The sequence below is a fragment of the Ambystoma mexicanum genome, chromosome 14, assembly GCF_040938575.1.
Source record: "Ambystoma mexicanum isolate Mex_15411 chromosome 14, UKY_AmexF1_1, whole genome shotgun sequence".
NCBI classification, from domain to species: domain Eukaryota; kingdom Metazoa; phylum Chordata; class Amphibia; order Caudata; family Ambystomatidae; genus Ambystoma; species Ambystoma mexicanum.
In genome coordinates, this window is record NC_090940.1 from 54,184,229 (window position 1) to 54,328,407 (window position 144,179).

Genomic DNA, 144,179 nt, shown 5'->3' on the forward strand with positions numbered 1-144,179 from the left:
CATCCCATGCACTTGCGCGATCTGAATGACACCTGGCCTAGTAGGATCGTTGTCTGTCCTCCCCTTGTTCCCTCTCCCTTGCCTCGTCGCGCCTTGAAACACTTGTGTATAGGCGTGTTATAAATGCCATATCATATCAAGAAGGGTCTGTTGCCCTTGTACCTAGTGCTGATATAGGTGGCAGGGTAAGGTGAAGAGTTGGTTGGATACCCCGCCTGGCTACCACCCGATTGTGATGGATCAGAAGGTCCCCTCTGCCTCTCATTCTGCTTATTAGTGGAAGGAGTATTTTTAGGCCCCCCCATTTCTAAGTCCAAAATGGGGGTATTCTTCACCTCCACCACCTTTGAAGCAGTGGGTGTGTTAGATGGTTTGGGGTTATTTTTGTTTTCCGATGGCTTTTGGGCTTCATAAATCCTGGTGGCTTGTTCTATCACCTAATCCAGGGTACTACGCTCATGGAAGTTCCTAACCAATTGGGTCTTTATGTATTTTGGGAGTGCATGGACATAAGTATTAATAGACTTCCGGCTATTCGTGCGCACCGGTCTAGAGGTCTGTGCAAATGCCTGCTGTAGTCTTCTCAACACTGCAGGTTGTAGGCCGCTTTGCAGGCCTCCTGAGGGTTCCTGTGCACAGAGAAATGCTTTTAGATGGTCACCTTATAGATGGACCATCTTTGGTGCTCTTGATCCTCCAGCCCTGAAAAGAAGCTGGCGTATTCTGGGGAGAATGTCCATATGACAAACTCCATGGAATGGTGATAATTGTTGTTGCCAAATGATGTCATCATCTGGTCATACAATTCTAAATGCTCCCATACTGTGTATTCTGCATTTTTGTGATTTGGTGTCATAAAGCTTCTGGTGGCTTTTATTTGCTGAATTGGGTCTTTTACAATACCTCTCTTCTGTTTGTCAGCCTTCTTTTTGCGCTCCATATGAGTCCACTTGCCCTCTGACAAAGAGCTGCTACTATTGGTGGCCCACTCCCTGTCCTCTAGGCACTCCCTGCCGCTATGAGACTGGGAATCCCTCCCAGAATGACAGGGTCTGGCCTCTTCTCCCCTGTGGTACTGTGGGCTCTCTAGGCCACTTGCCTTGGCCTCTCCTTTTCGCACAGGGGAGTACTCATCTTCCTCCTCCCTTCTCCGTGGTATGGTGGAAAATTTCCCCCACCTGCCTGAATGTGTGAAGGTTTTCAAAATACTCTTTTGAGGCCTGGACTCAGGTTCTTCTCTGTCTGCAAAGCGGACACGGTGGTCCCTTTCAAACTTATGTTTCTGCTGGTCTAACTCCCTGATCTTCTCATCATAGGAGCCCTCCTGCTCAGAAGTGTCTGCTAGGGTATTTTTAAATCTGCATAAAGATGAATATCCATCAATATCTGATAGGGACTGCCCTTCTGGCTCAGTTATACTAGGCTTGATTGAGTCCAGTTGCCTCATGTTTCCCTCTTCTTGCAAACTGGCAGGCATGAAGTTAGCAGTGCCCTGTGAATGTAATGTGACAAGTTGGGTCGAGGTCCCTGGTAAAGAGGACATCATCCTGTGATCGGAGGGTGCCTTTCCAGACTCTAACCGTTCGGGGTGCCTCAAAGCCTGTTTGTATCTAGCCATTTCCTTCTCTAATCTCTCAGATTTGTTCTTCTCAGCCCCTATCTCTTGCTGATATATTGAGGCCTGATTTTTTAGCTTTGCTAGCAGAGCTAGAGTAGCTTCTATTACTTTAGCTCTGCTAGCAAAGCTAAAAAATCAGGCCTCAATATATCAGCAAGAGATAGGGGCTGAGAAGAACAAATCTGAGAGATTAGAGAAGGAAATGGCTAGATACAAACAGGCTTTGAGGCACCCCGAAAGGTTAGAGTCTGGAAAGGCACCCTCCGAGTAGCTTCTATTACTTTGTTTTGTGCCACTACTTGGTCACCGAGACCCTTGTTCTCCTCACAAAGGGACTTATGTTCCTTCTGTGAGGCTTGTATTATCTGGGCATACTCAGTGTTCCTCTTTTGCAGGAGACTAATCTCCTTACTTCGTGCATTTTGGCCTGTGTTGCCAGCTCTAGGTCAAACTCTGCTTGCCTTACATGTCCCATTCATTTTTCATTTTCTATCCTTATGCCAGTCAGCTCCTGAGAACATAACTTGGTTTTCTCCATGTCCTTCCTTAACTGGCACACTTCCTTACACAGGGCACTTTTCTCCTGACACAATTTGCTGTTCTCTTCGCTGAGGTGTTCTCTCTGTTGTTTCAGAGCATTCAGATTCTGGTGCTCCTGATCTGATTCTGCCTGGGAATTGACCTCCCTAATGACCATCTGACTATTCTCATCTTTCAATTTCTTAATCTGTATTTGAAATGCACAAATGTCCTCTAAGCAGGCTCTATTGTGCACCACTGGCTCACTTAATTTCTGCTTACTTTCTGCTGACTCTTTCTTTCAGATTTTCCACACCTTCTTGATGCTCATCTCTCAGTGCAGCAAACTGAGCTTTGCGCTCTAAATTTATTTGTTTGCTGCTGTGTCACTAACTCCTCTTTCAGCTGCTGAATAATGTTTTCCAATTTTAACTCAGAATTCTGACTCTGTTGCACTTTTTCCTCTGTTTGCTTCAACTCTCCCTGTGCTTGATCCAAAAGCTTAGATTGCTTCTGCACAGAGGCTACACTAACCTGGTATCTTTCTTCCATGATCATCATATGGAAGTACATATATGCTGTGAACTGAGCCATTTTAATTTGCTCATCTCTGGTGGTTTCTGTCATATAAACGTTTTTCAGGGCCCAATGTGACTGCCCATTATCCTGCCACATATCTACATTTACAGAGGTAATCTCCTGTATCATTCTAGATTGCCATGCTTCATTCTCCTGTTCTACCCATTCACCTTTAATAAACAATTTGGATAGAAGGTGCTTTCTACCCATATTGATTTCTATATTGCTCATTATGAAATGTGTTCTGCACCTACTATGCTCTCTATGCAAGGGCAAAATCTCAACCCTGTCCCTGCTTAGTTTATATTCACAATGACAACTCAGTGATTACCTTTATCTACACACACCATCCTGAAACCCAGGGTACAGGTTTGGATGGTGCCTTCACAAAGCAACACAAAGTTCTATCCAATAAATGCAATAATCCCTTCAATGAATAGTCTGCTCTGATGCCTATAATGAGTGAAAACTCTCTACCAATCATGGCACGAGCCCCCAGTTTTGTCGCGGTTTATTACACAGTCGCACTCCAGTCATGGAGCTCTTTCCCCAACAATGAATGTGGTGCACAATAAAGCGCTTCTGATTTTTTTGAAGAGTTCAATGTGGTGAGGCCTCCGACCCGTCTCGCAGGCAACCCCAACAAATACCCAGTGCCACAATGGACTAGGAACCAGGCCGGTGTGTATTAAGTATATATTTTTTAATTTATTTATTTAGCCAAATATCACAAATAGATTACATCAGCTGCCAATGTTGTGGCAACACAAAAACACAATGACTTCCGTAAAGGCACTAATATAAAGATATGCTGTCACAATTAATTATTTTTAAATCACCCACCAAGACAGGAAAAGAACAGTTCAAGACACACATTGATTTCAAACGGGAAGTTTAGTTTCACATCTGAAGAAATGGCCAGCAGCACATGACCTTTCAGACTCAAACATAATTACTTTTAATTACATCTTATACGACACAAAATTTAACAATATATGCATATTACATCTGAAGGGTACATGTACATGAGAACACCATGCCCAAGCTTGTAAGTCTGGTGGGCATTTCATTTGGCATCCTGTCATTTTGGAGGGAAAAACAAAACAACATTCCTTTATTTAATGTACAGGTAAAATGCTCCGTTTTACTGCAGCTGCTGAGAACCCAATTCTGACATCCTATTGAAGATACTGTGCACTGCTGTTTCATACATGTGTGTGCAGCTCTCCATGGATTTGTCAAAACATCATTGCTGCATGTCTTTATTTCTCTTCATGAAATGCATTGTGCACACCTCTGCATTTAAAAATTGAGGCCTACTTTTTTATTTTTGATTTGGGCCCCATAGGCCATATGTCGGACATCATTTCTGCGCTGGCCTTTTATTTTGGTAAGCCCTCATAACTGACTCTGGCCACAGTATTTATGGCATCCAGGGGCCATATTTCACCCCACACATAAAATGCGATAGAATATTACATAACAACACATAGCATAACACAGCATAATGTAGCATAGCCTAGCATAAAAGAACACAACACAGGTAAGAGCACCCCTGTACAAAATTATTTAATTAAATTAAATGCGATAACATATTACATAACACTCTGCATAAATTGCATAAATTAGCATAGTTTAGCATAACAGAACACAGCACAGATATGATCATGCCTGTACAAAACATAACATGCTATAGCATATTACACACCAACACATAGCCTAATAAAGCATAAAGTAGCATAGCTTACCATAATAGAACACAAGACAACAAAACCCAGGTAAGAGCACATTGTAACCGTTTATTGAGAGGCCACCCTCAACACAGGGAGTTCCGCCACCCCATCAAGGTGTCCCACAACAAACTGTTTAATGTCAATTCTTTGTTCATCCCTATTTCCGATTCATTTCATGCCCCTTGGATCCCTCCCCCTGTGCCACCAATGAACCAAGAACCAGACCGGTGTACAGGAAATATATTTAGATTTATTTGAATGATTGGTAATGAAGATCACACTAAAACTACACACTCCACCTTCTGTTGCTCGCAATTGAACTTCTCTTTACATAAATGAATCATACAAGTTGGTTGGGAAAAACACAAATCACAATACTTTAGTTTCTACTGATTTCACTTCAAGCAATAATCAACATTGGTCAATTAACAAAATCAGTTTACATATGCAATGCTGTGCAATTTCCATTTGCCTGTGCCCTTTAAAGACTAGCAGTTTGGTTTACAGATTTGTACAAATGCATATGGCAATAATATTTCACCCACACCTTTGCTTTGAAATAAACACAGGGTGATTTAGCAGTTTGTTTTTCAGCCCGTCTACACTTAAAGGGCTGTGTTGGGGAAGTCAGCCAGAAAAATTCGCACGATTTGGGAATTTTGGATTTCAGATTCCCCTTCACTTAAAGGCTTGTGTTGGGGAAGCAGGATAGAAATTGGATTTTAGTTTAGGGATCAGGTCACTCCTCTTTCTTAAAGAAGTTGGGGTCACGGGACAAATAGGGTTACCCAATTACTTTACAGTCTATAGTTTTCAGCGCACACTGGGAATGAGCCTTGTTAATTCTGAATTTTAACAAGAATCACCCTGTGGTGTTCTGCCAAGGGGAATTAATTGAATTCATATTTTAGTTAAATAGGCTAAGGATTAAGGATCTACACAGTGTTGCCCCAACTCCTCCTCCCACCCACTATAAAGGGAAAGGATTTAAAGCAAGCTGATTCCCCCACCTTTTGGTTTCAAATGGCTCAATTCTACTTACATTGAAAACCTCTGTTTAAAGTTCAGGAAAGCCAGCTGCATTTCAGTACCCTCTTTGAGGATAGGGCAGGGGTCTGGTCGCACCACTCTCACGGATAGTCCCCAGCTCTTCACCGTAGGGCCCAGCCAGCTTTTTGGCCTCCCCAGCAACAGACAGCTCCAGCCAGATGCAATTTCAGCAAATCTCCTTTGGTGTTTCCTTGCAGCTGTCAGTTGGTCATTTTTATCAGCTCTTCTCCTCTCTCATAGAGCATCCACTTTATATACGAGTAATGACAGCATCAAGATTTCAATATAGGGCAGTACCTTGCAAGAATTCTCGCAACCAGGATTTGACAGTTACACTTCTCTCTTCCCCCAAGTCCAGCCTCTCCCTAAGGATTGGTTGAGGAGCCTAGAACAGAAATAGGGCAACTCCCATTTGAAATCCCCTTTTTTTCATGTCAACATTTAGGCAAAAGGTAGTTATGTGGCAACGCGTAATAATGGGTCTGCACCATGTTGTACAGGTGTGTGGCAACTTTCCACCATTTATACAAAAAGCATAATTATGAAAATGCAGTTTACTCTCCAAATACCAAATTTTACCCTCCACCAGTCCACCAACTCCTACATTCGGGACATGTTCAGAGCAGCCAGGAACACATTTCAACTTGCCATTACAATTTCCTCAGTCACGGGTGGATGAATATTATTTCAACAAAATTGCCTGGAATTAATCTTTAAAATTACACATAAATGAATGCAGCACATCCTGTGGTTGTTGAGAAAAATGCATAAATTATCATACTTCTTTTAAACTAATGGTAAATCTTCATGGTCTGCAAATGTGAACTTCCCTTCCTCCATACCATTTGCCATTCCAGGCCAACATGTGACCAGAGCTTCCTGGACTGTGTTTTTATTAGCCTCTCTGTTTGAAACTGGTAGGTTGCAGGTTGTACATTCTTGGGATGCATTAGGTACAGAGAGATCTCCCACTGTCGATAATGAGCCAGGCCAGCCCTGTGATGTCACGGGGCCCTGCTGACATCTGGCATCCTGTCCTGTTAGCTGAAGAGGACCACCATTTTGATCTGAAAATCTTCTATTTTCTTGTATTTCCTTCGAAGTTTAGATTCTCTTGATTTCAGCTCCTCCCATATTCCAGTCACGCACTGTCTATGCCCTTTGCCATTCACAGAAATGAGCCATCAGAGACAACAGGTCTGGGGAAAGTTGGTTTTCAACACTCTTAGCAGGCCACACTTTATTGCAGTTATAAATACATGGGGATGCAAAAGACAGGCTTGCAGTGGGGGAGTCCTTTGTGAAGTCTGCCCCACAACAAGCAAATGGGTTGGCTTCGGACCTGAATGAAATGTACACGTGACCCATGGAAAAAAAAGGGGCTTTTTCTTTTCAATTGTTGCCGGTATTTTGCATGTGAAGCATAATATACATTACATCTTATCAGCACACACTAAGAGCGCAATTCATGGAATGTATTGCACGGTTCAAGTGACTTTGCACTGCCGACCCAAACCTTGATTCAATGAACTGTGCAAAGTGTATTTTTGTGTGCAAAGTCTGTGCAAAGTTATTTTGTACTGCAAAAATGACTATGCACTGACTTTGCACAAACTTTGCACTGCAAAAATACACTTTGCACAGTTCCATGAATCAGGTTGTGTGTCGGCAGTGCAAAGTCACTTTGAACCATGCGAAAAATTCCTTGAATCGGCTCCTAAATCTTTTCTCTCACATGTTTATGTTAGCAGGGGAACATTGTTCTCATGTTTTGCTCTAAAACGGCAAACGCACGTTCAACGACATTTTGGTGTCAGTATTTGAAAATACTGCTTTTCGTGTGAAAAAGGCATTTGAATTACTTCTGCCACTATTAACTAAAGGCTATTCTTCATTTTGTAATGACAGATAGACCTTTTAACATAGCACTTCCTTGTGTTACTTGCATAAACTCCCACAATCTGCCCTAATAGCAACATTTTTCAGTGTGAAGACTTTTTTTAATGAAGGCTAGCAGGTCATTTTTCCAGTGGGACCTCCAATTCTCTTTGTTGGGGCCTTTGATTAAACCCCACATACCCCTGGTTCTCCCTTGATTTTTTCATGGGGGCGAGCAGGGCAGAGTGGGGTTTTCATCTGAAGTATTTTTCTTTCTGTTGGAGCCCGTACGGCTCCACTTCCTTCATTAGGGAGTGGGCACTCTAGCCCCCCTTCCGTCTTTGGGTTGGGGGGTGTAGCATGGCACCCCCTTTCTTCCTTTGTCCTGGGACCTGTGGGATCCTCCTCGGAATCACCTCTTGCCTCCAGGCTGTACGTGAATGAAGTTAGTTATCTACCAATAGAAAGAAAAGAAAGTTCAGTACTTTTTACGCAACATATTTCATGGAAGATGAACATTGCGTTTTTGAGAAAAATACTACATAGCAACAGACATAAAACATTACATAAAATTAGACACAACATTTCAGAATATCAATTCAACAAATTGTTTTAACATTTCCAAAGAATATTAATGAAACTACTCATCTCGGGAGATTAGCTCAAGGCAACATGCTTGCCTTGGAAGCAAGACGACATGGAGCACCACAGGTTCAATCCCCGGGTCCGTGCTTAGAAAATTCTCGGTATTAAGCGCGTTATAAATAACCTATCATATCATATCATACCTGTTATAATTCTCCATCCAGGGTTTTCACCCTTTCCTTTCACTCCTCGGATGGTTCCTCTGCTCGACTTTCATTTGGCTCCTCAATCAGCCGTAAAGCTTGTCTGGGATGACAGCTTTTGACTGATTGATACACATTTTCTTCTGTCTGTTCTCCTTTTGGGATGCAGATCTTGTAGGCAACAGGTCATATTTTATCTACAATATCAAATACACCACGCCAAGATGGAAGTAATTTCCGCTCCTTGGCCTGATTCCTTTGAAAATTGTACAGTTAAACCTTGTCACCTACTTCGTACTCTTGTTTGGTGATGTTTAGATCATGATAGTTCTTCATTCCTTCAACCATTGGTTCTAAATTGTGCTGAGCTGGAGGTGCCTCCTTACATTTTCAATGCACTCATGAGCATGAGTAGTGGCCACATTTATCAAGGTCTGCTACTGAGTTTTGTAGAGTGGATGCTGAGGTAACACCATTTTTAGACTGGTCATAAGATCAAATGGAGACATCTTTGTTGCAGAAGATGGTGTAGACCTAATAGCCATCAGGACAAGCAGTAATTAGATGTCCCAACTGGGTTCAGAGTCTGCCACAAACTTCTTTAAGATACTCACAACTGTCTTGTTGTATCTCTCAACACCCCACTTGAGGCCAGGTGGTAGGCAATGTGGAGTTTTCTTTTTGCCCATAGAATCTCACACATGTTCTCCATCACCTCACTGGTAAAATGACTTCCTCGATCTGACTCAGTCCTTTGTGGGAGGCCCAAATGAGAGAAGATGTGTTTCATCATTAGTGCGGCAGCTGTCTCCACCTTACAGTTTGGGTCTGGAAGACATTGTACACGCTTTGTGAACAAGCATGTTACAGTCAACATGTACTTGTTTCCTCTAGAGGATCGAATCACTGGCCCGATGAAATTGACTTGCAAATCTGACCAAGGCAGTGTCATTCCCCTTTTTTGTAGGGGAGCTCTGTGTGTGAGTGAACTGGGTTGTGTTGGAGCACACACAAGACACCCCTTTAGGTAAATGTCCAGATCCTGGCCCATGTGTGGCCAGCCAGCAACTTTGCTCAAGATTTATAATGTAATTTGAAACCTCCTATGGCCGGCAGCGGCCACGTCATGGGCGTGGTTCAACATCAGGCTTTGGAATGAGGTAGGTACCACCCACTGGTGACAGCCAGATAGGTCTATCTTTACCAACAAACCGTCTTGGATCTCAAACATCTTGGAAAACTTCATAAGTACCTTGAAATCCTCTTTACCGGTATAATCTGACTCTGTAAGAGGAAAAGTCACAGAGTCTTCAATGTGTTGATAGAACTTTCCAATGATCCGGTCCTCTTTCTGTGCAGTGATCAAATCTGCATCAAGGGTATCTTGACTCCACTGGGCAGTCGAAAGATCACTATTCACACATGTTTGTGACCTGGTGACAGTGGCAACTTGGATTTCCCCCAGCAGGGATTCCGTTTCTATCAAATCCCCTTGCAGTGCTCTGGTTTTAGCCAGCTCATCAGCCAGGTCATTCCCATTCTTATCTGGCCCCTCTATTTTGAAATGACTCTTTATTTTCTTCAAATAGAGGGTCATCTCATTGTAGGTCACCGGATCGTCAATTGACTGGATGAGTGGGCGAGGCTCTCGTAACCGGGACTAATGTCCAGCAGAGGGACTCCCAGGACAAACCTTGTTTTTTGCGTATCATTCACTCAGGCATACCGAATGCCAGCCACTAGTTCTTTTTCCCTTTTGTTATCAACATGGTAGGAACACCCATCCACATAAACTGTGGGTAACCCCTGACATGTGTCTTCTTCGTAGACCTTGTGTGGAGAAGTTAAGTACGCCTTCATGTTGTTGGTCATTAGACTTTCGTCCTCAAGACAGTTTTCTTGAACACAATCTTGCAAGCCCCCCAACCCTTCCGCTAGGGGACTCTTCTTGTTTTGGCTATATCTCACCTCCACAGGAAAGCCTTACATTGACAGAATCCAGGAAGTAATTGGTTTGGTGAAGAGTCTCGAAAATGATGTTCTCCAACATTGGATCTTTCATGGATTCACATGCTTAGAATATTCCCCGTCGTCAGGCTGGGAACCCTCGGTACATTTACAAAGCCGTTTTCCATAGGAAAAATTTCAACACTTCTGTGTCCTATCTACGTCGTTTTGGGCTGCTTACGCATGCCCCAATAGGACATAGCGGTATAAATGCCCCACCCCCGCGGCTCCCTTCAGATTTCAACCGTCTTCCAAAGTAGTGGGATCACCTTGCGTCATCTACTATTTTTGCTAGGTTGTTTTCGGCGTTTTCATACTGTCTGGGAAAGCTCTTTTTTGCCCGTGTGCTACATGCAGGTTAAAGAAAGTGTATGAATGAGATGGCCATATGGACTGTATATATTGTCTCTATTATGATGGCCAGGTATGATAGAGAGATGTGGCATCGTTTGGCACCCATACTAGAACATCTCCCAGATGAACACAGAAAGGCGGCGATGTTACTCGTCCGAGAGGGGGAAGAGGCCTCTAATCACTCTATAAATATCGCTGTGGACCTGGCAGAATCAGGTTTTAAGCAGGTTAACAACGGGGTGGTTCTGAGGAGACAAGCATGGCTAAAGTGCACCAACTCTCAACCTGAAGTGGAATATAAGGTGTTGGATATGCCTTTTGAGGGAGACCTTCTTTTTGGTGAAAAGGTGGACTCTGACACGGCGCGCTCTCTGGGAGCCCTCCAGAGTGGTAGAGAGGAGCGTAAGGAAACTCACGGTTCTCGTCATCAAGGGAACGTGCCTTCAATAGACCGTAGTACTCTTCGCATGGCTACAGGCGGGCTTCTCAGACTGCAAAAAGACATCGGGACTATCCAGCCTCTAGGAAGAGGGGAGGTTACTCCTCGTCGTCGAAAGACAAACAATCTAAAGACCAGCAATGACAGGTTTCAGAACGTCCTGGGAGGCAGAGTGTCTCACTGTGTCGATGAATGGGAGAACATAACCTCGGACCGGTGGGTTTTGGACACTGTAAAGTTTGGTCATTCCTTACAATTCAAAAAGAAGCCATCGCACATTCCACCAGTGTTTTCGGCTCATCCACACCTGAACGTTTTAAGACAAGAGGTAGTACTTATGCTACAAAAAGGGGCTATAGAATTGGTACCTGTGTCACAGAGGGGTCAAGGAGTGTATTCCCGATACTTCGTGGTGAAGAAGCCCAACAGAAAATGGTGTCCCATTCTGGACCTTCGGGACCTCAACAAAACGTTAAAAAATCTAAAATTCAAAATGCTCACACTTCAGGAAGTGATCCGGTCGATTCAACAAGAGGATTTTCTGGCATTGTTGGATCTCCAGGACACGTACTTTCACATACCAATGCTTCGACGACACAGAAAGTTCCTAAGGTTTGTAGTTGGGCGGACCCACTACCAGTTCACAGTGCTCCCTTTTGGACTAAAATCGTCTCCCAGGATGTTCATGAAATGCCTAGCCCCGGTTGCAGCATGGTTGAGAAAACCGGGACATCATGTTTACCCGTACCTGAACGACTGGTTAGTGAGAGGATCGTCCCCTATGTCAACTCTGGCAAGTCTAGAAGCTACCATGCAGCTTCTGCGACGACTAGGATTTGCGGTAAACTTCGAAAAGTCCTCATTGACTCTGTCAAGAAGCTTGGTGTTCTTGGGTGCACAGTTCGAAACTCAGTCAGGATTGGTGAGACCATCCGTGGAGAGGATCCACAGACTCAATCAGCTGGCAAGGCAATGGAGAGTCAATACCAAAGTGTCAGTAAGAAAATATATGTCGATACTGGGCGCCATGGCCTCGTGCATCCCTTTGGTGAACAACTGCCGCCTTTACATGAGGCCAATTCAAGAATTCCTGGCAGACCGATGGACCCAGAGCCAGGGACTTTGGTCGGACAAACTGACCGTCGACGACAAGCTCCTGCGGGCACTTCGATGGTGCCAAGTCTTCGAAAACCTGTCCACAGGGGTTCCCTTGCAAGAGCCATTGTTTCGCAAGACCATCGTGACGGACGCTTCGCTGACTGGATGGGGGGCACATCTGGGCGCTCTCCAAACGCAAGGCCGGTGGTCGTCGGAGGAGTCGCTCCTTCATATCAATGTGCTAGAGTTGAGGGCAGTGCGTTGGGCCCTGAAAGCTTTTCTACCGCACATAAAAGGGTCAGTGGTGAGAATATTGACAGATAATACGACAACAATGTTTTACTGAAGAAAACAAGGAGGTACTCGCTCCAGAACTCTTTCCACCGAGGCTCAGGATGTATGGCAGTGGGCTCTACAACAAAATATAACCATCGTAGCCCACCATCTTCCGGCAGAAAAGAATGTGCAAGCGAATTCCCTCAGCAGGGAAATGGACCAGATACACGAATGGGAACTGGACGATCTTCAGTTGTCGAAGATTTTTGGAAAGTGGGGGCAGCCTTCTCTGGATCTCTTTGCAACAAGGGAGAACATGAAGTGCGAACAGTACACCAGCAGATAGCAGATGGCCGCAGATCGATTCGCTGGGGGAAGCGTTGTCCTTCCCGTGGATGGACAAGTTTCTGTACGCTTTTCCCCCGTTTCCACTCATACGGCGGACCCTGCAGTGGATTCACAGATACCGATGTCGAGTGATCTTGGTGGCTCCTTATTGGCCCAGACAGGCATGGTTCTCCGACCTGCTACAGCTTTCAATAGCGCGGCCGGTAACGTTTCAGAAAGTCCCGAACCGCCTGTCCCGGGACAAGGGAACAGTGTGGCACCACGACCCAGACAGTCTCAACCTGACAGCATGGCTCCTGACTTCTTGGAGTTTGTTACCCTGACTATTTCATCGGATTGCCGTTGAATTCTGCAAGCCGCGCAAGCTCCGTCCACGAACACTTCGTATGCATGCAAGTGGAGGAGATTCTGCGTGTGTTGTCAAAATCAGCCGGGGTTGCAGCCCCTGAATATAACTCCGGAACAGCTTCTACCATATTTGCTGCATTTAGCGGAGAACGGGTTATCTTTTTCATCGATAAAAGTACACCTGGCAGCCATTTCAAGGTTCACGCGGAGAAGGCAGTCGTTGCCGTTGCTTAGTGATAGGCTGATAAAGCACTCCATGAAAGGTTTATTTTGTACATTTCCACCGATTAAATGCTTTCCTCTGGCCTGGAGTCTTAACTTAGTGTTGGCGGAGCTAATGAAAGTTCTTATCGTGGAAGTTGGCTTTTTTGGTAGCTATCACTTCAGCACGACGACTCTCGGAGATACAAGCATTGGTCATAGATCCTCCGTACTTGAGGTTCTTTAAGGACTAATTGGTGCTGGCAACCAACCCTCATTTTATTTAGAAAGTTCCTACTCTTTTTCATAAGCATTCGTCAACTGTACTACCTACCTTTTTCGCAACTCCTTCATCGGTTGCGGAAAAAGCCCTCCATACTTTGGATGTGAAAAGAGCTCTAAAGTTTTATCTTCATCGGACTCAGCAATTTAGGACTACGCAACAACTGTTTGTGGCTTATGGTCCGTCAACGAAAGGAAAGGCAATCTCAAAACAAGGACTAGCTCGATGGGTCTCGTCGACGATTGCCTTTTGCCACTCCAAGGTGGGGAAACCGCTGAAAGGATGTCCGAGAGCTCATTCCACGAGATCAACTTCGTCTTCGGCGGCGTTGTGGGCCGGAATTCCGGTGGGAGACATTTGTCAAGCGGCATCCTGGTCGGTGCCACATACATTTACCCGCCATTATTGCCTCAAACGACAGCATGCAGACGATGTACAGATGGGACGAGCAGTCCTACGTCATCTGTTTCAGTGAGGTAAACCCTATTCAGGGGAATGGCCTTAATCTATATATATATCTTAATATATATTCTGGTTGTTGTTGTTGTTTTTTAAACCAACCTGTAACCGCTGGATTTTTTTTAAAAAAAGAAAAAAGACAAAATGTGTGCTTAGGATGGTATTGGTTTGCATTCACACCCCCAAAACCAGGATTACTGCTATACAATCTATTCTAAGCATGTGAATCCATGAAAGATCAAATGCTGGAGAAGGGAATAGTTTCTTACCTGTAACTCCATTTCTCCAGCATTGGTATCTTTTGTGGATTCACATGCGCCGCCGGCCTCCCCTGAATGCAAAATATATATATATATATATACCCCATTCTACTTTGGAGGGGTTAAAATCTGAAGGGACCCACGAGGGTGGGGCATTTATACCGTTACGTCCTATTGGGGCAAGAGTAAGCTGCCCAAAACAACATAGATAGGACACAGAAGTGTCAAAATTTTTCCTATGGAAAACGGCTTTATAAATGTACCGAGGGTTCCCAGCCTGACGACGGGGAATATTCTAAGCATGTGAATCCATGAAAGGTACCAATGCTGGAGAAATGGAGTTACAGGTAAGAAACTATTCCCTTCTCTCCCTTTATGAATGGGCGGTAATGTTTCAATGCCCACACCGTTGCCAGGAGTGCGTTCTCACAGTAATTGAATTTCTCCTCCACAGAGGACAACGTTTTGCTTGCGTAAGAGTTCACTTTGTTGCCCTTGTCATGCATTTGCTATAACACCGCTGTTAGGCAAGTATCTGAGAACCCTGTTTCCAAGAAGTAAATCCAAACAAGGATCCTGGGAAAGGCTTTATTTCAGTTGTTTAACTGCCTTGGCGTGTTCCGGACCCCACTCCCACTTGACTCTGGATTTTAACCAATGTACCAAGGGCAGAGTGACCTCTGCGTAGTCTTCAATGAACATCTGACTATAATTAGTTAGTCCAAGAAGGCTTCTTAATTCTCACAGATTATTAGGGTCTTTTAATTCCATTAAGGCTTCCACCTTCTTTGCCTCGGGATTAAGAACCTCAGGGGTGATCTTGTGCCCTAAGAAGTTCACTCGGGTCTTACTCCAGCGTGCCTTCTGCAAGGACAGTTTTGCTCCGGCTTTCTGCAACTGGGTTAGAACATACCAGATTTCGGCTATATGTTCCTTCACAGTGGAGCATCATCTACATAAGCCATGTTTCCCCTTTCACCCAAATCGGGCATGGCCTTATGTAGAAAGATGCTGAACTCATTACTGGAGTTTATGTATCCAAAGGGGATTTGGGTCCACGTGTATTGCTGCCCCTGAAGGTAAAGGCAAGCTTGTACTGGTCCTCCTTACTCATGGGTACTGCCCGTAACCGTTGGCCAGGTGAATGGTGGTTAACACCTTTGACCCTTGGATCTGTGCCAGCCCCTGATCGATGTAGCAAAGTTGCTCTGCACATAGTCTCCATTTGCAGTTTTGAGTATCTCCAGTGCCGGGTGTTGAAGATACTGTGGATCAGACTAATTATCCCACAGGATTTTAAGTTCTTAATAATCTCTGTGAGTGACTCCATGGATGCGAGAGGTAACCAGTATTATTCACAAACACTTGAGCCATATTTTTAGGTCCGTGGGTATGGTGGTTGAATGAATGGATGTGCGTCCACAGTCGTATGAGTCCACTGAAAGGCTATATTGGCATTCCAGGAAGACCCGTTTCTGCTTTTGTCTTTGCTCCTCGATCTCACAGGCATCAGCAAGTTTGATCCTTTCCTCGACCATGTGCTTGAAATCTGGAAAGACCTCAGGCATGGCAATTTCAGCGGTACCCTCCAGTTCAGTGGAGAGATCTTTTTTGATTGTGTTGACCTGGACAGTAGGTTCCTTGTAGTAGTGTTCCTTGACTCTGAACACTACTCCCTCCCTCCTGATGTCAACTGTATCCTCCCTCCTGATGTCACTGGTAACCTCTTCCAACATGTAGGGACAGGAAGAGTAGACATTGAAATTCCCCCATGCCTAGTAAACTCTTTTCTGGAGGAATAACGTTGCTGATGCCGAAATAGTCACTTGGAATTGGTCCCATGATTTCATTACCTAAATCTGTAGAATAATGTTGCCCATCAACCGCCATTCCAATAAAGTTGCCTGCACCCAAAGTGATACTTCAAGGATCGCTGTTATCCACCAAGATTCAAATGGTGTCATGTTCTAGCTCTACTAGAGGTGTCGTTTTTAAATACAAACCTTGTTGTTGGAGATGGGAATTTAATTGTCTGTAGACATCCTGATGTTTGAGGTTCTGTCCTCGCTTAATATTGAGAGGAATATGTCCGCCATACAGGTGTGGTCTGCAGCCAATGATCTCTGCCTTAATGCTAGTAAGACCGAGATTCTCCTCATTGGCACACCTGCTCTCTCTCCTTTCCTGTCACTCTCTGGCCAGCCTCTCTTGGTCCGCTTCCTGCTCCCACTTGTGAGGCTAAAAACCACGGGGTCATCTTCGACTCCACACTTTCCTTCTCTCCTCACATCTCTGGCGTCTCTAAGAAGTCACACTACCAGCTTCCTTTCCGCTCCTTCCTCCAGAAGCTCAATGTCTCCAGAGATCTGGTTCTCGCTGGGCAGGACTACTGCAACAGCCTCTTTCTAAATCTGCCTGGCTCTACTCTCCGCCCTCTACTACTCATCCAAAACAGGACTGCAAGACTTGTCCTTGGCCTCAAGCCCAGGGATTACATCTCTCCAGGACTGAAATCTCTGCACTGGCTCCCAGTAGTGGCGAGGATTAAGTTCAAAACCTTCTGCATTGTCCATAAGGCCTTCTGGGTCCTGGGACCTCAATAACTTCAACTCTCACTTCCTAAATATCTTCCCTCTTGAGCTCTTCGCTCATCCGCCTCCAACTCCCTAAGGGTCAGTCGCTTCTCCAAGCAGCGAGTTGGTGGTAGATCTCTTTCTTCTGCTGGGGCCTCTCTCTGGAACAGCCTCCCTGCCTTTCTGAAACTTGAGGAGAACCATCTCTGTTTCCGAAAGCACCTCAAGACCTTCGTCTTTGCTTCTGCTTTCTCTCCTCCTCTCCCCTGTTAATCTCCTGGCTGAATCTGAAACTGCACTGGTTACCTGGCTACCCTCTGATCTCAGGCCCAGGTCCCCTCCCGACAAGTTGCTCACCTGCACTTTCCCCTGGCAACCCTTGCACTCAGGGACTGTTTCTGTATCCCTACAGCCCCTACTAGAACTTGACCCCTGATGTCTGCTCTTACCCTTGCACTTGCCACCACCTGTCTGCACTTTTATTTATTGTCTTTATTTATTTTACTGTTATCCTATGTATTGCACTGCCCCCTCCCCTTTCCCCCGCACTTCTCCCCTTCTCCCGCCCTGGCACATGCGCAATTTCAATGTCACCTGGACTAGTAGGATCGTTGTCTGTCTTCCCTCTGTTTCCCCTCCCTTGCCTCGTCGCGCCTTGAAACACTTGTGTATAGGCGCGTTATAAATGCCATATCATATCATATCATATCATGTATCAATAGTGAATTGTTACACTTGTCCTGGGATGGTAGCCTCTACTCACACTTGAACTTCAACCGCATAATGCAGCAAATGTGCTAACCGGAATGCTTTTTCAGTGTTGGCAAAGCCGATGGGGTTACCAGGCTTTATTATTAATTAGCTCCAAATTGATTGGAAATGGGATGAAAATGTCACTTCCAAGATAAAAGCCGGAACGGACATCTCTCATGACCCAACAATTATGCTCTATGCTTTTGTTGCCAATGGAAATATTTAGCGTACAGGAGATGTTTGGAGTGTGGAGTTTCTAGACCTACTTCTCATTTGTCAGTCAATTTAAATGAGGGGATGGTCTGATCTTTTGGGAGTTTCCTGAGTAATCTTTCGCTGTTGAAGCTCCTTCCATTATTCTGGCATACTTGGCAGCACCTGCTCTTCCCTCTCATTTTACTGAATGGGGAAAAACAATTGTTTGCCCTTTTTCGGAATGTCCGTCAGACTTTGAGCGGGTTCTTTGTTGTCTGGTTTCACAGACTTCGGACTGTCGTAAAACTTCAATGTATCCCCCTCCAGTGTGGATTGCCACTTAGAACTGGGAGGTAGGTTCATTTTCAAGAATGGATCCCATCAACAGTTTGTATTCCTACAGAGATGACAGTGATGTCTGGGACTTGGTTATTCTTGAAATGGAATTCTACTTTCTCAGAAAGCCGATCAATTAAATGACAGGTACCAGTCATGCTTACATAGTTGGTGCTCATTTTTAATTTTAACGGGCGGTTAGTCTGGGTCCAGAGGACCTTGTTTACACAGTCAACCAGACGTGATAACCTCCTCAGGAGATCGTTCCCCAGTAAACAAGGTGCGCCCTCTGGAGTCACGACTATCACCGGATGTTTTGATCGATGTTGCCCAATTTTTCTATTCCAGATCCGCATTCCCTTAGATGTAAATGTCATTCCCGTTGAAACTTTTGAGTTATCCGGGAAGTGGTATGAGGGGAATTTGGTGGCCCTCCCCTATCCTGAGTTTAGTTGGTCAAAGGACTTTTTGGATAGAAGGGTGGCTTGGGTTCCATTATCCTCCATAGCTGATAACTCATACTGACACTGCACCTTGACCAGTGCATAAAACCAGCCTTCTTTCTTCTCCAGAGTGCAAAGAAAGTGTGAGTTAATTGCCAGTGAATCTGTTGGTTGTCTACATGACCATCAGTCTGGCTTCAGAGCTGCCACAATCACGGAAACTGCTCTCCTGAACATCCATGAAGACCTGCTCTCCAATCTCGACTCTAACACCCCCTGCATCCTCATCCTGCTTGATCTCTCTTCTGCCTTTGACACTGTTAACCATGCCATCCTGCTCAACCGTCTCCGTGATAATATGGGTATCACTGGTCAGGCTCTGGCGTGGCTGACTTCTTTCCTCTCTGACTGACCCTCCCAGGTCCAACTTGGGTCCTTCCTCTCTGAGATCTTTTTCTCTACCTGTGGTGTCCCCCAGGGATCTAACCTCTCCCCCTGGCTGTTCAACCAATACCTGGCACTCTTGGCCCACTGCATCGCCGCTCTCGGCCCCGAATTTTCAGTGTTATGCGGATGATACCCAGTTCATTTTCAGGCTACCCTCTGCCTCCTCCTCTCCGTCTCTCATCTCTGAATGTCTGTCTGCTATCCAGGAGTGGTGTGCCGCAAATGACCTCTGCCTTAATGCCAGTAAGACTAAGATTCTACTCATCGGCACACCCACTCCCTCTTTCCCTGTTGCTCTCTGGCCGGCATCTCTTGGCCCTCTTCCTGCCCCCACCTGCAAGGCTAAAAACCTCGGGGTCATCTTCGACTCCACACTCTCCTTCTCTCCTCACACTCTGACGTCTCTAAGAAGTCACACTACCAGCTGCACCTCCTCAGAGGTATTCTCCCTTTCCTGTCCTTCCCCCAGAAGCTCACTGTCTCCAGAGCCCTGGCTCTCTCTAAGCTGGACTACTGTAACAGCCTCTATCTAAAACTGCCTGCCTCTACTCTCCGCCCTCTGCAACTTATCCAAAACAGGACTGCGAGACTTGTCCTTGGCCTCAAGCCCAGGGATCGTATCTCTCCAGGACTGACATCTCTGCACTGGCTCCCAGTGGCTGCGAGGATTAAGTTCAAAACCCTCTGCATTGTCCACAAGGCCTTCTGGGGCCTGGGGCCGAAATATCTTCAACTCTGTCTTCCTAAATATCTTCCTTCTCGAGCTCTTTGCTCATCCGCCTCCAACTCCCTCCGGGTCAGTCGCTTCTCCAAGCAACGAGTGGGCGGTAGATCTCTGTTGTCGGCAGGGGCCTCCCTCTGGAACAGCCTTCCTGCCTCCCTTAAACTTGAAGAGGACCATCTCCGGTTCCGGAAGCACCTCAAAACCTTCCTCTTTGCTTCTGCTTTCTCTCCCCCTCTCCCCTGCTGAATTCCTGGCTGATACTGCACTGGTTACCTGGCCACCCTTCTGTTCTCGGGCCCAGGCCCTGCCAGCTGCACACCTGCACTGCCTCCCTGGTAACCCTTGTACCTGGGGACTGTTTTCTGTAGCCCTACAGTCCCCTACCAGCACTTATCTGCACTTACCCTGCACTTGGCGCCTTCTGGCCGTTACTATATTGTTATTCTACTATCCTATGTACTGCACTTCCCCTCTCCCCTCCCCCTTGCACTTTTCCCTTTCCCCCCTCCCACGCACTTGCGCGATCTGAATGACACTTGGCCTAGTAAGATCGTTGTCTGTCTTCCCTTGTTCCCCCTCCCTTGCCTCGTCGTGCCTTGAAACACTTGTGTATAGGCGCGTTATAAATGCCATATCATATCATATCAGTGCTGTGTTCCTTTTCTTGATATTCAACTCCGACACATGTGTTCTTGGGTGATTTTCTAAGTCAGAGATCGGAAATCTGTAAAGAAAACTTTGCAACTAACAATGGGTGGACTTGGGGAATCCTCTTTCTCCCCCGATTCTTTACTGTCCCCCTTTTCCTGGGTGCAGTTCTCACAACCTGTTTGGGGGACGGACACCTCAATTCTATTCTATCTGGCTCACATTTTGGGAGTAATATAGTTTCTTAATGTGGGTCAGTCTCCATACTTACCCTGTCCCACACAGGGTCTTTTGGGACCCATTATTTGTGGGAGGGACCCCCTGTTTCTGAAAGAGAAGGTCTGCTTACCTGAGTCCTCCAGGAACTCTTCTCTTTCAACAAAGAGGGTTCTTCTTTGGCCTCTTCTACGTACCCTTTGCTATTTGAGTTCTAACATTTCGGGGGGTAGAAGAGTCACTTTCAAGCTGAGAGGTTTTTAAGGCTTCTGTTTGGGTGAGAAAGGAAGCTTCCCCTAGGGCTTGGCATCTCCCCTCCACCCGGCCCGTCCTCAGGAGCTTGTGGTTTGTTGGACGTTTCCTCCCGTCATTTCCCCCCAGGGTTGTTGGACCTGGGTGTTGTAGCATTCTGGGAAGCAGGATTAGATTGAGGATAGGACTGAGCCCTCAGCATGCGCCCCTTTGTCGGTTGCTGTACCTGTTGCTCCAGCTGCATCACCTTTTCTGGGTTCTAGGGAGGTCTCGAGTCATACCTCTGCTGCTCCCAAAAAGGGTAACTGTCCCTTCTCCCAGAGTACCTCGGGTACTGGAAATTTCCCCCATAATTTTCCATCATGAATCTCCCTTCTCATAGGTTCAGGGATCTATTGTCCTGAAACTGGGGAGAGAGAACAAGATTATTTTGGAAGTTCTGGTTGGGGGGATATCTGGGGAAAAAGTTCAGATTGGGAAGTGGAGTGATACTTCTCTCCTGAGGGAAGATTGGAGGGAAGTGTCCTAGGGCAGTGCTTACCTGATTGCCCCCCACTTCTGTGCCGGGGGAGTGTAGGGTCAGAGGGGTAATTGGTCTGAGATCCTGTCTGACTACCTTTCGATTGGGGTGGGTCTGAGCATCTCCTCTGCTTTTCATTCTGCTTGTTGGCTGATGGAGTATTTTTAGGCCCCCCATATCCAAATCCAATGGAGGGGTCATTTCTAAATTTGACATCTTCGCAGAAGCATCCTGTGCTTGTGAAAATCACGCACCAACTGAGTCATTATGTATTTGCGGAGCACACGGAAATATGTAGTTATGAACTCCCTACTATTTGTGTTCACCTGCCGAGAAGTCTGAGCAAATGTCCGCTTTAACTCCTGCACAAATTCCCTAGGCGCCTGATCTTCCCCACATTGCAAATTATATGCAGCCTTACAGGCCTCTTGTGCGTTCCTATGTGTAGACATCTTTTTCAAAATGGCCTCCTTGTAGGTGGGGCGTATCTTGACATAATAGAAAAATTAGGTGGAATATACCATCATTGTGTCATGTCCAGCCATTGTGACTGGCTTTACTTGATTGTCTAAATGTATTGAAATATATCAATCCTTGAATGTCTGATTGTGTTGTTATACCCATGTGATTGAGCTACATTTAGGATTTTAGTACATTCGTTTTTTTGATGTATTAGTAGGTGATTTTATTTACAGTCTAAATGAATAAAATTGATATATGGTTTTATACTAAGAACGTTATTTTTTGAATTTCCATCTCCTTGTATTTGTTTTGAGGTAGATGGTCAGATCTCCCTGGTTTTGTGAGTTTTGGGTACACGTGTATTACACTTTTATAGAATGATCTTTCTATTGTTTAATTACAGATATCATATTCCCACTTAGCAGGAAGATCACACAATTTACAGTGGGGTTTACCCTATTAGAATATTGGCTCCTTATAGGTGGACCATTTATAATGATTCTGGCCCTCCAATCCCAAAAAGAAACTGGAGTACTCAGGATAGAATGTCTATTTCACAAACTCCATACAATTTACAACATTTTTAATTCCAAATGAGGATATCATTTGTTCATACAATTCTAGATGTTCCCACACCGATTACCTAGTGTTTCTAAGGTATGGGGTCATGAAGCTCTTCATGGTCTTGATCTGTCTAATTGAGTCTTTCATAAAACTATTTCTAATGCTCTGCCCATTTGGCAGCTACAGATCTGACATTGCGAACCTAGAAATGAAACGGATGAGAAAAGAGCGAAAAAAGAGTATCAACTGGGTGAAAAATCATAAAGCCCTTATGGAAAAAAAATGATGGTTGAAGCTTGCTGCATCAGCCAAATCTAATGATAATATTAGTATATGGAAAGTATTGAGATAGAGCTCCAAACGTGTTTTACCGGTAAATAGTGTCTCTGAATCTGGTTGGGTGGAACATATTGAACATACTTTTGGATCTGCTCCACCAGAGGATGCTCAGGTAGCAATCAAAAAGACTTTCAAAAGACCAATCTCTTTCTCTTGCACGTTTCTACACTGCGCTGCCTGTAGCAGATCAGTTTCCACTTGCCCCACATGCTCCATTAGTTCTACATTTCGTTGCATATTCCCAGTCAGTTCCTGAGAACTCGACTGACTCTTTTCCACATCCATTTTCAACTGATGCACCTCTTGTGTAAGGATACGATTCTCCTGGTTCAAGAGGTCTTTTTCCTTCACCAGTTACATTTTCTGTTGTTTTAAGGTATGTAGCTTCTGAGACATCTGATTGAAGTCATTTTGGGAATCATCCGCTTTTATGATTAACTGACTGTTTTCATTTTTCAACTCCTTTATATGTAATTGAAAGGCCATAATATCATCTAACAGCCCTCCTTTATAAATAGTCTGATCATTGGCCTTATGGTGCAGTGTGCTCAAATTTTCCACACACTCTTTATGTGCATCTTGCAGTGCAGAAAACTGCTTTTCACGCTCTACACTTTTTTCTGCTGGGTTTTTAACTCATGTTTTAGTTGTTCCATGAGGCTTTCTTGTTTTTACTCGAAAATATGGTTCTGCTGTGCTTGATCTTCTGTTTAAGTTCTTTGTGCGCCTCATTTAGAATCTCAGTCTGACTCCACACACAAGCCTCACTCTTCTGCACTCGCGATTCCACTAACTGCAAGTGGAAGTATAGATAAGCTGTGAGCTGAGCCATTTGACTCAGTTCTTCATGAGCATTTTGGGTCATATAAAATTACTCTAATGCTTTGTGCCGTATCCCACCTTCACACCAAATGTCAATTCCGTCTGATGTAACATCTTCCATCATTTTAGCTTGCCAGCTCCTTTCATCCGCGTCTGTCCACTCACCACGAATGAACAGCTTAGTAGGGAAATGTGTCCTGGCATCATCTAATTCAATTGTACTAATTTTTTTAAACGGCCTTTTTTAAATTTTTGTCGAATTTCCTTTGTGCAGGGGCAAAAATCACCATGTTCCTGCTTAATTTCCACTCACAATACCAAATCAAAATGAAATCTTATTCAATCTTAACTTTTCACCTATGTACCTCCCTGGAGCTCAGGGGTCAAGTCCTCGCTGCACTTTAATAAAGCAAATATGACTTTCCCTCCACCTTAATGCAATTACATCCAAATTAATAGTCTGTCACAATGAACTTGTCATGAGTCAAAAGTAGCCATGAATGATTGGTAATGAAGATTGCACTAAAACTGCACACACCACCTTCTATTTGGCTCACAATTGAACTTCTCTTTACATAAATAAATCATACAAGTTGGTTGGGAAAAACACAAATCACAATACTATACTTTCTAAAGATTTCTCTTAAATAAATGATCAGCACTGGTCAATGAACAACATCAATTTACATATGCAGTGCTGTGCAATTCCGGTTTTGCTGAACACTTAAAATGCTAGCAGTTTGGTTTACAGATTTGTACAAATGCATATGGTAATATTATTTCACCCACACTTTTGCTTTGAAATAAACACAGAATAAGCACACTATGAAGGGAAGGGATTTAAGGCAAGCAGATTCCCCCAGCTTTTGGTTTAAAATTGCTCAATTCTACTGGAAAATCTCTGTTTAAAGTTCAGGAAAGCCAGCTGCATTACAGGACGCTCTTTTGAGGACAGGGCAGGGATCTGGTCACACCACTCTCAATGATAGTCCCCAGCTCTTCACCGTATGGCTAGCTTTTAACCCTCTCTAGCAACAGACAACTCCAGCCAGATGCATTTTCAGCATATCTCCTTTGGTGTTTCCTTATGGCTGTCAGTTGGTCCTTTTGAGCAGCTCTCCCCCTCTCTCATAGTGCATCCACTTTATATACCAGTTTTGACACATCACAATTTCAATATTAGGCAGTTCCCTGCAAGAATTCTCACAACCAGTACTGGACAGTTACCCTTTTCTCTCCCCCAAGTCTAGCCTTTCTCTAAGGATTGGTTTAGGAGTCTAGAACAGAAATATGGCAACCCGCATTTGAAATCCCCCTTTTTTATGGCAACATTTTGGCAAAAAAGTAATTATGTGGCAGAACTTCATAATTTACTAGTAACTGCCCTATATAATAGGGCAGAACGCTTCAGCTAAACATAGGGAATTCAATAAAACAACAGCTGGGTCCGCACCATGTTGCACGGGTGTGTGGCAATTTTCCGGCATTTGTACAAAAAGCATAATAGTTATGAACGTGCAATTTACTCTCCAAATACCTAATTTTACCCTCCACCAATCCACCAACTCAAATTCAGGACATGTTCAGAGCAGTCAGGAAAACATTTTAGCTTGCCATTATAATTCCCTACGTCCCAGGTGGATGAATTGTATTTCAACACAATCGCATTGGAATTTATCTTAAAAATGACACATAAATGAATGCAGTACGACTTGTGGTTGATGAGAAAAATGCATAACTTATGATAATCCTTTTCAACTAATGGCACATCTTCATGTTATGCAAATGTGAGCTCCCCTTCTTCCAGGCCATTCCTAGCCAGCATGTGACCAGGGCTTCCTAGACTGTGTTTTTATTAGCTTCTTTGTTTTTTTTTAAATTGGTAGGCAGCAGGTCGTAAATTCTTGTGATGCATCTGCTCACACAGAGCTCTCTCACTCCTGATAATGAGCTAGGGCAGCCCTGTGATGTTATGAGGCCCTGCTGATATCTGGCATCCTGTCATGTTATCTGAAGTAGACCTCCATTTTGATCTGAAAACCTTCTGTTTTCTTGTATTATTTTCAGAGTTCAGCTTCTCTTGATTGAAGCTCCTCCCACATTCCAGTCATACACTGGCTAGGCCCTTTGCCATTCACAGAAATGAGCCTTCAGAGACAGCAGGTCTGGGGAAGGTTTGTTTTTAACACCCTTAGCATGCCACACTTTATTGCAGTTGTAAATAGCTAGGGATGCAAAGACCAGTCTTAAGTGGGGGAGTCCTTTGTGAAATCTGCACACTAAACCAAAGGGTCTGCCATGGGCCGAAATTAAATGTACATGTGACCCATGGAAACAAAGTGGCCTTTTCTATTCAAGTGTTGCTGATATGTTGCATGTGAAGCATAACATACATTACATCTGGTCAACACATACTAAGTCTTTTCCCTGACATCTTTATGCTAGCAGGGGAACATTTTTTCTCATGTTTTGCTTTAAAACTACAAATACCATGCAAAGCCATTTTGGTGTCAGTGTTTACAAACCCTGCTTTTCATGTGAAAGGGGCATTTGAATTTCTTCTGCCACTGTGAATTAAAAAGTTGATTTTCCTTTTCTATTGGCAGATAGGCCTGTTTTACATAGCACTTCCGTGTGTTACTTGCAGAAACCCCCACAGTACACCTTAATAGGCCCATTTTTCAGTCTGACAGTTTTTTTTTTTTATGAAGGAGGGCAGGTCATTTTTCCAGTGGGCCCTTTAACTTAAACTCTACACCACCATTAAAAAACATAAAATGCTACAGCATATTACATAACAACACATCTTAACAAAGCATTAAGTAGCACACCTTAGCATAACAGAACACAACATGGGTAAGAGCATACACTAGTACGGTATAGCATAGCAAAATATGTTTATTTTTGTGTTTTCTCTTTGAGGGTATTTTTATTAATTTATAAAGCAGAGTTTTGTTCCGGGGAGAGCCACACCTTTCTCTGTACAATGTTTATATTCAGGCTTCTAGTGCAGCATTGCAGTATCTCAAGGGACCAAATCTGCCTGACTTAATTTCTCTTGATAGAAAATAACTATCAAAGTTATGAATTTTCAGATGTTTTTTATCCCTCTTTCTCTGTCCCACCACATCCCACCTCTGCATTAAGTAGTGAAGTTCCTTCCATCTCACCCTTAACTTCTGTCCCTCTCCAACTTCATTCTTACCTTCTGTCCCCCTACCACCTCATCCTTATCTTTAGCCATCCCTCCCCACCTCATCCTTTCATTCTATCCCCTCACCACCTGATCCATTTAGCCGTCCCTCCCCCACATCATCCTTTCCTTCTGTCCCCTCCATCACATCCTCCCTACATTTAGTGGTCCCCCACCTCACTCTTACCTTCCATCCCTTCACCACCTTGTCCTTAACTTTAGTAGTCCCTACCCCACCTCACCCTTACCTTGTCTGTCCCCCACCTCACCTCACGTCTCTCCACCACTTCATCCTTACCTGTAGTAGACCCTCCCCCACCCCACCCTTACCTTCTGTCTGTCCCCCACCTCACCTTTACCTTCTGTCCCACCACCACCTCGTCCTTACCTTCAGCCATCCCTCCCCAACCTCACACTTACCTTCCATCCCTCCACCAGATCATCCTTAACTTTAGTCGTCCCTGCCCACCTCATCCTTACCTTTCATCCCTCCACCATCTCGTCCTTACCTTTAGTAGTCGCTCCCCACCTCAGCCGTACCTTCTTTCTATCCCCACCTCACCCTTACCCTCCGTCCCTCCCCACCTCACCCTTACCTTCTGACCCTCCACCAACTCATCCTTACCCTTAGTTGTCCCTCCTCCACCTCACCCTTACCTTCTGACCCTCCACCACCTAGTCCTTACCTTTGGTAGTCCCTCCCACACCTCGCCCTTACCTTCTGTCCTTCTCCCACCTCACCCTTACCTTTCTCCTTTCACCACCTCGTCCTTACCTTTAGTCATCCCTCCCCCACCTTACCTCCACCTTCTGTCCGTCCCCACGTCACCCTTACCTTCTATCCTTCCACTACTTTGTCTTTACCTTTAATCGTCCCTCCCCCACCTCACCCTTACCTTGCTTCCCCCACCACCTCGTCCTTAGTTTTAGCTGTCCCTTCCCCACTTCACTGTTACCCTCCATCCCCTCCACCACCCCGTACTTACATTTAGTCATCCCTCCCCACCTCACCCTTACCTTCTGTCTGACCCCCGTCACCCTTACCTTCTGTCCCTCCACCACCTCATCTTTACCTTTAGTCGTCCCTCCCCCACCTCTTCCTTACCTTCTGTCTCCCCCGAGGGCCCGGCGACCACTCCGGTAGTGTTAGTGCGTGGTACAAATATCCTTTAACATTAACATTAACACCACATCGTCCTTACTTTTAGCCGTCCGTCCCCCACCTCACCCTTACCTTCTGTCCCCCCACTACCTTGTCCATACCTTTCTTCATCTCTCCCTCACCTCACCCTTACCTAAAACTAGCAATGCATGCCCCTTCTCTTCACAGACAACCTCATTGAAAGGTGCTTTGTAAAACATGCCCGGTGTGGTAAAATGAGCTTCATGATTTGGGAACATATCTCTCTTTGAATCGAAGTAAATGTACTTGAATATTGACCAATAGCAGTGCAAACGGATATGTGCAGAAGATGTTGTTGTTTCTTTTTGTTGCTGTGTAAGTGGTGTTGACAAGTTGTTTTGTTTGTATAACTATGTAACACGGCAATAAAAAATAATCCTGCATATTGAGCTCGAATTTCAAATTATGAATGCACATTTATTGAAATTCCCAAACTTTACTGTTTTCACATTGAAAATGGGGTGCATTGGGAAGGGGCCTAAGCTTATGTATTTATGATGTGGGCCTTGTAGAAGGGGAAGAGCATAAACGGGGCCCCATGGTAGACGGGTGGAGGCAATCTCCTTGATTTAGGAGGAACACATGTTTTATTTGAGTGGCTGTGTGGAGTACTCTGTGACTTAATTTTAGTTCATTCAATATTCAAACAAAAGTCTCCTGACATGTATGTCTTCTGTTCTATCAACACTCGAGGCCATGGGTTATCTACATTCTGCTCATTTCTTTCAAAGGGGATTTCAGGTCAGACATAGCATAAGAACCACAACCCATCATATGATAGCATAACATAGTACAGCACAACATAACATGGCCTAGGACTTGGAACATGTTTTATCGGACGTTTCTACACTATTTGATTTCTTTATGCTGATAGGTATTTGGCTATGTGCAGTTTTGAGAGCCTGGTAGCCTTGGAGACTAGGGGCCTCATTACGAGCCTGGCGGTAGGGGGTCAACGGGGCCGGTAGAGCTGCCGGCCCCGTTAACCACCTACCGCCTCATTACGAGGTCTGCTCGCGGGACCCGCTAAGGACGCCTGGTAAAACCAGGCGTCCTTATTGGGTCCCGAGAGCAGACCAGGATGCAAACAACGGGCCCGTTGTTTGCATCCTCCCCATTCCCATTGAGCCCTATGGGGTCTCAAATGGGAATGGGGATGTACCGGGTCCGGGTTCCCTGAATGGGGAGATACCGGGCCCTCCAAGGTCAGAATGGCCTGGTATTTTCCCATTCAGGGAACCTGGACCCGGTAGCCAGTATGGGGGTAGCCATTCCGCAAATAGCAGCATGGCTCCCTCCATTGTCATAATAAGGCCCTAGGAGTCCCTGCAGAGTCCTTCTACAGTGTTTGTTGCTTCAGGAAGCATGACTACCTAAAAGCCTGTACCCGGCGCTGCATGCACGGTGTGCGGCTGTGTGCAGTTTTGAGAGCCCGGGAGCCTTGGATACTAGGGGCCTCATTAGAAGTTTGGAGGCAGCCATACCCGGCGGTATGGGGTTAATGGCTCCGACGCCTTTACCGTTAACCCCTTACTGCCAACCTTGTAATGAGGCCCTAGGAGTCCCTGCAGAGTCTTTCTACAGTGTTTGTTGCTTCAGGAAGCATGACAGCCTCATAGCCTGCACCTGGCACGGTACGCATGCAGTCTGCAGTTTTGAGATCCCGAGAGCCTTGGAGACTAGGAGTCCCTGTGGAGTCTTTCTACAGTGTTTGTTGCTTCAGGAAGCATGATGCCTCATAGCCTGCACCCGGTGCGGTGTGCGCTCAGTGTGCGGCTGTGTGCAGTTTAGAGAGCCCGGGAGTCTTGGAGACTGTCAGGAACCCTAGTGACTCATCTACCCTTCCGTCACGTTCTCTCAGGAGTTTGTCTAATAATGCTTCTAAAGTGTTCAAACAATCCCAAGTGACTTTTGCTATTCGGGGAAGCGTTATGCTACGAGATGTGGCGCACATCTCCGAGGATTCACTGCATTAAAGAAACCTGCGCCGTTTGCAGCCCGATGTCGGTTGCCATGCAAACTAGGTTATAAACAATGAGGTGTACGTCATCACATGCACGTTCTGTCATGTGACTTCATGACTACTTAAACTCCTCATTGACTTTGAATCAGTGCTTCTGATTTTGGCTGAAGTACGCTACGTATCGTGTGATTTACTACGTTTGGTTTATTGGTTTCCTGATCTTTTGTTTTGTCCTTGGACTTCGTTTCTGAATTTCCAGTATCTGCTCTACGTGACTCCTACCCTTGTTGCCTTGTTTCTTCTGAGTCTTCTTTCCTGCTTTATCTGCTGTCTCCCTGTTCACCCAAGTTGCCGTCCCGGACTGCTCAACGGACTTCTGTCTCTTATCGATTTTTGGATTGTTGTTGCTTCCACGTTGTCGACCCGGATTGTTAAACAGACTGCTTTCGCTTTGCGACTCTAAATTTTACCTGCTCATCATTGCCAACCCCGATTTCCATCAAACTGCACTTTAGATTGGATCCTTACCTGTGATCACTACCTGGTAGTCCGGAAGCTCTTCACTCCCTTTCATCCCGGTATGGACTAGAGACTTCCTGGTACCTGGAGGGTGTTTTGGGAGCGTCCGCGTTCCGTTGGGTTCTTCAATGAACTTCCTGGCCTCTAGGCGTTCCGTTTTCTGCGGGAATAGTCCTGTCCCATGATGTTGCTTCCGGACCTACCTAATTAGTGATCCTTCATTAATTCTGCACGTCAGAAGCTGATTATCAACAGGAACACGGTAACGGCCCCATCCAATTCCTCTTGACTTCCTGGTCCTTCTCCTTTGATCTGTTATACCAAATCTTACTTTTTCATGTTTCTTCCTTGTTACTCTCCAGATTTTCACACCTCATTGCTACCCGGTTGATTCCACCCATTCGACCAGCCAGGGTTGTGTTAGTCTTTACTAGTGACAAGCCCAATTAAGGTTAGTCCAGTTTGGATACACTGTTACTTGCTTATAAGAGAAAAAGGCTGTTGTTAATGCGCCTTTTCCTTTCCGGCTCTAGGTCTGCTGTTCATGTTTGGGTCCTTTCTTCTAAATAATAGATCCCTTGGTATGGTGTTTTGAATCCATACACAGGGTTACATTGTTAGCTAGAATTCTTTGTCTACACTTTGTGCGCAAGCCACCAGGCTACCCTGATATAATCAGAAGCCTTACCCATGGACCCAAACAAACCTTTGGGCCAAATTTTGCAAATGGTCACAGAGTTACATGCAAATATGACTGCTGCCCATGCCTCTACTCAGCAGCATATCAATGAATTACAGGCTGGTATGCAACCACCTGGACCCCCGGGTACCTGAATTGGCACAACCTTTGGGTTCTGGCTTAGCCCCTCCTAGGCAGGATTCTGGGGCGGTGTACATGACGGCTCAGTTTCCTCCATCTCAACCTGAAAGATTCAGTGGGGATCCTAGGACATACCATACCTTTCTGAACCAATGTCGATTGCATTTTCTCAGTAGACCGTCCTCCTTTCCTGATTCTGCTACTAAAGCTGCTTTCCTGTTGTCACATTTAGGGGGTACAGAAGCATCATGGGCAAATCCATTGTTGGAACAGGGTAGTCCGTTATTATTCGACTGTGACGCCCTTATCGAAGCTATAAGCAGAGTATTTGAAACTCGGTATAAAACTCAAGCAACGGATCTTGAACTCTTAGGGTTACATCAAGGTGACTCTTCATTGTTGGCATTTCTGGCTAAATGTAATCAACTCATAGCTGAGACAGGTTGGCTGAAGATAAGAAGGCTTCAATGTTTCATAAAGGATTATCTGAATCCTTAAAAGACACTTTGACAACCGTACCCATAGTGCCTACCACGTTCCCTGAACTTTTGGATATAGTACTTCAAATTGATGCCAGGAGGGCAGAGAGGAAAGGAGAAAAGAGACCCTTACTGGCCATGACTACCCCGGCTCCAGTTCCAATAGGTCCTGAACCCATGCAGATTGGTGCAGTGCGGGGGCCTTTGACAACAGAGGAAAGGGAGGAAAGGAAAAAGAACAACCTATGTTTCTACTGCGGTTCCTCAGAACATTTGCTGAAGGCCTGTAATAAGAAGCCAAAACGGCAGGGAAATGCCAAAGCTCGACAGTAGAAGGGGTCGAACTGTCGAGCTCAGCACCTCTTGACTCCCTGGTCTCAAAACTATTATAATTTCCATTTGCTGCTCTTGTCGCCCTACTCATGAATGGTTCATAGATGCAGTGCTCGATTCCGGAGCTACTGGCAACTATATTGATGTTGCTTTGGCATAGAAACTAGGCATCCCGGTGGTAACTAAGTCACATCCGGAATTGGTTAATGCCATAGATGGCACTATCTTACTTTCTGATTTGGTTACAGAACAAACTGTTGACTTAACCATGATGACTAACAGTGGTCATACAGAATCCCTCTGCTTTGATCTCATTGCGGCCCCACAATATTGGTTGACCCTGGGGTTACCATGGCTAAAACGTCACAACCCGATAATCGATTGGAGATCCGGCGGAGTGGATTTTGTTTCCCCTCATTGTGAAGCCATGTGTTTTTATTCTAACACAAAGCCAAGCTCACCTTGTGGGCCACTGCTAAACGTCTCCTCTTCCATTGGGGCTATCACGACCAACACCTTGCCAAAGGAATACAGTACCTATGCGGATGTGTTTGATGCTAAGTGTGCCGAAACTCTCTCTCCACACCGACAGTATGACTGCCCTATTGATTTAGTACCTGGAGCTAAGATACCGGATGATCGTATATACTCTCTCACACATAAGGAGGATCTCATTCTCATATAATACATTGACAAATCTTTGCAATCTGGTTTCATCCGTCCCTCTTGTTCTCCAGCAGCTTCCCCGTTGTTTTTTTGTGCCCAAAAAGGAAGGTTGATTTATGGCCTTGCATCGACTATCATGCATTGAAGGCTGTTACTATCCGGAACCATTACCCTATTCCCTTGATCTTGGTACTTCTTGATCAGCTTGGGTCATCAACGATATTTACCGAATTAGATTTATGGGGAGTTTATAATCTGGTGAGGATTCGAGAGGGGGATGAGTGGAAAACGGCATTCAAGACTAAATACAGTCTTTTTGAGTATTGCGTGATGCCGTTCGGCCTATGTAATGCTCCTGCAACTTTTCAACACTTTGTTAATGATGTCTTCAGGGATATGATGGATAGGGTTCTCATCATTTATTTAGATGACATCTTGATTTATTCAGAGTCTTATGAACACCACATACAACATGTGCGTCTAGTATTGCAACATCTACGGGAACATGCCTTATATGCAAAGATGGAGAAATGTATTTTTCATGTTACTTCTGTGGAGTTTCTTGGTTATGAGATCACTAACTAAGGAATACATATGAGCTCCACAAAAGTCTGTGCGGTTCTGGATTGGCCAGCTCCTAAGGACCTAAAGTCTTTGCAATCATTCCTTGGTTTCACAAATTTTTATAGAAGCTTTGTGAGGTCATTTTCTGAAATCACGGTGCCCCTTACAGCTCTCAATAGTAGCAAGAAGACATTTGTCTGGGAGTCCTCTGCTAACAAGGCTTTTGAGACATTAAAGCTTGCCTTTACATCGGCTCCATATTACAACACCCAGACTCATCCCAGCCGTTTGTTGTTGAGGCTGATGCTTCAGATGTGGCTTTGGGGGCTATCTTGTCACAGCACTGCCGGGACTCGCAAGAACTTCATCCTGTGGCTTATCACTCCAGAAAGCTCAATCTCCTTGAGCGTAACTACACCATTACTGAAAGGGAGTTGTTAGCCGTTAGAGATGCCTTTGTTGTTTGGCAACATCATTTACTTGGCACTTCGAGTCCGGTCCAGGTATTTACTGACCACTGCAATTTAGTGGCCTTACAGTCCGTGAAATGTACAACGGCTAGACTTGCACGCTGGCATGAGTTCTTATCAGCATTCAATTTCACGATTACTTATCGTCCTGGGTCTAGACATACTAAGGCCGATGCATTGTCTCGCATTCCGGGGGATGCAATTCAGCGGGCTGGTCAGGATTCGCTTTTGCTCCCACATCAAGTTGTCTACGGCTGTACTATGAACACATCTCTCAGATCTCTTTTGCTTACTTGGGTTGAAAAAAACCTGGAGGTCGTCAAGAAAGATGACATCACTATAATTCACTCTCTGCCTCATGGTCAAGATAGGGTTTTCTTACCTACTATGGCAACTCGTAAGTTGGCCTTACAGTGGTGTCATGACTCCAAATTCTCGGCACATCCAGGTTCTCGAAAGACCCTAGAATTATTACGCAGATGGTGCTGGTGGACAAAAATGTCTGGTGATGTAAATCGATGCATATCTTCCTGCACAGTATGTGCTCAGGGTAAAGTTTTGCATACCAAACCCATGTGATTGATACATCCATTACCGATCCCCAAGGTACCATGGACCATGATTTCTATGGATTTCATTGTTGAATTGCCTTCAATCCGTGGTTACGATACCATTTGGGTCTTGGTAGATTATTTAACGAAGTCTGCTTTGTTTGTTCCATGTCGGGTTTTGCCTTCAGCCCCCGTGTTGGCCGATTTAATCATCAACCAAGTTTTCAGGCGATTTGGTCTGCCGAGTATCATTATCACAGATCGTGGTTCACAATTCACATCTCGTTTTTGAAGGGATGTAACATCTGCTTTGGGTGTTGAGGACAGATATTCAAGTGCCTATCATCCGCAGACTGACGGGCAGACAGAGCGGTGAACGCTACCCTGGAGCAGTTTCTGAGATGTCTTTTGTTGCATTAACAAGGGTCTTGGTTATCACTCTTGCCTATGGCTGAGTTTGCCTATAATAACTCATTCCATGCAGCCACAGGTGCTACACCGTTTTTTGCTTTGTATGGACATCATCCGCGCACCCTGCCATTGCCACTGGTAACTTCCTCGAGTAACCCTGCAGCTCAGTCCTGTGTCAAATCCTTGGCCAAACTGCAGGTGGATATCAGGCAACATCTGCTGAATGACCAGCGCTGCACTAAAGGTTTTGCTGACCTACATCGGTTAAAATCGCCCTCATACGACAAGGGTATGAAGGTCTGGTTGTCCACCAAACATCTTCATATACCGGGTAGGAAGGCATTGTTGCCACGTTTTACGGGTCCTTTTGTGATCACGGAAGTGATCAACCCGGTGGCAGTTCGCCTGAAACTCCCTGATTCTTGGAAGATACATTCTGTCTTTCATGTTTCACTTCTCAAGCCTTTGCAGGGTGGTACCAGGTTTATAGCTCATGACCATCCTCTTCCCGTATTGGGCTCGGATGAATATGAAGTGCAACAGATCCTCAATACCAAAGTGTTGCGTGGCGTGAGGTTGTTTCTGGTGGACTGGAAAGGTGACGGGCCGGACGATCGGACCTGGGAACCTCTTTCTCATATCCATGCCCCTGCTTTGTTGCGCGATTTCTGGTCCTCGCGCCGGGGGAGTTGTTCTTTGAGGTGGGGTACTGTCAGGAACCATAGAGACTCATCTACCCTTCCGTCATGTTCTCTCACGAGTTTGTCTAATAATGCTTCTAAAGTGTTCAAACAATCCCAAGTATTGACTTTTGCTATTCGGGGAAAGCGTTATGCTACGAGATGCGGCACTCATGTCCGAGGATTCACTGCATTAAAGAAATGTGCGCCGTTTGCAGCCTGATGGCGGTTGCCGTGGAAACTAGGTTATAAACAATGAGGCGTACATCATCACGCACATGTTCTGTCATGTGACTTCATGACTACTTAAACTCCTCATTGACTTTGAATCAGTGCTTCTGATTTTGGCTGAAGTATGCTACATATCATGTGATTTACTACGTTTGGTTTATTGGTTTCCTGATCTTTTGTTTTGTCTTTGGACTTTGTTTCTGAATTTCCAGTATCTGGTCTACGTGACTCCTACCCTTGTTGCCTTGTTTCTTCTGAGTCTTCTTTCCTGCTTTGATCTGCGCTCTCCCTGTTCACCCAAGTTGCCGACCCGGACTGCTCAACGGACTTGTGTCTCCTCTCGATTTTTGGATTGTTGTTGCTTTCACGTTGTCGACCCGGATTGTTAAACGGACTGCTTTCGCCTTCCGACTCTAAATTTTACCTGCTCATCATTGCCGACCCGGATTTCCATCAAACTGCACTTTAGATTGGATCCTTACCTGTGATCACTACCTGGTAGTCCGGAAGCTCTTCACTCCCTTTCATCCCGGTACAGACTAGAGACTTCCTGGTACCTGGAGGGTGTTTTGGGAGCGTCCGCGTTCCTTCGGGTTCTTCAAGGAACTCCCTGGCCTCTAGGCGTTCCGTTTTCTGCGGGAATAGTCCTGTCCCATGGTGTTGCTTCTGGACCTACCTAATTAGTGATCCTTCATAAATTCTGCACGTCAGAAGCTGATTATCAACAGGAACACGGTAAGGGCCCCATCTAATTCCTCTTGACTTCCTGGTCCTTTTACTTTGATCTGTTATACCAAATCTTACTTTTGCATGTTTCTTCCTTCTTACTCTCCAGATTTGCACACCTCATTGCTACCCGGTTGATTCAACCCATTCGACCACCCAGGGTTGTGTTAGTCTTTACTAGTGACAAGCCCAATTAAGGTTAGTTCAGTTTGGATACACTGTTACTTGCTTATAAGAGAAAAGGGCTGTTGTTAATGTGCCTTTTCCTTTCCGGCTCTAGGTCTGCTGTTCGAGTTTGGATCCATTCTTCCAAATAATAGATCCCTTGGTATGGTGTTTTGAATCCATACACAGGGTTACATTGTTGGGTAGAATTCTTTGTCTACACTTCGTGGTCAAGTCACCAGGCTACTCTGACATTCAGGAAGCGTGACGACCTCATAGCCTGCACCCGGCGCTGTTCGCGCGCAGTGTGTGGCTGTGTGTAGTTTTGAGAGCCCGGGAGTCTTGGAGACTAGGAGTCCCTGCCAAGTCTTTCTACAGTGTTTGTTGCTCCAGGTAGTGTGACGATTTAAGGGGACATCTACATTCTGATCATTTTTTTCAAAGGGCATTTCATGTCAGACATAGCACAAGACCCACAACCGATCGTACGATAACATAACATAGCACAGCACAACATAACATGGCCTAGGACATGGAACATGTTTTATAGGACGTTTCTACATTATTTCATTTCTTTATGCTGATAAAGTAGTTAAAATGTGTATATGGTGAAAATAATTATGTAGTCTTTCTTGTAAAGGCTAACTCATTCTTTTTAATTTGTGTAAGAACTCAGTATGTTCTATGTGTTTGGTAAATTGTAATGTTTAACACAGCTCAACATACCATGAAACAGGGGCAGACCACCTGACTGTTGCTCTACAGAGGTTTGGCCTGCAACCCCATAATCGCTCGGCACTTACCAGAGTGCCAAGGAGTGATGAGAGTTGTAGTCCAAAACAGCTGTCAAGCACCTGACTGCCTGCCCCAGACGAAATATAACATGCAACATATATAACATAACAGCATATCATAGCATGACATACAAAATAACACAACCTTTTGTGACGTACGTAACACCTAACCGATAACACAATAAAACCTAACCTAACATACACGGCAAGTCACGTGACAAGAGAGCATGACATCACGGCGCACAGGCAACCACACTTTTTGACACAGATGTCTGTCTGTGACGCTATAATGAGCAGACATGGGAACATCTGAGATCAATTCTGTATTAACAGTAGCATCGATCCACTCCAAACAGATGTGTCAAGGTACACGTCACGTGCACAGGTGCCCTTAGAAAGCCCGGATCCAATTACACGAATACCACAATAAATTAGCCGTTTGACAGATGTACGGAAAATGGAAGAGCAGCAAAACAGCAGGTAATATTGTAATAATATTGATGTTCGTCAATGCAGGATTTCACATTTTGCTCAGAATTCCTGCCCTGTTGTCACAACGCGTCCCGTACTCCCCGTTGAGTGGCCTTGGAAAACTGTCAGTGGGGCGAATTGATTCTTTGACACCAGGGCCTAATATAGCTGCATTCACGTTCTCACCCATTTTTAGAACACACAAAGGGAGCTGGCGACGGGTACGGGCTGCTGGCTGGAACCCTGCAATTGCAGCCGCAGACAACAATCACAACAAACTTAGTTCCCATTATTGGTTGTGACTCTCGCTGTAGGATGCTCTTCCGGCTCCCTTCCACATCCAGCCTCTCGCAGCCGTGGAGCTGCAGTATTTGGTTGCTGGAGGGGGTTCGCGGACAGCCCATCTAAACACTGCAGAGTGAACATGTCAAAATAGCGTGGTACACTGCTGTCTCACACAGGCACAGCAAACGTTGAAGGCTCTGACAACACAACCGAGGAAGGTTTGAAGGCAGGGCTCTGTAGAACACTCGGATTAAGCCCCAGACTTCATCACTCTCAACTGCAGCCGCACTTCACGCTGCTTGGGTCTAAGAAAGGCATCCACCTACCTGCCTGCCAGCGAACAAAGCGCTTGCTGCTGGCTAACCCTGAAAGAAACGCTTTCCTCGGCAGGACTCTGGATGTTTCTAGAGTCTTATTAACCAAACATTTAACACACACAAAATCATGAATTTACATGGGCTCCTCCCCTCTTCCCTCACCCCCTCCCCCTCCCCCGAGGTGGATGGCCCAGGGGCATAAGATGAGAGGTGGGATTGTAGTGGAACCGGACATGGGCAGCACCTACCGGGTGCTTGCTCATTTCCATGCAGGTGAGCAGGGGGGGGGCACCAATTCCTAGTAACAAAAGGGACCCAGACTTCTGGGCGCCCCAACCAGTGAGAAGGTGTCGACAGGTGAAAACCGCCTGTCAAACAGGTAGTCCCTGCCCCTGATACCCGCACGAAAGGCCCCCTCCCATCCGGACGGACGTGGGGACAATGGGCCTTTGATGCCTCAAAGGGGGCTACCTGCCCTCAGGCCAATTTTGGCCTATATCTGAGGAGAGCAAGGGAGCCCCTAGTCTGCATTCCTCTTGCCCAGCACTGTAGGAGCAGTGCGCACCGCGGACTTCTCAACAAGAGAAGAAAATTATTCAACCAGCGGAGAAGCGCTATCACAAAGATAGCAGACCTTCACAGAGACCTGGACATCGAGATGTTGGATGAACATCTAGCGAAGCTGAGTAAAAACTTCTGCCAAGAACTGGATCAGAACCCGAACCCTCTGATCAGAAGACTCACTGCCACCACTGCAAACCCCTTCGACCGCTACCCGCGGCCCATCACTGCGAAGACCCTGTGAAACCAGCCCTACTGTGACAAGACCACACAGACCAAGAAGAATACAAACCCACGACTACACACCCAACCCGAGAAGATGGAGTAATGAGGCTCAAGCCTCGGTATCCAAAAAATCACAGCTGATGGATAAAAATCTATCAGCAAGAAGAAGAACAAGCGCCCCTAGTCAGCATTCCTCTTGCCCAGCACTGTAGGAGCAGTGCGCACCGCGGACTTCTCAACAAGAGAAGAAAATTATTCAACCAGCGGAGAAGCGCGAGGCTGCCCTCTGGGCACAACAAGCGAAAGAAGGCAAAGAGCCTGCAAGACTACGTCGGTGGTCTCCAGAACAGCTGATGATTCGGCAGGCCGGTTGACAAGAAGTGGGGCAGCCAGGGATGGATTGGCTTACCATGATCTATCTCCATCGATTACCTGAGACAGGGGCAGCCAAGGGGCAGACACCGGCCCAACCCCTCCAGCCTCATCGCGGTGCTCTGCAGCTTGCGCAGACAAGCGCGGAGGGTGTAGGCTTACCGCAATCAATCTCCACTGATCGCCAGAGGAGGGCGCAGCCAAGGGGCTACCACTGGTCCAACCCTTCCAGCTTTGCCGCAGTGCCTCGCAAATTGCACAGAACAAGCGTGGAGGACGAAGGCTTACAGCGATCAGTCCCCATCGGCCGCCGGAGACAAGGGGCTGTCACCGACCCTACCCCTCATTGCGGTAGGCTGAGTAGTGTGGGCTCCCCTTTGCTCTTGTTCCTTCTACCCTGGCTATGGAAATAACATGACAGACAGTTTTGTTTGTGGACAAATTATAGGCCGTAGGCTTGTTTATTTTCTACAGAAAATAACACCACACAATATCACAAACAGAAAATATCACCAACTTGCTTTTGGACACTTTGTGTCCAGGGATTGGAGATGCCCAGCCTTCTCCTCGGCTAGTCTTCGTTACCATAGGGCATCCGTTCCCAGACACATACCGCCGCCTACGACTTTCTTCTACCGTGTACCGAAGAAAGTACTCGGCGTTCCGGTTCCCCCTTATTTCTCCTTTCTTTGCTTTTTTGCAGGGTGGGTTGGGTGGCAAAAACGTTTCATTCTCCCCCTTTTCCAGGCCCTAGGAGATTACCCGAATGAGGTGAGCTCCTTACCTGGTTTGTGCTTCTCTTGCTTTCTGTGGGGGTACTTATACTCCCATGCTCTTTTGTTGTACCTTTGGGGGGCCGGACTTCCTCCTGTCCCCCTGTTGCTTTCCTCTCACACGTTTCCCGTTGGTGTTGTGGTTCCCTGGACAACGCTGGGGGTGGGGGTGCCACCTGGCTGCCCCTCCCCTTGCTTTTCGCGCCATCTGCCCCACCCTGCGCCTAACCCCCCAGGCCCTCCATCGTGCCATACTTTGTACAGCACAGGGCCTGGGGCATAGGCAGAGTAGTGTGGGCTCCCCTTTTGTTTATTTATTTGTTTGTTTGTTTATTTATTTGTATAGCGCACCTGACCCAGAGGTATATGGGCGCTTGAGCATCAAGTTACAGGCATAGGTAGGAACATTTGTACAATTGTGCAATGTAAGTATAGTTACAACATCGGTTATGACAGCAGTTATAGTAGAATTAGTGACATACATACATACGGTGCTAGTTAATTGTTAAGTAACCAGGTGATGATCTTAGTTTTGAAAGGTTGAAATGTAGGGGTAGATTTGATGTCCGATGGGATAGTGTTCCATAATTGTGAAGCTAGAACTGGGAAACTGGATCCGCCGGCTCTTTTGAGGGAGTATTTGGGCACTGTCAGTTGTAGTGTATTAGAGGATCTGGTGGTTCTAATATTCTGTTTTAAGATTAATTTATCAGTTAAATAAGGTGGGGCCAGGTGGTAAAGAGCTTTGTAGGTGAGGCAGATAGTTTTTAGGTCTATTTTTTGTTGGATGGAGAGCCATTTGCATGTGATTCTTGTGGCTGAGATGTGTTCTCTTCTGGGAATATTAAGGGCGGCACGGAGTGCATTATTTTGTAGAACTTGTAGTTTATTAACAACCGTTTTATTGGCACCTACATACAGGCTGTTGCAATAATCCAGTTTGGATTGTATAAGTGCTCTGGCTAGAGTAAGGCAATTGTTGGGGGATATCAGATGTCTGCAGGCTCTGATTAGTTTCCCAGTGTAAGCAGTGGCTGAGGCGGTCATATTAATTTGTTTGGCGAGGTTGGTGTTAGTGTCGAGATAGAAACCAAGAGTTTTTACACTTTTGGCAGTGGGAATGGTGTTGCCGTCAATGATGAAGCTAGAGTAGCTCGGGCTGAGATTCCGGATAGTGTTGGGTGAGCCGACAAGGAGCAGTTCGGTTTTGTCATCGTTCAGGCAGAGGCCATGTGTGGCCATCCATGCCTGAACGATGGAGAAGACTTCACCGATCCTGTTGGCGTCCGTGTTGTGGTTGCCTGATAAAGTGAGGAGTATCTGGGTGTCATCTGCGTAGTTAGTGTAGGTGACACCCAGATGGTCCAGTTTATCGAATAGGGGCTTTGTGAATATATTATACAAGGTGGGTGAAACACACGATCCTTGTGGGACACCGCAGGTAATGGGAATAGGGTCGGCTGCTGCAATGGGTGAGAAGACTCGCATGGTCCTATTGTCCAGGAAGGATTGGATCCATGTGACCGCCGAGTGGGAGAAGTGTGCTGCCGATGATAGGTGGTTGCACAGGATTTTGTGGTCAACCAGGTCAAAGGCAGCGGAAAGGTCGAGGAGAAGCAGGATAGCAGCCCTCCCTTTATCTTTGATTTCGTCTATCTGGCTCTTGAGATCAACAAGGGCCGTTTCCGTCCCATGTTGGGGACGAAATCCAGATTGGCGAGTACCTAGTAATCGGTTAGTTTCAAGGTAATCCTGAATTTGTAAATAGGCCACTCTGTCAAGGATCTTTAGTAAAAATGGGACAGTGGTAATGGGTCTATAATTTGTGGGTATGTCTGGGTCGAGGGTCTGTTTTTTTAGCAAGGGTAGGACCCAGGATTGTTTCAGATTACTTGGGACCATATTGTTAGAAAAAGACAAGTTTATTAATTTGGTGATGAAGGGGGAGAGATCCCTGGCAGCATCCTTGATTATCTGTGCGGGGCAGCTATCCCCCTTGCAGTTCAAGGGTTTCAAGGATGCTATAATTTTTTGTACTTCAAGTGTGGTAACCTTTTTGAAGGTGAAGCCTGAGCTAGAGGCGGTGAGTGGGGGATGGGTGGGTCTGGAGGAGGGGTCGTGAGTGAGCTGTTGCCGTTTGTTTTCAATTTTAGTTTGGAGCCCTGAGATTTTGTTGGCAAGGGCGTTCTGGATCCCTGTGCACCAAGGTTTATCCTTTGTGCAGGTATCTTCAGGAGGAGTGGGGTTTTCTAATTCCTTTAAGATGTTAAAGAGCTCTTTTGTGCTGGAGCCTGCCTGTGAGATCCTGGAATTAAGAGATTCGTTCTTAGCACGCGTGATCTCATTTTTGTAGTGGGTGGAGAAGTTGGTGAGGTTAGTTCTATTGTCTGCTGAAGGCACCGATTTCCATAGTGATTCCAGTTTGCTTTTTTGTAGTCGGAGAAGTTTGAGCTCTGGGGTGTACCATGTATTCAGGTGCGCTTTAGGTTTCCCTTTACGCATTTTTAGTGGGGCAATGGTGTTGCTCTTGTTCCTTCTACCCTGGCTATGGAAATAACATGACAGACAGTTTTGTTTGTGGACAAATTATAGGCCGTAGGCTTGTTTATTTTCTACAGAAAATAACACCACACAATATCACAAACAGAAAATATCACCAACTTGCTTTTGGACACTTCGTGTACAGGGATTGGAGATGCCCAGCCTTCTCCTCGGCTAGTCTTCGTTACCCTAGGGCATCCGTTCCCGGACACGTACCGCCGACTATGACTTTCTTCTACCGTGTACCGAAGAAAGTACTCGGCGTTCCGGTTCCCCCTTATTTCTCCTTTCTTTGCTTTTTTGTAGGGTGGGTTGGGTGGCAAAAACGTTTCATTCTCCCCCTTTTCCAGGTCCTAGGAGATTACCCGAATGAGGTGAGCTCCTTACCTGGTTTGTGCTTCTCTTGCTTTCTGTGGGGGTACTTATACTCCCATGCTCTTTTGTTGTACCTTTGGGGGGCCGGACTTCCTCCTGTCCCCCTGTTGCTTTCCTCTCACATGTTTTCCGTTGGTGTTGTGGTTCCCTGGACAACGCTGGGGTTGGGGGTGCCACCTGGCTGCCCCTCCCCTTGCTTTTCGCGCCATCTGCCCCACCCTGCGCCTAACCCCCCAGGCCCTCCATCGTGCCATACTTTGTACAGCACAGGGCCTGGGGCATAGGCTGAGTAGTGTGGGCTCCCCTTTGCTCTTGTTCCTTCTACCCTGGCTATGGAAATAACATGACAGAGAGTTTTGTTTGTGGAAAAATTATAGGCCGTAGGTTTGTTTATTTTCTACAGAAAATAACACCACACAATATCACAAACAGAAAATATCACCAACCTGCTTTTGGGCACTTCGTGTCCAGGGATTGGAGATGCCCAGCCTTCTCCTCGGCTAGTCTTCATTACCCTAGGGCATCCATTCCCAGACATGTGCCGCTACACCCGAGTGGGTCTTGTCTAGGCCGCTCAGGTCCCCCCAAAAGCGCCCCTATCTGCATCCCCGCTCTGCCAGGGCCCTAAAAATGTCCCATCCCTTTGCTGGACAGATGTATGTCATCTTGGTGAAACATCTCTGGGTTGTTTTGCGACAGGCTGTGTTTTATAAACTGGAGCCCCGTACTCCTACAGTATCTTTCCACCGCTTTGTTTAGCTTTTTCCTTGCAGTTTCGATGGCCTGCCTCCTGTGCGCCCCATACCAGACTCTGCGCGTTATTATCTCAGACATGAAAATTTCAGTTTTCCACCAGCAGTGTGATATGGCCCTCAGGGACTCACAAATATTGCGCATCAATTCCCCCCTATTCGTGCTGACCAGGTCATTTCCCCCCAGGTGTATTACCAAGTACTTGGGTGGGTCCCTGAACCCGATCAGGTCCGACAACCTGTCGTGAATGTCCTCCCAGTGCATTCCTGGGAGGCCCCACCAGGACGTTATTGTCTTCTTAAAATGCAGACCCTCTTTGACCTCCTTGATCCACCTGCCTGCCCGGGTCACGAAGGAATGCCCAACTATCCATGCCGACTTGTAGGGGCTTGTATCTGCATGGGTGAATGAGAGAGAGGTTCATATCAATTCTTCTCTTACATATTTTTTGAAGCATTGTGACCTCCACCCCCCAATCTTCTTCACCCCTTTTGCTCCCAGGCCTCCGGCCCATGCTGACGTGGCTGCCCCTATTCTGAAAGAGTGGGTCCCAAACTTCGCTGCAACCCACCCTGCTTTTGCTATTGTTTTCTTTAGCACTGCTTGGAACTGATACCTGGTGAGCGCCCTGCGGTCCCTGTGTATCAGTAACTGTCCCTCGACTTCCGGCCGTATCTCTAGAAATTCCTGGGTGATGCATCTGGGACAGTGGTCCTTCTCTTTGATGCAATTAAGCTCTATTGCTCTCCCCTTCCCCGCCTGGTCCGTTTTTGATTTCCTCAGCAGTATTGACATACCTTTGGACCCTATGATGACGACGCTTCTCGCCAGTCTGTCCCCTGCTACCGTGTTGCGAGCTACTAGCTCCCCAATCCTAAAAGCCCCATAGTAAGCTAGCGCAAAAGCTGCCCTGAACAGCATTGCCTCATAACTGCTGCTACATATGCTATGCAATAACTGTAACAGTATTACCACCTTCCCAAAATTTAAGGGTCTTCTGTTGTCTGGTTTCTTTCCTTCCAATTTCGCCCAACCCTTCATTGCATATTTTATCCGTGGGCTATTTGTTGGGTCCGTCATCCCGGCCACCTTTGCGGTATATGCGACCGCAGACAAATGCGCTGCTGCCAGCTTTTCCTTTTACCCTGGGCAAATGCTTTTTCCAAGAAATCACACATTTTGGCAATTGTAATTTCCCCCACATCTTGTACTCCTGTTTCTGCTAACACATTATTCACATGCTTTTTGTACTGCTTACCCATTTTGTATCTTAGGGCGTTCCTGGCCAATTTTTCTATCACCCGTCCTTGTTCCTGTGGCCTTTCCTCCTTTTCTGAGTTAACCTTGTAGTTAACCGTTTTTCCTCCAGTGCTCTCAATGGAACCCATGCCTTTTTTGGTGTGGGCGTTTTTATCCTTTTTGCATCCGGCCTCAGCTCTCTGAACCTGTCCCCCTGAAAACGAGACAAGGCGTCAGCGACCACATTTGATTCTCCGGCGATATGCCTCGCCCTTATGCACACATTGTTTTTTAGACATTCCAATGTGATTGCCCTCATTAATTCCAATACCAGCGGGCATGATGCACTTCCTTTATTTAACACATGTACCACTGCCATGTTGTCTGACCAAACCTTTAATTCCTTGTTATTTTGCTCTGTCTCCCATGATCACAGTGCTACCCAGATTGGAATAAGCTCCAGCAGTGTGATGTTACTAGTCCATGCTGCCTCGTGCCATGTTTCTGGCCACTTTTCTGCGCACCACTCTCTATCCAATATTGCCCCAACACCAAATCCCCCGGCTGCATCTGTAAACAACACCCTCTTATCCTCCTTGTTTATGGGTGAGCGCCAGATCACAGACCCATTGAATGATTTAAGGAATTCGCCCCACACCTCCATGTCTTTTTTGATCCCACCACCTATCCTGACTCTGTGGTGCCCCTCTTTGGCCCCTCTTGTTCTCAGCTCAATACTCCTTTGGATTATTTTACCTTGCGGTATGACCCTACCAGCAAAGTTTAGTTTACCTGCTAGTGCTTGTAATTCTTTTACGGTAGCCTTGTTTCTCCCTTTCAAGCTCTTGATTGTTTCTAGTGGGTCCGCCACCTTCTCCTCTGGGATCCTGCACACCCCTTCCCTTGAGTCAATTTCTATTCCCAAAAACTGGATTGTTTGTGTTGGGCCCATAGTTGTTTATTCTGCCAGCGGGAAACCCCTGTCCTCCGTTATCGCCATGAATTTATTCAAAGTGGCTCTACACAGTTCTGACCCCTGCGGCCCTACAAATAAGAAATCGTCCATGTAGTGGACCACTTTGGCCTCCTCCATTTCCTTTGTGAGTGCCCATTGCAGGAATGAGCTCACTTTTTCAAAATAGGCGCATGAGATGGCGCATCCCTGGGGAGGCATTTGTTCACGAAATAATCACCCTCCCAATGCATACATGGCCATTTCTGTGATTCTTTGTTAACTGGTAGCAGACGAAAGGCCGACTTTATATCGGCTTTTGCCATCCATGCCCCCTTTCCTGCCTTCCTGACTACCTCTACTGCTTCCTGAAAATCCTAGTAAGTCACTGACACTGCATCCTGTGGTATGCCATCATTCACTGATGCCCCTGGGGGTATGATAAGTAGTGAATCAGTCTGAATTCGCCTATCTCCTTTTTTGGAACCAGTCTCAACGGTGAACATATGTATTCATTAAATGGCGGGGATTTGTAGGGGCCCTCTATCCTCCCAGGTTCTACCTCTTTCCTGATTTTCCTGCCCACCAGCTCCTTGTTCTCTAAGGCGGATTTTAGATTTTCTGGGATGTTCTGAGACCCCTGCCCTTTGAATGGAATATTGAAACCCTCCCGAAAACCTCTCCTGATCGCCTTTGCAGCTTCCTGGTCTGGAAAAACCTGCAGCCACTTCTCCATGTTCTCAATCCTAACTGGCGTGGCCACCTTCTCATCTCCTCTCCTAGTTCCGTTTTTCATTCCCCCTGTGGGTGTTCGCCGTTGCCCTGGTGCACTTTGCGGTACTATGGTCTCCCCTACAATTCTCGCAGCTGTGGCTGAATTTGCACTTCTTACCCCAGCTGAATGCTACCCCATTCTCAAAATTTCGACATTGTGCTGCCTCTGTCCTTGTTGCCCCAATATTTCCCCTACCACCCCCTGGGGCTGTTGGTGGTATGCTGTTCTGCCAACTTCTCTGTGAACTGTACTGCCTGTTCCGAAAACTCTGATCCCCTGCTCTGTCATACCTGTTTTCGAATCTTCTGTTAATATACTTGTAATCACTTCTATAATCGTTTTGCCAGTATTGCCTTCTCTGTTGTCCTCCCGAACTCTGCTCCCTGGTGTCCCATTTTTCTTTTAGTACATTGAATATGTACAGGTTAAAGTTTTCCTCATCCCATCCTATATCTGTGAAGCAATCCATTTCTTTTCTAAATTCGTGGTCATACTCTTTCCATGCTTCCCCCCCCAAATGCTTTGTACACCTTCAACACTCTCTGCTGGTATGTGACCAAAGGTACCCCGTCCTCTGGGTATTTTTGCAGTATAATAGTGGACATTATTTTAAATGCCGCCATCCAGTTATCAAAATTCTTTGCTACTGTTACTCTCATTAATAAGCCTTTCTCATCTTCTTTCATGTCCTCTATTGATACATTCCTTCCTCTCTTTTGGCATTCTAGCAGTGAAAAAATGTCTATGAACTCCTTTCTCTATATTTTTTCCTTCACTTTGTCATTAATGTACCATGCCTGTGCCTTCATGGATCGGCCTTGGGCGTCTTTACCAATCGTGGGCCTGCCATATTTTGTCATAGCCGGCTCACCCTCCTTTCCTGCTGTGAACGTGAGCGGCCCTGCTGGGACTGCCCCTTGTGGGGTTGCCCCTGGTATTGGTATAGGAGTGAGCCCTGCAGGCGTCACAGGTGGGCTGGGAATCATCCCCTGGGGAATGGACCCCGGCGGGACCCCTTGTGGACCAGGAACGGCTGGTATCCCGTGTGGTATGGGGACCCTGCTGTCTATTGGCCCTGGCCCCCCTGCCCCTTGACCGTCACCTGCACCCTCTACCCCTGCGCCCTTCCGCTTATCCTTGCTCACTACTCCCTTCCATTTCACCCATGCCTGCAAGTGGTCCCTCTCTTCATCCTCACTGCTTTCTGTTTCTGATGTAACAACACCTTGTTCCTCCCTGTGCTTTTTGTGCTTCCTCCCCTTCCCACCACAGGTTCTGGGCGACTTACCCTGAACTGTGATGCAGGTTTTCAACATTTTTACAATTTTTCTCCCAATTTTGTAATCACTTTTCACAGTACCTTTTTTGTTTTCTTTTCCTTGCCTCTTCCTGGGAGCTTCCGGCTGCTCCTGGGACCTTCTTGGCTCCTCTATCATCCTCTTCTGTACTTGCGGTACTGTATCCTCTTATTCGCTGCCGCCGGACTCCTCTATCAGCAAAGGCGACATTACCCTTGCCCTCTCCTCCTTTTGCATTACTTCCAGCACCCATTGTGCTCCATATTCATTTTCTGCCTTTTTGGCCAATTCACTGAATTCCTGTGCTCTTCTTGCTCTTTCCTCTGCCATTCTTTGAAAATCTTCCTTTCAGTTGTTGACAAAATTGGATTATTGCGCTTGTGCTTCTTTTCCTTCCTCTAGTTGCGGATTATACCTAGTCAATTGTTCCTCCAGGCCCCTTTCTGTCCCAGCTACTCCTGTGTAGCTGTCCCTTTCCAAACCGTATTGGCTTTGCTGCCAGGGATGCACAGAACAAGCGTGGCGTGTGAAAGAGACCAAGGTCGTGCTCCGGATCTGACGGCGTTCGTTTCTATGTGCACACCGTGGAAGCAGGACGACACAGAGCAGGAAACAAGTGTTGGGCACAGGTTGGTGCACACACTTTAATAAGGGACAAATTGCCAGTTAACATTGTGGCCAGTTGCACAACCACATAGAGAAAGCTTAGCCCAACTTCCCCACAGCTGGCGTACAGACGGCAAGGGCAGGGAGGCTGACAGGAGCACAGTTTGACAACACAACGGAGCCCGATTCCCGGCCCTGCATCTCTGCCACAGCTGAGGCGGTGGAGGCAGCAACTTCAACCCTTGCAAAGAGGGAATAAGGAAATACATTGTGTTTTGTGAAAGAAAAATAGCGCTAGGTACCTGGGCACACCTTGGAAGCAGGACAGCACAGAGCGAACACACTTTCCAAGCAGTTACAGCAGGAAAAACCATGCAGGGGGCCACCCAGGCATTTCAGGAGGTGTAACCCTTGCTGCACAGCAGTAGAAACACACGGCTACAGCTGGAAAGGCTGGCAATGCTTGGTTTGTTCTTTTATCAAGTACATTGATCTCCAAGGTAAAGAATGGAAACTAAAAGCATTCACCAACTGTAATACCCAGTGAGCCATATACGGGATAAAATGTCCATGCAACCTCCTACATATTGGTAAAACTAAACGTCAGATACGCCAAAGAATGTGCAAGCACAGGCCCTGCATAAAAAATAAGGTTGAGAACAAACTATTGGTCGCTCACTATACACACAAACAACATCTACCAACAGATATTTTTTGGTTTGTCATTCAGACAATACATCCTCCAACCAGAGGTGGGGACAGAGATCTAGCACTCAATAGATGCGAAAAGAAATGGATCTTCAATCTCGACACAGTAAAAAACAGACTAAATTCATTGGTCGAATTGGGGCTCTTTATGCAACCTACAAAAATATTCTGTTAGGTAGAGATCAATGTGACAGTAAGACAATATCACATAGAGGCAATGTCAGATTGACTTCACAGATATAAACACACTATAAGACTTAAAATGCAAAGCGAAATACCATACAGGAGTCTATCTAATTATTCTACAAAACAGTCATCAAAGTGAAAATATGGCAACATTGCACCTAGGCAATCTAGTTTTGATTAGACCGACAAAAACAAAGCATCTAATGCTAATCGAAATATTGCCCAGAAGTTCATCAAGGTATCAAAGTGATAGATTGGCACTACCCAAGAGAAACACCACCTAGGGCTATTCTCTCGCACTCTTCCTTTGTTCTGGGTTTCATGCGAACACTTTCCCAATAGAACAAATGATGACACTGTTGCATGACATTTACAACAGTACATTCATCATTAATGCCGGCTTGAATAGTATAATGCCTTAGGCAAATCTACAAGAGCGTCATTTGTTTTTGCCTCAATAAGTATGTCCTGCCATTGTAAACATCTTAAAGCACCCCACATGCTTATCCGCCTTTTGGAATTTATAGTAGATTTCAAGAGTGAGAATAACTGAAAACAGTTGAATAACACGATATAATACCTGCACTCACTAAACATGGCTACCAGAAGGTGCCGCACAAATCAGAATCTAGAAGCCTAATGGAATCGGTACATATCAACAGATGCCATGTAGCTTTAAAACCTTCAAAACAGTGAGCACTATATGTTAGAGTAACTTATGTGCGGAAAATAAAGTAAGATCTGCCCTAGGTGTCCAAAATTACTTTTAAAGTAAAACCATTCCTTCATATTGTAGAGCCCACAACCCTCATTCTTTCGTAGAAAATCTCAACCGAGGAATTTAGCATTTTTCTACAATCAGTTTGTCAGAAAGGCACACGATAAACTGACAAACAGGCTTACATCTCGCTGCAGTTCTCTAACTGGATACAACTCAAGCTACCTTACGAAGCAAGCATGTATAAACATTAACATACGCTCTCTTATGTAATTAACAGCACCCGTTTCACTGTATGAATCGTAAAACTAGACACAGAACGTATCTTTAAATCCAAATAAGTTACATGACTTCTCAGTAATGTCAAATCCCGTTCTTTTGATTGTTTTGCAGACAAACGTCTGCATCAACTAAGGGAAAGGACACAGTATAGATCATGTCAAGTAGTAATATATCACACACATTTTAAATAAGGAAAAACAAAACCAGCCAATCTAGCAGACAGGTTAGTATGATGATCATAAATAAAATGAGTGATCCTGATCTTTACTGAAACTAAAGAAAATGTGATTATTGATACACATATATTTAAACATTGCAGGCAAAACAGAATGCCTATACCGTATAAAAGGAATGCTAACCCCTCAAAATAAGGAAATCTGCTTTGATTCGACTGGTCCTTAAACAAAAAGGTTAGTACCCATGACCATCATTGTATCAAGATGACTCTCTACCACGCCGTTTTAATAATGTCTTCTTCTTATAATGTTTTGAATAGTTTTAATGTCTTTTTGCATTCCAGAAGGCCTAAATATCTGCTCGAAAGAAGAGGTATTGTGATTTAATACAACATCAGAAAATGTGTGCTATTGTCCTGAAGATGGCTATACCTGTGTAAAAGGCACTATGGATAGTGCCTCATAAACTGCATTAAGCCGAAACAAATGTCGACCATCTTGTAGGCTATAAACATTCCAGTCTATGTGACAGAGACTAGAATTGTGTACCTGTGCAGCTACCAATTTCATGACTATGCAACAATAGAAATGTATACAACAAATTGATAACATGAATTTTGGGTCTGGTTGTTGCCAAGACTCGCAAATATATGCTCATGTACTAACCCCACCTTCCTAGAAAAGAATGATGCAAAGGAATCTATGTTTACTGTATAACATCTGCAATTTAGAAATGTCATGATGTTAAAACAAATATTTTTTGTAATGATTTTTTGAATAAAATGTTTTTTTTATTAGTTGTGTTTAGTTTGTCCAGAAACGTTTACAACATTGATGTTACAATTATTCTTTTTTAGGATATACATTCGTAATTTACAAATGACCATAAAACATAATAAAATATCAACATTCCGTGACAACCTCATTTGCCTGTTTATGAGTCTCATAACATAAAATCATAATGGCATACTATCAATCATATTTCTTACTACAACTTGTCACATAATATGAACAAATCATCTGTACCATTACCCCTCACCTCTCAATGAAGTCCCTGTGGCTATCTCCATCATTCTGGGTACAGGACCCCGTTTTGACCATTCTCATTGGATCAGAATTAGTTCAAGACAGTTTATTTTAAGCATATGTTATTCAAGCAAAAGCTGCAGCTTACTTGCAAGTTCTTCATTAATCTTTGCAAGCAGTCTTGTCATTGAAAGAATAACCTTGATTTGAGTCCTCCACATGCATGTGGACCAAAACCATTCCCTGGATGAATCAGTATTACCCAATCTCTCAGTTCCAAATATTTGAATACGTTGGTCTTCAAAGTAATGACAATGGATAACTAAATGTTTGATTGTTTCTTTCTGAGATAAACTATAGCAGAATCTACAATTGTTCTTATCATCCTTTCTGATGTAGGGTACCAATGCTTGATTTTCTTGTATGTTGGAATTTGATTCAATTTGAATCTTAAGCAAGTGTCACGCAATTTATTACAAGGAAATTGCAATAGGTATAACTGACGAGGTAAACGTTTCGTAGAAAATGTTGCACTTTCCTTGTATGATCGTACTGAGGCAATACGATTAATCGTGTGGCACCAATCTAACTCAAAACCTTTTTTTAACATATCTGAGCCTAAATTCCAGGTCCTCTGTTTTGAGACCCATTTCCTATAATATAGCTACCATTCTGTCAAAATATTTGGCTACTGAGGGAGGGTTGCGCTCCTTAATCATTATTCCTAAATTCTCATACAATGAGTTGGGAGGCGGAAATAATACTGTAGACAGTGGATCCCAAACTTTTCACTAGTGATAAAACCAGTGTTGGCATTGACAAAGAAGGGCATTTCTTAGTCACTACCATGGAACTTGGAAAACCAGAAAGCTTTTGATCTGCTCAAGACTGCACTGTGTTCAGCACCGGTTTTGGGCACACCAAATTATGACAAGACCTTTGAGTTGTATGTGCATGAACGTGATGGATGTGCTTTGGCTGTGTTAACACAGGAACATGGGGGCAAGAATAGACCATGCAGTTATTTTTCCTCCACACTTGATCCTGTTGCATGCGCTTTGCCAAGATGTTTGCGAGCTGTTGCTGCTGCCGCTGCGTCTGTAAAGCAAAGTGAGGGTATGGTTTTAGGTCACACTTTAACCGTGATGGTACCCCACTCCGTAGACGTTCTATTAAACAGAACGCAAACGCAACACCTTACTTCCGCACGATTAACAAGATACAAACTGATCCTATTTGCACCGCATATCCAAATTAAGAGGTGTTGCGTATTAAATCCGGCTCAATTGTTAGCTCTTCCGCAAGATATTGCTTGCAGTGACAAAGTGTCACATGACTGCCTTTATACCACAGAGCAAGAAACTAAAGGCAGGATCGATTTAAATGATAAACCTTTGAAAGACCCACAAGGGGAGCTGTTTTACGATGGCTCCTGCTTCAAACTTCCGGATGGTACATCCACTGCTGCTTATGCCATCACTACACTAAGCACGATTGTGGAAACCAAGAAAATTTCAAATAACTCTGCGCAGTCCGCAGAGATTATCGCACTGACTCGAGCTTGTGAACTTTCCAAAGGGCTTAGAGTAAATATATTTACAGACAGCCAGTATGCCTTTGAGGTGGTTCACAACTTCGGTAGACTATGGGCACAAGGTTTTTTTGACTTCACACGGAACAAAAATCCAACATGGCACTTTGATAGCTCAGCTACTCTCAGCAGTTGCGCTTCCTACTCAACTAGCAATCATGAAGTGCGCCGCACATCAGAAGGTGGTAAATGATGTAGGGAGAGGAAACGCTTTTGCTGACAGAATAGCAAAACAGACCGCTACTGATTTATATTCAGAAACGTATGTCACAAAAGAAATCACAAATACCTGTATAGTAGATGAAGGGATTGGGTCGATAAAGAATATACAAGCGGATGCCACTCCAGAAGAACTTAAACATTGGGCTAAGGGTTTAGCAATCCTGGATGAGGAAGGTTGTTGGGTGGACAACAAAAGGAAAAGATGGATGCTACCCGATGCATATGTCATCGCCATGATTACAATGGCTAAGGGTCCCACTCACATGTGTGCTAGAAAAATCTGTAAATTACTAGAAACTGTCTGGGTAAATATCAACATCTCAAAAACCGCTGAGCGTTTTGTTCAAAATTGTATGGTGTGCTTACAGCATAATGCGGGGAAGGGTACAACGACACAGAGGGGTAGTTTTGGTCCCCCCTCTGTGCCTTTTGAAGTGATTCCTTTTGACTTCATCGAGATGGAGCGCTGCTATATCTACAGATATGTCTTGGTAGTCATTTGCGCCTTTAGCAAGTGGGTTGAAGCCTTGCCTGTGAAAGATGCCACAGCAATGACAACGACGAAAACCATGCATAAGGAATATTTTCCTAGGTTCGGTTTGCCGAGGGTCATCTGGTCGGATAATGGTACACATTTTATCGCTGCTGTCATCTTGCAAGTATGTGTGGGATTACAGATCGATAAACGGTTCCATTCGGCTAGACACGCTCAGAGTGCCGGACTTGTAGAACGCCATAATGGTATCCGGAAGAATAAGCTTGCAAAAGTCTGTGCCAGCAGTAATTTGAAATGGCCAGACACCTTATCTATAGCTCTACTGTCCATGCGGACGACCCCACAGACTAGAACTGGACTCTACCCATGTGAAATCGTGATGGGGAGGCCAGATAACATTTGGAACCTACCAAAGCCCAAAGTGTTGAAAGATGTGGAACATTTGCTTCTTACTGAATACTGTGACCAGTTAACTCAAAACTTGTATTTGATTTATCAACAGGTGCAAGAAGCCCTCCCAGTACGAGGGGCCAGGTCACAGAATTCGACCAGGCGATTGGGTGCTCACAAAGTCATTTGAGAGAGCATCCAGTCTTGCACCGCGCTGGAGAGGACCATTCCAGGTCTTGTTGGCCACACAGACTGCTGTACGAGTAGCCGGCAGGAAACACTGGATACACGCGACACACATCAAAAAGATACCTTTTCCTTTGCCACACAACGGAAAAGAAGGAAACTACTTGCTCTGCTTCTGGTGATCAATCTGTCTTGAATGACATCAAGGGTCTTTTGGAGACTCTTCCTGAGCCCGTTGCGCCTGGGGAGACTGCTGCTTTGTCTTTGAATCTTTCTGCACCCTTGAGCAATTTTGCCTCTGTTTCACCACTTCCATCAGGAAGCAACGACACCCTGTTCGCAGATCATGCAGTGCCTGGAGTCTTAAGGTACGATCTGCGTCCACGGCACTAGACGTACAGCACAGCACGGCTGTGCCCACAGGAAACGATTGTTGAGCTAGTCCTTTGCCACTCTCTCACTGAAACATAAGTGGCTGGGACCGGCGAAAAGCTATCTTCAATCAAGATAAATCACGTGGTCAGGAGATCACCAACAAACGAACTTAAGGAGTCTGTCGCAGAAACTTCTCAGAACGAACTTTGAGGAACAATGTCTGCTGCTATCTCTACTCGTACGGAGCAACCAATCGATTGTGTTGCTAACAAAGACATTGGACAGAAAAAATCATGGTCCGTGAGGACGTACTGTTTTCTTGTAATTATATTAACTGGTCTAACAGTAGTAATTGCTCTTGGGTTTCGGTATATCGAGGTTGCGCGTCCTCCTGAAACTTTGATACCCACTGAGAGTATTTCCACTCTTTCTTCTCCTTTCATGCATCTGCACACTCTATCTTCTAGGGATTCCCAACACAGACAGAGTTATCACAACAATACGCTTTTGTTAATCATGAATGCGACCCATGCGATTTTGAATAGAACTGATTGCTCGATATGTTCGCATTTGCCACAACACAGGGGAAAAGGGTTGGGCTGGTATATTCATCCTTTTCCTCTAACTACTGCATGCTACACCTCTTTAAGGGCACTATTCTTTGATCGTTGGAATGACAGCATCTCAGGGAACTTCGACAGGACTAATTTGAATGAGTTTGAAAGACGAGTCCTGACGCCTCTGGGATGTTCCCTTTTTGCTAATAGGAGCAAGCTTAATGTTGCTTCTATTAGGCCTTCCGATAGACTTTCTAGACCTTTCCAATCACTAATCTCTTTCAAAATGGCTCCCGTAGGCAACCGGGATGCCACGCCTCCTTCTTACACTATCAATCACAGCCCCAACTCTGTTTCCTTCTGCATACAAAGGAATGGTTCTCAGTCAATGGGTACTTTTGAGGGTTGTACCAATATTGCGAATTTGACTAGTGAAGACAGAACCTTGTATGTAGTTGACCTTGTTTATTTCGTATGTGGCAATGAAGCTTATCCTTGGCTACCTAGAGATTGGCAGGGTACTTGTTATTTGGGTATCTTGCTACCAGGGTTATTTGTAGATAGTACTTCTGAGGTCTCTAGGGCTCGTCTAAGGCGGGAAGAGAACAGTGATACTCCTTCACAGGTCATGGGTGATGTAAAGAAATGCTTTTTGCCATTTTGGGGACAGATCATGAATTCCAAGGATATTAGGAGACTGGCAAGAGTAATGGAGAGAACCATCAACTGGACCACCGATATACTCTACAATATGATGTTAGAACAGAAAACAATTAGATTAGTGGCTCTACAGAACCAGATGGTGTTAGACGTCAACCTGGCTGAACGTGGTGGAGTATGTAAATTGGTGGGATCTCCTTGTTGCGTTTTTGTGCCTGACTCCTCCCCTACCATATTCAAGGCAATACAAAATCTGCACGTCCTAAGTACAGAAGTACATGTTCCCGAGGGAAATTGGGATCTTAGTGCTTGGTTCTGGGGCTCTTTACGGTCTTGGGTATGGAAACTCTTCTCAGCCTTAGCGGTAATCCTTGGTGTTCTATTGTTCTGTTGTTGTTGCATACAATGTCTTCCTGCCATATGTTTGATGTTGGGAGGATGTTGTGTGCAAACTGTAGGAACATTAGGACCGAAAATACACACACCCGAGAAGATGACCAAGGTTTTTGTAATGGAGGATATTACTGACAAGGATCTAATGGCGATCGATATATCTGATGAATGTGATTCAGGATGTACAGACGTTGAAACATGGAGTTTCGAATAAAGCAAATATTTTTAGTAAAGCTCTTGGCTTGGGCCAAAACGAGGGTTTGATAAACCGTAATTACATAGTGCCTCCTAATTATTTATATTGGCCTAAGCGCATTCGCGCTACATGGAAAACCACGTTGCAAAGTTCCGATTTTTGGGTTAACTTTGCCGCCATTTTAAGATTCATCTGCCATTTTGATTTTCACTCCTGTTCTACGTTCTAAAATGGTGGACTATGTTTTCGACTTGCAGCCAAGCCTTCCGACCTTTGAGTTCTGTTAATGTTTAGGTTGTCTGCGAGCCGACTGCTTAAGCAAAGCAAAGAAACCTTGTGCTTATATGAACTGCTATTCGAGTGTTGTCTGCGCTCAGAAGCCTCATCCTTGTATAAATACTGAAACAATGAAGAGTAAACGACGATCGTATGTTTCAGTTAAACTACATTGTGAGAGATTCTTGAAACAAGGCTTACCGCAGATCCGAGAACCTATACCACCATTGTATTGTCATGGAAATGTAAATGCATGTAATCCTTCGCATAATATTGTAAAATCTGTATGTGAACTAGGCACGAACTCTAGACCATGAATTATTAACATGAAGTAGGCTAGACAATATCGTAGGAAATGTATAAAAATGTTAGTATTCAGATGTCCAGGACCTCTCTATCCTCACAGTGTCGGCTTGTACACACTGCGTGGTGTTGGGAGCTAGATAGCTATCTGCTTTGCTTTGTAAACTGTACAGTAATAAAAGATATTTGTATCTTTTCAGCCTGTGATTGGTGTATTTCATTTGTGGTACTCAGCCTCGATATTGCTTTGTTCTTTCAAGACGGGCCATTTTTTCCCACAACAAACTGCAAATTACGGAATCAAATGCTGCAGTAAGATCGATTGAGGCCATATATAGTGGGCCAGCATTAGATACTTTCGTCTTCGCAAACAGATGGGCCAAGATGGTAGCATTCAATGAAGTGCCCATCTGCACGTGAAATCCGATTTGGAATGGTGACATAATGTTGTTATAACTTATGTGTGCTTGAAGTTCTCTAAGAAGCAAGATGGAAATTACTTTAGCAGAGGCATTTAATAGTGCAATTGGACGAAAGTTATGGGGCTGAGCTGGATTTCCTTTTTTAAATATCGGCACCACAATAGAATGTAACCATTATCACGGTATGATCACGGCAAGTTTGATGTGAGATATATGTTGACAACTTGTGTTTTTAGAATTTTCGCCCAGAACTGTGGATTGCGTTTCAACTCACAAGGCGGAATGCAGTTCGGGAACGCAGCTCTGGAATAGTTCAGAGTCATTATTGCTGATTCAACGTCTTCGCAAGACCATGGAGATATCACAGAGGATAAAGTGAGAGAACTGACTGGACTTATGTACAAATTTTTCCATGATTCTGCAGAAATCGATGCAGAAGGATCATTCCTAAGTTTTGACGTGTCAGCCCTATGCATGGCCCATACGGATCGCCGATCATTGTAACATGAATAAGCAATCATCTTTTGGTTGTTCGAGTTGGGAATGTGACGCTTGTTTTTCATACAATTGTTTCGATAGGCATTAAAAAGGATTTTTTTCTTCTCACAGAATTCTATAGAAGATACGTTTTTAGATTTTAGTTGTCTCAGCTCGTGATTTTTCAGTCGTTTTGCCAGCGTAATCTCCCTACTATTAGCTTGGGCATGATTTACTTTTGGTAATCCTTGGATGTAAGCTAGCTAAGCAAGTTGTAGTGAGCCAAATTGAAGACCTGTTTATGCGTCATCAATCAGTTGTTTGTCAATCATAGTAATTAATTTGTTGCATAGATAGGTGCTCCAATATTAGGGAAACGCCTGGACAATCACATTCCAAGACAGTTTGGTTGAAATCATTTGCCAAAATCACCACCCTCCGTTAAATTGTTAACCATATAATTAAGTGGTCCCCACAACAGGCTTTGTTTTTACTACCGGAATGCAGAGCCCCACCAAATTCGATGAGACTGCAAAAAAATTATACATGAACTCCTAGAGTCACTCCTCCAAGGAACCAATGGAACCTGCAGGTCAAAACCCAAAAAGGAGATGTCCCAATGCGAGAATTACTCAACCCAGCGATATCCTCGCAATTTGGCTGAGGAAGCATTATCAATGGGTTGCATAGGAGTAGAGATAGAATGTGAATGTAAGCACCAAGCATTAAAATCGCCCCCTATAATCATTCTACAATCAGGATTCCGGCACAAAACCTCTTCTAACATCGTTGTGAGAAGCTTAACCATATTATCCAACTGAATTTGAGCAGGATTCCAATACATTGAAATCAAGAGATAAAATAGATGGAGCTCCTGACCAAAAGATATCATAATAGCTAAGAGCTCAGCAGCGTTGTGGACAATATGCCATTTCACCTCAAGACTAGTGTTGACAAAAATTGCCAAGCCCCCGTATGGCCTTCCGGCTTTGCCCCTTAATGCCGCAGCATGAAATGCTGAGAAGCCTTGTATTTGAAATTCATGTAGGCTCATAGTTTCTTGACAAAATGGAATTACAAGGCAAGGTAGCTTTAGCCCAAGCGAGCAGATTAGAGAACCCACAAGAATTCCATGAGGCAATTTTTAGGAGAGGTTTGCTACTCTGTAGGGGGAGGCATCTTGGCCGTATTTAAGCTAACAGCAAGTGTAGTCAGCCATGACCAATCCTTGTTTATATTTGAAAGGGCCGCGAGTTGGGTGATCACCCCCTGATCTGATAATGTGGCAACCAACGGCCTGGCTTCACTTGAGCTTGATGCGAGTGGTGCTTCTTCATATGTTTCATTAAAAATAATTTCATCATCAATAGAGTCAAACAAGTACGGTGTTAGCCCAATCAGCTTAAGATCAGTCCTATGTGTCCACACCGATTTGGTTATGATTATGGAGTGGAATTGACAAACCATCTGATCAGTATTCATAGTTGGCAGCGTAATCCATTCAATATCACCTGAATTAAGAGTCCTAAGTGCTGGAATTTTATGAAACGCCTGTAGAATAAATGATCAATTCAGCCACTTTTCGCCATTAATGCTGGCGTGACTCAGCCATCCAACAATATTCGATGTGCATTGGATCTCACTATCATCCCCACAGAGTTAGATGACAGATTTTGCTCTGTCTTTGTTGGAATAGTCTGTGGGTCGTTGTCAGAAAATAGGATTTGTCTGTAAGAGTTCCATTATTTTATTATTGCTTGTATTATTTTGTATTACCTGAGGAGAGGTTTCCGTAGTTTGGCAAAGGTCTCTGTTGCTGGTGGCAAATAGGCTGGACATAAATTGGTCGTAGAAGATTGCACATTAACTCTGACAGGTGGACCTGCCAAATTTGTTTTTTTTATTTGAGATCTGTTTATAAAACATTGAAAGTTGTGTTTGTTATGGAGCTGTCAAACTAATTATAGATTCAGTTTGTCTCGCGGAAATTGGTTTGTCTAATTGTGTAATCAAGGTTTTGTTAGTAATTGTATTGACCCCGGTTTTTACAGTAGGGTTTATATCCTTCAAAAGCGTGCCCTTAATGGAATAGGCAATGGGAGGCCTACTATTTATTTGTAAGGCTACCTTGCTTTCTTCAGTAAGATCGGTTAGGTCAATAATCACCTCTACATTGCTGGAAGTGCCGTTCACCTTTGTAGTCACCTCCAACAGTTTGGTTTTTGAAGCTGGTATTTCTTTGGATTTTTTGCCTATTGCCCGCTGAGCAGCTTGGCGACTGGCTTTACGTTTTAGTGCTCGTAAGTATAAGCGTTTCGAAGGGATCGTTTCCTCCGACGTATTGCTTATCTTTGATAATAAGTTTCCAGCTTGCTGGCCTCGGAAATTTTTTCTGTAGAGGGCGCTGCGCGTCGACGTCCGCCGAGTCGATGTCCCTCGACGGCCACCGTATCGGCGCCGACGTTACTATGCCCATAAATAGCCACGCGCGGCGTCCGTTGCTCAGTTCTGTTTTTCCGCGCTTCGTGGGGCCTCGGAACATCGTTGCTCAGTTCAGTCAGATAATCTAATCTACATCTACTCGATATATACCAACTCGTTCTCGATGGCATCTTCATCGGAACCGACAACGCCGCGATCCGGCTTCAAAAAATGTCGAGACTGCGGTAAAAGAATGTCGATAACGGATCCACACAGGATCTGCTTGTGGTGCTTGGGAGCCGAGCACCATTGTTCGGAGTGTGAGGACTGCATGTCCATGACGGCGAAAGCCTTGAAGGAGCGCAAGTGGAAGCTCGAGAAAGGTAAGTCACTCAAAACCTCCTCGAAAGTTTCTTCGGCCGAGTCGAGGCATTCGTCTCCTCGCCGTCGAAAACATTCCCATTCTAGATCTCGAAGTAGCTCCCACCAATCGTCGAGATCACGACACTCAAAAAAGAGACGTCGGAGATCCCCTTCCTCGTCGTCTTCTGTTTCCCCAGAAAGGGTCTCCTGCCCCACAAAACACAGCTCTCACGCTGAGTGGGAGGAATTCAGGAAGAAAATGTTAAGCGGCCTCGACCCCCTCAAAGACAGCTGAGGGTGATACCCCGGGTGAAAAACCCAAAAAATCAAAACGCCACGAGTCGCAGCACCCGGCGAAACATTCCACCCGAGAGCACCACGGGCCATCGGGTAAGAAGGCACCGTCTTCGACGCCATCGTCGAAGATCCCTTCGACGCATGGATCGGCGCCATCAACGCCGTTGTCGAAGGGTTCTTTGACACATCGGTCGATCGACTCGATGCCATCGTCGACATCGACGCCGATGAAAGATAAGACCACGGCTACTCCACAGCCAACAGTGATTCCAAGAGCCTCCGGCACGACGCCGAGACCATCATCGATGTCCTCGAGTAGGATCCCGATCCTCTCGAGTTGTTCGAGGCCTCTTCCGGTTTTCTCGACGCCGTTTTCGGCGCCTTTGAAGCCTGTCACATCGGCGTTGACGACATTGACGTTTTCTCGCCCAATATTGACGAGTTTGGCTCCTTCTGCTTTAGAAATGGGTTTTATACCATTTCAGAGGTCAGAGTACCCTGGATTATCTTCAATTTATGAAGAAGGGGAAGATTCTGACCAGGAAACCTTCGGGTTGCAGAGGACCACACTACCTGTTTCAGAGGATTTCACCTCTGAGGAAAGAAGGTTAAAAGACCTACAGGAGTCATTACATGAGGCAAGTAGGCTGGACACTTCCACAGAAGTGGATTTTGTTAAGCCAGACCCAGGGGAACATGCCGAAACACCCTATAGAACCCTGATGGCAATAATTATTGAATTCATGGGTTGGTCTGCGCCTTCGCCTGTTTTTCAACAGGATGACCTGACAGACATATATATATTTTTTTTATTTGTTTCACAGATTTACATGGTTTTCCTTATTTTAAACCTTTACAGGCCGATTCATGTAATTCCTCTCAAAAGTGTTGCATGCGGCTGGCGCACAGCGTGCCCGTGTGAATGTCTGCGCCAGCCGCGTACGATAAAATCAATTTCCGCGCACAGCGTATTCATGGATTCTCACCTCCAAAAGCAGAGGTGGCGCAGAGTGGCGCAGCGACCCTGCAGCAGCGCCAGTTACGCCCCCAAGAACGCCCTCGCGCAAGGAAAAGCCATCAAGATCGCAAAACCATCGCAAAGGGCTGCGCCAAACCTGCACCAGTTTACCGGACTGGCAAACAGCAAACGCAAAGCGGGGAACGCGTATTACGGGTGTCGGGAACACGCGTGCGCGAGAAGTTTCACACGCGATCTGGCCTGGGGGAGCATGTACGTGTATTTCAGGGGTGCACGAGAAGTTTTACACGCGAATGGCCTGGGTGCGTGTATTTCAGGGGTGCGTGAGAAGTTCCACACGCGAATGGCCTGGGTGCGTGTATTACAGGGCTGCGCGAGAAGTTCCACACGCGATTGGCCTGGGTGCGTGTATTTCAGGGGTGCGCGAGAAGTTCCACACGCGATTGGCCTGGGCGCGTGTATTTCAGAGGTGCGCGAGAAGTTCCACACGCGATTGGCCTGTGCGCGTGTATTTCAGGGGTGCGCGAGAAGTTCCACACGCCATTGGCCTGGGCGCGTGTATTTCAGAGGTGCGCGAGAAGTTCCACACGCGATTGGCCTGGGCGCGTGTATTACAGGGGTGCGTGAGAAGTTCCACACGCGATTGGCCTGGGCGCGTGTATTTCAGGGGTGCGCGAGAAGTTCCACACGCGATTGGCCTGGGCGCGTGTATTTCAGCGGTGCGCGAGAAGTTCCACACGCGATTGGCCTGTCTGCGTGTATTTCAGGGGCGCGCGAGAAGTTCCACACGCGATTGGCCTGGGCGCGTGTATTTCAGAGGTGCGCGAGAAGTTCCACACGCGATTGGCCTGGGCGCGTGTATTTCAGGGTTACCGAGAAGTTCCACACGCGATTGGCCTGGGCGCGTGTATTTCAGAGGTGCGCGAGAAGTTCCACACGTGATTGGCCTGTACGCGTGTATTTCAGGGGTGCGCAAAAAGTTCCACACGCGATTGGCCTGGGCGCGTGTATTTCAGAGGTGCGCGAGAAGTTCCACACACGATTGGCCTGGGCGTGTGTATCTCAGGGGTGCGCGAGAAGTTCCACACGCGATGTGCCTGGGCGCGTGTATCTCAGGGGTGCGCGAGAAGTTCCACACGCGATTGGCCTGGGGGAGCGTGTGCATGTATTTCAGAGGTGCGCGAGAAGTTCCACACGCAATTGGCCTGGGCGCGTGTATTTCAGAGGTGCGCGAGAAGTTCCACACCCGATTGGCCTGGGGGAGCGTGTGCGTGTATTCCAGAGGTGCGCGAGAATTTTCACACGCAATTTCAGCAGGGTACGTGTATTTCAGGGGTGCGCGAGTATTTTCACACGCGATTTCAGCAGGGTACGTGTATTTCAGGGGTGCGCGAGTATTTTCACACGCGATTTCAGCAGGGTACGTGTATTTCAGGGGTGCCGGGGAGTCCTACATGTGATTTGGCAGTGTGGGTCCTCCCAGGTGTCCCCTGTACACCCTCCACGGCCCCTGCAGGCAGCCCACACCACAGGGGACTACCCTGCATCCCTGGTCATGTCCCGCAGGCAGCCCACCCAACATGGGCATGCCCCCCAGCAAAGGCACATGTCTCCTTGCACTACTGATCACCAACTCATGTCCCCTTGCACCCCCACCCCCAGCATTGCGGGGCACCTGCCAGCAGGCCCCCACTCATGTCCCCCTGCACCCCCACCCCCCAGCATTGCGGGGCACCTGCCAGCAGGTCCCCACTCATGTCCCCCTGCACCCCCAACCCCCAGCATTGCGGGGCACCTGCCAGCAGGCCCCCACTCATGTCCCCCAGCCAACATGTCATCACAATCTAGACCCCTGCCCTTATGGTCAGCCTCCAAATGCAAAACACCCACTCGAGTATTGCATCCACCCACTTAGAAATGGCAATGACATGATAGAACCCCAATAGCAAGTTTTGAAATGAACACATCGCCCTCACATACACCCAATGGGTGTTAGTGAATCTCAAAACCCATATCATGATATGCATGATACCAATGAGATGATACTACACATTGAAGTTTGATCAAAAAAATGTATTAAAAACAGCATAAATGGAATTAAAAATAAACAAATGACAATGGGAATTAAAAACCAAAAGCAGCAAGTCCGTAAAATAATGAAAAACGACAAATCATAATCCAAAGGAAAGGTGTCCAAAGTCACAGTCCAAGAAAGTAAATCCAAGGTAAAAACAAAACCGAAAACCATTGCTCCATGGGTAAATCCCAAAAAATATATAAAAATCCAACAGTCAACTATATACAGATAAACAAACCAGGGTCCATGATCCCAACTGAGGAAATGAAACCTACATAAAAATACTACCTAATAAAATAAAACTATATACAAAAATGTGGCCCATTGTCCAAAAGGTCCAAAATAAATAAAAAAGCAAAGGAAACCTAACACTAACTACATAACTATTTACAAGGGCTAGTCCGACGGCTCACTGGTTGTTGTCATGGGCCAGGGCATCATCGAACTCCTGTTCAATGGCTTGGAGGCGGGCATGTTCCCTGCCCCGAGGTCCCGCAGGGATAATGCAGTGTCCAGCTCCAACTCCCTGCGAAGACCCTCGAGGCACTCAGCCCGCCTCAGCGCCCTCCGCATGGAGTTCTCCGCCCTGACCATTGTGAGCCGTTCCTCCTCTGCCCGCTGCCGCTCCGCACCTATTTGCTGGCCCAACCGCTCCCACACGGAAGCCACTCCCATTCCAGGGTTCTCCTGCCCTCCGGCCGATGCCTGCACCCCTGATGTTGATGGCCCCGAGCCATGATGCCTCCCACGTCGAGCCTGCCGCTGCCTCCGACGCAACTGCCTGTGCCAGCACGACGGCATCCAGGCTGATGGAAACCACCGACGCCGTTGTGCACGTGCCCTGCCCGATGATGCCGTCACATCCTCCATCTGCTGGGGTCCAGTTGCTGGTGTGTCCACCCCTGCTGGACCTCCCACTCCCGACTGTGGCAGGGATGGGATCCCCACCGAGGTGGCTGCATTGGTCGGGGCAGGTCCACAGGGGGCCCTGGTGGCATCTGGGCCGGAAGACGGCATGGAGTACGACTGGCGCATAGCTTCCACAGAGGAGGAGAGGGTCGCCAGAGTGCCCGACACATGTACGAGACCCCCGACCATGACCGCTCCCAACTGGGCCACGTTGGCACGGTGCTCTTCGTGATGACGTGCGTGCTCCCCCCGGGAAGCACGCACCTCATCACGAATGACAGCCGTGCGCAACACGACACCAATCAGGACCTTCTCCATACGGCCAGGGGTCCCCTCGTCCGCAGGTGGAGAGGAGTCAGATGACATGGACATCCCCCCTACCTGAGGACGGGCCTGGGATGGGACATCCCTGCTGGTGCATGGTGGTGCAGTCACAGTGTCAGGGACAGTGACATGCACAGGCACCTCCACGGCGACCTGTGCTGCCTCCTGCCCCTGCCCCTGGACTGCACCACTTGCACCAGCAGGGATGCCCCCACCAGGCCCCATGTGCGGCTCAGTAGCAGCCTCCTCCTCCTCAGTGGAAACCACCAACCTGGATGGCTCCACACCGTCTTCTGCCGTTGCAAGCCCCTGTGGGGGCTCACCCACCCCTTCCGCTGCAGCCGTGGGGGCATCCCCGCCGCTTAGCTCCACAGCGCCGTCTCCGCCCTCTTCTTCACTTTGCGCTGTGTAGAGGGAGACATAGAACACAAGCATCAGGGTACTGTACAATGGTCCCCTAGACAGGAAGCAATAGCAGATGAGTGGCACTGTCAAAGATCACTTCCATCATGTCCCTCCACAACACATGGGTCAGTGCAGGCAAAACACGTGCAGTAACAGGCATGGCGCATGCTATGGACACAAGCAACCATCTCCAAGGGACTCTTGAAGCATACAATGTTGTTTTTGGACTCAAATGCATCATGGGTCATGCCTATCACCTGCACACACTTCAACGTACTTTCATCCATCTGGACTCGTACACCCCAGACACAGTGGATGCAAGGATAACTAGGCTGCATCAGTGAATCTGAACATTGTCACAGACATGTGTCATGAATCCATGGCATCCACAAGTCGCAGACACGCAGGTCAGAAACACAGACATGGACACCATACATGTACATGGCATCAGCACCCATCCCTCACCCACACCCATGTCCAGGAAGAGAGACTAGCATGCTCTCATGTGTCCATTCCGCATAGGGCTCCCCATGTTACATTTAAACACATACACCAACCGTGTGCTTCACACATTACTGGTCTCACATGCATGACCATGATGTCCCTGCACACACACACGCGTACATGGCCGATGTCACACATACAGGCAAGTATCAGACAACCAGCACGCTGCAACATGCCCTGTCTCACACAGCAATGCTTGGCCACTTACCGCTCGACTCCAGACGGGTCTGCCTCTCAAGGATCTGGGCATGGAGCGCTGGGCGTACGCGTTCCAGGACCCTCAGCTGGATGGTACTCATGCTGCCCCGGCCCCCCTCCACGAGGCGCGGGGCCTTTATGAGGGTCCTGGACCTGAAGTCCTCCCAGCGCTTCTTGACTTGCTTGATGTTGCGGGTTGCCACCCCCTCCGCGTTGATGGTAACCACAAAGTCGTCCCAGATCCTGTCCCGTCCTTCCTTGTCGGCGCGTGGTGATCCGAATAGGACATCATAATGCCCCAGGACAAGCTCCACCAGGACACCAACTTCCTTCTGACTGAAGCTGGTGGCCCTCTGTCCCTCTGGCTGGGGGTCGCCAGTGGTCTCGGATGGTGTTTGCCCCAACATGGCGACCCCCGAGGCAGGCGTGGGTGGGCAACTGGGTCCTGGGGCTGGGCTGTGGAGCGATGGTATCCCAGTCGGGAGTGTTCTGTTCCAGCAGGGGTGGACACAGCAACTGGACCCCTGCAGATGGCTGATGTGCAGGCACCAAATGGCAGGGCACGGTGGCAGCAGGCAGGCAGCAGCAGATGGCTCGTGGGAGGCTGCTCGGGGCTCTGCGGGGCAGTAATTCGGCCTTTTGGGCAGGAGGGTGGTCTTCCGTGTGCTTACGCGTGGCCAGCTTGATACGGAGTGATTTGGCACGTGAAAATTCTGCACGTCAGCGTGTGAATCGAGGAAAGGCCCTTAGCGCGTAAGCGCGTCAGCACGCATACGCGATTCCATTGGATCAAAGGCCCTTAGCGCGTATGCGTGTCTGTGACATATCGCGCATGGGCGTTGCTTTTCGTGGGGTGCGGTGCGTGTGTTTTGCCGGCGTTCTTCTACACGCAAGGCAGACGGTGAGTGGTACCCCGCTCCCCCAGGCCCGATCGCGTGTAAAAACACCCGCGAGCCCCTGAAATACACGTACCCCGCTCCCCCAGGCCCGATCGCGTGTAAAAACTCCCACGGGCCCCTGAAAAACAGGTACCCTGCTCCTCCAGGCCCGATCGCGTGTAGAAACACCCGCAAGCCCCTGAAATACATGTACCCCGCTCCCCCAGGCCCGATCGCGTGTAAAAACTCCCACGGGCCCCTGAAAAACAGGTACCCTGCTCCTCCAGGCCCGATCGCGTGTAGAAACACCCGCAAGCCCCTGAAATACATGTACCCCGCTCCCCCAGGCCCGATCGCGTTTGAAAACACCCGCGAGCCCCTGAAATACACGCACCCAGGCCAATCGCATGTGAAACTTCTCGCGCACCTCTGAAATACATGCGCCCAGGCCAATCACGTGTGAAACTTCTCACGCACCCCTGAAATACATGCGCCCAGGCCAATCACGTGTGAAACTTCTCGCGCACCCCTGAAATACACGCGCCCAGGCCAATCGCATGTGAAACTTCTCGCGCACCCCTGAAATACACGCGCCCAGGCCAATCGCGTGTGAAACTTCTCGCGCACCCCTGAAATACAAGCACACGCTCCCCCAGGCCCGATCGCGTGTGGAACTTCTCGCGCACCTCTGAAATACACGCACACGCTCCCCCAAGCCCGATCGCGTGTGAAACTTCTCGCGCACCTTTGAAATACACGCACACGCTCCCCCAGGCCCGATCGCGTGTGAGACTTCTCGCGCACCTCTGAAATACACGCACACGCTCCCCCTGGCCCGATCGCGTGTGGAACTTTTCGCGCGTGTAGAACTTTGGCGCACATTTTTTTCCCGCGCAGGGACACTACCGCCTGCTTTCGTGTGGGGGACATGTATGGGCCTGTGCGCGTCTTTGGCCGATCGCTCTGTTTTCCCTATTCGATTCCATGAATACGTGTTGTAGGCAAGCGTGTGGGCGTTCTGCGCACTTGCCTCCTGTACTTCCCCTGTGATGCCCACATTTTCACGAGTTGTTCCCCATTCTGCGTGTAACACCCTGTGTTACGCCTACTTTTGTTATGTGCGCTGCGCTATGTGCGAATTCGCTGTGGCCTTATCGCACAGCATTCGATGACCTGTGCGCCAGCGTGCGCCGCGCACTTTTTCAGCGCACATCCCACATTTTGCACGTGCACGGACTTCCATGAATAGATGTGCGATGTTTTCTGTGCGATAATCGCACTGGCACTGCGATTTTCGCTATTTCTCTGCGAATCGCACGTTTTCGCACGCGTGCGCCTTGTTTTCGGTGCACATTAATTCCATGAATCGGCCTGTTAATCTGTTGTAGACAAAGTTTCCATTTTTTTGTCTACCACCTTTCTGTAGTTCATCCAACTTTGCTTTTCGTTCCGTTGTCTGTGTCACTCCGAAGTCCTTCCAATTTTTTAAGTATTAAGATCACCATTCTTACAAGCGCTAAATTGATCTTAATTATTTCTCCTTCTATAAAGATCTTCCACCAGTCTTCCGCGCTCCTTGTGACATAGTTTCTAAGTAAATTGCCCAAACATTGCTCACGAGCTTCTCGTAGTCCTATGCAATGGAGTGTGAGATGTTTCAGGGTTTCTTTTTCTCCTTTGAGCTCACACATGCTACATATTGCGTCTCTGCTCATGACTTTCCTCCTTTGTAATATTTCTCCCGTCGGCAAGATGTTCAGTCTAAATCTTAGGAAGAGAGTTCGAAAGTACCAATTCGGGAATAAGGTCCGATAGCTCGGAATCTGGTTCAGTTTTCTCGCTTGTGCCCAGAAATCTTCATAGCCTTTGTATTTGCCGATGGTTTCCTGGGTTTCTATCCAGTCTGCCACGTACACTTTTTTCTTGGTTTTGTTTGGGTTTATCCACAGATCATCTTCTGATTCATTTAGGTTCACCAAAATCTCTCGGCACGCTTCTTGCCATTCTGTTAGTGTTGCATCTGTTTTTTCTTTTATTGCTTTGTTCAGCACTTTGAAACCTCCGGTTGCATTTTCTTCCAAGCACTTTCGATAGAAGGTTAGCGTTTTCCATATCACTATGGTTTTAAGCAAAGTTAATGCCTACTCTCTCCTTATCAACTCTATTGGCACCGATTTGGGGAGTTGTAGCACTTTTCACCAGAATTGGCCTTCTAGAGTTGACCATGTTTGTGTTGATATGGGACTTGGTGATTCAACTCCATATGTCAGGGTGGGCACGACTTTCATCCTATAAAAAGTTACCAATGGTGTTAGGGTAAATCTGCAGTATCTTTTCATCAGGATTTTCCCTTGAGACGCTAAGTTGTTTGCTTTTCGTTTTAAACCTTTGATTCTTGGTTTTTCACTTTTGGTATTGTTTATGCAAACTCCCAGGTATGTCAGTGCCTCCACTTCCTGAATTTTTTTACCGTTCAGCAGCCAGCCTGACTTACTCATTTTGTTTTTTCTTCCTCCTGGGCACAGCTTCAGGATCCTCGATTTTCCTGGATTAATTACCGTGCTGTTTGTGTCCACATAATGTTGCAACGCCGTCAGCTGTCTTTGTAGGCCTATTTGGGTCTGGTCTATAAGGACAATATCATCCGCATATAGTAGTCTCCCTATTGAGGTCCCTGCGATCTTTGGTGGAAAACAGCGTATAAATTCGAAGGAGTCCTCGATATCCGATGTATACAGGTTATAAAGTTCTGGCGCAAGGGGACACCCTTGTTTTAAACACGTTCTTATCGGAATTTGATCTGTCAGTGTTCCTGCTTTATCCAACCTGACTCTTATGCTTGTATCTGTGTATAGTTCTTTGATGATCTCTACCAGTATCTGCGGGCATTTCCAATTCTCCAGTTTCTCCCACAATTTGACTCTTTTTATTGTGTCAAACGCTTTTGACAGATCGATAAAAGCTACGTAAATTTCTTGATTTTTGTTCCTTGTAGTTCTTGCTTTCGTCAGATTGATCAAAAAAATGTTGAGTCCAGTACCTCTCCCCCTCACAAAACCAGACTGCCAAGGGTCTTGTCGTCCGCTATGCTTTGCCCAGGTAGTCAGTGCTTTCCGCAAGGTTGATGCGAAGACCTTCACCCCGACATCCAGCAGTGCGATCGGTCTGTAGTTGTCTGCCAAAGTTCGAAGACCCTTTTTGAAAATCGGCACCACTACCGTTGTCCTCCAGGAGTCCGGAATTTTCTCGGTATTTAGGATGTATTCACACAGGATGTGTAGGAACTTTGCCCATTCACTGGTATTGCTCTTTAATATTGCATTCGTAAGTCCGTCCGGTCCCGGAGCTCTTGAATCTTTTAATTTCTTTAAGATATTTTCAATTGCGTCAATACTGATGTCTATTATCGCGTTTTCCTTCCTTGACACTGATTTTCGCTTAGATGTTGTGTAAGGCTCTTCTTGTTGCTGTGTGTAATATTCACACCATGAGGTGGCACTTATTGGATTTGATAGGCTTGTCTCCTGCGGATGGTCTGCTCCATTAATGTTAGCCCATATTTCTGCAGTATTTTTAGTTATTTTTTTCTAACATGCTTTCTGCGTCCCGGTTCAGCATAGTTTTCTTATGTAAGTACAGCCAGTTGCGGTACCTCTGTTTTAACTTGTTCATCTCCTTACTCGATTGACTGTTTATTGTTTCTTTCGTCTTTAGTTTCCTGATGTTTCTTCTTAATTATTTTTTTCTTTTCCTTATCTGGCTGTCATATAGATGTTGGTGTTTCTTAGTAGGATAATTACTTCCAGGTTTCCCTTTTGTCACAAAGGCTCTGAAGAGTGGTGTGTAATCAATCCTTTGTGTTTCTTGTTGCATTTCGAGCAGTCGGATCATGCCTTTTAGTTTGTTGTTTAACTGTTTGATTTTGTCTGGTCTGATCCTTATTTTCTTTCCTCCTTGGACTGTGACAACATCCTGGCTGTAGACAAAAATCCTGTTGTTACTGATTTTGTTGCATGTCAATTTCTTCAGATTGTGGTCACTTTCTGTCGTTGTTATGACTTCCAAGGTCTGAATATTCTCTGACAGGTTACTCGAGATGCAGATGTAATCCAGGTTTTCTGCTGATTGAGCCCCTTTCCATGTTGGTTTAGCTGGTATATCGCCTTTCACCTGTCCATTAAGAATAACACAATCTCTTGATTGCAACATGTTGTTCCATCTTATTCCTCTTTTTTCCTTCGCTGTGGCGGTTGTTATCACCTCCTCTATTTGGCTATCTTTGTTCACGCAGGTACAATTTAGATCCCCCACCAGTATATATAGCGGGTCAGTCCACTTCTCTCTCTCTGTTCGTCTATCAGTTCAGATATTTCCTCCGGTAACCTTTCGCATGGGATATTAGCTGGGTTCCAGTAAATATTAATCAATATCAATACTCGCGCAGCATTTTTGTCAAGCTGTATCACCATCATCTGGATAAATGGGGTTGGATTCACTGCCTCCAGCACTTTCCAGTTCAAATCGTTCTTAATGGCTACAAGTAGACCTGACATCGGTCTACCTCTAGGACCTTTTATAGCCGGATTTAGTAGTACCACGTATCCTTCCAGTGCTGGTTCTTGCCGCAACCATGTTTCCTGTAAGCACAAAACTTTCAGATTCTCCTTGTGTATCTCTCTGTTCATAAAAAGGTGGTTTGAGCCTCTTGTGTTCCGGCTTCCTAGGCTCCACAAACCTGCACTTTTTACTGTTTCATGTTATTGAGTGTTCATTTTGTCATCAATGAAGTTTTCCAACCATTTCCATCTTGCCACTTCATTTTCTTCTTCTTGTCTTTTGTTTCTATTATCTGGGCTTCGAATGTTTTGTCTAGTGCCTTTTCCTGCTGTCTCTCTATTTGTCTTAGAGTTCCCGACATTTTTGTCCATTTTATTGGTCTTTCTTGGTGGGTATTTCTCTACTTTTTCCTGCGTTTTTAAAGTTTCCTCGCTTTCCTGCAAATCAAAACCCATTGGTCTTAGTTGGGGTGCTTCTTCCAGGAGCAATTGTCTCACCAGGTTTGATCTTGTATGCAGGATCACCTCATCGGTGCGGGCCTCATCGGCAAACTCCACAATTGCTAAGTCGTCCGTATGGATTAGACTTAGTTCTGTAATATGGTGTAAAAGCCTTATTACGTTGGTTCTATTTAGGATTAGGCCGTCGTCAAAATGGAGGATTCTTTCCAGGACCAGACCTGATTGCTTTTTAGAGTCTACCGTATAGACTTTATGTGCTTGGCGCGATTGTTGTTCTTTTTCCGCCTCATATGTGTCTGTCCGTTCTTTTTTATCCTCTATCGCCATTTGGTTGTTATTATGTCTCAGTTCTCTATCCCACCTTGTTCTGATTTTTGAATTCCCCGATTTGTCACTGTTCTTTCCTAATGTTTGATCGTTCTTCTGTGCCCTCCTTGGTTTTTTTTTCTATAATTTCTGATTGTTCTTGTTGCATTTGGATATTTCGTCTTCTTCCCTTTTCCCCCTGTTTTTCTTGTTCCACAGATGCTTCCGTTACTATTGAAGTATCACTCTCAGTATCATCAGAACACTCCTCTCTTGTCAATTCGTCTTCCACTTGTTTAATGTTTTCATGTTCTATTGCTTCCTGTTTCTCTTCTACATCTGATACCGTGTATGTCGAGAGGTCTAGCAGATCAACATCAGAGCATTCATCATCTCCAAGTTCAGGTGTTGCACATTCTATGGTGTTCAATTCTACTCTCACCTTTTTCTTGTTGTTTATCAACTGTTCCATTATGCTCGGTTGTTCTTTAGGTATTGTCAGGTTTTTGATGAACGCCCGAGTTTTACTGCTGGTGGAAGTCTTCGAAAGCGCTTGATTTTTTTGTTTTTTTGTTGTGGCTCCTCTCCTCTGACCTCCTCCTATTTTTCTTTCTGCGTTCTCTGTTTGATTTAAAATTTTGTGGTTATCCTGTTTTTCTCTCCCTTATTTGTATCTCTTTTTTTGAAAATTTCACAGACACTCTCATTTTGCTTTTCTTTCTCTGGGGCCTTCTTCAAATTTTTGGGTTTGTCTGTCCGTGTTATTTCCGTATTGATCAACACCACCTGTGTTTGTGACAGATTCATCTGGCAGTTGCAGGCGGCGTTATTTGTAGGTCTTTCCAGATTTTCAAGTTGCTTGGCATTCTTCGTACTCGGACTCCCGATTTTTGAACGTTTTTGTTTTTCTTCTTCCTCTGCTCCCTTACTGGTTGCTTTTATTATGGCCGCGGTTCCATCGTCCCGCTGTTTTCCCCCATCTGTGTTTTTGCTTGGGGCTGCCAAGTTGCTTATTGAGGTTTGGTTCTGTATTTCATTGCTTTCTTGCGTTTTTACCAGCACTACTGGAGTCCTTCCACCATTGCCTTCTTTCTCTTTTGCTTTTACCTCATTTGGGTTTTCTCCTTCAGTTTCCACTGGTAGTGTGTTTGAGACACTATGTTCTTTACTTGTGGGCTCCTTTCCTCTTGGATTCGTTCTTCCTAGTTTTCTCTCTTTTAAAATCGGTTCTATTATGTCATGCAAGAGTTGAGTGACGTTTGCTGTACTGTTATCCAGATTGTTTTGGATTGCTGATACAAATCCTTCCACGAATATTGTTTTGGAATGAACCATTGCCAGTATTGTGGAGTGATCTCTTAGGGTAACCGCAATATCCTCATACAACTTCATGAAGGGGGCTAGGATTCCTGACAGTGTCGTTACCAATAGGAAGTTGTCTACCTCTGAGCGACTTGGTTTCGATGTGTACTCTTTTTCCACTGAATCTGCGGGCCGGGTTGCGGTTTTGAAGGTTCCACTCCTGTTCTTTGTTGTTTGCGTCGTCTGATCTTTTTTAATGCCGTTACAAGTCAACCCGCTCCATTTGTCGAGTTGTGGGGTTGTTGTGGACTTCTCTCTGATCGCGTTCTCTATATCTATTGAGGTCTCTAAGAGTACTGCATCAGGTATTTCAACTCTGGTTGTTCTTCTTATTCCATTTGAGTTGACTAGTCTTCCGTTGCCAAATGTAAAGCTGGGTGTTAACTGCGCTTTTGATGCATGCCAGAGGTTTCCACTATGTGCAGTTTTTAGGGTTGTTTTTAAAGTTGTGGGCAGCACAATGTCCGAATTTTCCATCGTTGACCCTGTCATAAAGGGTTTCCATGTAAACTTTCTCCCGGCATCTTCTATTTCGTTGTTCACGTATTTAGTCCTTTTAACTGTGTATCTGACCGGGGGGCTTATAAGTGGCCCCGAGTTTTCCTTTTCATGTGCTTGTGTGTTTGACACTCCCCACTGTAACCCTTCTTCCTCTTCTGTGTAATTGTGGTTTTTCCTTTTCATAAAGATCGGTTTCTGAGTCTCCTTGTTTATTATTGATTTCAATTTGTTTCCGGTATTTGTTTCCGTGGCTGGGCTGTCATTGCTGTCCAACCTTTGTTCTTCAGTCCTTTTCGGATGTTCATTTGTTTGAAAATTATTCGGTATAGGATCCGGAGAACTGGCCAGGTTACATTTTGATTCCACTGTTGTGCAGGCAGTTGCAGTGCCTGCGCTAGTGCTTCTTGATCATCTAACTGTGAACTGCTTGTTGACGTTGCTATCTCCTCCGTTAGCGTTTCTGCTGTTATTATTAGTGTTCCATTGTTCTGATCCTCGGGTAAGTTGTCTATGTATTGTGACGTGCTCGCTCCTATTTTTACCTGGATGTTAAAGGGGCACGTTTTTTTGTTGGCATGTGTTTCCGGAGCAGTCATCTGTGATTCTGCTTCCGCTGCCCATGAGGGTGTGGAACAAGTTATAGCTGGACTTCCTTCAATTACCTCTATTCCCTCCTCCCCTGTATCCAGGTCAAGTCCATTCCTTTGATACGACATTTGAGGATCTGGTTTGCGTTTAATTTCCAGTTTGTTCTTACCTTCTTGAGTCTGGGTTCTCGTCTAGCGTCGCAGTGACTTGCACTCCACACTCTGCCTGACGCCCGACACTCAGACACACTCCACTACGCTCCGCTTTGCTTCAGGTTTATGAGAGCAGGCGGGCGTAGGGAGGAGGAGTGTTCTACGGTGCCATCGGCGAAAGTGTGGACGGACTCCTTATAGTTTTAGCAAAAGTTGAAAAAGTCACTGCTGGCTCCTCGTAGTTCCGCAGGCTCCTCGTTCTCCAAGTTCAAGCTGCCCAGGGCTGCTGCTGCTGCACTCCCGCTCCTCCGCCTATTAGACAAAGGTCCACAGGAGGATCCTGTGGTCCCCTTCCATACAGCCTTACAAAGAAAGATTGCATCTAACTGGGAAACTCCTGAAATTATCACTGCTGTCAATAAAAGATTATCAGCCAAGTATAGGGTAGCTGCTGCTGACCCTGAATACTTATCGAAACACCCGACTCCAGAGAGCCTGGTGGTCCAAGCAGCAACTTCATCAAGCAGCAGCACCGCTTACCCTACTGTCCCACAGGATAGAGATGACAAGAGGTATGATTCTATGGCAAAGAAAGTCTTCTCTGTTTGTAGTATGGCGTTGAAGTCCATCAATGCCACCTGTACGCTCGCCAGGTTCAGTCACACACTGTGGGAGTGTGCTTCATCAGCGGCTGACTGCATACCCGAAGGAGAGGAAAAGGAAGCCTTCCTTAACATTATTAAAGATGCCAAAGATGCCATGTGCGAGTCACTTCAAACTGGCATCGATTCCGCTGACAGTATCAGCAGGGACATGGCGGCAAGTACAACAATCCGCATACATGCGTGGTTGCGAAAGTCTGGCTTTGCTCCAGATGTACAGGCCAGACTTTTGAATATGCCCTTTGCCCTTTGACGGATCTTCATTATTCAGAAAAAAGGCTGATGACAATATGGAAAAGTTGCAGACATCTAAAGCAGCAGCAAAATCTTTAGGAGCTGCTACCCCCCAAACTCCTTTTCGCCCCCCAGAAACTTCTGGGAGAGGAAAGTCCTTTCGCTATTATTCCTCATTCGGGAAAGGCAGAGGACAGCCGGCTCAAAGAGGCCAAAGGAGATCCACCCGAGGTGGACGGGTCAAAAGTACTCAGACCGCAGCAGCAACAGGTGCCTCTTTACCCTCGGCATCTGCATCAGCCGCCCCCAAATCACTCTGAGGTCTTTCCACACAAGACACGTGTAGGGGGCAGGTTAACTCAACATCTGACGGAATGGCAGGCTATTACGTCAGATGCTTGGGCATTGGAGACAGTTGCCCAGGGTTACTGCCTACCCTTTCTACACATCCCTCAGAGTCATCCACTGGGGAACAGCTCTTGAAAAGTTACAGATCCGCTCCTCTTGCAGGAAATTATAGACCTGCTAGAGAAAGGTGCCATAGAACCGGTACCTGTAGTGGACAGGAACAAGGGCTAGTACTCTCCCTACTTTCTCATACCAAAGAAGGACGGAGGACTGAGACCCATCCTGGACTTACGAGAATTGAACAAGTTCCTCAGGAAGGACAAGTTCAAGATGGTAACTCTCTCTCAGATCCTTCATGCCCTCTAGCTCTAAGCTTGGCTGGTATCTCTGGACCTTCAGGATGCTTATTTCCATGTGCCAATCCATCTCAAACACAGGAAATACCTGAGGTTCGCAATTAGCGACTCTCATTATCAATTTCGAGTTCTGCCATTTGGGCTGACCTCCGGCCCGAGGGTCTTCACCAAGCTAATGTCAGTAGTGGCGGCGAGTCTAAGGAGGGAAGGGATCCACGTCTACCCCTACCTGGACGATTGGCTGATCAGGGCTGTATCTGCGGAACAAGCTCTGACCCAGCTAGATTATGTCTTCCAATTCCTTCACAAACTGGGCTTCTCCCTCAATTTAAAGAAGTCACAGATGATGCCATCACAGAGACTCCAGTTCATTGGAGCGGTCCTGGACACTTCCTTGGGAAAAGCCTCGCCACCAGAGGTGAGGGCTCAAGATATTCTGCAGATGGTCAACAAGTTTCAAAATGCCCAAAGTCTCCCAGCCTTCGACTTTTTGAGGTTGCTAGGCCTCATGGCATCCTGCATCTTCCTTGTGCCAGAGGCTCGCCTGAGAATGAGATCTCTTCAGTGGGCACTGAGAACTCAGTGGTCGCAATTCTCAGGGAGAATGACAGATCTCCTCCGGATTCCGGACAAGGTAGCCCGCGACCTTCAAAGGTGGGACTATCCAGAGAACATCTTGAAAGGAGAACTGTTTTGGCAACCATGGCCGGAGATAACAGTAGTCACAGACGCCTCACTCATGGGGTGGGGAGCCCATGGCGGCGACTTGACCAACAGCGGTCGTTGGTCTCCATCGGAGTCCAGACTACACATCAACCTATTGGAGCTGAGAGCGATCAGACTAGCGCTGAAAGCTTTCCTGCCATCAGTACAGGGGAGAAATGTCCTAATAATGACGGACAACACGGTGGCCATGCACTACCTCAACAAAAGACGAGGCGAAGGGTCACTGCCACTGTGCAGAGAGGCAATGCAGCTCTGGTTTTGGGCAATTCAGGAAGTCCTTCAAGAGATCTTCGCCCTTTGGGGAACCCCTCAGGTGGATCTGTTCACCACAAGCACCAACAGGAAGTGCGATCTGTTCTGTTCAAGGGAATTTCCCCCGAGGGGAGCTCTAGGAGACGCGTTCGTAGTGGACTGGGAGTTTCCACTCCTTTACGCGTTTCCACCAGTCCCTGTTATTCCTCAATTGATCAGGAGGTTGAGAAGATTCCGGAAAACCATGATCCTAATTGCCCCGGACTGGGCCAGGAGAACGTGCTACCCAGACCTTCTAGATATGTCCATCTGCCCTCCAATCCGTCTTCCACTCAAAGAGAATCTTCTCTCGCAGAAGGGAGGTCAGGTCCTCCACCCAGACATCAGAACCCTCAACCTTCACGCTTGGCTTCTGAAAGGGTGAGGTACAAGGATTGGGATCTCCCTGATGACGTCATGGAGGTGTTGCTTTCGGCCAGAAGGCCAGCAACAAAGCCATTGGAACAAATTTTGCAGCTGGTGTAGGGAAGAGAATATCAACCCTTTTTCATGTGGTACACCAACGGTGTTATCGTTTCTACTCTACTTGGCAAACTCAGGCCTTCAAGTTGGCACTGTAAAAGGCTATCTCGCAGCGCTTTCAATCTTCAAGTGCTCTGCAGAGGAACCATTGTATTTCAAACTTCCTCTAGTGATACAATTTCTCAAGGGATTAACTAATGTTTATCCTCCAAAACCATTCCAAGTTCCCTTATGGGACTTAAATTTAGTCTTAAACTTCCTAATGGGCACTCCATTCGAAACCACTTCACTCTTGTTAGCTGAGATTTCTCACGCTTAAAACTGTTCTATTGGTAGCACTAACAACTGCTAGGAGGGTGAGCGAGCTAGGAGCTCTCTCCTGTAAACCCCCACATGCAATTTTCCACAAGGACAAAGTTGTCCTACGGGTGAAGCCTAATTTCCTACCAAAGGTGGTTTCTGAATTTCATATTACTCAGAAAATTACCTTACCTTCGTTGTACCCTACTCCCCACCCGGGGAAAGAGGAAGAAAGACTACATAGGCTGGACCCAAGGCGAGCTCTAAGCTTTTACATCAGCAGAATGGCTAGGATCAGGCAAGCAGACCAACTGTTTGTAGGATACTCAGGTCACAAGTTGGGATTACCCATAACAAAACAAACCATTTCCAGGTGGATTATTTTGGCCATTCTGGAATGTTACAAACTGGCAGGGAAAGAGCCACCCCAAAATCTTAGGGCTCATTCAACCAGGGGTATCGCAGCCTCTTCGGCCCTCCAAATAGGGGTACCGGTCAGAGACATATGTGCGGCTGTCACATGGTCGTCTGCACATACATTCACAAAACTTTACAACCTGGATTCCTCCACTAGTCAACAGAACAGATTTGGCAAAGCCGTATTACATTCGGTCCATCCCTAAAGGGATACATGACATTCTTACTCCCACCTTGTTGGGTGTCCTGACCCACGTTTAAGCTATCCTGCTACAACATTTGGTGCTGTGGGCTTAGGAAATTCAAGATGGCGGAAAACCCACATGTGCGCCGAAATCCAGGAAAGCTGCGCAGTTTGTGCGCCCACCAAAATGGTTGCCTCACTTGCCACCCACCAGTGCGAGAATGAAAGGCCGGGTTGCCATGAGGGAAATGGGTTGCCAAAGGAAAAACAGTAGCGCCGGTTAGCTTCAAAGCGCTTTAAAACCACCATTGGACTACCCGCACAGTAGTCTGAAACCATTGGGAATGGCAATGCTGATTGCCAAATGCAACCTAGAAGTGTGGGGAATTCATTTCTTAAATCCCAAAAATGAGTGCAGTACCAGTACTCACCACTATCCAAAAGCCGGCGTTTTAAAACCACTCTGTGTGTTTTTCTGAAGGCAAGCAAAATGCCTATTTCAAACCTTGCAACATGTGCAAAATATTCACTGAACACCAGCAGACATTTGGCAGAATGGAGTTTTGTGTGCCTACAAAATCTGGGAAATGAAGAGCCCAAAAACAATGCTTATAACAAAAATGCTATGGAGTCAGCAGCTTAAGCCTAACTGCAACTGGATTTAAAACCACCAAAATCGAAAATGTTAAATTAAATGAGTGACCTATGTTTGGTGTCACATGCCTTTGTAACTGTTGAAATGTCATAGTTTTGCACTTAGAATCAGCATTCTAGCTGCATGTGTAAAATTACAAGTTATTTTAAAAGCAACAAAAAGTTAGCTGAAGGTCTGGCTTAAGGAACTTGATTCTGCCTGGCAACTACCCCCATCAGCAGTGAAACTTGAGTCACCACTGTGTTCCCAGGCCAACCTTCCTTTTGCTGCCCAAGTTAAGGATATGCCATCTATCTGATAATTGAATTATCTGTGCTCTGCAAGAGAGTGAACAAAGCCCTCTTCACTCAGGCAAAGGTTTTTATTACCGCAGTCGTAAATTGTAGCTTCCTCTTGGCAGGAGCTGGGAGGAGCACTGCCTGTGAGAGCAAGCTGGCTTGGCAGAACTGGAAAGAACCAGAAATTCAACCTTGTGCTGAGGGTAAACCACACCCCTTTGGAGCCAGAACATAACTTTAAAAAGATGAATAATTCATAGTGCGGACATGTGAAAATTTTATAAATGATACCATAATTCTTGTGATTTTTCTGCCCACAGTTTAAGACGTGGTAGGAACCGGTGGTATGCTCAGGGGGGTTTTAGCGGAAAAGTGGATATTACTCTAAATGTGTGCATGTTAAAAATCTGAAACTTCATCAGTTAATGTCCCTACCCCCTGCACACATGTATGTAAAGTTGGGTCCATGTCGGAAATTGGAAAAGCAGTTAAAAAGTCAATTATGTACACTCTTTGAATGCAAGCTCCGAGAATGAGCAGATTTGGACATAGACATGGCTAAATTCAGCCACACCGTGTATATGTAAGTTTAAACAAATGTGTACCTGTGCAAATATGTTTTTAGGTCAGATATAGATTGTGTGTAAAGTTGACAGGGGTGGGTTCTCTGTATCATAAACAGACCTCATCATGATGACACTTCATTTCATTCCCCCAATCAAGGGGACGAATGAAAGCTGACCAATTAGAAGCTGAGAGAGAGGTAGGGTCAGTGATGCTAGAACACACCCACATTCTAAACACATAAAAGCAGACAGACAGGACAGATAGAGACATTCAATTTCATCTGCCGCTGGAAGCCCTGCCGGAAAAATCCATACTTACCTCCATCAAACTCCAGAAAGCCAAACTAGAGACTTCAATCTATCCAGAGCAGAGACCAGACCAGAGAGAAAGCAGTGCTGTGCTTAGCAGAGACCAGACCAGAGAGAAAGCAGTGCTGTGCCTAGCAGAGACCAGACCAGAGAGAAAGCAGTGCTGTGCCTAGCCGAGACCAGACCAGGCGCTGTGAGCAGAATCCGGAAAGACCTGACCAGACTGAAGATCGTGACCAAGTCGCTTTCCTGTTTAAAATCTCTTGTGAGTACCGCCAAACTGTACCAAACCAATCTCTTAGTTTAAATTCATCTAATTCAATCTATTTAACCTAAGTAGAACTGCCTCCTAGCTGTCACCTGTCAATTCTAGTAAAATTTGTCACTTGTCAAAGTGTGCGTTTAAAATTGGCAAAACCAAAAACGACCTTTACTAAATTGCTCATATCTCCGCAACCGTTTGGGCTAGAGACTTGCAATAACTTTCATTTTGAAGCTGAGATCCCAGGCTTTCCTAGGACCCCAAAACGGTAGAGATAGTCCTTGCGGTTCCTCTGTAATAGCGCTCGGCGCATCCGCGAATTTTGCCGCGATTTGCAATTTCTTCACATGTAAAAAACTGCTGCTGCTGGCTTTCCATTTGCCAGAAATTCGTTTAACCTGCTAACTATCCCTGCCCCATTGCTAGTGTGAGCCTGGACTAATATTAACTAGATACCACTCACCCTGAACCTCTGAAAGGGAATTAAAAAGCATTTCCAGCATATTTCTCATCCATTGCTAGCACATATCAAAGCATTTGGGCCTGTGTTTTCAAAACTCCTATCTGTTTTCTGTAAGCTTGCTGGGATTGAACTGAATCACATTTGATTGCATTTCTGAGAACTGTGTGTTTCCTTCCATTTCCTTGCCTTGCATCAAAGGGGGGGGGAGGGAATTGCCAGAGAAAAGTGATTACATTGTTTTGTTGAAATCATATTGAGTATTTCTATACTGCATTTCATTCATTCAACCTTGCATCCATTTGAACTCTATAAAGCATTTTGTACCACATTATACTTTTGTTCCTATTTACCAGTGTGCTATTCAATTATTAATTTATTATAAAGCGTGATATATATATCTATTTTAAATTATCAAATAAACCTTTTAAACTTGCAAAACAGAACTACTTCTTGGCTCAGTGGGGTCAGGGGGATTCCAAGAGAGGGGTGTTATACAGGGGTAGTCATCCAGAACGCATGAACTGGACCTAAAGATATATCAATAAGGGTTTTCATTCAGTATTCTAGACTAGGCGTTAACTTAGCTGTAGTGCTGAATTGAATCCTCTTACAACCTCCAATTACATGCCACTGCTATGGGAGTCTATGAAACATAAGGATACGTCGGAGGACACAATCCCTTCGAAGAACAAGTTACTTCTTACCTTGTAACTTTCTTTCGATGGGATGTTCCTCCGACGTATTCCTTATCGCCCCTCCCATCCATCCCCGCAGTAATACTTCCCTTGTGGTTGCAGCTTACGCTCCTTCAAGGTCAATAACCAATTCAGGCATGACTTTACTTATGCTACAAAAAGGAACTGAGCAACGTACGCTGCGCGTGGCTATTTCTGGGCATGGTGACGTCGGCGCCGATACGGTGGCCGTCGAGGGACATCGACTCGACGGACGTCGACACGCAGCGCCCTCTACAGAAAAAATTTCAGAGGCCAGCAAGCTGGAAACGTATTATCAAAGATAAGGAATACGTCGGAGGAACATCCCATCGAAAGAACATTACAAGGTAAGAAGTAACTTGTTCTTCTCTCTCCCAGATAGAAACTGGCTAGAGGGCCAAGTATAAGGTGTCACTTCTGTGCCCTCATGATCCTCTTCATGCCCTGCTTCACTTTGTGCTTCTAGATCTAACAGGTTCATAAGAGCAGAAGGGCTATCTAGTTGATTGGCTTTACAAGGCATAGAATTTGAAGATTCGACAGTCTGAGCATCAGTCTGAAGAGTATCTTCAATCTGAAGAAAAAAGTGAATCTGATCGATTTTGTCACTTTTCTCAGTCACTTTTTGGCATAATTGCATATATTCCATTGTGTGTGTGGAATGGCTGTCAATTATTCCCCCAAGTGCTTGGGCTTAGGTTCGAGAGGCAATATTTGGGGGCATCTGTGCATCCTGTAGTTGGGTTCTTTGGTCTACATTAAGTTCATCGCATGAAGGGTTGGATTTAGGTGAACTTGCAGAGAGCACGACTGGTATTAAATCACTATGGGCTACATTGTCCCATGATATCAAGTATAATCGCTGCATCTCTGTAGTGTAGATGGACATTTTCAAACCTGCCTACCGATGTAGACGGACCCACAGAGAGTCTTACTCGTTTTTCTAATTCTGCCATCACTGCAGGGGCTAGGATTGATATGTCCGAGGGGGGGGCCTTTTAAACAATCTACAGCTTCAACTATAGGTGCTCTCTGTAAATTGACGTGCATGCTCAAGAAACCTTTTATGGGTAGGGGGTTTGTGTCAGAACGTTCGTGAGTCACAAGAGTGTGAGTCAGCCCTTAATTCTACTGGCTGATGCATATGCGCAAAAGCTACTTCATGACAGATGGTATTATCGCTATGAGGCAGAGGCAAAATAGCCGAATTGGGCATGCCGTGGTATGGAATTATGATATTTCCATGATATTTCCATCGTGTGTTGATCCATCCCCGTTAAACCTGGGTGAAGCGGACTGCTTTTGTAACATGGTTTGAACTATTCAGCCACTTCTTAAGTTTGAGGTCATCGTTAATATGTGATGTTTAAGGTTCGCCATTGGTATAATCACAGTTGGAATTTATGCAAAGTATAGAATTGATACCAACTCAGTTGATGTGCACAATGCTCACCGAAATTTCTTTTTTTTTCTTAGTTTACCACAAAGTCATAACTTAGGCTTCATATCATACAATCCATCATCAATGTAATTACCTCGGCTTGCCATAACGGTACAGCACAACTTCCTTTCTGTAAATGCACTCACATTAGACTTAGTGCTACTCCAGGGGCATACTCAAAACAATCATAAGTGCTCAGTTCTAAGCCAGCGTACAACAACACATTGAAAGGCAAAGTTTAAACCACCCACTGATTAGATCACAACCGCTGGTCGTCGTTATCTGGGATTTGCCCACAGAATAAGAATTTAACATACATCAGTTACACACATCAGTTTTTTAATTTACTATCAAAGCTTCCTCAGAGGGGTGTAAGTAAACTGCCTCACAGCAAATCGAAGGCAAAATATCGCATACATTTTCAGAAGGGAACGCTCGCCCCGGCTCACCCACTCACACCCGAACAGCCAAACAAACAGTGCCCTTCCTACGCACTTCACATACCCACTTCATGGCCGATGTAGTGGCTGCTGGGAGCGTGTGGGCGGGACCAGAAGGCGGCAACCAACTGGAAAGCTGGAAACAAAAGAAGGGACTTTACTTAGTGCTCGGCAGAAAAAAGTCCAAGCGTCCAAACGTGCACAATACTATGCGTCCTTGCTGTTAATTACTTGCAACACTGCTGATAGGCGTTTCACCTCGTGAAGAGGAGCCTTGCTTCTCCTTGCGCATACAGCGGGCTCAGAACAGGAAAGCAAACACAGGCAGTGTTTGCAGCCAAACAGCCAGGGCACTTCCTACGTACTTCACAGCACCTGGCAGATGTAGGGGCTGCTGGGAGCGGGTGGGCGGGACCAAAGGTGGTAACCAACTGGAAACTTGCAACACTGTTGATAGCCGTTTCCCCTCATGAATAGGAGCCAAGCTTCTCCTTGCGCATACAGTGGGTGCAGAACAGGAAAGCAAACTCAGGTAGCGTTTGCAGCCAAACAGCCAGTCCTCTAACTACGCACTTCAAAAATATGTTTTTTGAATGGTACAACGTCGTCTCTAATGACCAGCCTACATACAATCATTTTTGAAGTATGCAGGTGCTAGATGGTGCACTAACCTTGAAGAAGTCGAATTAGGAGTGGGGTAACTTCCTTCCTCGTTCTCTTTATACATGTCTCTTCCCCTACGGAAAGCTGTCCCCCGATAACAAAAAATAGGGGCCACCCATTCATTTTCATTGCTCCCTTTGTGTCGGCACTACAAAGGACAAGGAGCAGAACAACACGGCAGCCGTGCACAAGAAGCTCCGAGGACAAATATTTTTAAAGCATGCCTGGGGGCACAAAAGACTTAACACTCCTAAGTAAAGGTCACACCCCAGCCAAATCTGCTAGTAAGTACCAGGGCAGGAGCAGGGATGACTGACCCTCTCACCTAAAAGGAGAAGCTGCTCTTGGAATGGGCAAAGGAAGCTGAAGCAGCACAAGGCATGGATGTGGTCAAGAAGAAGATGGCGGAAATAGCAGCGGCCAGCGGGGAATCGGAAGCAGATGAAGCGACAGAAGGAGAGGCCGGCAAGGACGATGACCAAGAGGAACAAGAAATGCAGGCGAAGAAGAAAAGGCGCCTAGTTGTCCGCAGCATGCCAGCCACAGCAGATGTCCACCCCGGCAGTAAAAGAAAAGAAAAAACAGGTACTGTGCAGAATAACTTGGGGCCAATGTCAGAACAATTTCTTAAATGGCACAAAGCAGGGGACGCTGGGAAAAAGAAGCGAAGGCACAGGGGAGACTCTAGCAGCTCCAGCAGCGAGGGTGAATGTTCTGACACAGCATCTGAAACTGAGAGCGAGGATGACCAGGGCCATCTCACAGCTTGGGTCAGGCCCATTAGCAGTAAAGAGACCCCGGGGCTAAAAAGTACCACATTTGGCAGGCGCACAGCGGGAAAAAAATTGTAAAGAAATGTGAAGAAGACTATTGCATGGTATATCGAGCGTAAAATTAAGAAGAACATATGGGAAAAATGTTTTATAGAACTCTTCTCCCTGTTGGAATATGAAGAATTTGGCTTTGACATTGTAAGGAAAGGAAGAAAAGAGAAAGAGAAAGAGAGAGCAATCAGAACAAGAATAGAAAAAACTATACTGAATCGGGAAGCAGCATTTCAAATATTAGCTACATTACTTTTGTAAAATTCCCAAAGGTTCTTGGATATCCACAATACATTTGGGGGGAATAATGGCTGAATTATGATAGGGAATTCAGAAACGAGATGCAAAGATTGATCTGGGGTGGGAGGAAGAGGACCCCAATCTATATATGTTTTAAAGAGTATGAGTCACAGGGTCATAAAAGGGGGGGAAGGTCCAGGCAGCGCAGCTCGTGCAGATACCAGAGAGGCAGTTCACTCCAACATAAGACAAAACACCCCTTTCGGAAGCCTGTCCCTGTCCCAGGGGGGCAGAGATCTGGGCAACAGACCCCAGGGTAAACAAGCCCGCGCAACTCGGGCGGGGCATGGGGGAACACCACTCCCTAATGTTGGAACTATGAAAAAGGTTCTTGCAATTGGGGAGAAAAATGTAGGTTCAGACACCAATGTGGCACATGTGGAGAACACGGCAGTGGCAAATGCACCAAGAACCCCGCCGCTAGGCCAGGACCTAACATCAGAGGTAAAAAACGCTCATTAGCTTTAAGATGGGGGCCTCACCACGGAAGTTAGATAAGCTGATAATAATGTTACAAGACTACCCTGATGTAGCAGTAAATACTTTTTTAGGGCCAGGCTTTAAAGAAGGATTTAGAATCCCATTTCATGGACACGGATCTCAGCACTTCAACAATATGTCTCTTCCCTACCTGTAATAATTAGGGGAAAAATAGAGAAAGAGCTAGGCACGATAGAGGGACCATTTGATAGTCCTCCGTTCTCAGAATTATTATGCTCCCCAATTGGGCTAGTGCCCAAGAAATAGAAGGGGGAGTATAGAACGATCCACCACTTACCCTCTAGGGAGTTCCTTCCATGATGGCATCCCTGCCATAGAAGCAGCAGTTGCTTACAGCAGCTTTCAGGCTGCAGCTGATTAAGTGAGGTTATCAGAGCGGAATGCACTCATGGCCAAAGCAGACATTCAGTCAACTTTCAGGCTGCTGCCAGTCCATGAGAGTGCATACTAGTGACTCTGGGGGTCATTACGAGAATCGCAGTAAAAATCAGTTTTTAACGGCATGGAGGCTAACAGCGGCCAATTTCGAGTATGTGTGCATGCGCGTAGCAGCATACTGGCTTTCTGCAAAAGTCCCAAAAACATCCCTTAGCAGCATCATAGAAAGCGCTGACACCCCTTCTGCCTCCGTCCACCCCTAAATAACGGGGTCAGCATTAAAAATAGCGTGCTCACTAATACCAGAACCGGAAGTAACGTCATCGTGCCGGAACAGGAAATGGCACGGAGGCTATCTTGAAAAACACAATTCATTGCCATCCTCGATATACAGGACCTGGAGCCTCAAACCAACACTGAGATCATCATCTACACCATCAGCACTATGCCAAAGACCTTAAAGAAAGGGGCATCCCGGCAGCGGAAGGAGCGGTTCTCCGACGATGAACTTAACATGCTCGCTGACACTCTGGCTGAGAATGCAGAGGTGGCTTTGCCTCAGACCTGAAGAGAGCAGCACAGCTAAAACGAAAAGAGATATGGGAGCTAGTGACCCAGAAAGTCAATGCGGTTGGCACCCCCCCCCCCGCACTGTAAAGGACGTCAAAAAACGCTGGGACGACCTGCGCCTCCGAGTGCACAATATCTTGTCTGCCAACTGGAGCCAGGGCCTGGCTACTGGCAGTGGCTCAAACACACCGATCAAACTCAGCCGCTGGGAAGAAACCTGCACCAGCACCATCGGTATAGAGTCCATAGAAGGAGTGGGAGAAATGGAATGTGGAGCCTCGTCATCGGCAGATGTAGGTGAGTGTCCAAAGAAAACACTGTAATGCAAAGCATGATGATAGTCCACCAATGTGAACCTGCCATGAGGCAATGCATGGCCCATTACACACACATGGACACATCTCTCCCTAGATGCCGTCCCCAGCACTCACATCCACATGCATGCAGCATGCCAATGCCATACCTGAGACACACACCACAAACAGGGAAACGTCATGTGTCACACTGCACTCAGTCCACAACACAAAGGCATGTCACACAGCAGACACCACCTCACACATGTGTGAACCTAATGTATGCCTGAACAACCCTACCATGTGGCCGAAAACCTGTATGCCACAACAGTAGGACAGCAAGTCATCAAATGTCTACAACTGCAATAATACCATTGTATGCATGATGCATGTACAACCATCACTGATGCCGTCCCTCTTTCTGTCCCCACAGGCCGTGATACCAACAGCGATGCAGAGGACTCTGCAGCACAGGCCACCACTCCTACGAAGAGGGCCAGGTCCAGGGAAGACACTAACAGGCCTTCCATCTCCAAGGGCACTGGCAAGGCACATCAGCAACCGAGGACAAAGGCACCACTGAATGGCAGGAAACAGGGGCGTCATAGGTCAGCCACTACTCCAACAGTTCCAACACCTGTGGAATCCTCAACTGTAGAGCCAGTGGCAGATGGGACCCTGTCTGTAGCTACCAGTTTGGTTGGGGAGGCAGCTGCCACTGCACCACAGAGTGGCGATGAGGTACTTTCTCAAGGCGAGGTCTGTGTCCCTGAGGAGGACAACCGCTTCATGGAATTTGCTGGCACACCCAGCCCCACCCAAGCACACCAGCACACACCCATTAGCTCACAGAGGCACCTCGCATGTCCAGTCTGGGGGAGAGGCAGAAGCAGAAGCCTGGAGCCCCACACAGGACCCACCAGAATTGGCACCCTTGCCACACGTGCCATCCACCCCCAGAGGGGTCCGAAACAGGGAGTTCAGGATGTCATAGATGGAGGCGCGCCAGCAGGAGCTGACCAGCCTAGTGAAACAATATGTCTCCGATGGTGATGTGACGAGGAGGGAGGCCCGAGACAACACTGCGGCCATGAAAGGGGCCATAGAGTCGAGCACCTTTAAAGATCTGTAAGGAGCTGTCGGCAGTGAGGCAGGTCCTTGCCAGGATTGCGGATGCCAAGGAGGCTCTGCGTCCTACCCCGACAGTAGAGCAGGTGCCCACGGGGTCTCTTGTCAAGCTCCACGCAGACACGCCCCCTGAGCAGGTCTGTGCACACCATGCAGCGCCCCAACATGCCACCACTGGAGTCAGACACAGGACATTAGTAACAGGCTCAGCCTGCATGTGCAGACCTATGCAGACTTGAGTGGCATAACATTGCACGCTATATTTGGGGGGCTTGTGGGGGTAGGGGGAGAGGGGTTTGTGGGGGAGTTCTGGGGGGAGGGGGAGAGGGTGTGTGTGGGAGTTGTGGGGGGAGGGGGAGATGGGAGCGGGTGTGTGGGGGGAGTTGTGGGGGCAGCGGGTGTGTGGGGGAGGGGGGAAGGAGGGTGTGTGTGAGGTGGAGGGTCTGAGCACTTTTTACTTTTTCCTGTTAAATACACCCGTTGTGTACCAAAAAAACACTTGACTGGACATTCCTTATTGTGTATATGTGATTTATCGGTTTACAGTGCATAGTGTCCATGTACCCCCACACCCAGTGCCCTGAGTCCCACAATCATGGCACCCTCTGCATCTATGTGTCTTAGAAATATTGGCCTATCACAGACTGTCGCACAGCATGTCCCTCCTGTGCATCGCCACCGGGATGATGTACAACCCCATCTTTTTCATCTTCTTCATCCTCACCTGGCGGTTGCTGTTCAAGGTCAGGGGGCAGAGGCACGTTCCGTCAGATGCACATGTTGTGCAGCATAACACATGCCATGATTATCTTGGCCACCTTCTCATGCCTGTACAGGAGTGCCCCACCCGACCGGCTAAGACAGCGAAAACGTGCCTTCAACAGGCCAAAGGGCTCCTCGATTACCACATGGGTACGGGTATGGGCAAGATTGTAGTCCTCTTCGTGCCAGTTCTGCGGGTTCCGGACAGGGGTGAGGAGCCACGTCTTCAAGGGATAGCCACTATCACCTGCATGGGTACATAATAAGGTATGTGTAAGTCAATTCCTGATAGACACCTGTACTTATCACACATGCCTGCAGATATTTGTTGTTCACATGCACATGTCCCTGGATGTATGCACACATTTCACCTTGCCACAATGCATGCTGTGCCATGGTCTAATGGTGTGGGTTGCGTCTTCCAGATGATACAGAGTGTCCACTCCCTTGCTGGTGTTCATGCACTGTGGATGCATGCCGCTGTGTTTGGTATCATTATGTGATGTGCAGCGATTCTTATGATTTTATTACTGGTAGCGTTGGCAGAAGTCTCAGCATGATTTATCATTCAGCGCTTATTATTCCCATGGTGACATGCAGTGCTACTGTGGTGGTGGCCCTGTGACAAGCAGTTTATTCCCTCGGTGGGATTGATTTGTGCACTCTCATGGATGCTTGTCCTGTGTTGTGATTTGCTGCGGACATTGACATTGTGCATACTCATAGCATGTTGCTGGATTGTGTTACGGAGGGTGAGGTCTGATGATGTGTGGTGGACGCATTGTGGGATGTGGGCTGGTTGAAAGTTAGGCATGTTGCAATTGGTGTGCAGCTTCCGTCATTACTATGGGGATTGGTTGTCATGTTCAGTTTGGGATGCTTTGGGGCACAGTGTTTTGCTATGTGGACATTGTGCTGTCACCACAACAATGACGCCAGGGTGGTGTGTGCATCTCTTGCCCCATTACACTGCCATGTGCCTGTCATGCGACTTACCAAGCAGCCAGGCACGTCATCCTGCATGTCGCTCCATGTAGCGTGGTAGCGTGGAGTTCCGCAGGACCATTGAGTCATGAGTTGATCCGGGAAATCGGGCATAACATTGTGTGATCATCTTGCCAGAGTCGCATACAATCTGTACATTGAGTGATATAGCTTAAGATTGCGGTACAGCACCTCCATGGCATGCGGGACCATCAAATCAACATGGGTGCAGTCAAGTGCACCAATACATTTTGGCATGCCTGCCAGTGCATGAAAGCCAACTTTCGTGTCAAAGATCTCCTGAGCCGTCTGTGGCAGGGATATGTAGTTGCTCGAGTGCTTCAGGAGGGCATCCAGCACTTGGTTCAGCATGAGCGAAAATAAGGGTTGTGATATGCCATGCATGTGCCCCACTGTGTGCTGGTAGGTGCCTGTGGCCAGGAAGTGGAGCACAGACACTACCTTCAGTAGAGGGGTGATGGTGGTGCGTATTTCAATCCAGCTGACAATGTTGTCGTGTATCATGTCCACGATGGTGGAGATGGTGTCCCGGTCCAGACGGTACAGGGTGTGGATCTGCTCAGGGTTTAGGTTGAATGGACTGGCTCTGATGCGAGGGATTGGGGGCTACCTGCGTGGTACTAACGGCTGCACTGGTGGGGTTTGCTGGGCCTGTCTCACCCTCCTTCTCCTCCTCCGTCTCCTCTGTTGTGCCTGTTGTTGTTGTTGCTGGTGTAGCAATGCATACATGTCCTCCAGCCCCAATATTGCTACTGCAAGTGGAATCATTTTGGTGTGGAAAGGGGTGTGGTGTGTGGGTGTGCTCCTTTTGTGCTCGGCCAGACTCCATTGCCTCCACCTGCGCTGATTGTGTGCACCTGTGGCAGTTGGGAACATTGCACATTGCTGTTTGCGGGTGGTTCGTGATGCCGGTAATGCTGGTATCCCGGTATCCCTTACTATCGCCTTCATGATGCCGGTATTTGCATGTCCACATGACTTGTGAGCTCCAACTGTTAGCGCAATCCCGGTATTGCGGGACCGAAGGTCTGCGTGCCCACGCGCATGCTGGTACAGGGGTGCACGGTATCAGCGGTGGTACTGATACCGGCTTGTTGACTCTTAATAGCCCAGAGCAGTATGCAGTGCCGGTATTCCCTTAACGGCATCGTTTTCCATTACCGCGATTCTCGTAATGACACCCTCTGTTCTCACTTCGACAAAAAAATTATTTTGACAAATGCCTCCCCATGGGTTGCGCCTTTGCATGTGCATACTTTGATCAATTAAGTTCCTTTTTTTTTCCAATGGACTCTACAAAAGGCAATGCCAGGGGTTAGAGTAGTTCACTACCTGGACGATTTGTTATTTACAGGACGAGAAGGGTCCAACCTGTGCAGCTCCGCTATTAATATGTTTAGTGAAATCATGGCCTTTTTAGGGGTCCCGCTCGCGGAAGAGAAAACAGTAGGCCCAACACAGATCCTGCTATTTTTAGGGATTGAAATTGACTTCATAAAGGGGGAATGCCATATACCCAAAGGAAAAGTAGATTACTCATTAGGGGCAATCGAAAAAATTGCAGGCAAAAACAAAGCAACCCTTACAGAAATACAGTCACTAGCGGGGAAGTTTAATTTTGCAACCAGGATCATGCCACAAGGCCGAGTGTTTCACAGGAGCCTAGAAATGAGAATGAGAGGGGCAACCAAACAGCATCATCACATATGGCTGGGCAAAGAAATACAAAAAGACTTAGCAGTATGGGAAACATTCCTTATCAATTTCAATGGGAAAGTTATATGGCGCAAGCCTGTAAATGACACTGCCAAGAGGGCCTTGTTCACTGATGCTGCAGGGGGCAAAGGTTTTGGTATATGTTTTGGCAATAAATGGTGCTCAGGCCACTGGCCCCCCAGCTGGCGAGATCTAGGTTGGACCAAAAACATTACCTTGCTGGAAATATTTCCCATTTGGATGGCACCTTACATATGGGGGGACATGCTGAACAACGCAGAGCCGGTCACGTGGTCTGACAACTTGGCAGTGGTGCATGTGCTAAACAAAGGTTCTACATCTTGCACATTGGTGCTAAAGGCATTGAGAGAAATAACAAGATTTAGGGCCTCATTACGAGGTAGGAGGTAAGGGGTTACCGGCACCTGTAAGGACACCGGTGCCGGTAATCCCTTACCACTCTATTCCGAGGTCCCTTAGTGGGTCCCTTCCTTAACGCCTGGTCTGACCAGGTGTTAAGGATGGGACCCGTTAAGGGAATTCAGAGCTAATAACGGTACCGCAAATTGCGGTACCGTTATTAGCTCCATCCCCATTCCCATTGAGCTCTATGGGGGCTCGAATGGGAATGGTTCCCGGAATGGGGACTTACTGGGTCCTCCAAGGTTGGAATGACCCGGTAAATCCCTATTTCGGGAACCCGGACCCGGAATGCGGTAAGGGGGTAGCCTTGGTGCTAATAGCACCATGGCTACCTCCTACCTCGTAATGAGGCCCATAGCCTAAAATGCAACATTGTTATTAATGCATGGCATATTGCCGGTCTGAAAAATGTCCCGTTTTCAGTTCCATACTTTCAGGGCACTAAATCCTCAAGCACAGGAAAGGATCACGGCTGTACCAGAAAAAGAAAAAGTGTGGGCAATCTTGGGATGAAACAATTCCGGGCACAGCATCCCAAAAGGAAAGTAACGCCCGGGAGAAAACCCTGCTCCCAAGTACAGGGCATTGCAGCGAACAAATGACGGCATCATACACCAACAGGTGAGCCCAGGGGGGTGATGGGGGACCTGGCAAAGAATGACCTGGCCCAGAAAACAGCAAAGCTGTACAGTAAATGGCTCCAGGAATCTGGCGAGATAACTAAAATCTCCAACATCAAAGAAATCCAAGAAAGCCACATCAATGATTTCATGGAGTGGGTCTTTAGACAGAATAAAAAAGAAGGCATGGGCATCCTCTCATTTGGCAGCAGTGGCATATTACATCAAACTGGCGGGGGGGGACTGACCCCACGCATAGCGCATTGACAAGATATGCTTTGAATGGTTGGTCCAAACTAGAGGGGGTAAAAAGAGACACTAGGCGCCCTCTTAACTTTGCTAAATTGAAAATCCTAATAGACAGTTAGAATTAGCGAAATTGCTTACAAAAACACACATTCAGAGGAGGTCCTGGCTGCATCTGAAATCAACCTGGGAAAAGGAACAATGGCAATACAACTTAGCAGATCTAAGACTGACCAGACAGGGAAAGGAAGAATTGTCAACCTTTATTGCATAGAGGAGGCAGAGTATTGCCCCATTTGCAGCACCAGAGCGTTCCTTGGTAAACCCTCAGGGATGGGTGGCCAACTCCTGACACATAAAAATGGCTCTGCCCTTAGCAGAATCCAGTTAAGGTCTGTGCTTAAAAAAGCCATAAGGGCAGTGGGATGGGACCCGGCAGAATGTGGGTCCCACTCCTTCAGAATCGGCAAAGCAACATCCGCCGGGATGGGAGGCCTACAGGAAAAAGCAATAAAAGGGATTGTGGGGTGGAAATCTGGGGTATACAAAAAATACATTAGGAAAGACTTAATCTAAAAGACATCCCCCTCCCTTTTGTATCCCCCCACACAGGGAGACCTTAATTAATAACAGCATGGATTGTGAGCCAATCCATCACAAGGGCCAGCAGATGGCTGGAGGAAACACAGGAAGGCCTGAACTTGCAGAACACAGTGACTTTCTGGTAGGACAAGCCCGGCATGTGCTAGGGTGACCTGCATGACAAGCTTGCCAGCCTACTTGGAGTCAGCGCCCCACCCCCTGACCTCTTGATAATTCATCTGGGGACAATGACCTGGTCCAGTTAGGTAGAAAATCATTACTGACAGAAATATGCTCCTCACTCAGGATCATAGCACATTGCTGGAAACAAATGGAGCTCATACTGTGCGAAATCATCCAGCCCCAACACTGGCAAGGTGCTGAGTCCAACAAAGCAATAGACATTTCCAGGCATGAATTAAACAAATCACTGTGCAACTTCTGCACATTCTGGGGACTCAAGTTCATAAAACACGGCATCACATTGTATAATAAAGACCTATTTATCAGCGACCGGGTCCATCTCTCCATAGAAGGTATGGACATTTTCACAAGCGACATCTTCTGGACATTGGCGGAGAGGGGTTGTACATAGTGGTTGATTATGTGGGGACCTGAGGTGCCGTGCACCCCCCCTCCGGGTGGCGGCAGGGCTCAGCCTCGAGTTGGCCCTGCGTGCGAGTAGGGTCCCCGCTCACCTGATCCCTTGTTCCACAAAAAGTTGTGTTTGATTTTACATTGGGCCTCGTTACAGGTCGGGCGGTCCGGAATTAACAGTGGCGGTAAACCCGCCGGCACTGTTAATTCCAGACCGCCCAATCCCAAGTCCTGCAGGCGGGAGGTGAACACCTCCCGCCTGCAGGCGGACATGGAAACACCAGCACCATCACGAGATGGTGCCGGTGTTTCCACTTCCCCATTCCTATTGAGTCCTATGGGACTCAATAGGAATGGGGATTTACCGAATTCCGCTACCGGAATTCCTGGGACACCAGGGCTGTAATGCCCTGTTAATTCCGGGAGTCAAGGAGGCGGAATGGTAATACGAGTCCGGCGGTAACCAGGCGGTTTTACCGCCGCAGTTACCGCCGGACTCGTAATGAGGCCCATTATGTTTTTTGTTGGTTGGTTTTCTTTACACATAGCTCATGATACAATGAAGCTTGGGGCCAAAGTGTTTTCACCCTACTAGCTTCTCTGGCCTCCTCATTATGATACTGTCATTAATGTCATCTGTCACACCCTGCACCCCTCCCCCGCACTAAAACACTTCCAGGCTTATTTATTTGGGCCCCCGGAGGTGGAAGGCCCAGCGGCATAAAATGGGAGGTGGTATTGTAGTGGAACCGGACATGGGCAGCACCTACCGTGTGCTTGCCACTAGACACTAGGCTAAATCCCCGCTCAGGAAGTAGTAGAGAAGTAGAGCAGGTATCAATACAAAAGAAAGAAAATAACAGAAATGCTGAAAGTTAAAAGCTAGCACACACCTCACATGAAGCAACTAAATAACCATATCACAGGTGTAGGGGGCTGAACAAAGGTCAGTATGGTGAAAGCGGAAGTCTGATAATCCATCATTAAGGAGGAAAAGGCATAAAATAACCAAAAAGGCAAATGCCTCACGAAATAGAAAAAATATAAAGACAGAATAAACTGGCCAGAAGTAGAAAGCCAGTTGCTAAGCATCTACCAGCTACTAACGCCTCACAAGAGACAAATAAATAAGAAAGTCATGGTGAAAGTGAAAGAAACAGATGGAGTATGAAATAATAATAACGCCTCTTAAGGGGCCAATCCTAAAAAGGGAATTATGTATCAAAAGGAAGGATAATAATGCCTCAAAATGGGGTAAAACGCATAAATGACGGGAAAAAGGCAAATGCCTCACTAAGAAGAAAATTTGAAACAAACCGGGATATGGAAAAGACCAGTGGCTAATCAAGGGAGTCAACTGGTAATTAAAGTCTGGATTGGAAAATGACACATTACAGAAGTATACAAGTAAAAGAAGATAAACCAGACACGGCTCACATGCCGGGTCCACAGAAATCGCAAGCTTTAGTATGAGGGGCGGCAGAGATCAGCCTCGAGTTGGCCATACGTGGGAATAGGGTCCCCGCTCACCTGATCTCTTGATTCCCAAAAAGTTGTGTTTGATTTTACATTATATTTTTTGTTGGTTAGTTTTCTTTACACATAGTTCATGATCCAATAAAGCTTGTGGCCAAAGTTTTTCCACCCTCCTAGCTTGTCTGGCCTCCTCATTATGGTATTGTCATTAATGTCATCTGTCACACCCTGCACCGCTCCCCCGCACTAAAACACTTCCAGGCTTATGCACATGTACATACATCTGCCAGCTGTTGCCATAAGGGCTGCGGGTTTGAGAAAATGGTTGTTGTAAAACAAACACACACACACGTACGTAGCCAGTGAGAAGGTCTGAGATGTGCATTCAAACTAGGGTGTCCAAACGTCCCAGTTTTGCCAGGACAGTCCTGGAATAAAGCCCTCTCTCCCCCCAGTCCCGAGGGTGTTTTTAATTTAAAAACCACATCCTGGTTTTTGGATAAAGGGAAGGTTACCAGTATGAAATTATAGAATATTGATGGCGAGTGTTAGGCAGAATCCTGTGCAGTTCCCTTAGGGAGCACTACACAAGATTATGACTACAGGTGAGAGCAATAAATCCCCTTTGGTATCAGTCTGTACCACAAAGATATAGTTGGTAGCTGTGGCGGCTGAGCAGTCAGACTTATCTCAAGAGGGAGATGAGCAGTATTCAGAGTTTACACAATAGGCCCACTAGACTATGGAACAAGGAAACACTGACCAAAGCTTTGTGTTTAAAAAGTAGATATATTTCGAAGGGATTGTGTCCTCCGACGTATTCCTTATCTTTGATAATTCGTCTCCAGCTTGCTGTCCTCGGAAATTTTTTCAGTAGAGGGCGCTGCGCGTCGACGTCCGCCGAGTCGATGTCCCTCGACGGCCACCGTATCGGCGCCGACGTCACCATGCCCATAAATAGCCACACGCGGCGTCCGTTGCTCAGTTCTGTTTTTCCGCGCTTCGTGGGGCCTCGGAACATCGTTGCTCAGGTCAGTCAGAATAAACCTTCTACATCTACTCGAATATACCAACTCGTTCTCGATGGCATCTTCATCGGGACCGACGACGCCACGATCCGGCTTCAAAATATGTCGAGACTGCAGTAAAAAAATGTCGATAACGGATCCACACAGGATCTGCTTGTGGTGCTTGGGAGCCAAGCACCATTGTTGGGAGTGTGAGGACTGCATGTCCATGACGGCGAAAGCCTTGAAGGAGCGCAATGGGAAGCTCGAGAGAGGTAAGTCAGTCAAAACCTCCTTGAAAGTTTCTTCGGCTGAGTCGAGGCATTCGTCTCCTCGCCGTCGAAAACATTCCCATTCTAGATCTCGAAGTAGCTCCCACCATTCGTCGAGATCAAGACACTCAAAGAAGAGACGTCGAAGACACCCTTCCTCGTAGTCTTCTGTTTCCCCAGAAAGGGTCTTGTGTCCCACAAAACACAGCTCTCAGGCTGAGTGGGAGGAATTCAGAAAGAAAATGTTAAGCGTCTTCGAGAAAGCGGCCTCGACCCCCTCAAAGACAGCTGAGGATGATACCCCGGGTGAAAAACCCAAAAAATCAAAACGCCGCGAGTCGCAGCACCCGGCGAAACATTCAACCCGAGAGCGCCACGAGCCACTGGGTAAGAAGGCACCGTCTTTGACGCCGTCGTCGAAGATTCCTTCGACGCATGGATCGGCGCCATCGACGCCGTTGTCGAAGGGTTCTTCGACGCATCGGTCAATCGACTCGACGCCATCGTCGACGCCGACATCGATGCCGATGAAAGAGAAGACCACGGCTACTCCACAGCCAATGGTGATTCCAAGAGCCTCTGGAACGACGCCGAGACTGTCGTCGACATCTTCAAGGCCTCTTCCAGTTTTCTCGACGCCGTTCTTGGTGCCTTCGAAGCCTGTCACATCGGCATCGACGACATCGACGTTTTCTCGCCCAATAATGACGAGTTTGGCTCCTTCTGCCTTAGAAATGGGTTTTACACCATTTCAGAGGTCAGAGTACCCTGGATTATCTTTAATTTATGAAGAGGGGGAAGATTCTGACCAAGAAACCTTCGGGTTGCAGAGGACCACACTACCTGTTTCAGAGGATTTCACCTCTGAGGAAAGAAGGTTGAAAGACCTACAGGAGTCATTACATGAGGCAAGTGGGCTGGACACTTCCCCAGAAGTGGAATTTGTTAAGCCAGACCCAGGGGAACATGGCGAAACACCCTATAGAACCCTGAGGGCAAGGATTATTGAACTTATGGGTTGGTCTGCGCCTTTGCCTGTTTTCAACAGGATGACCTGACAGACATATTAGACAAAGGTCCACAGGAGGATCCTGTGGTCCCCTTCCATGCAGCCTTACAAAGAAAGATTTCATCTAATTGGGAAACTCCTGAAGTTATCCTGCTGACAATAAAAGATTGTCAGCCAAGTATAGGGTAGCTGCAGCTGACCCTGAATACTTATCAAAACACTCGACTCCAGAGAGCCTGGTAGTCTAAGCAGCAACTTCATCAAGCAGCAGGACCGCTTACCCTACTGTCCCACAGGATAGAGATGACAAGAGGTACGATTCTATGGCAAAGAAAGTCTTCTCTGCTTGTAGTATGGCATTGAAGTCCATCAACGCCACCTGTACGCTCGCCAGGTTCAGTCACACACTGTGGGAGTGTGCTTCATCAGCGGCTAACTGCATACCCAAAGGAGAGGAAAAGGAAGCCTTCCTTAACATTATTAAAGATGGCAAGGATGCCATGTGTGAGTCACTTCAAACTGGCATCGATTCCGCTGACAGTATCAGCAGGGCTATGGCGGCAAGTACAACAATCCGCAGGCATGCGTGGTTGCGAAAGTCTGGCTTTGCTCCAGATGTACAGGCCAGACTTTTGAATATGCCCTTTGACGGCTCTTCATTATTCGGAAAAAAGGCTGATGACAGTCTGGAAAAGCTGCAGACATCTAAAGCAGCGGCAAAATCGTTAGGAGCTGCAATCCGCCAAACTCCTTTTCGCCCCTCAGGAACCTCTGGAAGAGGAAAGTCCTTTCGCTATTATTCCACATTCGGGAAATGCAGAGGACAGCTGGCTCAAAGAGGCCAAAGGAGATCCACCCGAGGTGGACGGGTCAAAAGTACTAAAGCCGCAGCAGCAGCAGGTGCCTCTTTACCCTCGGCATCTGCATCAGCCGCCCCCAAACCACTCTGAGGTCTTTCCACACAAAACACCTGTAGGGGGCAGGTTAACTCACCATCTGACGGAATGTCAGGCTATAACGTCAGATGCTTGGGCATGGGAGACAGTTGCCCAGGGTTACTGCCTACCCTTTCTACACATCCCTCAGAGTCATCCACTGGGGCACAGCTCTCTAAAAGTTCCATATCCGCTCCTCTTGCAGGAAATTATAGACCTGCTAGAGAAAGGTGCCATAGAACCGGTACCTGTAGCGGACAGGAACAAGGGCTGGTACTCCCCCTACTTTCTCATACCAAAGAAGGACGGAGGACTGAGACCCATCCTGGACTTACGAGAATTGAACAAGTTCCTCAGGAAGGACAAGTTCAAGATGGTAACTCTCTCTCAGATCCTTCATGCCCTCCAGCTCCAGGACTGGCTGGTATCTCTGGACCTTCAAGATGCTTATTTCCATGTGCCAATCCATCTCAAACACAGGAAATACCTGAGGTTCGCAATTGGCGACTCTCATTATCAATTTCGAGTTCTGCCATTTGGGCTGACCTCCGCCCCGAGGGTCTTCACCAAGCTAATGTCAGTAGTGGCTGCGAGTCTAAGGAGGGAAGGGATCCACGTGTTCCCCTATCTGGATGATTGGCTGATCAGGGCTGTATCTTCGGAACAAGCTCAGATCCAGCTAGATTATGTCTGCCACTTCCTTCACAAACTGGGCTTCTCCCTCAATTTAAAGAAGTCACAGATGATACCATCACAGAGACTCCAGTTCATTGGAGCAGTCCTGGACACTTCCCTGGGAAAAGCATCGCCACCAGAGGTGAGGGCTCAAGATATTCTGCAGATGGTCAGCAAGTTTCAAAATGCCCAACGTCTCCCAGCCTTCGACTTGTTGAGGTTGCTAGGCCTCATGGCATCCTGCATCTTCCTTGTGCCAGAGGCTCGCCTGAGTATGAGATCTCTTCAGTGGGCACTGAGAATTCAGTGGTCGCAATTCTCAGGGAGAATGACAGATCTCCTCTGGATTCCGGACAAGGTAGCCCGGGACCTTCAGTGGTGGGCCTATCCAGAGAACATCTTGAAAGGAGAACTGTTTTGGCAACCATGGCTGGAGATAACAGTAGTCACAAACGCCTCACTCACGGGGTGGGGAGCCCATGCCAACGACTTGACCATCAGCGGTCGTTGGTCTCCATCGGAGTCCAGACTACACATCAACCTATTGGAGCTGAGAGCGATCAGACTAGCGCTGAAAGCTTTCCTGCCATCAGTACAGGGGAAAAATGTCCTGATAATGACGGACAACATGGTGGCCATGCACTACCTCAACAAAAGAGGAGGCGTAGGATCACTGCCACTGTGCAGAGAGGCAATGCAGCTCTGGTTTTGGGCAATTCAGGAAGGAATCTCTCTATCGGCAGTCCACCTAGCCGGAGAGAAGAACTTGACAGCGGACGCTCTGAGCAGGCAGAGCACAGTCTCCCATGAGTGGGAGCTAGCTCAGGAAGTCCTTCACGAGATCTTCGCCCTTTGGGGAACCCCTCGGGTGGATCTGTTCGCCACAAGCACCAACAGGAAGTGTGATCTGTTCTGTTCAAGGGAATTTCCCCCGAGAGGAGCTCTAGGGGACGCGTTCGTAGTGGACTGGGAGTTTCCACTCCTCTACGCGTTTCCACCAGTCCCTGTTATTCATCAAATGATCAGGAGGTTGAGAAGATTCCGGAAAACCATGATCCTAATTGCCCCGGACTGGGCCAGGAGAACGTGGTACCCGGACCTTCTAGATATGTCCATCTGCCTTCCAATCTGTCTTCCACTCAAAGAGAATCTTCTCTCACAGAAGGGAGGTCAGGTTCTCCATCCAGACATCAGAACCCTCAACCTTCACGCTTGGCTTCTGAAAGGGTGAGGTACAAGGATTGGGACCTCCCTGATGACGTCATGGAGGTGTTGCTTTCGGCCAGAAGGCCAGCAACAAAGTCTTTATACCGCTGCCGTTGGAACAAATTTTGCAGCTGGTGTAGAGAAGGGAATATCGACCCTTTTTCATGTGGTACACCAACAGTGTTATCATTTCTACTCTACTTGGCACTGTAAAAGGCTATCTCGCAGCGCTTTCAATCTTCAAGCACACTGCGGAGGAACCATCGTATTTCAAACTACCTCTAGTGATACAATTTCTCAAGGGATTAACTAATGTTTATCCTCCAAAACCATTACAAGTGCCCTTTTGGGACTTAAATGTAGTCTTAAACTTCCTAATGGGCACTCCATTCGAACCACTTCACTCTTGTTCGCTGAGATTTCTCATGCTTAAAACTGTCCTATTGGTAGCACTAACATCTGCTAGGAGGGTGAGCGAGCTAGAAGCTCTCTCCTGTAAACCCCCACATACAATGTTCCACAAGGACAGAGTTGTCCTACAGGTGAAGCCTAATTTCCTCCCAAAGGTGGTTTCTGAATATCATATCACTCAGAAAATTACCTTACCTTCGTTCTACCCTCCTCCCCATCCGGGAAAAGAGGAAGAAAGGCTACATAGGCTGGACCCAAGGCGAGCTCTAAGCTTTTACATCAGCAGAATGGCTAGGATCAGGCAAGCAGACCAACTGTTTGTAGGATACTCAGGTTACAAATTGGGATTACCCATAACAAAACAAACTATTTCCAGGTGGATTATTTTGGCCATTATGGAATGTTACAAACTGGCAGGGAAAGAGCCACCCCAAAATCTTAGAGCTCATTCAACCAGGGGCATCGCAGCCTCTTCGGCCCTCCAAAGAGGGGTACCGGTCAGAGACATATGTGCGGCTGCCACATGGTCGTCCGCACATACATTCACAAACTTTTACAACCTGGATTCCTCCACTAGTCAAGAGACCAGATTTGGCAAAGCCGTATTACATTCGGTTCATCCCTAAAGGGATACATGACATTCTTACTCCCACCTCCAATTACATGCCACTGCTATGAGAGTCTATGAAAGATAAGGAATACATCGGAGGACACAATTCCTTCGAAGAACAAGTTACTTCTTACCTTGTAACGTTCTTTCGATGGGATTTTCCTCTGACGTATTCCTTATCGCCCCTCCCATCCATCCCCGCAGTAATACTTCCCTTGCGGTTGCAGCTTACGCTCCTTCAAGGTCAATAACCAATTCAGGCATGACTTTTCTTATGCTACAAAACGGAACTGAGCAACGGACGCCGCGTGTGGCTATTTATGGGCATGGTGACGTCGGCGCTGATACGGTGGCTGTCGAGGGGCATCGACTCGGCGGACGTCGACGCGCAGCGCCCTCTACTGAAAAAAATTCCGAGGCCAGCAAGCTGGAGACGAATTATCAAAGATAAGGAATACGTCGGAGGAACATCCCATCGAAAGAACGTTACAAGGTAAGAAGTAACTTGTTCATTTATTTTTTACACTTCTAATAAAACACATGTATCACAGTCATCAAGCAAGTTAAATTAAGTCAAAGGAAAAATATACACACTCCCAAGTTAAATTGTAGACCAAGTGCACCAGAGTGAAAACTGAGCAAAACAGCACAGTGACAACTACACACAAGGGATCCTCTAACAATTCCTCACAAGGGAGGGAAAGCACAAGATATATAGAAATAGGTTCTTACACACCTTAGCAACACTTCCCATAAGTTTGTGGACCAGTTTAAGCAAGGCAGTGCATCAGTATAGGCAATACTTAAATGAAAACTGAGCAAAATGGCATTTCACAAGGTTTAAAATTGGGAAGGAAGGGGTAGTTAAGAGAAATAGGTGCACCACACAGTTCTAGCTGAGAATCAATCTAAAGAAGACAGATCTAACAAATGTGACCAGAGTCAGTAGGCCTGTGCCAAAGTCAGTTGGTACAGGGCAAGGGCCCAGGAGCAAAATGTTCTTGTAGCTGCAGTCAAGTCTTTGGTTAACGAAGTGGAAAAGGTGGATGCAGAAGTTGAAAAGACAATGTTAAGAGAGAGAGGTGGCCAACCCCACAGGGAGGTAAAGGATTTAAAACACCTTTAGTGCTACCGCAAAGAAAGGGCGGCCTGGCGCAACAATGTACCTTTAAATGAAGAAGTGGCTCCTGCGGTGGTGGTAGTTCCTGGTAGTTCCTGCAGTTTGGGTGATCCAGCAGAGGAAGAGAGGCTCTCGTCGTGGAGAAAGGTTCGAGTTACTGCACTACCCAGGGATGAAACCAGCCGCTGTGCTGCCAGATGGATAAAAGGTACGCTCCTTTAAATCACGGTCTGGGTGGACTGGTGCCTGGCTATCCGGCCTCCGAGTACTGGGCACGGGAGATTCGACCAAGGCAGGTCCGGGAAGGCGATTGGCAAGCTGGTTGGCCCCACCAGCACAAGGGAAGAAGGCTCTTGCAGGTGAAGATCTTCTCTCGTCGTGTGGAGAAAAGTGGTGAGACGCTGCATCAGGGCTTCACCGGTGGTTCAGTCATTACAGATGTCTTTGGCTTCTCTCCTCTTCGACTTCTTAGTTCCAGTGGCGACGTCTTGCTCTTCCAGTCCTCAGGACCCTGCTTTTATGCAAAAAGATCCCCATTCATACAGCCTAGCTGTCACTCACACAGTGGAGTGGTCATCTTGGCGGGAGACCCTGCAGCCTATCAGGGTAGAGTGCGACATGGGTTGCTGAGGCAACCCTGTCCAGGGGTCCTACTCCCCTCCCACACAATGGACCCACCCCAGACTCAGTGGCGCCGAAATGAGGGCTTTGCGGCAGAAGCCTGCCAAAAGGACGAACAAAGTATTCCCGACTTGGGTTAGGAGTTTAGAGGAAGAAACGAGAAAGAAGTTATATTAAAGTTCTGGCAATAAAAACCTACCGGAGTAAAGTTAATATTAAATACACCGGCGGTATGTTAGAGGCTGTCAGAAAAGGTGTTAGCCTCGAAGAATGGGAAAATCCCATAGGGAAATATTTGCGGTCGAATATTTCTGGTAGTAACCACTGCCACCAGCCAGAAACTTTTGAGAGAGGGTCTGTACGGTACCCTCTCGAAAATGAACATAGGGGAAAAACTATTAACCCCTTCCAGTACCTCCATAGTAAGATGGGTTGTACTGGTTTAGTTCATAGGATGTGACTAGTAAAGTCAGTGGGGACTTTACATGCCCTGGGAGACAGTAGTCAGTCCCAGGGTATGGAGTCTATGTTTGGGGGTCGCTACGATACCCCTGTGTCACTGCACTGAGGGTGCTGTGTAACACATGTGAATAAAGATGGTTCCTATGGGGTTGAGAAAGATCCCGTAGGCATTAAACACAAAAATAGCCTAGAACACACATAGCAAAAATGCCTACGAGTGGGAAAAAGAGTCTCACTCTTAGCAGGTAAAAAGAAACAAACCCTTCAAATCCAGCAAAGCTGCTGGGGGACTCTATAGGTAAGGGAAATTAGCCATAGAATGAGAATTCTCCCTAACAGCGAGCAATAATTATAAAGCAAGCAAACATCAGAATAATTAACATTTTACATTGTGTCTCTCTAATTACCCTGGACACCTTGTACAAAAAGAACTCAGAGAGTTGAAGTGGGGTGGAAATATATGGCCATACGTTTTATTACCCATATAACAGTCATGGCATAAAAAACAGTAATAGCATCAAACCAAACACACAATAATAACTGATATACTTTTGGGCATCATGGGATCAGGGGTGCAGGGCCCCTGCTCCATCAAATGGCCAACTCGGGGCTGATCCATGCCACCACACCTGAGAGGGTAAACGGCTGCTCAGGTGTGAGGAATTCGACCATCCACATGGAGAGAGTGCACTCGCCTGGGCTTTTTGATTTTTTAATAATGAAAATGAATGATGGGAGTCCAACCTCCGGGAAATGTGTGTGGACATTCCACACCCATTTCATCTGCTTCCCGCACAAAACGCATAGTCACATGTACTCCAGGAAGGCACAGCCTACAGGTGCTGTCTTCCCCTGTCAAAATCAGCTGGAATGTGACAGCCACAGGTACATCAAAGGGGGAAGGCACACCTTCTTCCAGCCATGGGCAGCCTAATTTAAATATCAAAGGCTCCATGGATCTGCTTTCCCTTTGTCTAATCCGGCTGGTGGCAGTGCATACTAACGAGATAATTGAAGCAAGCCTAGAGGAGAGGATCGGTGGCCAAACAGAAAACAGGAAGGCAGGTCTAACACCCCATTGGTATGCAATGTGTCAACTTGAAGCTAGTTCCCACCTCCCTGTATGAAAGGCATTGAGTGGCCTGTCTGGGTCCAGTAGTTCCCACAGGTGTTGTGCAGAGCAGATCCCTTTCAAAGGGACAAAGAATGCGATTTAGGGGAGACAGGAAGTCTGCTCCCATCACACACTTCAAGGGAGACCTGTGCTTTAATCAAGAGTCACAGAGGGCTCAGTTAACCAGAGAGACACTTTGATCTACAACAGACAGGAAGATGGGTGGGACTTATGTGTTGTCACCCCTTGTCTGTCCTTTGCAGGGCACTCTGGTCCTGACCTCATGCATAACAGAAGAGTGTTGGTGGGGACCATGGATTGGTTCATTAAGGGGGGCTTAGCCTGCATCAATGACTGGTGCCCATTTGGCTTTAAGAGAGGGCTGAACCCCTCACTTGACAGATCATCCAACGACTTCGAAAGGAGTAAGAGGAAGGACTCATGTGGACCCAAGATGAAGGTACAGTCTACCTTACTTATTTCATTTTCTTCTGGATATCCCTATTGCTATATTGCACTTGGCTCCCTGCCAGTGATACCTGCGCAAGATCTCTGAATTTATGACCTCTGTGTGCCTCCAAGAACACACAATCTGCCTGAATGAGGTGCACATCTCAGCCATAGCTCCTTCCTTCCCAGTAGTGGTAAGTCATTGCCTAGTTGTATTATCAAAAATTCTGGCGGGGGTCCCTTTCCCCTAACAAATCTGCTAATCGGTCATGCAGATCCCTCCACTTCATTCCTGGCATGCCCCACCAGTGTGTAATTGTGTTCTACAAGTGGAAACCCTCCTGGGTGTCCTCTAGCCACCTACATGCTCTTGTCACAAAAGAGTGGCCCACAATCCAAACTGCATTGAAGGCAGGGAAGCCTGTGGGGAGAGAAGCCATGGTTAAATCAGGTCTCTCCTGATGTCTCTTTTGTACACACCCGATTTCCATTCCCCAATCCCTTTAATGGCTTTCTCATCCATCCCCCCCATCCAGGCCAAGGTAGCCGCCCCGATGCGGAACGAATGGGACCCAAACTCGGCAGGATTCAAACCTGCTGCCCTGATAGCCTTTTTGAGCACTGTTTGCAACTGGAACCTGCTAAGGGCCCTCACACCGTTGTGCTTAAACAGTTGCCCATCTGTTTGAGGGTGGATGCGCAGAAACTCTGTGGTGGTACAGGGGTGGACTGGGAACTAAAAGAGGCCCTGGAAATAAGTACTGGGGACCAAAAGAGGCCCTAGAAATAAAGTTCAATGTGGCCCCACATGACACATTTTCAGCAAGCCCAATGCTTTTCCTATGAGAACATTTGGAAACACCACACAAAAGAGGCCCAGGGTGCAGAGGCCCATCGGGAAATCTCCAGAGTTCCCTATAGGCCAGTCCAGCCCTGGGTACAAGTAGAGAAGTACCTCTTGTCAGCTATGCAATATAGATGAATTATTCTCCCCTTCCCCCACTGGTCCGTTTTGGATCTGTTTAGTTTAATGGCCATGCACTCCTTGCCCAGATTGATGTCACCCAAAGCTAGAGCCTCTTCAGAGTGTTTTTGCCACCATCTCGCTGATCCTGAAGGCCCTGAAATAGTTCAGTGTGAAAGCCGCCCTGAAAAGTGCAGTCTTGTATGTCTCATTGCATACCTTATGTAGTGTGTCAATTAACATTTTTAGTTTTTCAAAATTAAGTGGGCGCCTTGGATCTTTTTTGAGCCCTTCTAGCTTGGCTAATTCCTTTAATGCATATTTAGTGAGTGAGCTGTGTGTGGGATCCACACCACCCGCTAATTGAATGATATAAGATATCACAGCCAGGTGGGATGATGCCCAAGATTTCCTTTTGTTCTGTTTAAATGGCCATTCCAGGAAAACCATTTACGTTCCTTTCTCTGATGTCCTTAATGTTATTAACCTTAGTCATCTCCCGAAAACATTTTAGGCACTTACTATAAAGCACTGCCGTCTTCTGGGCCAATGAATTCCTTGACAGCTCCCCCAATATGCCTGAAGGCTCACCTGGTGCTGCTGTTTGTTCCATTTCATGTCCAAAGCCACCTGTGTTCGGGGTGCGTTTGTGTGTAATTTGGGGCTTAGCTCCTTTCTTTCTTTTGTCCTGTGTGTGGTTCCTCACTGCTCCTCTTTCAGTATTCCCCATAATTCCTGTGGAACAGCTGAAGGTTTCTAGCGGAAAACTAGACAACGGGGGTCATTACGAGGTTGGAGGTAGCCATGGCGTTATTAGCGCCATGGCTACCCCCTTACCGCATACCGGGTCCGGGTTCCCTGAATGGGGAATTACCGGGCCATTCCAACCTTGGAGGACCCGGTATTTCCCCATTCAAGGAACCCATCCGCATTCCCATTCGAGCCCCCATAGGGCTTAATGGGAATGGGGACCATGCTAACAACGGGCCTGTTGTTAGCATGCTGGTCCTTTAGCGGCTCCCACTAAGGGCGCCTGGTAAAACCAGCCGACCTTAGCGGAACCCGCTAAAGGACCTCGTAATGCGGTGGTAAGGGGTTAACGGCACCGGCACCTTTACCAGCGCCGTTAACCCTTTACCGCCAACCTTGTAATGGCCCCCAATGCGTCAGCAGCGTCATTACTTTTGCCAGGGATATGCCTGGCTTTTAGGGCGATGTTGTATTTAAATGCATGCTTAGTTATTTCCCCCAGCACTGTAAGCACCAGCTGGCATGAAGAAGCGCCCTTATTTATGACCACCGCCATGTTGTCTGACCATGCGGTTAGCTCAGTGTTTATTAAAGCTGTGCCCCATATATAAATAGATATCCAGATGGGAAAGATCTATAACAATGTGATGTTTTTGGTCCAACCTCTACCCTGCCAAGCCGTGGGCCATGGCCCTGAGCACCATGTGTTGCCAAAAGTGATCTTCAAAGCCTTTGCCTCCCGATGCGTCAGTAAAAAGGACCCTCCTGTCACTATCATTTATAGGCGTGCGCCAAATGACAGTACCATTAACGTTTTCCAGAAATTCCTCCCAGACTTCAAGGCCTTTCTTGATTCTGCTTCCTAGCCTTATGTGGTGGTGCTTCCTTGATACACATCTTGTTTTTATTAACAGGCTTTTGTTAAAGACCCTGACTTGTGGAATGACTCCCGTTGCAAAATTATGCTCGCCTGGTAGGGATTGGATTTATTTCAGGATTGCCTTGTCTCTGTTTGCTAGTATCTGGATTGTATTTAACAAATCTGCCACTTTTTCCTGTGGTATCCGGCATAGGCCTTTGTTGGAGTCAATTTTGTTGGAGTCAATTTCTATGCCTAAGAAAGACAGCACCTGGGTTGGTCCTACCGTCTTGTCGCCTGCCTGATGGATCCCTACCCCTGCTGTGATTTCCACAAACGTTTTAATGGACCCACTGCACAAATCTGATTTTTCTGGGTCTATGACAAGGAAGTCGTCCAAGTAATAGACCAGTAGGGCTTCTGGCAATGATTGCTGGAGTGACCACTGTAAAAAGGAACTTACTTGTTCAAAGTAAGCACATGAAATAGCACAGCGCATGGGAAGACATTTGTCAAAGTATAATTGGTTGTCAAATTGAAAACAGAGCCAGGGGTATGCTCTCTTGTGGACTGGCAACAACCTGAAAGCTGACTGAATGTCAGCTTTTACCATTAAAGCATTCCTTCCTGCTACTTTGACTATGTCAAGGGCCTCTTGAAAACCTCTGTAGGACACTGTTGCCTCTGTGGCCACAATCCTGTCATTAACATAGGGGGTAGGATAAATGGTGGATACGTCTGAATTCCCCTACCAATTTCTTGGGTACCAGCCCCAAAGGGGAGCATATAAAATCCCCGAAAGGTTATGTGGTAAAAGGTCCTTCCACCCTGCCCAATGCTAACTCTTTCCTTATTTCCCTTCGTTTTTAGGTATGACCTGGGAACCCTGCCCCTTGAAAGGAATTTTGAACCGTTGTGTAAAACCATCTATAATAAACTTCCCAGTTGAAGTGTCAGGGAAATGTTTGACCCACTGGGCCAGTCATTCTAAATCGACCGGGGAAGCCCCTAGGTTAACCTCAATGGGTGTTTTTTCCCTCTGTGTTTTTGTGTGTGGATCGGGGGGGGGTTCTTGGTACACTTGCCACTGCTGTGCTCGCCCCCACATGCGCTACATTGGTGCTTGAAATTGAAATCTTTACCCCAGCTGCAAAACCCCTTCTCATAGTTCCAACAATATGCCATGTTGGTATCCATGTATGATGTGATATGATATGATATTTTATATGTATCGCGCACGTACACAAGTGTTTCAGAGCGCAACAAGGCAAGTGAGGGGAACAGGGGAGAACAAAACAACGATTTTAGTAGGCCCAGTGACATTGAGATTGTGCAAGTGCATGGGATAGGGAAAAGGGAAAAGTGCATGGTAGGGGGAGAGTGGAAAGTGCAGAGCAGAGGATAAACACATAAATAATAAATACAAATAAAATATATAATGGAGCAATAAACAGGGGTAGTGCAGCCAGCAAGTACTGTGTTTACGGCAGCAGAACTGGGTAAATCTGATACATGCATAAAAAGAAGAAAATGGGGTGATGGGGACTGTATGGGTACAGATACAGTCCCCAGTGCAAGGGGTGGCCGGGAGGCAGTGCAGTGCAGAAGGGTGGCAGGGTGAGCAGGGTGAGCAGGTAACTGGGACAAGGGGACGGAGGGTGGCCAGATGCACAGTGCCGAGAGAGAGCAGATGAGCAAGGGAGAGGGGCAGCAAAGGCAGATGCAAAGAGGAAGGTCTTGAGGTGCTTCTGGAACCAGAGATAGTTCTCCTCATGTTTTAGAGTGGCCGGGAGGCTGTTCCAGAGGGAGACCCCGGCCGAAGACAGAGATCTACCCCCGGCTCGTTTCTTTGAGAAACGACTGACCTTGAGGGAGTTAGAGGTGCGAAGAGCTTGAGAGGGGAGGTATTTGCGAAGGGATTGCTGAAGGCATTTTGGAATCAGGCCTCAGAAAGCCTTATGGACAATGCAGAAGGTTTTAAATGTAATCCTTGCATCCACTGGGAGCCAATGGAGAGATTTCAGAGCTGGAGAGATACGATACCAGGGCTTGAGGCTAAGGACAAGTCTTGCAGTCCTGTTCTGGATAAGTTGCAGAGGGCGAAGAGTAGAGGCAGGTAGATTTAGAAAGAGGCTGTTACAATAGTCCAACCTAGAGAGAACCACAATTTGGGAGACAGTGAGCTTCTTTGGCAAGGAGAGGAAAGGAAGAGTGCCTCTGAGGAGGTGCAATAGGAAGTTTGACTTTTTAGAGACCTCAGAGATGTGGGCGGAGAAGGAAAGTGTTGAGTCAAAGATGACCCTGAGGTTCTTAGCCTCAGAGGTGGGGATAGGAGGAGGGGAAAGGATGGAGAAGAGTTGCTGATGAGGAGTATCTCTGTCTTGCTGGCATTCAGACAAAGATCATTGGCGGCACACCAATCCTGAATGGCAGTTAGGCAATCAGCGATGAGGAAGGGAGAGGAGGTGTCTGAAGCAGCTTGAAAATGAGTTGACTGTCGTCAGTGTAGTACTGGAAATTTGAGCATAGAGTGGCAATGCAGCAGGCCAGAGTTGCCAGGTATTGGTTGAAAAGCCAGGGCGAGAGGTTAGACCCCTGGGGAACACCACAGGTAGAGAGGAAGATAGAGGATAGGAAGGACCCCAGTTGAACCTGGGAGGGTCGATCAGAGAGGAAAGAGGTCAGCCAGGCCAGAGCCTGATCAGTGATACCCAGGTTCTCACAGAGACAGTTGAGCAGGATGGTATGGTTGTCTGTGTCGAAGGCAGAAGAGAGATCGAGTAGGATGAGGATAGAGGGAATGTTAGAGTCAAGGTTGGAGAGCAGGTCTTCACGGATGTTCAGGAGAGCAGTTTCCATGCTTCTGGCTGCTCTGAAACCAGACTGGTAGTTATGGAGACAGCCAACAGAATCCGAATGAAGGTTAAGCTGAGAGATGGCCAGCTTTTCCAGGAGTTTGCCCAGAAAGGGAGTAATGGAGATTGGGCGATAGTTAGCCAGACAGGACGGATCAGCTGTGGGTTTCTTGAGAAGAGGATGCACAAGGGAGTGTTTCAGAGGGGAGGGGAAGGATCCTGAAGCAAAGGAATGGTTGCAAAAATTGGCAAGGGCTGGAGCGAGGGTGTCAATGTGGTCCTTGATGGTTTTAGAGGAACTGGGATGAACCTGTTTTGACGAGGCTTTCATAGATCAGACTAGTCTAGCGACCCCATCAGGGGAGAAGCGAGGAAAGGAAGAGAAGGAGGAAGGAAGGTGGTTAAAGGGGGGTTAGCAAGCGCAGACTGAGGGGGAATAGGAGGGGGAGGGGATGAGAGGGTGGACAAGATGTCCTTGGTTTTCGAGATAAAGTGAGAGGCAAGGTCATTGCAGAGAGCTTGGGAGGTAAGAGGAGGGGTAGAGAATGCAGCAGGGTTGGCAAGCTCTTTGCAGATTTTGAAGAGCCCATGGAGTTGTTAGATGCCGCAGAGACACAGGATTGAATGTGGACTCTCTTCTTGGTGCGGACAGAGAGTCGGTATTGCCTTTGGAGTAAGCGATAGGCCAGTTTGTCAGAGGATGAACAAGAAGCCCTCCATTTCCTCTCAGCCGCCCTACACTTACGTTTAAGTGTAGCTAAATCCAGGGTCGGACTGGCCCTTTCGGTCTTTCGGCCCGTGGCCGAACGACTTTGGGGTCCCCTGGGGCCGGTTTTCCGGCAGCCACCTCTGGGCTGTTTTTGTTTTAAAAAAAATGTCTTTTTTTTTTTATTGGCAGGCCGGGCAGGGGCCCCCCCGGGCCCGGCATAGTGTGTGTGTGTGTGCGCTGCAGTGTGCCGAGCCGCGGCGTCGCGAGTATTCGCGGCCTGCGGCCAAATCAGGGGATGGCCGGATGGGGGGGGGGGCCGGGGCTGGAGGAGTGAGTCGCCTCGCCTGCCCTGGGCTGGGCGAGCCAGCCAGTCAGTGGAGGGCGGGAGGCGGGAGGCGGGAGCCAGGAGGGGGAGTGAGAGTCTGCTCTGCTCTGCACAATCATCATAGCAAGGTAACACTAGTCAGTTACCTTGCTTTGATGAGTGCATCTGCATCATGCATGCATCATAATTTATGATGCATGCAGATGCAGATGCATGTGCATAATTCACAGGCCGGTGGGCCTGGGGCCTGGCCAGGCCGGCGGCATGCCGCCGCCCGCCCAGTGCCACTGCAGGGGGCCGGTGCGCCTGCCGTCAGCTCACGAGCCTCTGGCCTGCGGCTGCGGCGGGCGCGGCCACAGAGAGAACAACTTGTTTAGTTGTTTAATCTGTGGTGGGACTCGGGAGCCGGAGGGAGGCAGGCTGAAGCAATTGCAAACACAAAGCAATTGTAACACCTGCCTCCCTCCTCCCCTCCGAGTCCTCCTGACCCTGGGGGGTGCAGCCTGCCTGCAGGCTGAGTGGCTGACTGAGGGCTCCGCTGAGCTGGGGCCGAGCCTGGCACTGTAAAACACAGTGACACATTTCACACTTGCTTTCAACTTTGCTGCAGGAAGTAAGTAACACTTCTTTGCAAAGTTGAAAGCAACTGTCTTCAAATTGTGCGCCTGGGGGCTGGCTGGCCTGGGCCCCCGGCCGCCGGCGCCGTGGACGGATCGGACCCATTGACCCAATGAAAATTCGGCTGGGCAGGCAGTGCCTGCCCACCCAATTTGCCGCCAAATCGGCGAAATCGCCAATGCATACATTATGCTACTGGCTGGGCTGCTGCTATATGAGCCCCAGTGCCCCACAAGCACACACCGTCTGCAGTGGACCTCGAGACCGACAGTGACAGGACAGGAGGACCACAGCAGCACTGAGGCGGCCGGCCAGCAGACAGACAGTGGAGTGCCCAGTGCCAGTGCCGGCCACACAGACAGCAGGCAGCAGCCCAGCCAACAGCCAGCCAACTGAGGTAAGGACTGGACTGGAGTGGGACTACTGTGAGCATTGAGCAATGTAAACATTAGGGCAGAGTCTAACAAGTGCCTGTGTGTCTCAGCCACACCGTCCCTTTTCAGGGGCTTTCCCTGCCATGCCATGCCATGTGAGTGTGCCTGGGGTGGGGGTGGGGGGTGCATGCAGGTCTGCTGTGAAGTGATATCCATTTCATACAAGAATGGATCACCATATGTATCATTAATATCAGCGCATATGGGCCAATTTACCAAATAACTGTGAATGCAAGCAGATGTCCAAGGCCAAATGATAATGTTGTGTTATTATATAGCACTTACTTGTAAGAGCTTCATATAGACCAAATATACCTACAAAGTCACCCAACCTGTGTTGGTACTCACTTAATTAACCTCAGCAGGATAAAAGGCTGAGTTGACCTGACCTCTCTCTCTGGTAGCTGAACCTGCAACCTGCAGAGCACACGCACATTGCAGCAGTGAGCGCTGAACCCAGTGAGTTATTTTACCGGCTATAGCTATCAGAAAACTAGCCACTTAAGAAACACAGAGCCACGCCGTTAATGACCCTGGCAACTGCTCAATTATTGGTGCAGAACCGCGATGCTTCAAGGGGATATCACTGCTCTACTTTGTTTCTTCAAAACGTTTCTCAGAGCCTAAATACTGAAGAGCTAAGTGCCTGACCACTAATCTCATTTTAATGAGGGGGGGCATGGAGGACAGAGGGCCTTGCTGATGGCTTGCAGTTGTTTAGCATTGACTCTGCGAGCACCGGATAGGCAGGGGTGCAATTTAAGTGCAAGCACTCAACGACATTCATTTAGCCTAGCAGTTGAATTTAGTAGCTATGGCCGCTGACTGGCGCCTCATTAGGCACCGTTAAGGGCACAGCAGCGTGCAACCAGTTAATCTGTAAAGCAGTACGTTTTCTGCCACCCGTTAGTCTGCCATTCTGGTTGAGGCTTTGCGGGCAGAGTTTGCAAGTACATCCACCAGCTATAGACGGATCGAGATTGTAGCCTGTCTGAAACATTGGAATGTATAGGGTGTCACATGACCTGGGCCAAATAAACAGAAAGAAGCATGTGATATGCAGCTGCTGACGTGCCAACGGGCTGCGACCCGATTACAAATGCATGCCGATGTGCCCCGTTCCAGGCGGAGATGCTAGTCCTGTGGTTAAGTTAACTTTGAATTTTGGGTCTTTTAGTCCTGGGTTTATAATGAAGAAATCAGGGACTCTCAGCCACATGGTGCTGACCACAGCCCAGGAGCCCCAATTTTAAATTAGGGGTAGCAAGGGAGACCACAGGGGTAGCAAGGGAGGCTTCAGGGGTCACCAGGCAGACCCCTGGCAACCCCTACATGAGTTGACATCCCTGCCAGATGTGGTTTGATTTACAAATACGCGTTTCATAAAATGTGTATGCAATGGTCACCATATGTGCAGTGAGATACATAATTGTGTCGGCTGACGCCTCACGTTCGGTTTAGCTATATTTTATTTTATTTTGCACAATGTTTAATTCCAGTGTCCTCCATAATACAAATAGAGTTTGGTTGTGCCGTTGACCAGGGCAATGATGTGTATTATTACATAGCACTTCATGCCGGACACCTCCCTGCTAAGGTGAGAGGCACTGCTGCTGCCCACTTGCTGCCTCTATACACCGTCCCTTTCCAGGGGCTTTCCCTGCCATGCCATGTGAGTGTGCCTGGGGTGGGGGGTGGGGGGGTGCATGCAGGTCTGCTGTGAAGTGATATACATTTCATACAAGAATGGATCACCATATGTATCATTAATATCAGCGCATATGGGCCAATTTACCAAATTACTGTGAATGCAAGCAGATGTCCAAGGCCAAATGATAATGTTGTGTTATTATATAGCACTTACTTGTAAGAGCTTCATATAGACCAAATATACCTACAAAGTCACCCAACCTGTGTTGGTACTCACTTATCAACCTCAGGAGGATAAAAGGCTGAGTTGACCTGACCTCTCTCTCTGGGAGCTGAACCTGCAACCTGCAGAGCACACGCACATTGCAGCAGTGAGCGCTGAACCCACTGAGCTATCTTACCGGCTATAGCTATCAGAAAACTAGCCACTTAAGAAACACAGAGCCACATGCTGCTGACCACAGCCCAGGAGCCCCAATTTTAAATTAGGGGTAGCAAGGGAGACCACAGGGGTAGCAAGGGAGGCTTCAGGGGTCACCAGGCAGACCCCTGGCAACCCCTTCATGAGTTGACATCCCTGCCAGATGTGGTTTGATTTACAAATACCCGTTTCATAAAATGTGTATGCAATGGTCACCATATGTGCAGTGAGATACATAATTGTGTCGGCTGACGCCTCACGTTCGGTTTAGCTATATTTTATTTTATTTTGCACAATGTTTAATTCCAGTGTCCTCCATAATACAAAAAGAGTTCGGTTGTGCCGTTGACCAGGGCAATGATGTGTATTATTACATAGCACTTAATGCCGGACACCTCCCTGCTAAGGTGAGAGGCACTGCTGCTGCCCACTTGCTGCCTCTGATCCTGGGTTTACCGTGCAGGTCTGCTGTGCCAGTGATGCGCACACACACTCGGCACTCGCACATCCCGCAGACCCATCCCTCTTCATTACCCTCGTGCCACGGAGATTAATGCATAATAGCGGCCTCCGGTTTGGACAGAGAGAATCAAAGCAATTGGAGAACCAATTCATGACTTCCAACATGTTGGTCAATGGTCAGTTGCCAATCCCTGGCAAAATGGCACTCTAGCAGGCCACTAGCACTCCCTAAAAGATGTGCATCTACGCTGTTTAATAATTATTAGATACTGATGTGCATTATGACAGACAGTGAAGCCCTCTGCAGAAAGGCAACTAACCTCTCTGTGGCACCAAAGGCAAACGTTATCATGCGATCACATGGATCCCATTAACTCAGTAGAACAAGACATAACACAGGTTTCTGATTGGCTTATGAATTCCAAATGCAGGAATGATGTGATGCACCCCCGCTTGAGCAGCTCGTACTGCCCCAGTGTGGTGTGGTCGTGCGGCTGCATCTGCTTGCTGGGTGCCAGCTCCAAGCAACTTGTTTTTCAAACACATTGCAACGCATAACGCCCAGATCTATAGCTTAATATTTAGCCTGGGATTCGCAAACCTTTCTTTAGTCACCATTCCATTATATGTGTAGGCGTAAGCAGCGCATTCCTTTCAATGGTGCATGACGTTACCTGAAGTGCCGGATGGGGCTCCCCCAGACCCTTGGGCTCGCCCCATACTCTGAGCCCCCTTTCTCAAACCCTTTCCTTCCCTCGGTTCACGCGTGTATACCTTCTGTAGACAGTAGACCCCTGCAGCCTGACACGGGGTGGTACCTCTGCCCCAGGGGCTCTCCCCGACACCGGAGCCCCCCTTTCCTCCTTGTTCCCTTCCCCCTCTCTCTCTATTACCCTCTCACCGAACAAACGAGTCGAATCTTCCCGAGTCGGGTAATTCCCCAGTCCTGGTCCCAATTCCAGCTCAGGTCTTTCCATCTTTCCTTCTTCTTTGACCAAAGGCTTTCTGTCCATTTGTTTTAAAATGTTCAATATTCTTCCTTTTCTCTCATCAAATGTTACTCAGTTTCCTCTGCACACCTGCCTTTTATAGTTTCCATCGTCTTTTAATTTCTCTCTCTTCAGACTCACCTTTTTTTGTCCTTAAGCTATCTTGCAAACTTCTGTTTCCGTTTATTTTTCGAATTTTACCTTCTCTTTTGTGTTAATATTTATCAATTTCAAACTATTTTCCTACCCTGCTAAGTCACCAAGTGTTTGTTTCTGATTTCATTTTCCTTTCATTGTGTATATCCCTACTCCATAGTCCAAACTTATTTTTCTTTAGACCCCACCCTTACTGTACACTTCCTCTGCCTGCATACACCCACTCTCTTTTTGCCTCCTGCCTGAGTACCAAAAGCATACCTGTGTTCTTCCCCAGCCCCCACCAGGGCCCATCAATCGCTCTTTTTGCACTTGTTTGCCCATCTAGAACTTACCCTCCTCCCTAGGCTGCATCTCAGGTTCTGCCCTTATTGGCCTGCCTTGCCCCAGCCCAACTCCCCAGGCTCCATCTCTCCTCCTGCCCTTGTTGGTCTCTCTCGTGCCCCAGGGCAGGCTCTATCTCTGTGCTCCTCAAATGTTGTGTATGTTTGTGTGTGTCCAGCATGGGCTCTGCTATGTTTACACTCTGTTTCCATCATGTGACAAGCTGTTTCTGTAATTCTGCGCCACATTGTAAGTTTGGCGGTATCAACTATGGTAATACCGCTCAACTGAATTCCTCTTACTGCATGCGGCTACGATAATACTACAACTGATTTAGGGTTGGTGCAGTACAAGTTATTGCCCGCTTTTGAGGCCAATTGAACTGCATTGGGGACATGTGGTAATAATGCATGGGGCAAGACCTCCATTGAAGATGAGGCAACAAGCAGGCAGCATATGCATGGGCTGCAAAGGCCATTATTGTGTGTTTCGGCAAGATAGGCGCTACTCTGGAATGCCACCTGTTACCACCATACTTATAGTGAGGCCGACAGTGGCAGACTGGCCCATAAGGAACTTGGGAACACTCCAGAGGGGCCTATGCCTCTGGGGACCTGTCTGGGGCTGATCCAGTTACAAGCTTTATTTTTCCACCATCCGACAAGTATGTCATAATTTTTTCACTGGTCTATTGCAAGACTGAGCTCAGCTGTTCTTGGTGAGGGCAGCAGTCAGAATTAGGTGGCACAGCCATGGGCCAATGTATTGCCCTACTGCCATGCTTTCATGCTTAGTCTCCCTACCTTTCCGCATCAGTTTCCAGTGTTACATGCCTTTCGAAACAGAGCCTATAGTATGGACATTGTGAGCTAAGGGGGGTGGGGTGGGGCTGGGCATGTTGAAGGCTATAGCTGTACCAGTTCCGGTGATGAGTGCGAGGAGTTTGGGTTGTAAAAGCTACTGGACGTGAGCAGTAGCTCGCTGTCCCTGTTAATGGAAATGGTGTTACCTTGCGCTATCTATTGCCTGACATATGTGGGAATTTGCTCCTCTACCTGTTACTAAATGGGTGCAGCAACGTTCACAGAGAATGATCAGGAGCCAATTGTGTTTGAACTAGCTTTACCATAGCTGGGAGCAGGCTGTACCAGTTATGCTGTACGGCTCCTTGGTCATCAGAGCTGGTTGTATTTGTTGGGCAATGTGGGCATGAGCGAAATGTAACCGTATCCGTTTTGGAAGCTGGCTGTACCTGTTCATTGGCATGAATAGTTAGGTAAAGAGTATTGCATGCTGCTACATTGCTCTCAAAGCATTTAGGCTTCCTTGATAGAGATGGATTGTGGCCCTGCCCATGGTAAAACATGACTTTTTTTTCTGTGGGTAGGGGTTGCAACTGGGGGAAAAGATGAGGGAAAAAGTGTCAGTACTGAAAAGTCAGTTGAGCTGGGAGCAGCCTCGGACTGGCCTGTAGGACTATAGGCCCAGGGCCAACCAAAAACACAAAATGCTGGTGTGGGACCGTTTTATTGGCCAAAGTGGGACCCTTGTTGGCCCATGTGGGCCAGTTTGATGAGTTAATTCACACTGTGACTAGTAGTTTTGACCAGTGTTGCTTGCTGAATAAATATTCTTTAAAATATACAATTTGCATGTCACTTTATCAAAAAGCTCCGCCTGGGTACTATTCAAACAGTATCACAAAAGGAATGAAAAGCCATTTGCAACTGCGGGCCACTTTATCTTTGGTGCCTGAGATAATTGCATGGCCAAGTCTGACCCCGGATGATAGCTAGCCTTTGTTGCTGACTGTGTGCAGTTCGGAAGCACCCCACAGTGTCTTTGTCGAGGGCATAGGGGCATTGGTATCCCGAAAGGGGCCACTTTTTTTGAGGCGAGGGGTGGGCCACTTTTTTGAGGCGAGGGGTGGGCCACTTTTTTTGTTGTTGTCCGGGCCTATTTCTTGTCCCAGTCTGACCCTGGCTAAGTCAGAGTCATACCAGTAATTACACTTGGCTTTGGACTTCAAGCGGATCCTCATGACAGGGGCAAGAGCATCAAGAGTATCAGAAATGTAAGAGTAGAGAAGGGACATGGTTGTGTCCGGGTGTGAGTCACCAAGAGGAGGAAACGGGGGAGAGAAGGTAGCAGCGAAAGCCTCAACTGACACACGCTCATAGGTCGGATGTCCAAGAAGGTAGGTGGCAGTGTTGGGATGCGATTGGCTTCGGGGGAAAGAGAGTGGGAGATGAGAGGAGAGAAGGCAGTGGTCACTCCAGGAGAGAGGAGTGGTCAGAGGGACAGAGAGGGGGAAGCCAGAGGAGATCAGGACATCAAGTGTGTGTCCTGCAGAGTGCGACGGGCCAGAGGGGAGGATAGAGAGGGAGAGGGAATCACAAAGGTCACGAAAGAGCAGAGATGAGGGACAGGGGGAATCGAGGTGGATGTTGAGGTCACCAGGAGGAGGAGTTTAGTGGTAGAGGTCAGGAGGGAGGAGGAGAGGTCAGCACACTCAGAAAGAAAAGAGGAGATTTGCCCAGGTTGCCGGAAGAGAGTAGCAACAGTAAGAGAGTGGCTAGGAGAGATTGAGAGCCTGCAGACAAGGCATTCAAAGGAGGAGTAAATCTGAGTGGGAACTGTTAAGATGGATTTCTGAACTCTGTCCTGGAGGGGCAGAGGTTCAGAAGGCCAGCCTAGTTTCTTGGAACAGGGTAACCTCTGGACAAGCCAGACCAATCAGGGTAGCTATGGCAGGCAGTATTATGACCCAGGCGCTAATGGGTTAACGGCGCCGCATCCTTTTACGGCGCCGTTAACCTATTAGCGCCTAATTACGAGGTCCCTTTGCGGGACCCGATCTTAACGGCTGGTGTAGACCAGCCGTTAAAGTAGGGACCCGCAAAGGGACCTTGGTGCTAATTACGGTGCCGCAATTTGCGGCACCGTACTTAGCGCCTTCCCCATTCCCATTGAGCCCTATGGGGCAAAAATGGGAATGGGGAAGGGCCATGGAGGAAGGGGGAATTACCGCCACGCCAACCTTGTAATGGGGTGGTAATTCCCCCTTCCTCCATGGCGGAGTCGGTAACTTACCGGCATGGACCATGATGCTAATAGCACCATGGTCTTCCGCCAGGGTCGTAATGAGGCCCAAAGTCTCAGGAGGGGTGAGGGTGACTGAAGGACCTCAATGAGCACACAGAGCAAGGACACTTACAAATTACTCTAGACAGGCGTTATATAGAAAATATAGACACATTCATTACAAGGCCTTTGTAATATAGACCGTAGCAAAAGAATCACAGTAACACCAATACATCACAAGCAATACACGAAATATGTCGACAACCTAGATGGGAAGGAAACAGGCAGTGCATAGATTCTTTAGGCCCAGTTCAACATTGCAAATGCACCTAACTAAGAGGCAGTCCAAGCCCTAAGAAGAGAGGAGCCTTGCGCTCAATAGTACATGCAATGCAAACGCACGCAGTTGTTCCAATGGGCAGAACAGGGTCTATTCAAGGGTCTCTAGCAGCTCGAGAAGGTGGATGGGGCGATGCAGAATAAGTTCCCACTATTGAAGAAGGACCCCCACTTAAAGGCAGAGGAAGTTCGAGAGTTTGGGATGGAGTCACTATTTCGCAATAGCAGTGGAAAGGAGAGGGGCCCTCAGGGGCCATTCATGTGTAAAAATGGGCCCTTGCGCTAGGGGCCACCGGTTGGGGTATTGAGTACTCAACAGTCCCTGACGCAAGCAGACCCAAACTTCGGCAGGTCAGTCCACTTTGCTTGCAGGATCGAATGCGGTAAAAAGGACGTCTCTGCACCTTTTAGTTCCTGAGATACAGTGATGATTCCCAAATGGGACAGTGGCAATTTCTCCGCTTTGGGTGGATAAATCGACCCAGTTTCACTGCAGCAGGCTTCAGAGGCAAGAGGGTGACAAATGCAGCAGACTTGCAAGGGACCTTGCCGCAGCAGGGCAACACGGTAACCGCGTTTACTCCGGTCTTGGCGCACTCGTCTCACTTCAGACCTAAGAATGGCAAGTGTACGAAATTCGGTGTGAGGGTGCCGTAGACACAGAGCTAGCAGTATACCAAGTTTCGAGGGCCTCCTCGAAACGGCGGCAGTGATAGAACAAAGCAACTGGGTAAGCTGGTCAGCCCACTGGTTGGCCCAGGGACACTTCCGAGAAAGCTTACTTGCAGGGTTTGATGAAGGTGCCGAGAATAGTTGGTCCCACTATTCCAATGGGTCAAAGCATCTTCGCAGACCTTCTAGGACAACCAGATTCAGAGGGGTCCCACGGGACGACAGCTGGCTCAGGGTGCCAAACCTTCCAGTGGGTCACCAGCGGTTCCTCAACTCAGCTTCGTAGTTGCAGGATACTTGGATCCTATCCTTTGTTCAGTGGGAACTCAGGAGATCAACCTGGTATGGGTGATTTTGGCCTCCTCTTATCCAAAGTTTCCTTTGCGCCAAAACGGAGAGGACCCAATGGGAAATCTGCTCACAAACACACACTCCATACGTGGACCAATCACGGACCACAGTGGTCCCAGTCATTCATGGCACTCCAGACTCTCTGCCACCCAGGATGTGTCTTGGAACCAGACGTTCCAGCCCACATACTGTAGGCACACACACAAGGCATGCAGAAACCCACGAAAGCATTGGGATTCATGAGAAAGTGCATGACCAAATAAGGACTGACCCGGATCGACTCGACCTGGGGAAGGTGAAGGGGCAAGACCGCCAAAGGATAGGAGAAAGAACCTTGTGGCATGGCCATTTTGGAGCCAGGCCACCTATTAGTGCCAATTGCGGTTAACGCGGTTAACATGGCAGGAAATGGTTAAAAAGAATGGAAAAGATAGCTGCCACCAGTTCTGTCCATGACACATCTGCACAGTTCATAAAAAAGTCCAGCGAGAGTTTCTAGGGCCTTAGGAAAATGACTATAGACCCAAGTGTGCTGTATGGTAAGATACATTGCACACTTGTTACATGTTGCACAAAAAGCTGCAACATGAGGAAAGGACTAAGGGAAACAAAGTCTCCCAGTACTGACTGTTTTAAGTGCATGTCAGTTTCCCCATAAAAGTGAGCGAAAGCCCAGAGGAGTGCAGCGGAAGGCAAAATCAGTCAATGGTGTCTAAACAGCAGCAAAAAGTTTGGGGGTTGACACATGGAGGGAAAATTACATACAATTATGAAATCTTTCCTAACAGGAACGATAGTGGCAGGAATCCATGCGGGAAAGATCAGGGCTACACCCCATCCGGTCCAGGTGTATCTGGGTGCGGAGAGGATCTTGTAACCATAAGGGAGGAGAGTGTCAAAGCTTGTGACAGAGCTGGCCGTGAACCATGTCTCCATAAAACCCGAGTACATCAAGGTCCAATTCTTCAAGGAGGTGGCAGATGTCAGAGGAGTGTGTGACAGCAGAGCGAGAGTTGAGAGTGGCAAGATGAAGAAGGTTTCCAGCCGTAAAGACCTTCCGGGGAGGGGTACAAATCAGAGGTGCGCCCTGCAGAGTTGTTAAGGTAGCCTGAAGGGGGGCAGAGGAGGAGAGAAGAGTGGTGAAGGTAGCCAAGGAATGAGAGGAGGGGACAGCCAGAGATGAAAGGAAGTTGATGGGGCCAGGGAACCGCCTATCGAAGAGGATGAGATTGGCCTGAGGACCTTGGACCATGACAGTGCCGTTTAGGTAGACATTAAGGATGACTCTGGAGGAGTCAAATGAAGCCATGAGGACTTCCCAGCGGGTGCCACCGTTAATGGGAGAGGAGGAGACAGGACAGAGCACATAGATCCTATGGGTGGTCCGTAGATGCGGCGAAGGAACAACAAAGAGGATGTCAGTGAGGTTCTGTCTGGAAGAGGCACTGGTATAGGTGTCAGCGACAGGGAGACCAGGATTTGAGTCCAGGATATCCTTTTTAAACTTCTTCTTTCCAGATTTAGTGAGAAGGGAAGGCTAGTTGATAGAGAAGCAGTTAGAATAGACGGGAGAAACAGAAAGTGCCATGAGTGGGAGGGGAGGAGGCAGAGGGAGAAGTAAGCAAGTACAGCGGTAGAGAGCAGTCACTGGGCTAGCATGTTACAATCAATGGTCAAAGTTAAATGCAAAACACACCCAGGTATGACTTACCAATTTAAATGCAAAAACACACCCAGATTTGACTTTCCAATTTAAATGCAAAAACATACCCAGATTTGACTTTCCAATTTAAATGCAAAAACACACCCAGATTTGACTTTCCAATTTAAATGCAAAAACATACCCAGATTTGACTTTCCAATTTAAATGCAAAATAATACCCAGATTTGACTTTGCAATTTAAATTAGGGCTCATTGGTTAAGGAAATTAAGATGGGAGTGAGATTGTAAAGGTGAGTATGGAAACAGCTTTAGATAAGTACAAAAGAGGGAGGCAACTAACCCATGCAGGATGTGGTGAGAGAGTCATGGTAGTCCAATGGTCCAGGGTAGCAGACTCAGGGAGGGTTGGGATGTGGCAGTAACAGGAGCCTCATTTAGCGGCCTGTCAGCGGACAGGAAGCTGACAGGGGCCTTAGAAGTGGGCCTTGGAACAACAGGCCGGCTCCACGCCTCCCGTTGCCACCAATCAGAAGATAAGGTGGAAGCAGCCAATCATCAGGGCCAAGAAGCAGGCAGAGCAGAATGCAGAAATCAAGCACCCATTTTGAAATGGGTTGCTGTATTACTGAAGAAATGGAAGTCTAAGGCTCTCAATAGAGAAAATCAGGAGCACACTACAGTAATAAACGGCACGAAAAACACGTGGATTCTGCGCACATGTGGCTGCAATACCATGCGCTAACAAGCGATGCACTTTCAGATTCGATTTTTAAAAAATGTCTTTTCTTTCTTTGTTCTTTTATTGTTCCTTCAGACTTTCATATCTTCTTAAAATTATTTCGTTTGAATTGTGTCCATTTATTTAGACCCCTGGCCCTGTGAGGGTGAGTTTGAAGGGGTGTGTTGGTTGCTTTTTTACCCCCCCGGGGGCATTTTTCCAAAAGGGCTGTTTGGACCTGGTCCGGCCCAGAGAGTTTTCTTGGGTTTTCTTTGTGTTGCGGCATCGTGTAAAACCCCCTTTGTTATTGTAGCTACCCTGTGGGTTTTGGGAAGTGGTGCAGTCTTTTAAAACATGAAACAAATAAAACTTGGAGTCTTCCTCTTCCCAGCCTAGATCAGGACATTTTTGAATTTCCTTCCTGAACTCCTTATCATAATTGAGCCAGGTTTCGACCTCCAAATGTATGTTAAATCTGTAGGATCCTGATATACCAAAGCTATATGTGCTGCACCCTCCTCTGGATACTTTTCCAGTATAACAGTGGACAGGATGTGGAAGGCTGTTCCTAGTTCTGGAAGAGTCTCTCTACCTCTGGTCTCTTTGCTCGATCTTTCTCTTCCTCTTTCCTGTCCTTTTTATTGATGTCATATCCCATTTCCTCGTACTTCAAGACCCTTTGCATTGTCCATGAGGCTTTCTGGGGCCTGGGTCTTAACTACTTGCAACGCTGCCTACCTAAATACTGTCCCTCACGAGCCCTCCGCTCATCTTCCTCCAACCTTCTGCGAGTGAGCCGGTTCTCCAAGCAGAGATTTGGAGGCAGATCCTTATCCTCAGCAGGTGCCTCCCTATGGAATAGCCTCCTGGCCACCCTCCATCTTGAGCCTGAGCTTCTTAAGTTCAGGAAATTCCTCAAGACCTTCCTCTTCTTCTCCTTCTCACGCCCTCTACCTTGCTAACCCAGCCCTCTGTTCTCTCCATCTCTCCCGCCTCTTTGTTACAGTTTGCTGACTGGCCGCCCGGTGTACCTCAGAGTCTCACCGGTCACAGTCACCCCCGTCCAGTCCTCTCGCACTTGTATCATGGCCCTGCTCCCACCCCCCTTCACTGCACTTAGAATAACACTAGAGAAACATTTTTTTCAGTAGAGGGCGCTGTGCGTCGACGTCCCTCGAGTCTGTGTTCCTCGAAGGCCTCCATATCGGCTCTGACGTCACCATAGCTAAAACTAGTCTCGCACAGCATCCGTTGCTCAGTTCCGTTTTTCCACACTTTGTAAGCCTCGGAGATGCAACACTCGCTTCCTCAGTGAATCTTTCCTAAACTTAGATTTTCTTGAAGAAATCTTCAAATCTACAATGGCATCCTCGTCTGCTGCATCGATGCCACGATCCAGTTTAAAAAAATGCTGGGATTGTGGAAAAAAGATGTCATTAACCGATCCTCACAGAATTTGCCTGTGGTGCCTGGGCCTAGAGCACCCAGGTTCAGAGTGTGAGGAATGTATGTCCATGATGGCGAAAGTCTTGAGGGAGCATAGGGGGGAGCTGGAAATATGTAAGACCGTTAAATCTTCTACACCTTCGAAATTGTCCTCGGCCGAGTCGAGGCATTCATCTCCTCGTCATCGGAGAAAACATTCCCGCTCGAGATCTCGTAGTGGTTCTCACCACTCATCCAGATCGAGACATACCAAGAAGAGACGCTATAGATCACCTTCCTCTTCATCTTCCAAATCACCAGAAAGGGTCACCTGCCCCACAAAACATAGCTCTCCAGCTAAGTGGGAGGAATTTCCCAAAATAATGCTAAGGGTCTTCGAGAACGCGGCCTTGTACCCCTCAGAGATGCCTGGAGGTGATACCCCAGCTGAAAGACTCAAAAAAGAGAAACGTTGTGAGTCGTCGACCTCGGCAAATAAAAACCCTCGAGAGCGTCATGAACCCTCTAGTAGAGACAAGGGCCCTTTGCACAAGACTGCATCATCGATGCCGTCATCAAAGGCGCCTTCGACACATAAGACAACATCATCGACCCCGATGAAGGAGAAGCCTTCGAACCCTCTTGCCCCGACCGCACCATCGGCACTCGGGGCGTCGAAGGATCCTTCGAAGGCGTCGAAAGGGGCTTTAGCCCCATCGACGACATTGAGTAGAATTCCGATTCTATCGAGGACATTGAGGCCATTCTCGAGTATATCAACGCCGTTGTGAGTTTGTCCAGACCTATGGCATCTACATCGACGACTACAACCCTATCTCAAGCAGTGTCGACCAATTTGGCTCCCTCATCACTTGAAATGGGTTTTACTCCTTACCCACGCTCTGACTACTTCAGGGCTTTGTCCTCTATTTATGAGGAAGGGGAAGACTCTGATAATGAAAGGCCTTTTGGCTTACAATCTACAAGAATTCCTATTCCAGAGGAGCTAATATCAGAGGAAGTCAGATTGAAAGATCTTCAAGAGTCTTTACAGGATGCCAGTGGCATAGATACCTCCCCAGAGGCATACTTTCGGCAGACCAGAACCTGGAGAGCATGCAGAGACGTCTTATAGATCTATCATGGCAAGCATTATGGAGTTTATGGGGTGTTCAACACCTGCACCCTATTTTCACCAAGATGACTTTACAGACATCTTAGATAAGGGACCTCAAGAGGACCCTATAGTTCCCTTTAATGCAGCATTACAGAGAAAGATAACTGCAAATTGGGAAACACCAAAGGTTACCCCCGCAGTAAACAAAAATCTCTCTGCGATGTACAGAATGTCGGCCTCAGATCCTCTGTACTTAACTAAGCATCCGTTCCCAGAGAGCTTGGTAGAACAGGCTGCCACTTCGTCAGGCAGGCAATCAGCATACCCCACAATACCACAAAATAGGGACGACAAGAAATTTGACGCCATGGCCAAAAATGTCTTCTCGGCATGCAGCATGGCACTTAAGTCAGTTAACGCCACTTGCACGCTAGCGGGATTCAGCCACACCCTTCGGGAGTGCGCTTCATCGGCGGCTGACTGTCTCCCAAAAGGGGAGGAACGAGACGCATTGTTGAATATCATCAACGATGGGAAGGATGCGATGTGTAAGTCCCTCCAAAAAGGTCTCGACTCTGCTGACAGCATCAGCAGAGCAATGGCGGCCAGTACCACAATCCGCAGATTTGCGTGGTTGCAGAAATCTGGTTTTGCTCTTGATGTACAAGCCAGACTTCTTAATATGCCCTTTGACGGCACCTCTCTATTTGGCAAGAAAACTGATGACAGTTTGGAGAAATTGCAAACCCCTAAATCCCTTGGGGCTGCAATTCGTCAAACTCCAAACCGCCCCACAGGTATGTCCTGGAGGGGAAAGCCCTTTTGCTTTTACTCCACAGTCGGAAAAGGCAGAGGGCAGCCAGCTCAAAGGGACCATAGACGACTTACCTGTGGTGGATGGGTCAAAGGTACCAAGTCCGCATCAGCAAGTTCTGCCTTACCCTCAGCATCTGCGTCAGCTGCCCCAAAACCCCTCTGAGGTCTCTCCACACAAAACACCAGTAGGAGGCAGGTTAACTCAACATCTGACTGAATGGTAGGCTATTACGTCAGATGCTTGGGCATTGCAAACAATTGCCCGGGGTTACTGCCTGCCTTTCCTACACACTCCTCTGAGTCATCCACCTGGGAGCAACTCTTTGAAGTTTCGAGATCCACTCCTTATGCAGGAGATTTTAGACCTGCTAGAGAAAGGTGCCATAGAACTGGTACCTGTAGCAGAGAGGAACAAGGGTTGGTACTCCCCTTACTTCCTAATACCAACAAAGGACAGAGGATTGAGACCCATCTTGGACTTACGAGAATTGAACAAATTCCTCAGGAAGGGCAAGTTCAAGATGGTAACCCTTTCTCAGATCCTTCAGGCCCTCCAGTTTCAGGATTGTTTGGTATCTCTGGACCTTCAGGATGCTTATTTTCTTGTGCCTATCCATCTCAAGCACAGAAAGTACCTGAGGTTCGCCATTGGCAGCTCTCACTATCAATTTCGGGTTCTGCCATTTGGGCTGACCTCCGCCTGAGGGTCTTCACCAAGTTAATGGCGGTCGTGGCAGCAAGTCTAAGGAGGCGAGGGATTCACGTCTACCCCTACCTGGACGACTAGTTGATCAGAGCAGTGTCCCCAGAACAAACTCGGATCCATCTAGATCAGGGGTGCACAACTGATTTTGACAGAGGGCCGAAAGTACCCTACATGATGGCTATAGTGGGCCGAAAAGTAAATGTGGGTGGGGCGGTAGGCACGGTGGGACGTGGCGTGGCAGGAGGCTTTTTCAACCCCTAATTTTTATTAAACACTATGCCCCATAGGCCCCACCCCTCAAGCAAACACTATGCCCCATGGCTCCCACCCCTCATGCAAACACTATGCCCCAAGGCCCACACCCCTCAAGCAAACACTATGCCCCATGGCCCCCACTCCCCAATCAAACACAAACACTATGCCCCATGACACCCCCCCTCAAGCAAACACTATGCCCAATGACACCCACCCCTCATGCAAACACTATGCCCCATGGCCCCCACTCCCCAACCAAACACTATGCCCCATGGCCCCCACCCCTCATGCAAACACTAGGCCCAAAGACACCCACCCATCATGCAAACACTATGCCCGATATTCCCCACTCCCCGACCAAACACTATGCCCAATGACACCCACCCCTCAAGCAAACACTATGCCAAATGACACCCACCCCTCATGCAAACACTATGCCCCATGGCCCCCACTCCCCAACCAAACACTATGCCCCATGGCCCCCACCCCTCATGCAAACACTAGGCCCCAAGACACCCACCCCTCAAGCAAACACTATGCCCAATGACACCCACCCCTCAAGCAAACACTATGCCAAATAACACCCACCCCTCATGCAAACACTATGCCCCATGGCCCCCACTCCCCAACCAAACACTATGCCCCATGGCCCCCACCCCTCATGCAAACACTAGGCCCCAAGACACCCACCCCTCATGTAAACACTATGCCCCATATCCCCCACTGCCCGACCAAACACTATGCCCCATATCCCCCACTCCCCGACCAAACACTATGCCCCATGACACCCACCCCTCATGCAAACACTATGCCCCATGACACCCACCCCTCAAGCAAACACTATGCCCAATGACACCCACCCCTCATGCAAACACTATGCCCCATGGCCCCCACTCCCCAACCAAAAACTATGCCCCATGGCCCCCACCCCTCATGCAAACACTAGGTCCCAAGACACCCACCCCTCATGCAAACACTAAGCCCCAAGACACCCACCCCTCATGCAAACACTATGTCCCATGGCCCCCACTCCCCAACCAAACACTATGCCCCATGACACCCACCCCTCATGCAAACACTATGCCCCAAGACACCCACCCCTCAAGCAAACACTATGCCCCATATCCCCCACTCCCGACCAAACACTATGCCCCATGGCACCCACCCCTCATGCAAATACTATGCCCCATGACACCCACCCCTCATGCAAACACTATGCCCCATGACACCCAGCCCTCATGCAAACACTATGCCCCATGACACCCACCCCTCATGCAAACACTATGCCCCATGATACCCACCCCTCATGCAAACACTATGCCCCAAGACACCCACCCCTCATGCAAACACTATGCCCCAAGACACCCACCCCTCATGCAAACACTATGCCCCATGACACCCACCCCTCATGCAAACACTATGCCCCATGACACCCACCACTCATGCAAACACTATTCCCCAAGACACCCACCCCTCATGCAAACACTATGCCCCAAGACACCCACCCCTCATGCAAACACTATGCCCCATGACACCCACCCCTCATGCAAACACTATGCCCCATGACACCCACCCCTCATGCAAACACTATGCCCCAAGACACCCACCCCTCATGCAAATACTATGCCCCATGACACCCACCCCTCATGCAAACACTATGCCCCATGACACCCACCCCTCATGCAAACACTATGCCCCATGACACCCACCCCTCATGCAAACACTATGCCCCAAGGCACCCACCCCACAAGCATACACCATGCACCCATACAGACCCGAACCCCCACCCCGAACTCAGCACACAAACCCACAAGCATACACCATGCACCCATACAGACCCGGAACCCCCACCCCCAACTCAGCAAACAAACCCACAAGCATACACCATGCACCCATACAGACCTGAACCCCCCACCCCCAACTCAGCACACAAACCCACAAGCATACACCATGCACCCATACAGACCCGAACTCCCCCCGCCCCCAACTCAGCACACAAACTCACAAGCATGCACCATGCACCCATACAGACCCCACCCCCAACTCACCATACAAACTCACAAGTATACACCATGCACCCATACAGACCCGAACCCCCCACCCCCAACTCAATACACAAACCCACAAGCATACACCATGCACCCATACAGACCCGAATCCCCCACCCCCAACTCAGCACACAAACCCACAAGCATACACCATGCACCCATACAGACCCGAACCCCCCACCCCCAACTCAGCACATAAACCCACAAGCATACACCATGCACCCATACAGACCCAAACCCCCACCCCCAACTCACCAAACAAACTCACAAGCATCCACACATACAGACCCAGATCCCCCCCAGCCCCACATCTCAACATGCACTGAACGTGCACACAACAACAACAAACATTCAGGCAGACCCGACCCCTCCAAACCCCCCCCCCCCACCAGCATCTCAACATACACTTCACTTGCACACAAACACATTCAGGCAGACCCGACACACACCCCACCCCCGCATCTCAACACACACTGCACTTGCAAACCAACACATTCAAGCTGACCCGACACACACCCCACCCCTGCATCTCAACATACACTGAACTTGCACACAAACACATTCAGGCAGACCCGACCCCCACACCCCCTCCGCATTTCAACACACACTGCACTTGCACACATACACATTCAAGCAGACCCGACACACACCCCACCCCCGCATCTCAACATACACTGAACTTGCACACAAACACATTCAGGCAGACCCGACACACACACCCCCTCCGCATCTCAACACACACTGCACTTGCACACAAACACTTTCAAGCAGACCCGACACACACCCCACCCCTGCATCTCAACATACACTGAACTTGCACACAAACACATTCAGGCAGACCCGACACACACACCCCCTCCGCATCTCAACACACACTGCACTTGCACACAAACACATTCAGGCAGACCCGACATACACACCCCCTCCGCATCTCAACACACACTGTACTTGCACACAAACACATTCAGGCAGACCCGACACACACACACCCCCTCCGCATCTCAACACACACTGCACTTGCACACAAATACATTCAAGCAGGCCCGACACACCCCCCACCCCCGCATCTCAACATACACTGCAGACATACAAATACAAACACACCCATACACACCCGACACACCCCGCCACCTCTGCATCTCAACAAATATACAAAAACAAAAAACACAGTCAGGACGGACCCGAGACAGACACACACACACACACACACACACACACACAAACATACAGCCCCCCCACCATGTAGTTACCCAGACGTGCTGGAACGCTGGCGAGGAATCTGGCACTACGGCTGGCGTGGGCGTGACAAGGCTGAAATGCCTTCCGGCATCAAGCCTTACTGGCCTCGCCAGCCATAGTGCTGGCACTCCGTTGGTGCAGCACACACGCACTACGTGGCTCGTAGGAGCTGCATGGTTTGTGTGCACCGAACCAATGAGGGCCAGTGTTTTGTCCGGCCCGGAAGACAACAAAGACTTTCCTAATGGAGGGCGGCCGATGCTGCTGCTTGCGGGCCGCCCTCCATTAGGAAAGTCTTTGTTGCTGGCGGGCCAGACAAAACGGCATGGCGGGCCGCAACTGGCCCGCGGGCCGTATGTTGTGCACCCATGATCTAGAGTATGTTCGCCACATCCCCCACAAGCTGGGCTTCTCCCTCAACTTAAAGAAGTTACAGGTGATACCATCACAGAGACTCCTGTTCATTGGAGCAGTCCTGGACACATCCCTGGCAAAAGCCTCGCCACCAGAGGTGAGGGCTCAAGATATTCTACAGATGGTGACCAGATTTCAAAATGCCCAGTGTCTACCAGCCTTTGATTTTTTGAGGTTGCTCGGCCTCATGGCATCCTGCATTTTTCTGGTGCCAGAGGCTCGCCTGAGAATGAGATCTCTCCAGTAGGCACTAAGGACCCAGTGGATGCAATTCTCAGGAAGGATGTCAGATCTCCTACAAATCCTATACAGAGTAGCACAAGACCTTCAGTGGTGGGTCTGTCGGGAGAACATCTTGAAAGGAGAACCATTTTGGCAACCATGGCCGGAGATAACAGTAGTCACAGACGCCTCACTCACGGGGTGGGGAGCAACCATCAGCGGTCGTTGGTCTCCATCGGAGTCCAGACTACACATCAACCCATTAGAACTGAGAACAATAAGGCTAGCACTGAAGGCTTTTCTGCCATCAGTACAGGGAAACATTTTCTGATAATGACGGACAACACAGTGGACATGCACTACCTCAACAAAAGAGGAGGCATAGGGTCACTGCCACTGTGCAGAGAGGCAATGCAGCTCTGGTTCTGGGCAATTCAAGAAGGAATCTCTCTATCGGTAGTTCACCTAGCCGGAGAGAAGCACACGGCGGCGGACGCTCTGAGCAGGCAGACCACTGTCTCCTACGAGTGGGAACTAGCTCAGGAAGTCCTTCAAGAGATCTTCACCCTTTGAGGAACCCCTCAGGTAGATCTGTTCGCAATGAGTGTCAACAGGAAATGTGAACGATACTTCTCAAGGGAATTTCCCCCGAGAGGAGCTCTAGGAGATGCGTTTGTGGTGGCCTGGGAGTTCCACTTCTGTAAGCGTTTCCTCCAGTCCCGTCATTCCTCACGTAATAAGCAGGCTAAGGAGATTCCGAAACCCATGATTCTAATTGCCCCGGATTGGGCCAGGAGAACGTGGTACCCGGATCTTTTAGACATGTCCATCTGTCCTCCGATTCGTCTTCCACAAAGAGAGGATCTTCTCTCGCAAGAGGAAGGTCAGGTTCTCCATGCGGACATCAGGACTCTCAACCTTCACGCTTGGTTTCTGAAAGGTTGAGATATAAACATTAGGACCTCCCGGATGACATAATGGAGGTGTTACTTTTGTCCAGAAGGCCAGCAACTAAATCGTCATACCACTTCCGTTGGAACAAATTCTGCAGCTGGTATAGAGATAAGGATATTGAACTTTTTTTTTGTGTAGTACACCGATGGTGTTATCTTTCCTGCTATATTTCAGGACTTCAAGTTAGCACAATCAAGGGTTACCTCGCTGCGCTATCAATCTTTAAACGCACGGCTGAGGAACCTTCATATTTCAAATTGCCTCTAGTCATTCAGTTTCTGAAAGGGTTGACTAATGTCTTCCCCCCAACTCCTTTTCAGGTTCCCCTGTGGGATTTAAATCTAGTCTTAACATTTCTAATGGGTACTCCGTTTGAACCTCTTCATTCCTGTCCATTAAGTTTTCACTCTAAAAACAGTCTTCCTAATGGCCTTAAATTCTGCCAGAAGAGTGAGCGAACTACAAGCTTTGCCGTAGTCCCAGATTCCTCGCCAGCGTTCCAGCACGTCTGGGTAAGTTCATGGTGGGGGGGCTGTATGTTTGTGTGTCTTGCGATTCTCTACTAGATGCCATGGAAGAGATTCTAGATAAGTGGCAGGATTCCAGTAAGTCTAATACATCTTCATCTGTGGTGACCTCAATGTAACTTGCCTTAATTCCCATGAGATAATATCTTAATATTCCAAGGGTAAGTCTAAAGCCCTTAATTGCGGCACAGCATGGATGGATTTAATGCAAATTTGGGGCCTGCAAAAACCTAATGGAAATACAGCTGGGGATATTCCAGCTAAAAGCACTTGGTTCAGGTGTAGACAGAGCCAAATTCTAGACTATGGGCCTCATCATGAATCGGGCAATTTGCACTAACGCCAAGCCCCCCGGCGGAAAGCCCGCCAGATACTCTCCTTTTTCTTGATGCCTACAGGCTGAAAACAGGAGCTCTGTCACGTTTTTTCGTCTACAACAAATAATAAGTGGATGAATTCCTTTCCTCTACCAGAAAATAGTGAACATCTCACCCTAGTGCAATGAAAAATAAGAAGGCATCTTTAAGGTACAAGTGATGTTTAAGCTTCCTTATGCTCCCTCATTCCTAAACATTAAATCATGTTAAATACCGAAATAGGATAGGTCTGATTACAATCTGAGACCTGAATAATGTACCAAATTAAAAATGTGTTACGGTTTTATTCCTTAGGTCCTCACTCAACACATTATTGAGTGACATTTGCTGTCCATCTTTCTGTCCCTGCTTTGCTCACCACACTGAGGTGAGTTGTGTATTTATCCCCTGTAAGACATCCTATAAAATTGAGTTGATGTCATGACCAGACCCAGTTTATCGCCTCCGACTGAGATTTTATTTTGTGTATTTTGTAGAGAGAAGAAACGTATCACTGGGGTCAGGAGTCAAAGACCCCTTTATATCCTTAATTTCCTCTCCTGATGAAGGCCCGGCATTAACGAAAGAGAAGACCAAGGATGGATGCGGTCTATCTCCTGCCAATAGGGCTGAAACGCACCGCGTTGACACAACAACATTGCAATCTCATCCATTGCTAATTTTCTGTCCCCGAGAGGTGATAGGGTGTGAACAACCCGAAATATAAAACTTGAGCTGTGTCTAAAACAATCTGATGCAAAATGATGGAATTGTAAATAATGTGGTACTGTGTTTTTACACCACTTTATTTTTGTGATACGTTTGAAATATACACTTTCAGATATGTCTCTAAAAAATCTGTATTGTATGTTACACTTGTTTGTGTTCTGAAAAATGTTTGTACATGGTGAATAATGTTTATATTGAAAAGAGAGATGATAAAATAGGAACAAAAGATAGACGGGTAATAAAAAATCGTACCCTGTTGGTTTCTACAATTCTTTGTGTGAATAAGGTCTGGTTATGGTAGAAGTTGAGCCTGCGTGCAAACTTCTGGGTGGTATTTCATTTTATAATTATCCAATATATAATGCAGGAGTAGGAGGTAGTCTGTGCCCCCCCCTTTCTCTTTCGATCAATTTATGACCCTGATGTAACACAGACCCCTCTTTAAAAGAAAAAGAGTGGGTCCACCTGTTGTATAGGTTTCAGCCTGTTCCTCCACCTCATCTTCAGCTTTTCATCGACGAAAAGAAGAGCCACCCGGTAAGTTCCTTACTTGTTAGGGCACCCCGGCCGGGCGACTACTTCCCTGGGTCTTCTCAGGCCAGGAGGGGCTCGAGCAGCTCTACCACTAGGGTTTCTTCTGAGGTGCCTCGAAGGCCTAATAGGCGTACCAGAGTTTTCTCAGAGGGTTCCCAAGACAAGCCTGCCAATACTGGATCACGATCCGAGGTTCACCGGTCAGGTGCTAAATGTCAGCCCAGTACATCTGTGGCTTTGGACACCGGAGTACACTCAGAGGTCTCTGCTTCTGGAGCTTTCCACACAGACACCGGGGTACGCCCTGAGGCCTCTTTTTCTGGAGCTTTCTGTGCCAAGCCACGGCTTGAGGCCCCTCACGAGGGAGCTACACATACCAGGTTGAAGTCTTCGTGAGGCTAAGATTTGTACTGACAAAACCGAGAGACCTGTTCTAAGGCCTTGTCTGTATGGGTGATCCCTCAGCCTTCCCGCGCTCAAGGACGCAGTGATATCAGTTCTGTCGAGGGGACAAAGAGGGTTTCATGCACCGTAACTCCTCTGTCACCAGGCTCTGCCGAGGTTCCTCCTCTGGAGGCTATTTTGAGGGCCACCTCTAAGATGTCAAGTAAACATCTGAGAACCCCCAGTACCGGCTCAGCCCAGGATCCTTGTGCCAAGGCTAAGGTTTTACTTAAGTCCCCTGACCAGCCTGCGGAGGCAATTGCCTTATCTGCACATGTGACGCAGTTCTCTTCAGGCATTGACAAAATGGCCGCCCACCCCTCATGGTCCACAGCGGCCATTTTGGATTCTCCCCTTACACCTACGTTTTCGACGGTGGGTGCTGGGAATCTTAGCTTTGGGGCTGAGCAGCCTTTTTTCACCTCAGGTGGAAGGTAAAAATCTTTTCCGCCCTTCTTACGACTGGCGTGCTTGGCTGCCACTGCCACATACTGTCTCGCTCCCGCCTACATCTGCTCCGCTGATCTATGCAGACGCGATTGGTGGTGGGCCTTCCTGGAAACCATCCTCATTGCGTTCGTGCCGGTACACCCCTTATGAGAGGCCTCTGCCTACCCCAGCGCCTAAACCTTCATCAGAGGATGTATTTTTTTTGAGAAATTTCAGAGGCTCATGCATTCTGACCCTATGAAAGATTACCTTAAGGGTCTTTTCAAGTAAATCTACCCTGAACCTCCGGCGCCACCTTCCACTCCAGTGGCTCCAGCGGCTCTGGTGGTTGTACCACCTCTTCCTATCGGTCCGCCTCCAGCTCTTCCTCCCCTGGCCCCGTTTTCTGCCATAGAGAAGACACCGGTAGAGCAGGATAGCACTTTAAAACATGTGGTGGCCCAGCTGTCTGCACCCGAACCGCTGGATGACCCTCAAGCAGATCAGGATAGTGATTAGCAGCCCTGCTCTGTCAGCATTCCATGCCCGGGTGCTGGATATGATGGTCCTCCTCGATATTCCAGTACCTGAGGCCCCCGCTCCGCATGAAGTGGTGCTTTCGGGAGCGTTCACCTTGTCACCACAAGAGCGCACTGGCCTGTTCCTCCAGAAGGACGTTTTGGCTGAGGTCCGTAAGGTCTGGGATAAGCCCCACACCGGGCTGCATATTAATAAGAGAATTGACGACTGACCTCTGAGGAGATAGTCTTAGCGTCTTGTCCACTCCCTTCCTCGACAGAGGTAGCTGCGACCATACTTCAATCCAAGCCGCCCTCTGCGACCTATACGGCTGCGGCTCATATTCTCTCCAAGGAGGACAAAACTTTAGACTCCTTGGGCAAGAAAATCTTTGCCAACTCAGCACTGCAACTTTGCCAAGCAAATATCGAGCTGCAGCTAATATGAAGCTGTGGAAGGAGTTGGCTGATTTCCAGGAGTGCATTCCTGGGGGTAGGCTAGATAGCCTAGACGAATTCAAGGCCAGTTTGTCGGACGCCAGAGTGTTGGTACAAAATCTCCTGGAAGCAGCGGCACATCATATGAATACCTGAGCTCGAGGCCTGATGGTGGGAATTGACACACCCCGCCAAGCGTGGCTCAATGCAACAAAGTTTTCGATGGAGATGCAAGAGAAAGTTCTGGACCTTCCCTTTGATGGCAAGGAATTGTTCCATTCATCTACAGATGACAAGCTTACAAAGACCAAGGGGAGCACCCAAACCGCCAAATCTTTGTCGGTCCTGGCAAAGGTCCCAGCTAAGGCCCCTTATACGCAGAGGTCAGGGTCTCAGTCTCGATCCTTCTCTGGCTTCAAGGGGTTCCAGGACCGCAGGGCACGCAGGATTGAACCCCCGGTTGGCGGCACCCATCGAAACCAGCAACGTGGTTGATTTTTCTCTCGCCCATCAGCCTCCTCTCCAGGAGCAGGTAGTCTCCCTACCGACAAGTCTGCAAAATGATATCTTTTGTCGGTCGCACAAGACTTCGGTGGGAGGATGAATCTTGTCTCATCTGGAGGTGTGGCAGACCATCACCAAAGATCGATGGGTTTTGTCCATCGCTCGGGCAGGCTTTTGCTTGCCCCTCCCCCTATCCCACCGTTCACTCCTCCTTTCCAACAGACCGGGACACCCTCCCTAAGAGCCAAGGTTCAGAAGCTTTTAGACCTCAGGGCGGTGGAACCTGTTCCCCTTGTGGAGCAAGGGTAGGGTTTCTACTCTCGACTGTTCACAGTGCCCAAACCCAACTAGGCTGGCCTGTGCACCATCCTTGACCTTTCCCAGTTCAACCATTCTCTTACCCAAGAGAAATTCAAGATGATCACACGCTGTCAAATAAAGTCCTCTCTTCGGAAGGGCGACTGGCTCAGTGTAATGGACCTTCATCACGCGTATATGCACATCCTGATATGGAGGCGGCATCGAAAATATCTGCAGTTCTCCCTGGGAGGGGAGCATTTCCAGTTCGGCGTGCTCCCGTTTGGTCTCAGCTCGGCGCTGCGAGTCTTTACGAAGATTATGACGGTCATTGCAGCTTTCCTTCGGCTACAGGGTGTTCCTGTTCATACCACCATGAACGCAAGGAGTACGGTTGCCATGAAGGTCCACCACCGGCTGGGTCCACAAAAACCAGTGGAGCCGAAGCAGGAGGTAGCGAGAATGTATACAGCAATGTATACAGCAGCGGTGTCCGAACACTACATTCAACTGTCCGGTGGAACAGATGTATGTTGTCCACTTGACGTGGAAAAAGGCTGCTTAGCCCCAAAAGGAATGCTCCCAGCACCAGATGGCGTGAACATCGGCGTAAGGGAAGTATCAAAATGAAGGTTGGGCCGCCATTTTGTCGACACCTGAAGAGAACTGCGTCACATGTGGAGGTAAGGCCTTTGTCTCCTCAGGGGATCAGGAGACTTCAACAACACCCTCGCCTTGACACAAGGATCCTCGGCAGAGCCGGGACTGAGTGGTCTCAGATGTTTACTGGACATCTTAGAACCCACTAAAAACTTAGCCTCTCAGGAGGAACCTCGGCAAAGCCGATAGTGGAGGAGTAATGGTCAGTGACCGCCCTCTTTGTCCCCTCGACAGAACCGGTACCACCACGACCTTGTGCGTGGGACAGTTGAGGAATATACCTCACCGACAAGACCTTCAAAGATGGTCTCTCAGGTCTGTCGGTGCTGACCTTAGCCTCAATAAGATGAACCTCTGGGTTTAACCCAGTACGTAAAGCTACTTCTAGAGGGGCCTCAAGCCGAGACTCCATATGGAAAGCTCCAGAAACAGAGAGCTCAGGGCGTACCCCGGTGACGGTGTGGAAAGCTCCAGAAATGGAGACCTCAGGGCATACCCTGGTATACAGAGCCACAGATGAACTGGGATTAATCTTAGCCCCCAACTGGGGAACCTCGGAACGATGTCCGGTACTGGCAGGCCCGCTGTGTGAACCCTCAGAGAATACTCCGGTACGCCATTAGGCCTTTGGGGCACCTCAGGGGAAACCCAGGTGACAGAGCTACACGAGCCCCTTCTGAACCTGGAAGACCCCGGAAAGGAGTCCCCTGGCCGGGGCACCCTAAAAAGTAAAGACCCTACCGGGTGTTCCTTCTTTTCATCGATGAAAAGCTGGAAATGAGGTGGAGGAACGCGCTGAAACACCTCCTCCCACTGAAGAAGATGACGCTGGAGTGCCCGGACGCAGAGGGAGTCGCAGTAGAAGCACGAATCCCAACGATGTCCCGGGCCAAGGCACTCCAAGCAAAGAGAGTGGGGATCCATCCTGGCAAAGTGACATTCGCAGGAAGAACAGGACACGAATCCCAGACGCTCTGGCATAGACGGAGGACTAGGCGACCAAGGAACCGGAGCCAGAAGAAAGGACGACGGGAACAAAAATAAAATTCCCAGTGATGCTAGTACGTCCAGCCCCGACCTCACAGAGAAAAGGACTGAAGGGCGATGCGCAGGGTTTGAGCTCAGCAGGGCAGGGTGATGGCCACGTGCGGTACCCCACGTAAAAATAGAAGAAGGACAAACATTTACATTTTTTATGCTTTTTGTCAAAAGTGCTCCGGTCCTGTCCCGAAGGTCGGAATGTCCCACAACTATTGATGAAAGGGGACGGGGCGTAGTAGTAAGAAGCAAACTTTCAAGATGATCATCCTAAGAGATGCCATATAAGCAGATTTCTTTGCGTTGCTAGACCTTCAGACACATACTTCTATAGCACTGGATCTTTCATAGATTCACATGCTTTGAATAGTCCCTGTCATCAGGCTGGAAATCCTCGGTTACCTAATTTCTACTTTTAATATTAGAAAGACAAAACGGGAGTGTTTTGTACCCTATCCACTCCTTTATGGGTGCTTTTAGCCCTTAGCCCCATCAAATGGGTTGTCAAAGGCGCACAGAATGTCCTGAAAGTTTTTGGTAGGAAACAAACATTACCAGTTCATGGTGCTACCATTCGGGCTAAGATAAATGCCCAGAGCGTTCCCAAAATGCCTTGCCCAGTAGTAACCCATATGTGATGAAACAGTCATCACGTATACCCATACCTGGAAGACTGGCTTGTACAGGCTACTACTACACACGCATAGGGAGTACCTTGGAATGCCTTGGCTTGTCCATCTATTGTAAGAAGTCTTGTATGCATCTTTCCAATCAATTAATCTTCCTGTGAGCTTGCTTCTGGACAATGGGTGCTCTAGTAAGACCATCCCCGGACAGAACTGGCTGGGAAGAAGGTGTGGTAATCTGCAGAGATTTGGTAATAGTTGTTCATTACAAACCGACTGTTGAAAATGTGGAAAAACTGTGTAAACCATTATGGTCGAAACTTGCTAAACTACTGATATGGGTTGAAGATAAAGGAAGGCCTTTACAGAAAGTGCCTTTGCAAAGTGCAAAGCTGTGTTTCAGAAACAATTGCACAAGAAAAGTTGGAGAGAACCAGAACTGTGGTTGAATCTTTGAGGTTTGTGGTTGAATCTTTGAGGCACCAGGAATGAGCATTGGGATCATGGATCACTACTGGGCTTGTGAATCCAGAGCTTATATGAAGCTGCCCAAGGATTGGTGAGGGCTATGTTCTATATTAAACGTTCATGTTCCAGCATTGGTGATTACTAAAAGTGACCTGAACACTGGTGAGTTTCCAAAAGCAGATGCTCATCTGAGGAAGAAGAGATCTGTGGAGCTGATAAATCGAATGAAGAGAGAGAACTATTTCTCAGCCAAGTCAATAGAAGCTTTTGATTCCATCCCCTATGAACACAGATTGTTCAGTCAGACTTCATCAATATTCATGATAATCTTCATGCCAAAGATCCAGACAGCAGCAAATACTAAGTGGTTACAAATAACCAGATGGGAGTTGTTGCAGACAATCAACACTTCCATAAAGGTATTCAATGCTATCGGGGAAGAGCTGGGAGCCATACGAATGATGACTCTTCAGAACAGATACGTCCTGGACATGATTACAGCTATGGATGGAGGTTTTTGTGCTGAAATTGGAGAATCATGTTGCACGTTTATACCTTCTCGTGATGACAGGAATGGCATCTTGACAGAGGCCATAGAGATGCTGAGGAAGCTACACGTCCATATGGTAGACAAAGTTGAAGATATTGCTGATGACAGTTGGTTTGGATCACTCTTTGGATGGCAGATATGTTCAAATTCCTTGGAGCCCTGATAGTGATGTTGATGCTTGGATTCTGTGTAATCAGACTGGCTATCTCACAATGCAAGAAGACTGCAAAGAAAGCTATAGGAATGAAAATAATGACTGATGTTGAAACATGATGTAAGACTAAAGAGCTAACAGATGAAGAAATCAGAGATTATGTGAAAGCCAGTATCCATGCACCTGAGGGAACGAAATTCCTACACCCAAAGAACCATAAGAAGTATGCAGGGAAATGGATCTACTGCAGCCCAAATGGACAGTGCATGCTTATGACCTGGAACAAGGATGAGCATGTGAAATCAGTTGGATGCCTGAGAGGAGTAATAAAGATATGGGTTCCAAAGAAGCACTTCTTCAAACGAGGATGTCTTGGTGTGAAGTATGATGGGAGAGTGGTTGATGAATCGCCCAGAGGGGGGAGTGTAGAGACAGAGCCAAATACCCCCACATCAAGCATCACGCCCATGTTGCCTTTATGCTGGGAACCAGAATGTGAAACATGTGCAGTGCCAGTGAAGATACCAATACCGTGGAGAATCCTGAAAGCAAGGTTCCCATTGCGAAAACTATACCAGCATACATGACAATATGATGGCAATTTGAATGAAATCCCAGAAGAAGCGTGAAAAAGTAGCAAAAGAGCAGATTGGTGACGTCATACTAAATAGGGCTGACGCACCCAGAAGAGATGCAGGGACAAGAGAACATAGATATTCTATAGGCGTCGAGAAAGTATCAAATATAATATAACATTTTGGGATCGAGATGAAGATGCTTATGCTACAAAAAAAATGTAGACATTAAGTCATTTTACACGTGTACAGATGCAAAGAAACGCAAGTAGATATAGTATTCTTAAGGCTAGCGATGGAGTGCATAGATTGAGGCATGCACCAACATATATATATAAGATTGAGTGAACTATGGACGATTCAACTATGCATTTTTGCAGAGCTGGACCAGAAAAAGGAAGGCTTTTTCCAGTGTGTTGCAGCTGAAAAGCAATTGAATTACAGAGGTGAATCAAGGAAGGGCGAGGCTGGATCAGCACCAAGAAGCCAAGGCTGCTCTAGGATGGAATGATTAGACAGTGGTTACAAGTGTGTGAAAGAACAAACTCCTGTCCAGAAGATGGGCACGAAAACAATGAAGACGTCAGAGGTTCATTAAATAGTATTTTAAATACACCATGGTCTGTCACGTGGATGGCTGAAAATTGGCAATCATGACGAACCACACCTACGCAGGGAGACAGAGCATGCTATACTACCTCATATTCTCCAGAGCAAGGAACATTTCCAAGGCCACATTCAAAGCTTTAATTGATGTGCAGACCACAGAGGTGATGATATACAGTAGGCTAATTGGTAGGAAGCTATGGTCAAGACCAACCCACCAGCACTTGGAGGCCAGCCTGCGTGCTGCTGGCATATGTGGAAAAGTACGGACGGATGTAAGGGGGCCACGTAGTAAAGAGCCCAATAGTTTGTGTAGCCAATGGGACGTTGTGTAT

At 47.3% G+C, this 144,179-nt stretch overlaps 1 protein-coding gene and 1 long non-coding RNA gene across 2 annotated transcripts; one reads left to right on the forward strand and one right to left on the reverse strand.

Moving 5' to 3' along the window:
* Positions 1–4,267: 4,267 nt before the first annotated feature.
* Positions 4,268–85,262, reverse strand: LOC138527406 (uncharacterized). The gene is made up of 3 exons (XR_011283919.1): positions 85,108–85,262; positions 84,941–85,012; positions 4,268–7,831 (listed from the first exon to the last, which is right to left on the reverse strand). It is a non-coding gene; the product is annotated as an uncharacterized lncRNA (long non-coding RNA).
* A 41-nt stretch (positions 85,263–85,303) lies between these two features.
* Positions 85,304–89,804, forward strand: LOC138527408 (uncharacterized). The gene is made up of 2 exons (XM_069638509.1): positions 85,304–88,409; positions 88,839–89,804. The coding sequence occupies exons 1-2, from the start codon at positions 88,046–88,048 to the stop codon at positions 89,456–89,458; spliced, it is 984 nt and encodes a 327-aa protein (XP_069494610.1). The 5' UTR covers positions 85,304–88,045; the 3' UTR covers positions 89,459–89,804.
* The last annotated feature ends 54,375 nt before the right edge of the window (positions 89,805–144,179 follow it).

Coding starts and splice junctions, on each gene's coding strand:
- LOC138527408 (XM_069638509.1), top strand. CDS start 88,046: ATGAACTTAACATGCTCGCTGACACTCTGGCTGAGAATGCAGAGGTGG. Junction 88,410..88,838: donor CTCGTCATCGGCAGATGTAG/GTGAGTGTCCAA, acceptor CTGTCCCCACAG/GCCGTGATACCAACAGCGAT.